The following is a 136,498-nucleotide window of genomic DNA, read 5'->3' on the forward strand; positions in this document are numbered from 1 at the left end:
TGGTAGTGAATGATAGGCCGTTGATATATGTTTACAATCCTCCAACTGAGTTACTAACCTTGCACTGTATGTGTTGTGGGGAAGCACCCATCACACTCACATCCCAGCAAAGAAATAGAGAAATACAGAAATAGGCCCATCTAAAGTGATACCAATGTATTGTTAGTGGACTCAAAGTTGCCTGTAAGTTGCTTGCTCTCTCCATAATTATATATGTTACTGACTGATAATCGATGAGGAGAGAATTTTTTTGAGGCCTTTCTTCTCATTTACCCCTCCTAACCCCCCCCCCCCCCCCCCCCCCCCCAAGAGCTGTGTTTGTAAAATAATAAAACTCAAGTTTGCCCCGTTAGCTCACTGGAAATTGTTACATTGTTCAGGTACTTTAAACTTTATAATTACTACTTGTGTCAGCGCTAGTGCAGTGTTGTGTATTTTTAGTGTTCCAGTGGAAAATTGTATGGTTTACTGATGCATCACAATAGCAACCATTTGAGTATCTGAATTCATATTGGTCAATTATACTGACACTGGTGCAAAGCAGTTTGAGCTGAATATTGACATAAAATTAATAGTTTAGTATGGATATCAGGTTATGGATCCAACTGAAGGTAAACAGTCCATGACTCCACTGGGTGCAGTGTACTTTCAGTCTGTATTGGCCAAAATGTTTCACACTGGGTGTGGTGTATTTTAAGTCTATCCTGGCCAAAAGTATTTCATTTAGTCAAAAAATTACCAAAGTCAAAAATAACTTTGGTCTCCTGTTATAATTTATATGGGAATTGAGATATGTATGAAAACTAATAAGCATTTTGAAGTGAGATTTTTTAAAGTGAATCACAACCACTTAAAAGTGAATGCTAGAACCTATTTATTTCAGCTCTATACCAGATGAATTTCACATTTCATGATAGCATAGATTAAGAGGAAGTTACAGATGTATCAGATTTAAAATCAAAGTTGTTAAATTTCAGAGATTTGAATTATCCTCACCCTCTTGTTTTTTTTAGATACAAATAAAACTAAATGATATAAGCCAACTCAACATGTTCTTCTCATTGCTGCAATCTAAGCACTGTACATCACTGGGGAAAGATAACAATGTTTTGTTTCAGGAAAATTTGTCTTGGGAAAATGTAACGAGGTAAATTGGTATTTGAAAGAAGGAGGCATTATTAAGCATTAACAGTTTCCCCTCCAGGTTAGTTTACAGTCAGAACTTTAATGAAAATGATAGAGTGCCCGTATTTCTTTTTAAATAGTTTGACCTCTTTTTAAGAGCACAGAGGGGAAAGGAAGTAATAGAGGTGAGGGAGGAGGATACAAGGAAGAAGGGGACGGATGGGTATGGGTGAACGTGGAAAAGTAAACAGAGCGATTTGGGGGGGGGGGGGAGGGCAGGGCGTGAGGGCAAAAAGAGTGCCATGAATTGGGAAAGTTGAAATCCAGAAGTATGTATCTCTGAATTGGGGGGGGGGGGGGGGGGGGGGGGGAGGGCAGGGCGTGAGGGCAAAAAGAGTGCCATGAATTGGGAAAGTTGAAATCCAGAAGTATGTATATCTCTGAACTGGGAGGGGATGGATATGAAAATTGCAGTATGATCAACAAAATAAGAAAACCTCAGATGGAAGAGGGCTAGTGGCAATAGTGCTTCTATTAAGGGAAAGATAAACTACTATTCAAATACATTTTGAGAAAGTGATGATATTGTTGCAGATGAATAAACCTAAAATATCACTTTGTATCTTTAATGATTTAGATGAAAAATCTACCAATGGTGCCTAATTTTCTAAAATCGACCAGAATTCATCATTTGAAAACATATGTACAAACGTTTCTGGTGGAACATGTCCTTGGACCTCCCAGATGAAATGGATGCAGGGGACATGATTTGGAAGGAGGGTGCACAATTCTAAGTTGCCTCATTCCTTATTCCACATTACTCTGATTTTTAAACTAATTTAAAACTGCAACATTAAGAAATTATAAAGTAAATTTCAAACTTTCTCATAAAGCCACATAATTATTGCAATTTTTACAGAAGTGATTGCTATCTTTTGAATTGAGGCAGAGCCTGCCAATGCCAACTTGAATCTCCCTTTTAAAATAAATCATATTTTCTTGCGATAATTTAAAATTACTCAAATACAGGAGGAATTTTCTCAGTACAAATACTGAATATATATTTAGATATTGATTGGAAGACCGACATCAAATAGTTTCTCCTAGTCGTGACCAGTTGGTGTATCCCATCTGTATTCTCTTTAAAAGGTTGCAAGTTAACATAACCTTTCCATAGTTGACAAATGCCATCATATCTTAAAACAATTATTTCATTCAGTGAGTGACACGCATTGATTATTTTTAGCATAAAAGTTGCAAATGTAGAAATCCTACATTTTCAACATTATCTGTTCCTGTTAACCACTGGTTGATGCATTTGATCAATAACAGGCTGTATCTCCCACAACCTTTGAGACAGATGCAAAACATCAGCTACAATTAGAGAACACATTAATCCATTAAAAATTCACAATTTCATTTCAGATAAGGTGTTCTGAAATAGTTGGTACAGAAGGATCAATATGTGTTTTTTAATAAAGTTTGTGCAGGTTATGTTATAATTACTTTTGTCCATCTTAGTCCCAGTCCAAGAGTACCTTTGAATGAATTGCATCACTTTTACCATGCATCATATAATCATGAAGATCATCAGAATGGCTACAAGAGGGCAGTCATTTGGTCCATCATGAATTTGCCTGCTTTGACCCTTCTATTAACGGGAACAGTTTATATTTACTCTGCCAGATCCTTCATGAGTTAGAACATCTCCATATTCCAGAGTTAAAGGGTTGGCAGTTAACGTAGACATTTCACTGAAAACGTTCACTTTTTTTTAGTGTGGGGAACCTCACTTGTAAACGCTAATACCACTTGCTAACCAATATTATGTAACTCAAGGAATATCTTGAATAACTATATTGCAAGATCTCTAAATATGCAACAAATGGACAATCTAATTTCTTCCCATTCATTAATGAGAACCATGCATTTCAAGCTCTTCAAATATTGGATTTTCATGAGTTGAAGGTACAATTAATCATTTCATATCTCACTTAAGATGTCTGGGCATGTGACTATTTATACAGAACTGAGCCAATGAGTCCCTGAAAGATGTCACGTGTGTAAAAGTAGCTAAATCCTGAGGTTTGAGCATGAACATTTTCCCCCCTTTTGTCAACTGCAACTTTCTGGTGTGACAAAATGGAGGGCATCCCACCAGGATCTCAGAAAGTAGTGCTGGAGTAGGCCGGGGGCGCAGTGATCATCCAAATGCTGAATCAGGTTGTGTGCACATATGTGTGCTGAGGTCTGTGAGTGCACGCCGAGCAGATGGAGGCGCCAGATGCCCTAGTTCGCACCTGCGCAGTGCCGCAGCCTGGCCAGCAGTGAAAAGGGCGGGTGAGGAATGGCGCCCCTCGCGGTGGCTCCGGGGAACCCCTTGTTCTTTCACGCCCTGCTCCAATTCTCGCGAGGCTACAGCCAGGAAAGGGGGGGGAGGAGGAATTATGCAACATGAACTATTCCTATTATTCCAGCCACTCTGCCACCTTTTCCACCCATGTTGGCAGAGGTGGGGCGAATATTAGGAAGGGGTGAGAGGGCAGGAGCCCGAAGTGTGGGGGAATTGCCCTCAAAGTAATGCTCAACTCTGCTCTCTATTGGACAATAGTCCCTATGCAAATAAAGCACACACGTCACTTCCGTTCTTTCTCGGACGCCATTTTGGCCAGGGAAGGCTCAGTGAATTATTGTCCGAAAGCCATTGAGAATTTTCACCACCGAGCCCCCCTTCTTTCCCCCGCCCCGTCCTCCCTTCGGGGTTCGCGCCTCAGAAAGTTTTCGATTCAGAAAAAAAAAAGTTTGCTCGGTCGGTCGAAGTTTTGTTTTCTTTTCCCCCCTCACCCCCGCCCACCTTGTTTTATTCCAGAAGCTGTTCTTGTTCGGTGGCCTTCAGTTGTCTTTTTTTTTCCCCCTCTCCCTCCCTCCTTCCTCTTCCCCCCTCCTTCCTCTCTGTATAAAGAGCTCCCTCTTTCAGTCAGCGCTGGAAGCACCGCCGCGGCCGCCGCTCGGGGTTTGATGTGAGGAGGAGATTGAAGCGGCAGCAGGAGGAGGAGGCCCTTTGTTTGCGGCTCGCGCTCTTCTCTCTCTCTCTCTCTCTCTGCTGCCGGTCCGGCCGAGCGAGCGAGTGGCTCGCGCTTTAACTGAACAATTAAACCAAAATAAAAGAGAGAGAGGGGGGTGGGGAAAAAAAAGGTGAGAGCATTTCGTTATTCTTTATGCAAACCCCCCCTCCCCCCTTCACTCGACTCCGCTACCGAGATCTTGTACGGACAATCCATCCTCCCGGGGAGGCAGGGAAAAAATTCCGTTTGAATAACTGGGTGGGAAGAAGAAAAAAACCGAGAGCAAATTGTGTTGTGTGTTGCATGCGAGTAGTTCTGCTTTATCTTTGTGCATGTATAAAGTGCCGATTGCTAAAGATGCATCGACCCAAGGTACAGAGATCCATCTGCAACGATTGCTTTATCCTATTTTGTATGTGTGGGCCATTTGCATGATTTTTGAAAAAATACACGAACGCCCGGATTTTTTTTTTCCTCATTTCGCCGAATCTTGACAAAAGGCACAAATTTGCCAGGGGGGGATTGTTGGTTGCACTGACCCATCATTTCGTCAAGTGTGGTCGATCATTTGCGTTCATTGTTCTTCAAAGCTAGGTGCGGGTCCCAGATATTAGTATAATTTACTATGTATCGATTTGATGCATATGTGATAGGGTCGTCACCTAATCGATGTTAGTGTTACCTTTCCTAATCGCGGAATACAATATTGCCTGAGAGTAATGTCTCCAGCTCGATGGAGCGAGGCATTTGGGGGATTTTTTTCCCCTCTCGAGTCTTTTTTTTTACGTTTCAGGGCTTGCTTGATCCACTGGTAAATTAGTTTTGATGATTTCGAGCCCCTTCGAAATCGTCGCAGCTTAGGATGTCTAAAATGTGAAATAAGGGATTGTCGCCGGCTATTCGGTGGTGTGTCACCAGTAGTGAACCTGATCGAACATTTGTTTACACGTTTGCTCAATACCTTTTCTAGTGCTCTGTGGTCTTTAGACAGCATGCTCAACCAATCCAGACAGCAAGAAACGCCCTAGACAAGACGGGGTGGATGGAAACTGAGATTTAATTTATTTGTTAATTCGCATACAGTGACCCCACTCGGTGACCGTTCTGGATATTTTATGATGCTGATAATGCTGGGGATGGGATAAGTTAATGGCGATAATGTTAAAATGTGCACCTCTGGACCGGTTGCCGGCTGTGACGTTGCTGTAAAATGGCGCGAGTACTGCTCCACTGCAGACATGAATAGGTTTAGGGATTCCCAGTTTTGTAATTGCTTCAGTAGAAATGTTTGGCACGTGTTCTTTGAAGAATCCTTATCGGGACCCAACTGTTATCAGGTCCATTGTGTTGCAAACCACGACGCCGAAATGCAGTAAAATGCATTTCGAATTGTTTTGCATCAAGTAAAATGTCTTTAATGTTTTTCTAGTCCCCGTGTTAAAATGTATTTTTTAAATAACTTTTAAGTTGGAGTGGTTCTTGATTTGTGTACCATATGCTAATGGCAAAACATTTTTTCCATTTCTTGCGTGCACAGCCGCCCCCACCCATGTTGTAGTGCAGCCATGCAGAGAATGAAAATCAATACTCGGTGCAGCAGGAGGCGCTCTTCAGAGGCTAGTTTTGAGGCTTCAGTTGCAGGATTTGGAGTTGTTGGTAAAAGAAGTGCTCCATTGGAAAAATGCTGACGCTCCCTGTACAGCGCCACCTGTAGCTTTGGGGCCGGCTGCGGTGACAGAAGAGTTAGGGTTGCATACAAAACGCAAGCTGGGATAATGTATGTGCCATACAATTCCTTTAATTATTTTGTCAAGTATATGTTTCCATTGGCATATCCGTATTATTTGATGAAGCCCATAATTTTTGTAACAAAATGCATTTTGAAACAACCAGTGTGAACAAAGTGCATTGGTGGTAAGTATGAAGTTAACTATTTGGCCATTACTTGAAGGATGGCTAATCCAAGTTGTTTGGAGTGAGGTGCCAACTTGGCCAAGGAATTGGTTCTGTTGATGAGTAGCATAGTCCAAGTAAAGTACCTATGACTTGAATCATGATGGTTTGGAGTTGGGTGTTTTAGAGGGTGATTGTGAGCACAAACATTAGTTGGCCAAGTGGGATTCTGAGATTCCTATTTAGTTACAGTTGGCAGAGTAATCATACCTGTTGTCTGCCATGCAACTTGGCTGAAGGTTGTGTTTCTAGTGGTGAACTCTTTACTGCAAAATTGTCCAGATGGTATTGAACAGGATTAAATATTTGGGCTTTAACTGAATTTGTTTTTAGATTCATGCATCCAGTAACATTGCTTGGGCAAATCTAAACTATGCATTTCTGCCTCAGTGAAAAGCTCTGTTTGAGGATCACCCCAAAAATTGATGGCCAAGAAAGGTGTGTTCATAATGTGGCCAGACAGGTTGATCATATACCTGCAAATCTTTCCAACATACACCAATGGCAGGTGGCAAAACTGAGAGAAATTACTGGTCAGCCATGTGGTGGAAAGGAAGCTGGAGCCTCTGCCATCACCATCGATAACTCCAGGCTAGAACATGCATGTAAAAGTACATGTTGTCACAGAAACTCAGGATCTGTACCACCACTGCTATATATGTATACAAAACCTTTTTTCATAGCAAAAAACAAAACCCTAATGTTTCTCAATGACAAAAACAGTGTAAATGTTATCTGGTCAGACATGCTGGGGTTTTGCAATGAATCTCAGGTCCACACTTGTCTCTAGCACAAGATTCATTTTTAGTACAGATGCCCACAGTATCTTTGTATTTTATTTTCCTCCTTTGCTGCTTCAGTATGAATGCGTTGTGAACTCAGTGTTTCAGTTGTTACAGTATAGTTTATTGTAGAGAAATTGTACTCTGAAAATGTATGAGAGGCAGGTCTTCATTGAGTTTTATTGGCTCTTATTTTCCACCTGTCCTCATTTGAAGTATCATATTAGGTGGTTTGGGGACCTTTAGTGTTTGCACAAGTGGTTATTTTCACAATGGACTTGGGTAATTTGATGGGGTTTCTATCACATCTCCCCATCCACCAGCTGAAGGTGAAATAATTTTAATAGCTGTAATGCCTGGTGGAGAATAGCTAACTTGGCACACATTTATGGTCAAACGTTTAGCCTGTATAGCACCGTCATACTGCTTTACCAGCTGAACCATTGGGGGGGCTGAAGAGCTAATTCTAAAATTCCATGTATGCATTACTTTTAACCATTGCATTTCCCTGGAACTATCAGTAATCCAATGTCCCTAATTAATTTGTTTACAGATTGCAGTTAGTGATGCAAAAAGAAAGCTGTTCTGTCAGAATAAATTTTACTGCTGTAACATCATTATGCCACTATAATCAGTTTTAAATATGAAATTTATCACCGTTTATTTTTCCTGAACTATTTGGAGCAGGCATATATTGGTTAAACAAGAGCATTGTAATTTAGGATTAATTTGATGCTGCCATTGATGTGATCAGATTGACTTTTGATGAGATTTTCAAGCATCAGATTGCCATAGTGGGGACTTTCGCCCAATGCGAGAATTCATGTCAGTGCCCCAATGGTTACTTAGGCCATCATATAAAAATATTTTTTGATATATTGATTTCCTCAAAACCTAAAATTAAATTGAAACCTGGCATCATGTTCTCACCTTGTGACTAGTAAATTTCAACTTCTCAAGTGAGTTCTAATTTTCACAAGGACTTGGGTAATTAAAAATGTACATTAATTGCAGAATGTTTTGTTAAAAGTGGGTGGTCTAAATATTAACTTGGTAATTCTTAAGTAAAACACATATTTCTTACACAACTCTGATTACTGCATGTTTCTATATGGTGCTTATATCTCTAAATTCAACACTGCACTGTGCAATAATCAAAAAATCATTCACCGTAACAAGGTGAGGTTTTGCCTTTCACTTTTGTGACGAGGTGGAATTACTGTAATACTATTTCCAACATCAAAGAAGGGGGAATTATTCTGAAAAGTGCAAAATTTATTCGCAAACAGTTGATGCATTGCTTATCTAGATAGTGAATGTGTCAATTTTAAGAGATTGCCTGTGGTAATCTGTGAATGTAAAACAGATCTTTGTAGTAGAATATAATTCTGGGACAACTTGGATTCATTAGATTGGCTGTACTGTCTAAATGAAAATTCATTCAACATATCTTTTCAGTTCTTGGACAAAAAAATCAAACCAAGTCAACAGTTTAAATGTATTTTAACATTAATTAAATTAAGCTAAGAAATTGGCTGGCTTAGGTTCTGAAAATTAAAATGTGGATACTTTCTTATATACAGTGGTGTCTACAATGTGTTTTGGTTGCAAATAACTGGTTTACAGGTTCTTTATTGGGAGAGTTGAAAATTTGAAGAAGTGTTCAATTATAAAACTAATCAGTATTGTTAATGATTCAATTTAAAGTTTTAAAAATTGCCAGTAAAAGCTAATTACTTGTGAAGTAGTTATTACAGGTGAAATGTATTAGGTGGTATTGTATCTTGTCGCTGCATAATTTGCAGTCTGCTTTGATTGCATCTAATATTTAATTTTCAACAATATCCTTGCATTTCTGATTTGATGCAAATAACAGGAAACTTTCTTGCTGTGTTTATAAATAGTTATGTCGAAATGTGATTAACATTATGTCCTTCTGCACCTTTTAAAATTCTATGCATTTGTGTGGTTGCATGCCATACTGATTTTGCCCAGACTTTGAATGTGAAAGTTAGTTGCTTCAGGGCATGTGGTTAAGGTGAATTTACGTTCCCTTAGAGATTGAAAACTTCTGTGACCTTAAGTATAATTATTGACAGTGGCCAAATCACTGTTCACTAAAGGAAAGATGTCATATAGGATGCAGTGACAGGAGAAATGTACATTGTAGATTTGTACTTTAAGGGCTGAACTCTCTGCTGTATAACGTTTATCTAATAATGCTGATTTCCTAACTGCCGCATGGGTATCTTTTAGTTTTCCTAACACCAATATTTTCTAACTCTTATCTCGAGCAGAGTCCTATTGCTAACCATTTTCTAGTAAATTATTTTAGTTTGTGCCTGTCTTTACAAGTCTAGCAAGGATGAGATTGTACTTTGCTGATGCTCCTGCTGTTGATCATTATGCAGTGAACTAGGCAAAGTGCCTAGATGTGACTGTTGGCCTTGGTTATGATACACCCATAGTGGATTCTTAAATACGTTGATGGTGCCCAAGAGTAACAAAGCAGTCTTTCAAGTCTGCTTAGTATTTCCATCATTGCATCTTTGAGGGACAGTCGCATAAAAGTTTAGAGGAAACCTTTCCAATTTGTATGGTTTTTGGGGGAAAAAATAATTGGAGAAAGGAACTTGCAATGGAATCAAATGAATTAGATAATGTACCGAGGAGTAGATCGGGATAGTGGAAAAAGTGGTGATTGCAAAAACTGATGTAATAGCTAATAATAACTGTAATAACTGATGTGGGCAGCATGGTAGCACAAGTGGATAGCACCTATGGCTTCACAGCGCCAGGATCCCAGGTTCGATTCCTCACTGGGTCACTCTCTCTGCGGAGTCTTCACGTTCTCCCCGTGTCTGCATGGGTTTCCTCCCACAGTCCAAAGACCGGTTAGGTGAATTGGCCATGATAAATTACCCTTAGTGACCAAAAGAAAAAAGGTTAGGAGGGGTTGTTAGGTTACGGAGATAGGGTGGAAGTGAGGGCTTAAGTGGGTCGGTGCGGACTCAATGGGCCAAATGCCCATTCTGCACTGTACGTTCTATGTTCTAATAAACAACCACTATGTATTGCAAATTTTGGAGGGGGGAATGATATGATAGCAGTTGCAATGCCTGACAGTTCCAATACCTGAAACACCTAATTTGTAAATGAGTTCATGATAAAGCAACATATTGTTTAGAAGCTGTTATTTTTAATTTGAACTGAATTTAGTCTAATACCATAGCCCTAATCAGGACATACATTGGACAAGTACGTGTGAGCAGGAATTTAAGCAAAGTTTTTGTTTATTTCTTACTCGTTGCTACTTGAATTGTCTACAGTTTGAATAAAGCAGTTGTAATTTCAAGCCAGGATGGGACAATATGATTAAAAACTCAGGTTTGGAAATATTACATTGGTTTAGACGTAAGAGTCATAGAATCCCCACACTGCACAAGGAGGCAATTCAGCCCATCGAGCCTGCACCAGCCCTTGGAAAGAGCACCCTAATTAAGAATGGTGACAACATGTCCTGTTGCCTTAGACTTTGTCAAATTTAATACAGCAGTCTTTAGTGGATGTACAGATCAATATGTCTGTATCCCCATTTAGTAAACCCATCAACCAAAGATTTCTGTTAATGCATCACTAACAGAGGCCCAGATTGGTGACACTGGTTCAGACCCCAGGAGCTGGAGGAATTTAAATTCATTTAATATATCTGGAATCTAAAACTCGTCTCTGTAATGGTAACCATGACAATTGTTGTAAAAATCCATCCGGTTCATTAATTTTCTTCAAAAGTAAATTTTAATGAGTTTAATCATTTTTTTAAAGTATTTTAATGAATTAAAGTTCTATTAAACTGCAAATATTTATGATAGTGCTGACAAATTGAAAGTAAATAAAGTTGTTTAAATTCCTACTCGTGTCTAATTAACATGAGCAATGGTTGTATCCTAAATATTTTGGGTTTTTTTTAAGTACTAATACTTAAGAATTTTCATTTAGACCTGCAAATAACAAATACTTTCACTATGTAGTTTGTTTGTCTTTCCTTGTACATTGATATTTTGACATTCTTGTCAAAAAGGGATAAAATGAGTCCATTACCATAGAGAGAAGTTCTAAACTATTTGTCAGCTTGTTTTGCAATTATGATTGTCCCTAGCGTTTTTGCAGATTTGCAGGTTAGGACAGTGAGCTCATGGATAGCAGACATAATCTAAACTGATGTAGAAGAATAATAGCAAACTGAATGGTGGAATCAAAAGATAAATTGAGTTGAATTGTAATTTTAAAACCACTGGGGAAAGCGTGAAAGGCGTTGAGTATCAAACAGTGGAACAGTATCAAACTATGAAAGAAGTTAACATCTGCATTTTGGACTTTGAGGTCATTGTTTCACCTCGCATCATGGATGCTTCCTTTGGAAAAATGGTGCTGTATTTAGCTGATTCAATGTGCAACCCAATGATCAATAATATGAATTGGCAATCGAGGAGACCGTGGCGAACTGGTATTGTCACTGAATGTAATCCACTGGTGATTCAGATTTGAATCCCCACCATGGCAGATGGTGAAATTTGATTTCAATTTAAAAAATATGGAATTAAAAGTCGAATAAGAGTGTGAAACGCATTGTCACTAGTAAAAACCCATCTGGATCACTAATGTCCTTTTTAGGGAAGGAAATTGCTGTTCTTGCCTGTTGTAGCCTACATGTGACTCCAGACCCACGACAAAGTGGTTGACTCTTAAATGTAATTTGGGATGGCCAGCCAACCAGTGACGCCCACATCTCTCATCCCAGACTTGACCATCTATATTTTCACTGGTTGTTGACCTGATGTGATAGAAATTAGGACAAAATTCTCTGGCACTCCTTTCAGAGTGGGTATCCAGACATTTTCTGTTGTCAAGGGCAGAAGAAGACTTTTTGTAATTGAGTGGTCAGATCTGATCATTAAAGCTGATGTTTATTTACTTGTACATGAAAAAATCTTTTAATATGTATGTAAATCATTTCTTTCCTGATGCATTAAATTATTGTAAGGGTGGTGCATAAGCAACTAATTATTCCTGAAATCTGCCATTGTATTAGCAGAAAATAAATTCCTTGAATGTGTAGGCAAAATAGTAATTCTGAAGGACAACCGTTGTATCAATTGGTGTCTAATTTAAGGGTGGGTAAACAAACTGCTCTTGCTGAGAAAATTGTTTTTTTTCTATTTGCTATTTTATAAATGCCTCGATGTTATTATATGAGACAGCATACAAGTTCGACTATTTTTGTTCCTGAGACAGAAATGTTTTATTGCTGTTTTTCTTGACTTCCACCTCCTAAACATGAGGTTAATTTGAGATTATTGTTCTGGCCTTTTCTATCTTTTTAAACTAAATAAAAGAAACTTTATAACTTTATGCATTGCTAAGTTTGAGATGCAGCTTAGCATCATATGCATTACATTGTTTGGGTCCTTTGGCTAAGGATTTCAATTTCAAGAAAACATAGTCACATAACAAGGAAGTATTAAATGTTCAGAAATAATTATAATTGTATTGCACACCCTCCATTCAATATGCCAATAGAAATTGAAGTTATATATCTATATTTATAAATTGTAGATAACTGCCAACTGTAAACCTTTGAGACTTCATTTGTTTTGTGATTTATATATATATATATATATATATATATATATATATATATATATATATATATGACAAAAGATTAATTTTTCTAGCTAAGATAGTTCAAAAGTGTCTACCACCATAATTTTTTGGGTTGAATCCTGATCAATTTGTGAAATACTTTGATCAAAGTTTTCTAATAGACTTCTGCATTAGAACTATTGTTTTGGAATTGGGAATATATTGATTCAAATTTAATTAACTATGCTAGCAACATTCCTTTAAATTTTTGCTAATGGCATAAAAAGGATGGTAAGCTGTTGACGGATTACTCAGAAAACAATTTCTAATACGCATAATGCAAAAATAGATAGTATGCATACATTGTGTAAATTTGGTGAGCATAAGTCAACAGCTATATTGTGAAATATGATTTCTTGCCGTCTGTTGCTCATATATGTTGATTGTGCAAGTAATTGAGTTAGAACAATGCATTTTAGCAATTGGTTATAGTGATGTGGAATTTTGAGATTGATAAAAGGGGCAACTTAGCTTCCAAATAAACATTGGTAATTCCGGCAGCTGCTTTTTGAGGCAAAGAAAGGCCATTCGCTCATTCATTACTTCTTGTAATAGTTCTTTTGTTCTGGTCTTTACACAGCTTGTCATTTTGCAAACTCTTTGCGAACAATTGGAGTCCAAGATTCTCTGTATTTACAGCTAACAGTTTGAATGCCATGCTGGGTGACGTAATTTGGTTTACTTAGGACAGGTATTTTCTATTTATTCCTAAATGTTTGACCTCTGGACTTCTGACCCCTGTCCTATGTGTAAATTAGTTAATATTACCAGATAAATTGTTTGTTGTAATTTGCATGTTGCAAATATCACGTATCCAGAAAATCTCAAGTTACTTCAGTGATTCTAAATTTAAAGTACCCAATCCCTTTTTTCCAATTTTAGCAGGGCCAATCCACCGAGCCTGCACATCGTTTTGGATTGTGGGGATGATATGCGCACAAACATGGAGTGAATATGCAAGCTCAGCATGGACAGTGACCCGGGGCCGGGATCAAACCCAGGACTTCGGCGCTGTGATGCAGCAGTGCTAACCACTTTGTCAACATGCCACCCTTCTTCAGTAATTTAAGGGAAATAGCCAAAATAATTAGGAAGTGTGACTAAAAGTTTGGTTTGAAGTAAGTTTAAGAAAATCTATCTTAATAGTAGAGGGAATGAATTGGAGAGTAGGACCGAAACAACTAATGGCTCAAACTCAAATAAGGAAGAGTATTGGTGACAGAAGAATTGATAGTGAAGGCTGATAAATTATTGCAACATGGATGTTAGAGGGGCAAAGTCTTCGAAGAATCCTTAATGGAGGGGAAATAATTTGTAATTTAAAGAGTTGAGCCGTTGAGCTTTGAGTTAACGTACATCGATAACGATGGGGATGAGAGTGACTTAACATAGGGTAGATTACATGTAACAGGTTATGTAACGATTTTTGATCAACTGAAGTTTACTTGGAAATGGAGGTGGCAAAAGCATGAATGAAGATTGTAGCAGTAAATGACGGAGATAGAGCTAGACAGTAATTGAGGTGGAAGTGTTATTGGAATCTGTTTGGCTCAAACAGCATGGGTGGTGAACAGTCTGGTTTGATCTGAGATTGTGACCAGGAACAAGCAACAGAGTTAGTGATGAGAATAGGGAATGTCCTGCAGACAGTGGCTTTGATCTTTGCTGCTGTTTTGCTGGAAGAATGTATTTCTCATTGGTGGGGGAGTGGGCCTAGGTAGGGTGTTCTTTCAGGTGGTCAGTGTAGACTCGAAGGGCCAAATGGCTTCCTGCACTGTCGGAATTCTATAACAATGGCACTGTACATGTGCAAGCTGACTTGTGGATATCACCAAGGAGCAGCATCTAAATGAAGATGGTGCATCCTTGAGGAAATCTAACAATTCTGAAATGTGCTCATTTGAATCTTGCATTTTAAAAATTACATCTAAAATAGCACCAGCAGAATGTGCACAGAAAATTGCTGAAGCAACTTAAGTCATTAAAACTGAGCTTTGACTGGCGTTTCGATATGGATGTTTATGTAAGCATCCTCTAGCTGATAGTGTATTAAATGTACTTGGTCTTACTCATGGGGTTGTGGCTAATGCAAACGCCTAATTTCACTCGTGGCAGACAGACATGATAGTGGGCCACTCACACAGCCCAATCACTAGCCTAGACTGCTCATTACTGCCCTATCGTTATTGCTCTTCCTTTCTTCTTCCTCCTCTCCTGTACACCCGAGCTGCTTGTGGTGACACAGGAATGGCTCTGACTGCATTCCACTGAGGAACCAATTCCCTCACCGGTAATTCCATTCTCCTGTACCCGATCAAACTTTTTTCAAATAGTTACCTCAACAAAGCAATGCAACTTTCAAATATTCCCGCACTAGTATTGAAGGATGGCAGTGAAAATTGTGCTGTTTGTTCTAGACAAAGCCACTGTCCTAATAAGTAAATGGTCTTGCTTTTGTGCCAGCAGAATGTTTGCTAGTTTCGAGATCGCCAAAGTATTGTGGAAGTGAGGGGGTTGGTATGCGCTCTCATTCTACTCCACTCTTCAATTAAAGAATGTTCACTCACAAAGTTTTGCTGTGGAATATCAGAATAGAGTGATTGCTTATGATTTTAGCTAGATATTTTAATCTTTACTTTCCTTGCAGTTCCCTTGCAAGACTGGTGGTGGCATTATTGAGTACATTAATTTGAAGCTAATGAGCTAATTTTGTTCCTTTTTTCTTGCCACATGTCATAATGGACAAGTGACTGCTTCAAGCCTTATCTCGTTATGTGAGGTGAGCAAGAGCAGCCACATATGACTTTTCCTAAATGGCTAATAAGTAGAGCTCAAAAGTAGGTGGAAGCCATGCTATTATGCTTCAGCATGTTTTACATCAATAGTTGCATAACTTCTCTGGGATATGTAATTTTCTACTAAAGTTCTTCCATTCTGCCCCCCATCTCTGTCACCCATCTTGCAGCATAAAATTATGATTTTTATGGCCCGGGGGGGGGGGGGGTGTTGGCTTTAGCTTTAACTGTGAAGGAAGGATGTAACATTCTACTTGATCAAGTTACTTTTATAGCTTTGGCAAGCTGTGACAGAATACTTCCTCACTCACCAGTAATGCTCTTGTATCAACTATAATTTTCAAGCCTCAGGCTCTTGTAGTATAATTCCATTCATAATGCCAAGTGATATTTCACCCTAAAGAAATAAATTGATCTTTAAGATGAAGAATTCCATCCCTTATTGCACCGATTTGAATGGGAATGATATGGGAATAACAGACAATTTAAAATTGCCCACATTGCGAGAGGGAATAGGAAATAACAAAATGTTAACGGTACCGTGAGGAATAGTGCAGCCTAAAAGACAGCTGTCATAACGGGTGCAGAGTAGTCTGAATTTAATTTTCAAATTTAAATTTGACTTTCACTTTCAATTCAACTTCATATATCATTGTGCTATGATGCAGGGTTTTAAACAACAAAGGGTATAGCAATCAATCTTCTCAACAATTGTCCACACATTGTATTTTGCTGGAAAATACATTTTATTGAAGCTTTTTATCTTGGACTCATTGGGGCAATCACATGAATACCATTGTCAGAGGAAACAACTTTACAACTGTACTAGAAGAGTGCTGATTGGTTGGCAAGTGGACTTTGGTAGAGGCGTTGCCTGTGAGGATGCAGTAGTTGATGGTGACTGTTAACTGCCAAACATTTGAAATTTAAACCAGGCTACTTGACTCTGGAATGAACATTAACTCCTCAAGAGTTTTCTGCTTGAAGCACCAGGCAATACAAATAACACTGAACGTTCTTTTAAGAAAAATTAAATATGAAATGAAACCGAAGACAGAACTTCATTTGAAAATATTGCTTGTTCTGGTTGATTGCAAAATATGATACTGGATAAATGATTGAGAGAATGGCCCATACATAATGTTGACAGCTAGAGAAATAAGTGATTAATTGCACAGGTTTGTTCCATACTAAAAGTTTAAACTTGGTCGTGATGTTGCTGGTTTGGTGATGGGACTAGGAAGAAAATTCATGGGTGTTGACTGGAATACTAGTTTATCAGATGGAACCATCTTTTATTTAAGTTTGTCCTTGTATGTGACTAACTATAGCTTGAAGAAATTACACATTAGCTAATAAGTAACCTGATGTATTTTCTTTAAGAAAAAAGGAGCTTTTGAGATTTACATATTGGTACTAAGACCTAATTAATAATCTGGGCATAATATTTGAATACACTGGTTCTGATTTTGTTCAATTCTATTTGTACTACTGAACAACTCCGCTGGTGCACCTAAGTCTGCATGCCTATCTATGCATCTCCTAATGTGTGCGAATAGCTGTTTACAGATCTAAATCTGGCTCAGCATTTTGTACTGATAAATATTGGCGGACATCTAAATTGGCCTAGTTTTGTGACCTGCCTTTGAGACAATGTTTATGGGAATGCAATTTTAGGGACCTGTTTTCTGTTTGTGGTGACAAGTGAATCAGATTATTTGATGAATTAGAATTAAATCTGCCTTTGTAAATAGGACTTCCATAACATTTACATGCTTGTTATGTGAAGTAATTCTGGTACATTCCAAATGTTAAGATTTGGCTACAGAGAGCATATCTTGGCCAGAGAGGTTTTTTTTAACTCCCTCCATGATTCCCAAAAGAAGTCTCCCACTACATCCAAATGAAGCAGTTTATGGGGGTTGTAAATGAACATTGTTAAATATTAATTTCATCCAGTGTTTTTAAATTTCAGTGTGATTAAATTATGCTTCTCATCCCAGCTCTTCACTCTGTTTTTCATTATGAAATTAGTTCCCGAACCTGGTCTTGGTAAAATAGACACACAAAATGCTGGAAATACATGGACCCGACAGAGTCTGTGCAGAAAGAAGATTTAAGTCAGTAACCTTTTCACCAGTTTCATCAGATCAATCACTTGCAACAGCATGCCATTTGCAACCCTAATTGCTTGCTGTACCTGCATGCTAACTTTGTGCTCCTTGTATGAGTACACCCAAGTCTCTGAGCAGCCAAATGTACAAAATCAAGCCTTTTTATCATCAAACACGAGACTGAGTAATTGATATAGATTGTAAATAGCCGAAGCCCCAGAACTGATCTGTGCTGCACTCCACTAATTGCAGACTTTCAACTTTAAAATACCCTATTCATTCCTACTTTCTGCTTCTTGCCTGTTAACCAATGCACTATCTGTGCAAATATATAAAGCCCCCCAGCTCCATGAACCCTTATTTTGTATGCTTGCTGTTTGTGTGGTACTTTATAAGATACATTTTTGGAAATCCAAGTACACTCCATAGAAGAATCCCTACAGTGCAGATGGAGGCCATTTGGCCCATCAAGTCTGCACCGATGCTCTGAAAGAGCACCCTACCTAGGTTCACACTCTTGCCCTACACTGGTAACCTCACCTAACCGGCACGTCTTTGGACACTTAAGGGACAATTTAGCATGGCCAGTCCACCAAACCTGCACATTTTTGTAATAGATCTACTGCTTCCCATTTACCTATTCTACTAGTTATATGCTCAAAAAAAAAACCTTAATATTTGTCACTCAAAATTTCCCTTTCGTGAAAACCATGTAGTAGGGAAATACCTGTTTGCATCACTGTGTCTTTGGTAGATTGATGTAGGTTAGAGTACTTTCTTCCTGCAATTCAAAACCTTTTTTGCCATAGCTTTGCCTCATTTCAGCCAAATGAAACCATTTGTTACATTTCTCCAAGCTCTATCATAAAGACAATGCACCACATTGGGTCCTTGAAGTGTGTTTTCAATGAGCAATTACCTGAGCTACAATTGACCACCATTTGAATTTGTGTATACTCTTGAATGAACAATTGGTGAGATAGTTGTACTTGCTAGTTAATGTATTGAAACACAACTATAGATGATAGTGGGAGTGGGTACCAACATATCTTACAGGCTAGATCTTTAAAATATGTATTTTTGAAAACTAGAGCAGTTTTGCTGATATGTGGAGATGTAATTTATGTCTGTCCAGCAGACAATAGACAAACTTGATTGATTAATTTTACATCCCTGCAGTTCAATGGCTGTTGATCAGTGTTCTCTCTGATTGTAATTTTGATTTGTTATGGCACATTTCAATTTCCCCAGAGGTTAAGGCATTTTAACTTTTTTTGTTTGAAACTTGGGTTTCTCATCTCTTAAGTTCATTGTTTAGTTTAATAGTATTAGTAGTATTAGTCAAAAGTTGTATCTTTATTTCCCACAGAAATCCCCTCATCAGCAAACTCTTAAACCTGGGACAGAAGTTCAGGTGAGATGTTTTATTTAATGTGTGAATACATTGCATTCTTAATTTTGGGCTACAGTTGGCTACATTTTTGTGTGCGTGTGACCTCCAGGCATATTGATTTCTAATAAGTGGAAGAAAACTTCTATAATTTCTAGCAGCAAAATGTCTTGCGTGTCTGCAGTTTGGAATTTTATTTGATTATGAGGATATTTCCTATAAATCGATGTTTGTGGAATTAGAGATTTCCTTCTCCGCTTAACGTAACTGGCATTCAGGTTCTTCTTGCATTTGAGCTTTGGTTAAATTCCAGGAAACTTGTGAATGTATGCCTCAAATGTTTGCCTTGTTCTTTTCACGAGGTTTTAAAATTTGTACATTTTTCTGTCTATAACAGTCATATAAGTATTCTTAAATATTTTCCAGTATTTGGTGGAGTGCTGCGGTATGTTTCCTGAAGTAGTAGCCGCCTCCAGTACCTTGTCTAAGTAGTTGTTCTTCATGCGCAACATAAATGTCAGACTCTTTGACTGGTGAGCATCATATGTGAACTCCGGAACCTCGTGCATCTTCCAGATACATGCTTTCTAGCTGGGGAAACTGGTTGGAAATGCTGGCTTTCTTTCGGTTTCCTTCTTCCCTCTTTTTTTTTCTCTCCTCTCTTTCCCTCCTTTCCCTTTTCTTCTCTTCTCCCCCCAAACCGTGCTTCCCTGGAATATTTAAGCTAATTATAGTATCCACAGTGAGATCCAACAGCTGACATACAGTCCAGTTATCAAGCCTGGTATCATTGTGGCCTGTATATCAGCACGTCATCCAGTGATTTTAGCCATTACAGGCTTGCTTTTAAAAGTCTGATTTTGAACCATATACAGTGATTTTATTTGATGGCGAATTTGATTACATTTCCTGGGAGGGAGGGGGAAATTTCTGTTACTATGTCAGGTGATCCACGTGCTTTATGTAATTCCTTAAATATATATGCTGCATTGTTCATTGTTTAACCCTTCCTCAATTTACATTTCCTAACTTTTCCCTTCAGCTCCTGAAAGTGCTTATGCTTGATTTGGTTTCAAAGATAATTGCATTTCTGCTATCTCACCAAAGTGAGATCTTTATGTACAAATTTGCACAATTAATTTTGTCAGGCTGTTGGAGGCCACCACGTAGACTAGTCTTATTCTGGTTAAACATCCATGTGTATACTTTGTAGCAGGGACACTTGTCTCAGCCAACGCAACGCAAACTAATAAAATCTGTTCAGGTCCGAATAGTGTAATCCCGTTTCCAGTAGAATCTTTGCTATAATGAATATATTTTTAGCATCTGCATGAAATCATTTAGAAATACAGAACTATCTGTTGTACAGAAAAGATGTATTTCTGGAACAGAATTTTCTAGGATTTGAAAATGCTTTTCCTATTCAGTGTATTCTTTTTTTTACGGTTGTCCTTAGTCAGTTACCTGCCTTGCGAATCCAGAATGTTAGATGCCATTCTGTGTGCTAACAGAGCTCCGAAGCATGCACCAGGCAGCCTCGGAGGCTGGATAAAAATATAATGCCCTTTAATTAGCATAAATTCCATGGTCTTCATACTAATTTTTTTTGAGATGGCTTCATCCATAAGACAGCAAGTTAGGCAGATCCTCTAGTCCACAAAATTCATTTAGGACAAATTAGGATATACAGAATTTAAACACAAATAGAACTGAATTTCTTGATCTTTGGGGCCTCGATTTCCAAGATTTGAGTATCTTTTGGGGACCTTGGATTGCACAGTTGGGTGCCAAGGGAAACTATACTGGGTACACTGAATTATTTGTAGTCTAGAGCTGATGTGAGAGGGGGCGAGATTAGAGGGGTGAACAGACTTGGACTATTTTGATTGTGCATGTTTAATTTCTGACTTGCATCTATGATATTCTGCTTTATTTGCGATAACATTTTGTGACTTCACCTACTTATCCTTAAATTAGTTATTTTAAAGCACAGGCAAATCGATAGAATTGTGTTTTACTTTACAAGCCAATGTCAAATTTATTAAAACTCATAAGATATTTAATTCCTGACTAATTTCCAGTTTCCCTGATGCCTGCAATATTTTATTTGCTAAATTTTCTACTCATGAAGCTGAAACTTGAGATTAATTGAATGCTACATGAGATTTTATCTGGTCACGTCACTTGAAGTGTGTTCTTTGTTTTGCAATGATAGCATTATTGATGAAAGTGTACATGTGAACATAAAGCATGGAACAAGAAAAGCCTATTTGGTCCATCAAGCTCGCTTCCTCCACAGACCATATACAATCTACTCTATTATGGATTCTACCCCACCTATTTAGTCTCCTGAGAGAAAGCTCTGCATAAATATTCCCTCATTCCAAAAGGTAATCAAACAAAACTCTAGAATATTCATCCATCCATATATCTCCACCACTGTAATTAACAGCAGCTGAGCCACAGCAGCATTAAGAACCATTGCTCCCTGTGGCACTTCTACCATTTCCAAATGCGGATGATTTTAAAGTCTCCAACCTCAATTCACATCAGATACATATCCCATTATTTTTTAATGCAATTAATTGAAAGTATAAACTTTTTTTGTTTTCCCTGAGAATCTATTCCACATATCCACAGAGCAAGTGTAATGGACAGTGGTGGGATTCTCCCTCAATCCATTGCTATTGTTGCTGTGAACCACCCACATGATGTGTAGCAGATCATTGATGACTTTCTTGGCACTTCCTCATGAAAAACATGACCTCTGCTTAGCACTTCATCACAACAGAACAGCTGAGATGGGAAAATGAGACATGTTGTTAAATTGATGCTGTCACTTGCGTTTTGGTGGTCACTTCCTCAGAAGCACCAAAAAGGTGACAAACCTATTCCATGACATACCATTGTGATATTATAGCTTGCTTCATCTGCATTGAAATCCACAATACCATTAATCATCCATAGAGTATACTTTTTTGCTCCCAGCCCACCCACTTTCAGATTCAATCGAATTGCAAGTGAACTGAACTGACCTGATGCCTGTGTGCAGCTCAGCAGTACTTGAATCAGTTAACTCTTAAAAATTAAAAGTAGCTGATGTAGGAGGGGGTGGTGGTCAGGAAATTGTAGAAAGCAGAAACTGCAAAATAAATTACACATGTAAGTAATCTGAGTATTACCTTCACCCATTCATAATTTTTATTTGCTTTTATAATGTTTAAGCATGCTCAGTTACGTCGTATCACACTAACAGTACGTTCAAAATACTGTGTATTCTTTTTGTTCCAAACAGAAACTATGTACCAGCTTCCTGTCAACAACCTTGCAAATCTAAGAAAGGCTCGTAAAACAGTGAAAAAGATCCTTACAGATATTGGTTTGGATTATTGTAAAGATCATATAGAGGTAAGTAGGCTGGGCAACTGGTTTGTGGTGCAGAGCGAGACCAACAGCGTGAATTCAATCCCCATACCGACTGAAGGCCCCGCTTTCTCAGCCTTGCCCCTCGCATAAGGTGATCCTCGGGTTAAACCACCACCAGTTACTCTCCCTCTCAAGGCTTAAGGGGGAAAGCAGTCGATGGTCATCTGGGACTATGGGGACTTTACTTTTACTGCATTATTATGGAGGAAATTGCCTCTTGAACAGAATTGAGATTTGTTTTCAGAGTCGTTTCTTATAAAAACTGCTGTCTAAATAATTTTAAATAGACAAATACCCTTGCTGCCTTGTTAGCAAATTACTGTGTCCTCTCATCAACAACTTGAATGCTTGCTGGTGTACAATGTCTTATTTGTGTTTTCACCAGTTAGTTCTAGTCTATGTAAAATTAGCAGTTTTCGATTTGGAATTTAAGAAACCAATACATTTAAACATGTTCTGCTAGAATTGGTTCGAGTGCTTTCTCCTCCAGTTTCAGTTTAGATGGTGTACAAATGTTAAAACCCATAATTTCCGGTATAATTTTTGTTGGTTGGTAAATTTTCACAGAAGTGTATAGTTTTGTGTGCTTGTCTTTGAACTTTTTTCATCTCTCAAAACATTACGTTAATTGAGGTGAACCATGGATAACAATTGGGGAAAGTGATGCTCACACATAATCACAAAATGGATTTTAGTATCTGTTGGAAATATTCATGCCTAGTCATTTGAGAGCAATGCATTTGGCTTAGTGTTTCTTGTGTTGAGAGTGAGGATAAGCTGGCTTGCAATACATGTTTTTTTTTCTCTCAAAGACACAATTTGAGAAGGAGCCATTCACTCCTGTTAATTTGAACATAGAATGTTTTCAGTCATTTATGTGAGATATTTTTTAAGGATATCCACTCAGTTGAGCATCTTAACTTTCATTTGTATCCTCTGAGCCCAAAGTAAGAATTAGTTTTGAACTCATTGCTGATTTGAACACACACTTGAAGGAAATTCCTGACTAAAACAAAACTGCATTATTATGAAGTTTACTAGCAGAGACCCACAAAACATTTGCAGTCAGATTAGTATCTTGGTTGCAATAGTCCATCTATAAATAAAGGATTTCTAGTTATTTTCTCACCATTTTAACAGAATCAAAACTTCTAATTCAGGAAAAAGCTACAAAAAACTGTCCATATGTAAATACAGACGGGGAAATAGAAATACAATTTGTCATGCGTATGGCCTTCTGTCTTGTTTATAAGCCGTAGAATATGAAAGTCTAATTGGGAATTGTTTTTTCTCCTGTTGAAAGAGGTAGGTTTACATGCCCTGGGCTCCTATTATTTGATGATGTGGAGATGCCGGCGTTGGACTGGGGTGAGCACAGCAAGAAGTCTTACAACACCAGGTTAAAGTCCAACAGGTTTGTTTCAAACACGAGCTTTGGGAGCACTGCTCCTTCCTGGAGGAAGGAGCAGTGCTCCCAAAGCTCGTGTTTGAAACAAACCTATTGGACTTTAACCTGGTGTTGTAAGACTTCTTACTGTCCTATTATTGAGGAATAAATACTTTTTGAAATTGGCCTTTTATAATTTCAGCATCTAGTGTAAAAGAAATCCACTTCCTAACAACCAATCTTGTTCTATAACAAAGTCCTCGTACAGGATTCAAGTTTTGTAGCAACGTTATAACTGCCCCTTCCTTGAGTCTATTTATTGCAGGGCATACCCATTGGAGTTAGACTGTGTAGAAACCTTGGAGGCTATAAACCATTATCATCAATTTGTCTACTGAATTAATGCTGATGTGCTCTTTTAATTCACCGAACAGCTTTTTTTATAACTTTCATTCAAATCTAATGGATCTTCAATTTTACAACAAAGAATAGCTCTTGAAAAATAAGTTATATCAAAGGGCCACACCATTTTACCACCCATTACTCATCTGGAACTCCAACCAGGGTAACTGTTAATGGGCTCCCAGTACATTCTTTTTTCTTCAAACACTCCCAATGCACCATAACCATTACCAGCTACCCATGGATCACACACTGCAGTCCTCCAGACACTTCTTTGCATGTGTTAGACACTGCCTACCAAATAGACCCATCAACAGGCACACACCTTTAACTGACCAATCAAAACAGTCCAGACAGACAAGTATTATTGTGACATGTTGCTACTTGGCTGGTCTTAAGTGATTTTGATCTTATAATTTTTGTATCCCCTGTGGGATGAGACGAATCAAGAAAATGAAAATTAATTGCTCAAATACAAAGTTCCAGCAGAATGTGTTTTTTAAAAACTTAATCGCTGCGCATTAAAAATTGATTATTTAATTTATAAAGTAAAACTATTGTTTCAGGATTTCAAACAGTTTGAACCAAATGACTTCTACCTGAAGAACACTACGTGGGACGATGTCTCACTTTGGGACCCTTCATCTACAAAGCTACAGGTTAGTTTATTTTCTGTGCTCAGGTGTTTTGATTCTTATTTTCAATTTCTTTAATGCTTCATCGTTCAAGAGTTATATCTAACTAACTTAATTGGTAATAATATTTTCTTACTATTCATTCGTCCATTATGCATGTCTCTTAACTAACTCCTTTTAACTATAATTAGTGATTTGATTAGTTGAAACTGAAATCACTAGCAAATCTGCAGCAGTGCTGCCAGTTCAAAACATTGAGATTACTTCTGTGGTGGAGTAGATTTTATATAGCATTGAGCCATTAGCTGCCCTTCATATGTCACTTGCTAGTTTCATGCTATTGCTAAATGTACTGATTTTTTTTTTTCAAGTTTGTAGTTTCCGAAATAAAAAGAACGTTATGTTGAAGGAACATGTATTAAGAGCATAATAAATGGTTCAAGCAGGCCATTTGGCCCTACAAGCATGCTTTGCCATTCAACAAAATCTAATTTACCCTAAATACATCTTTCTGCAATACCCCATAATCTTAATTTCCTTCGTATCCAAAAATGTGTTGACCTTTGTCTTAAATATACTCGACAACTGAGCATCCACAGATCCGAGGTAGAGATTTCCAAAGATTCACAACCTTGATTTAAAAAATATTCTCCTTTACCACCTAAATGGCTGACCTCTTATTCTAAAACTGTGACCCTGTCAAGTTCCATAAGAATTTTATATGTTTTAATTAGATCACCCCCTCATTCTTCACAACTCCAGGAAATGTGGGCCTAATCTACTCAATCTTTCCTCCATAGAACAATCCAGTCATCCCAGGAACTAATCTAGTGAACCTTCTTGCATTTCCTCTGGAGCACGTATGTCCTTCCTTGGGTAAGGAGACTGCACACAGTGCTCCAAGTGTAGCCTCACCAATGCCCTGTATAATTGTAGTAAGATTTCTTTACTCCTACTCCAATCTGTGGCCTCTTTTTGTCCTCCTCACCGCTTTGCTACCTAACTTGTGTTATCAACAGGCTTGGATTTGTTACACTCAGTTACCTGATCTGAGTAATTAATATAAATTGTAAATAGTTGAGGCCCGTAAACTGCTCCTTGCAGTATTTATTAAATACAGCTGAAATGCCCTGATTATTCCTATTCTCTTTCTGTTCCTCAACCAGTCTTCAATCCATGCAATACCATAAATTATAATTTTGTGTAATAATCTATGTGGCACCTCTTCAACTGCTTTTTGAAAATCCAAATACACTAACTACATCTACTAGTCCTCCGTATCTATCTTGCAATGGTAATTCCTCACCTAATGTTATAGTCGAGCTCCTGAAAAGCGCAACCCTAACTAAAATGCATTTTGAAATATAAAAGGAATGTGCTAACACTTTCGGCTCTCCTCCCCGACCCTTCTACTGGCTCCCCCATTCTGCTCGTTAATCTTCTCATCACTGACACTTTCAGCATTCGCCATGAATTCTCACTCCGGAGGATGAGTGGTACAAGGCAGGAAGCAACCTACAGAATGAGAGCAGCTTTGAGTTGTGGAGATGAGCCACAATCTAGAGAGATAACCAGCTGGGTGCAATAGAGACTGCTCCAAAATGGTGCTAATCAGGTCACTGGTCTCTGCATCACACCTAGCGTGAAACTATGTTGATGAAAATCAACAATACTAAATGTGATTACAAGCCACATAAAAATCACAATGTTAAGTAACCACACCCCTATTAATAGATGCTAACATTGTGCCTACTACCTTTGGTTGGCTAACTGGCCTTTGATTCCTTGTTTTCTGACTCCCTTCTTAAATAGGTGGGATCATGTTTGCTTTCTTCCAATCTTTGGGAACTGTTATAGGATCTAAGGAATTCTGGAAGATCAAAACCAATGCAACTTCTATAATTGTAGCCACCTCTTTTAAAACCCTAGCATTTGGGTCCAAAAGTTTTGTCCCTTCGTAGTCCCATTAGTTTCTCAAGTACTATTTCTTGTACTGATTTCTGTGTATTCTTGAATCTCGCTAGATCATTGATTCCTCATTATTTCCAAATAGTTTTTGTGACTTCCTTGGTGAAGACATGTACAAAGTAATTGTTTCACATCTCTGCAATTTCAGAGTTTTACATTATAAATTCCCCTGTCTCTCCTTGTAATGGGCCTCTGTTTACTTTCACTCATCTCTTCCTATTTATATATTTAGAGTCATTTGTGGTACAGATGGAAGTCATTTGGCTCATTGAATGCTTCTGACTCCCTGTGGAGCAATCCAAGTCGGTCCTGTTTGGCCCCTGCAAATTTATTTCCTGCAACTGCCCATCTACTTGTTGAAATCATTCATTGTTTCTGCATCCAACATCCTCTGGGGCAGTGAGTTCCAGGTCATTACCACTCACTTAAAAAGTTCTTCTTTGCTTTCCCCTGCATCTATTACCCAAAGTTTTTTTAATTTGCATTCCTTAATCCTTGTACATCAGCTAATTGAAGAGTTTTTCTCTTTGTCCACCTTATCTAAACCTCTCATAATCTTGTACATCTTTGTCAAATCTTCCCCAATATCATTTGTTTTAAGACAGACCAGGCCAGCCTTTCCAACCTAATCTTGAAACTATCCTTGGGTCTGGTATTTCCTCCTCTTGCACCCTCTCAACATCACAACTTTCCTAAAATATGGTGACCAGAAATGGATGCTGTAATCTTATTTGTAGTCCGACCAAAGCTTTTTATAGGTTCCGCATAATTTACCTGCATTTGTACTCGACCTAATTATTTATGATGCTCAATGTCATATAAGCTTTGCTAACTTCTCTCCATATGTCCTGCCGCCTTCTAGGATTTATGCATATACACTCACAGGTCCCTCTGTTCCTGCGCACTATTTAGATTTGTGCCATTATATTGCCCTTCACGTCCCTTCTCACATTTCTCCATATGAAATTCCACCTGCTAACTCTGGTAACCTATCTAGATCATGTTTCAAGCTGTTTGTATCATTCTCACTTTGCCACTTCTCCAAGTTTGGTATTCCATAATCCCAAAAAAACTGTTACTGGCACTAACTTTTGGGGAACACCAATGTCTAACACCCTCCAGTGTGAATGAAGACCATCTGTTACAACTCTCTGCTTTTTGCCCGTAGCCAATTTTTAAATCTAATTGGACAATGGCCCTCCTATCCCGCAAACCTCAGTTTTGGTAACCGGCCTTTTATGTTGTAACTTGTCAAATACTTTCTTAAAATCCATATAGACAGGGCAGCATGATGGCTCAGTGGTTAGCACTGCTGCCTACGGCGCTGCGGACCCAGATAGGAATCCCAGCCCTGAGTCACTGCCCGTGTGGAGTTTGCACATTCTCCTCTGTGTCTGCATGGGTTACACCCCCACAAACCAAAGATGTGCAGGATAGGTGGTTTGGCTTTGCTAAATTGCCACTTAATTGGAAAAAAAAATAATTGGGTACTCTTTTTTTTTTAATTATATTTTTAAAAATCCATATAGACAACATTCACTGCTCATCAACGTTCTGTTACTTCATCAAAAAATTCAATTAAATTAGTGACATACAATCTGCCTTTCACAAATCTGTGCTGACTCTCGTAATTTACTCAAACCTTTATAGCGCCTGTTGATTTTTCTTTTTTGCATCCTTTCTTGAATAAGTGGGTCACATTTATCATTCTCCAATACTCTGCCATTTCCTCCTAGGGAAAGATGGAAATGTTAAGGCAGGCCATTCTGACATCGCCACGTCCCTTAACATCCTAGGGTGCAAACCCATCTGGGACCAGGTGACTTCTGTCCTAAGTGTAGCCAGCCTTTCCAATACTGCTTCTCTTTTCTGTTTTCACACTCATTGTCTATATGATCTCTGCTTGTGACAATTATTGTCGGATTTCTACTCTCCAAAGTTAAAGCAACATTTACAATGTTATGTCTCCTTTGTCTACCTCTTATTCTCTTTTCTCCCTTGCTGAATTCTAAAATCCACAGACTTGCTACATTTTATTTAGCAACATTATGAGCCTCTTTCTTTTAATTTAATAATGTTAATTCATTTCGTAACAGTGGACCAAATTCAACCTGTGCAGAGATGTGCTGTCAAATTTTAATGTAATGTATTCACAAAACTGATACAAAGTTTTGGTTAACAAAAATCAAATTTGTTAATTGGTCATAAGTATTTAGCATTTTTTTAAAAAATTGAGATTAAACTAAAGTATTGTAGGACGTGACATGGGTTGCTGTGTCAAAATGCTGGAACTCCCTCTCTGACTTTACTGTGGTTGGCTCAGTTGGTTAGATGGCTAGGATGTGGATGAGAATAGCACTGACTGCAACAGTTCAAGAAGGCAGCTCACCACCATCTCATGTACAATTGGAGCTGGGCACTTGTCAGCAATGACCATGTACCTAGATCTTTTTTGTTTTTTAAATGCAGCACAGAAAAATGTCGCTGAAATTATTTTTTCAGTTGTTTCAAGCTTTTACACTAGGTGCAATTTAAACACAATTAATAAATGTGAAAACACATCCTATCCCAGTGTAGGAACTGAGACCATATTACAGGTAAATAAGATGCATGTAATCCCCTTTGGAATTTTTTTAGTATATTTAATATTCAAGAATATTCTATGCATGGCATTTTTGGGTGAAAATGGCCGACAGGCAATCGATGGGTGTCTTTTGTTTTAAACGTAATAGAGACAAAATTAGGCTAACTTAAATTGTGCCTGTATAGATTGAACAATAATAACTACTGTTGTTTTACATTTTCAGGATTATCGTACAAAACCGTTTTGTTGTAGTGCTTGTCCTTTTGCATCCAAATTTTTTTCTGCCTACAAGAGCCACTTCAGGAATGTGCATAGTGAAGATTTTGAAAACAAAATCCTGATAAATTGTCCTTATTGTCCGTACAATGCTGACAGAAAGACCCTAGAGACCCATATAAAGATCTTTCATGTTCCTCTGTGGAAAGTACCTAGTGGAGGCAAGAATGCACACAATGAAAAGTCAAAGCAGGATGGCAATCTTAAACTGAAACATGCTGACAGTGTGGAGCAGGCAGTCTATTACTGCAAGAAGTGTACCTACCGAGATCCTCTATATGATGTTGTCAGGAAACATATTTACAGGGAACATTTTCAACACGTGGCAGCACCTTATGTGGCAAGAACAGGAGACAAGTCCGTGAATGGCACATTTTCTGCCCCTAATGGACGAGAGGATGGGACTGTACATTGCAAACGTTGTCTTTTCGTACCTAAGACATACGAGGCCTTGGTGCAACATGTTATTGAAGATCATGAACGAATAGGATACCAAGTAACAGCAATGATAGGGCATACTAATGTGGTAGTACCACGATCAAAGCCCTTGATGCTGATAGCACCAAAGCCACATGAAAAGCCTTCTCTAGCTGCAGCAAATTATCAGAGTATTAAAACTTCAATGCATCAGAGTATGAGTCGTGTGTCCATGTCTAAAAGTGCACAGAATTCTGCAGTTAATCTTATGTCAAGCACCAGTCGCCTGCCACCAAAATATGCTATTTCATCAATGGCACACAACTATCCTTTGGGACAACAAATTAGACTCCCACTGCCAGGTGGTTTGCCGGTTTCTCTTCAGCAGCGATCACAAACAGTAAAACAACTTATCTCTGGTGGAAATGGAAGGCAGTATGGAGTTGGTGAGCAGAGGCGGCAATCTCAGATGCAGTATAATGTTCAGTCAGGAAGCTTGACTGGTAACAGTCAACTATCAATGAAACAGTCGCAGTACAGTATTTCTCAAGCACAAAGGATGCAAGGATTGCCCACTTCAGCAGTAAAGTCATTAACTTCTCCAGCAGGTCTCCCTAATTCTGCTACACAGAGCTCTGCATTAGCTGGTTCTGCTGCTCAGAAATGGAAGATCTGCACAATGTGTAATGAGCTTTTCCCAGAAAGTGTGTATAGCATACACTTTGAAACAGAGCATAAAGCTGAAAAGATCCAGGCTGTGGCGAATTACATTCAGAAGATCAATAGTTTCACAAGCAAGTGTCTCTACTGCAACCGTTATTTACCCAGTGAAACACTGCTTAATCATATGCTAATACATGGACTGTCATGTCCCTACTGTCGTTCCACGTTCAATGATGTTGAAAAGATGGCTGAACATGTACGAATCCTTCACATTGATGAAGAAGTGGGACCTAAGACCGAGTCAACATTAACTTTTGATTTGTCTACACAGAAGGGTAGTCGTAGTAATATACAACTTCTTGTAACTACATACAGTATTTCTGAGAGTGCCTCAATGGAGAATGCAAACTATCGACCCCAGAGTCAGAATTTAACATTCAGAAAACCAGAAGGGCAGTTGCAGCAGCCGAAACCACAGGTTAAATCTAAAATAAAGCCAGATTTGAATTCTATACCTCAAACCCAAATACCCTATAAAAATGATGTGGGGAAAACCCTTTGCCCATTGTGCTTCTCTATTTTGAAGGGCCCAATATCAGATGCTTTGGCCCACCATCTAAGGGAACGACATCAGGTGATACAAACCATTCATCCAGTGGAGAAAAAACTCACCTATAAATGCATTCATTGTTTGGGTGTCTACACAAGCAACATGACGGCCTCTACTATAACATTGCATTTGGTACACTGTAGAGGTGTGGGTAAAGCACAAAATGGTCAAGATCGGAGTCTTACTCATGCCAAGACAACACACTCACCAAGTGTAATGCCCATGAAACGTGAATATGAATATGGAGACTTTGCTTTAATGAAAAAAAGGAAATTGGACGGTGAGGAGACTGTTCAGACTTTTACCTTGGGAGAGGATAAACCGGAAGAGCCAATTGTTTTAGCTATTGACCCCAAGGGCTATGAGGATGAGTCCTATGAGGCAAGAAAAATGTTCCTCACAAACTACTTTAACAAGCAACCCTACCCAAACAGAAGGGAAATTGAAAAGTTGGCAGCTGGCCTATGGTTATGGAAATCAGATATTGCCTCACATTTCAGCAATAAGAGGAAGAAATGTGTTCGAGATTGTGAGAAGTATCGGCCTAAGGTGTTACTTGGATTTAACATGATGGAGTTGCGAAAGGTAAAGCACAATATGGACTTTGGACCTACGTGGAATATGTTAAATAACAAAGAAGTAGATGGCAAAGATTCTGCCAGTTTAAAACCAAACTCAAAAAAAGTGAATCAGAAGCCAGAAAAAGAAAGAAGAGTTTTGAGTCTGGGGTCAGAAAAGAGAGAGGGAACTGTTTTAGATTTGAGCTCCCAAATGGAAGAAAATTCATGTCCAATCTCAGAAAAGGTGGAAGGAAGTGCTTTGAGCCAGAGCTCTCAAAAAATGGAGGGAAGTGCTTTAGATTTGAGCACTCAGATGGAAGAAAGTCCTTCAAACATGAGCTCAGAGATGGAAGGGGCACCATTAGATTTGAGTGCTCAAATGGTAGAGCAAAGCCCTTCAATCAAGAGTGCTGAGATGGTCGAGGAAAGTCCTTCACATTTGAGCTCTGAAATGGTGGAGGAAAGTCCTTCGAATATGAGCTCTGACATGGTGGAGGGAAGTGTTTTAGATTTGAGTTCTCAAATGGTGGAGAAAAGTCCTTCAAATGTGAGCTCTGAGATGGTGGAAGGCAGCCCTTCAAACATGAGCTCTGAGATGGTGGAGGCAAGTCCTTCAAATATGAGTCCGAATATGGTGGAGGAAAGTGCTTCAAATATGAGTCCAGATAATGTGGAGGAGAATGCTTCCAATACTTGTGCAAGTGAAGATTTGCCATCGACTGAAACTGAAATGGGTGATTTTCAGTCTAGAGAAGAAAATTCTGCAATGGTTCCTGAAGAGTTAAATAGTGAATTGCAAAAACCTGCATTTGCAAAACCAACAAGACTAGACCTGAAGAATGATGAATCAAATATGGAAGAAGAACCATATCCTGAGCCATCTTCAGAATCAAAAGATAAAGAATCAGAAAGTGAGGATTCTGAAGTATTCTCAGAATGTAAAGATGGTGTTTCTCCAGTTGAGGATGGGCTACCATCTCCACAAGCATCTGATCAAGAGGATGTTTCAGCTGAACTCAAACAAGAATTTTGGATCAAACGACCATGGACAGATGATGCATCCCAAAGTGAAGAAGAGCAGGAACCTACACGGCCTTCTGAAACAAAAGCTGCATTGGAACCTGCAACACAGAGCTGGGCAGAAGGACCAGCTGAATGGAGTGGAGAGCCATTTCAAAATGAGGAGGAAAAATGGGCCAAAGAACAGCCTGAATGGAAGAATGTTTCACCAGATAATGAGGAAAGTTTATCTAATCCACTATTGGAGTGGCAAGGTAACACAGCAGAAAGTGAAGGTGAGGAGCTTGATCAGCTCCTTGATCAGTCAAATGATGCTCTTTCAGATAATGTGGCAGAACCTGTTTGTGGCTCATCCTCTGGTGTTGGCCTAAGTAGTCAGCCTGCATAGAAATTTGACTTGTTTTGGAGTCTCTTGCTGTGAAATGTGTGCAGTATCTTAAAATGAAAGGAGCCAGTGTATAAAATTTGAAGGACTATTCAGAGGTACAGAATTACAGACAGAGGGGAGGTTATAAAATGCAGCAGGTTTAGTTGCATTTTGCCTTTGGGTTGCTTTACAGTTGTACAAAAGTGGCATATTGTAATTTACTTTCTAAATGTTTTCTCATTTACCCAAGGTAGTGAAAGGCCAACATGTACTTACTGGTTAACAGTGTACTGTACTATAGATTTCAAGACCTTAAGTTTGTTTTATTCATTTACTCGGTCTGCGTAGCTGGAATGTATATTTCTACAGTCTTTTAGAGCCATTCTAAGTGAAGCTTATCGTATAGGTCTTGTGTACTTGTTCTAGATTTACTGTATGATTCACCTTTTTTTAGTGATATCCTTGCTGTTAAATAAATGCAGCATTTAGTTCACTTGATAACTGCTTGAAGGAGGTTGTGCTGTAGTGTCTGTCAACATTATTATAAACTAGTTTTTATTGCACATATCCTTATACAACTTTGGTAGCATTTGGCCAGTAGCTTACTGAACATAACTGGCCTTCTGTAATATGGCAAATTGCTGTTTAATGTATCCTTTGCTCCAATATTGATGGTTACTGGCATTTCAAATGTTAATGCATTTTTAAAGTCTCCCTTCAACCTAAATTACTTACTGAACTAGAAATGAAATTCATAATATGCTGATTTCGCTAACTCATGTTTTGGATCAGCACACATGAATTGGGTAAAACATGGCAAATATTTAGAAATGCTGGGTTTTGCCGATTTCAAGGTTACATGTTAGGGATAAACACCACGGTGGTGTTTGTATACATTGTATCATCTATGTAATAGTGTCTGTGTAGTAAATTTCATTTTTGTGATCTTTATTTTCCTTTGTACTTTTCATTTACACTTCTGGAAAATAAAATGCTTTATCGTACTTAACTGTGTATCATATTTACGTGCATTTTACATTGCAACTAGAAATAGAAGTTTTTTAAATAAATGCACCTCCCCTTAGATGTTTTCACAAAGATTTCTTTAACTTTCAGAATAAATGCTGTTTTGTCTAAATGTAAGACACTGATTTTTTTTTTATTTGGAAATGCTTTGTAATAAAGTTGCAAATTAAGCCTTTTTGATGCAACAAATGGCCAGGAATGACATTCTACTTGCCTTTGATTTTGATATCTTTATTTACTTCAGCATTCCTAATCTGTACAAATTATGCAATTGTAAGTGTTGAATGCGCATGTTGGGAATTAATGGGTTATAAATTGTATACTCAGATAATTTGCTGTATAATTGAATGCTCTAGCAGTTTATAACTTTGAAGTTGAATGCTATGCATTCTACCAATTCTGTCACTAAATCATACTGCATATTTGCATCACCTTTTGAAAGTTACCATTAATTCTCCTCTGAGGGAAACTTCTCTTGGAATTTGAAGGTTTCCTGCAACTGGGATGTGCTAACCTTAACCTGTGCTTTATTTCACACTATGTAGATCATTAGGATCATTTTTGGTTGACCCTTTCTCTTGTCCAGTCTAATACCAAGTTTACTTAGACTAAATTATTTTTGATTTCTTGAAGTTTTGTACAGGATTCTGACAAACTTCATAGTTCAATATCACACCATTGGTGCACTGCAAAGTGAGGTTTGAAACTGCTGAGTTGGCATTTCTAGAATGCTGCGAGGCGAAGAAAGTATATTTTTGAATAAAATATTTCTAAAAATACTGATTACATGAATAAATATGGTTCTTGCTGAGACCTGATTTCCAAATTAAATTCTGACGTTTACAAAAAGATTATAACTTTTAAAAACTTATATTAATCATCTAGTAAGATGTGGTTTTGGTGATTTTTAATTATGGTGTCTAAAGTACTGTGATTTAAAAATTGATAGCAAATGTATGATAAGTGCTTATACTTATTTGAGAAACTGAATAGACTTGGAAAAATGTAGACTCCTTAATGCTGCAGAGCAGGATACTTTTATAGAGCCATAGGATAGAATTCCTATGGTGCAGAAAGAGGCCATTTGGTTCATCGAGTCTGCACCAACCTCCTGAACGAGCACCCTACTTCTGCCCAGTCCCTGACCTTACCTGCACAATAAGAGTATTTTTTTAGCATAGCCAAACCACCTAACCTGCACATTTTTGGACTGTGGGAGGAAAAACCACACACTGGGAGAACTCAGCTGAAATTGAACCCAGGTTCCTGGAATTGAGACAACAGTGCAAACCACTGTGCTCCTCAACTATGATATGGGCAGTCTGAAACTTTCAAACACAGAATTCTTGGAAAGTAAGATTGAAGTTGATCATAATCAAAAATAATGCATGATGTGCACAATAATTCAGCTTTGTCAACCAGAGCCAGTTAATACCATGCTTGAAGACTGGAGCAAACGTCTGTCAAGTTCACTACAGGATAAGCCATGTTGGAGTGTCGGGGAGGCTTGTGATCACACAAACAACACACCACTTCTGGAACATCCAGTGGCCTGTTTGACTACTGAATAGGCAGTGTCGCAGAGAAATATGCACTGCTTTTGGGAAAGTGAGGAAGTGAAATTAATTGGAGAGCTCTTTCATAGCAGTGATATGGACAATGGGTCCAGTACATTATGATTCTATGAAGGAGTTTCTGAGGAGAAGTGCATGTGAAATGTGCAAAAGCTTATGCAATTTGCCTGCATGTGAGTTTGTTGGTTCTCAGAAAATAATTGCTTTTGTGTGAGCTTTTTAATGTTAGTATGTAACTAATCATAAACAACTCATCAATATTGAAAATAGACCAAATACATCTCTTTGCATAAGTAGAGTACTTCTGAAATTGAATTAAATGTTGTCTAAAGCAGGGAAAGCTATTATTACATTGTTTTTGTGGGGATCAGTGTAGGAGGAGTTAAGTAGAAGGGTGCTTTGAGGATCAGTGCTGGGGCTGTTAATTTTTCTTATACACAATTGACTTGGAAGTAGCAACATAAAACTGTCTGAATTTTTCAGTGTTACAAGCTAGGAACAGCTGCAAATAACAAAATAGACCAGGATAATCAGTCACAGGGTTAATGGTGTGAAGTGAAGAGTGTCAGATGCTGTTTAGTATGGATACATCCAAAGACCTGACATTGAAAAAGGTAAGAATACACTAAAATTAATGAAATCCTGCAGACCGGTGGCACAGTGGTAGCACTGCAGTCTCACGGCGCTGAGGTCCCAGGTTCGATCCCGGCTCTGGGTCACTGAAGTTTGCACATTCTCCCCGTGTTTGTGTGGGCTTTGCCCCCACAACCCAAAGATGTTCGAGGTAGGTGGATTGAACATGCTAAATTGCCACTTAATTGGAAAAAATGAATTGGGTATTCTAAATTTATTTTTTAAAAATGAAATCCTGCAGAACACAACAGATAATTGGAGGGTGTGGTATTTTGATTACTGACGTTGCCAACATTGCAGCAACAGCAGAGAGCAAATAGGAAATAAAAACAACTAGTCAGGCATCATTTGTGGAGAAAGAATTTACGTTTCTGGTTGATGGCCTCCCATTGGAACAAATAGCATGTGACCTTGCATATTTGACAAAGTACAAATATCACCGTGGTTTGTCAAGAGCAGGGGTCTGGAGTGCAATGTACAATTCTGGTCATGATAATGAAAAAAGGCTGGTAAGATATTGAAGAGACTGCAAAGAGCAACTGCAACTCTTGCAGTTCTGGTGCCAAAATAAATCTTGGAAGAATCTTCTCCAAGGCCTATAAATGGGCACACAAATTTCCACAGGTGACTTCAACCTTCTGTGATGTTTTGACTGGAAAATAAACTGCATACTCCTCTGTCAAATACTACAAGAACACTTAAGAAATTGGAGGATAACAACAAATTTGAATACTTGGGGGGGAAGGGGGGGGTGTTAGCATTTCCTGGGCAGAAGCCAGCAAAAGCAAGATACATAGATCTAACAGAAAATCCTGAAGCTACGCAATATATTGGGCAGTGTCTTTGGATAAAAATGAGTGATAGTTAAGGTCAATGAATGTTCATCAGAACTGGCAGCAAAAGCAGTTGACTAGAACTTGGTAAAACATGCAGCCTTTATTTTTGACAATTTGGGTGCCATATCTGCTGGTGGTGTCAGTTTGGGTTTTACTAGAGCAAGTGCTAATCAAAGTTGTGGAATTGTCTTATCAAAATGCTTGAATGGGAGATATCCCTGAAGAATGGAGAAACCTGCTGCTGGTGAGTCACAACACATGTACAAGTCAAGTTGGGTGACCTTTGCATCCCTTATGCTCCTGGTAGGACACTGCATGTGATCTGAAACTTAAGTCAACAGTCCAGATCCTGGCACTGTCTGACTTTGTTGGAGGAGCTGAGGTGCATAGAGTTTCACAAGATATCGGTTGCTAACTAGCAGTCGCGGTTTTCATAAAGTCCTTGACAACTTGATTGTTTCCCGTGCTATGAACCCATTTTGCTCCCTCAGCTCCAATGGGTGCTTTGCAGAGCATAACTGGCTTAGCCATCCATTATCAGATCTAGCCAGATCACATTAGACATTAACTGACCAGCAACAGTAACTCCCAGCATCTTTTCCTTAAACTCCATTTGCACCAATAAATGCAAGGAGCTCTTGGTTTTATATATATGTTGAGATCATGCCTCTTGCAATGTGACCTATCTATATAATGCTGTATTCACAAGAAAAATAGAGGGCTGTCTGGATCATTTAAATTGGGCTGTAAGTTGAATTTCAAAAATACTTAATAACCATACAAAGTACATCAAGTGTGATTTAACCCAAAGTTCAACATACATTGAGCATTGCTTATCTAGTGGGATGGAATCATCAACCAGGGAATAGAACTTGGGGACTGAAAATAATCACTTTTAATAAATACTTCCAAAGCACGCTCAGGTTTCATCCTTGTACCCTGTCGAAGCCCATCTTGTCTATCCATGATCCAAATTTCCATCCTGTAAATTTTTCCTCTACATATCACCCCTACTTCAAAAAGCCACCTTGGCTCCATTTTCTCAATCACTTTTAATAAATACTTCCAAAGCACGCTCAGGTTTCATCCTTGTACCCTGTCGAAGCCCATCTTGTCTATCCATGATCCAAATTTCCATCCTGTAAATTTTTCCTCTACATATCACCCCTACTTCAAAAAGCCACCTTGGCTCCATTTTCTCTCAAATTCTTGACATCTATATTGGAATCCTTTTCCAAACCTTTGTGACCTGACTTTACTCTCCCAATGCTAACCTGGCTGGCTTCTTCCCCCCCCCCCCTCTAAACTTCAACTTGTGGATTGTCGATCTGCCGGTGGGAACAAGCGCCACAAAAGCATGCTGCAAGGATGTAGGTCAGATTGGTGGAGGAGGAGGTGTTGGACAATGCCCCAGATGCGACCGGGCCCACAGGTCCTTGAGGCAGAAGCCGAGAGCAAGAACTGCCATGGGTGGTGATTGTGCAGATGTACAATGTTTGAACAAGAAGAAAAATCTGAAGTGGGCAATCAAATCCGGATCTACGAGGTCATTGGCTGGTGAAAATGCGAGAGGTTTTCAACAAGGCCAATGCTGTCTTGTACAGACAATTCGGTTTGGGGTGTTGTACCTGTCTCTGGATAACTTGATACAGCCAAGAATATTATATTTTGAGACCCCGGACTTCATCAGGGTCCATAAGATGAGGGTGAGCTATGGGGTGGTACGGGATGGAAGAATTAAATCCGTGAAAGTTGGAATTTGCTGTGGTTCTGGGTTGTCATTAGGAGAGCTTTGAAGTTGTAAGTTTGTAACAGAAGTATACACTCCCCCCACCCAAAACCCCTGGAGGAAGTCTTATTTGTGCATTTTGCAGTTTTTTTTTCATGTTGCATGTGTTCTATGGGACTGATGGTTTTGAATTTTTTTAGGGAGGTTGGGATTAGTAGGGAGAGTGGGTAAGGGGGCCTTTGGATGGGAGTCACCATGCTAGTGAATAGGAGTGTGGTTGGGGAGGAGGCGTGAGGGGGGAGATTGTAACATGCCAGGTATGGAGGATAGGCAGGGTAGCCATCTTGGATGGGCCTGGTTCAGAGTGGGTTTTGGCAAGGCAGAGCTGAAGGGGGATGATGGTGGGCGATAGTGGTGGGGGGCAGAGGCATAAGCCCTGGTAAGAATTGTGCCATGGCATGTCTGGGCTAAACCGACCCGTCAAGAGATCCTGGGTTTTTGCACCCCTGAAGAGTTTGAGAACAGAGGTAATTTCCTTGCAGTAATCGCATCTATGGGATAGGATCAGGTTAGGCTGAAGAAGGGATGGGTGGGACAAGTATTTCACTCTGGGTTTGACTCGGAGTGGAGGGGTTGGCCATTTTGATGAACAAGAAAAAAAATTTTTAGGCCAAGGTATTTGTGATAGTGGGGTGCGGGAGGTGACACCAGTGGTGTTGGTCAACGTGTATGCACCTGATGGGGACGATGCTGGATTTGTGAAGAGGTTTCTGGGGGTGATTCAAGACTTTAAATTTGTATCGAATTCAATTTTTCCAATTAACGGGCAATTTAGTGTGGCCAATTAAACTACCCTGCACATCTTTGGGGGAGAAACTCGCAAACACGAGGAGAATGTGCAAACTCCACACGGACAGTGGCCCAGAGCCAGGATCAAACCTGGAATCGTGATGCAGCAGTGTTTACCACCGTGCTGCCCCAGGGACTTAGATTTACACCTGCTGATTATGAGGGGATTTTAACTGTGTTATGGAGTCGTAGGTGTACAGGTCAAGCTCCAAGTCGATGGGAAGGTCGAGAATGGCGAAAGAACTGGGAGGGTTTATGGAAAGGATGGGGGTGGTGGATCTGGGGAGGTTTAAGGACCCGGGAAGTATGGAGTATTCCTTCTCGTATGTGTATGGGGTCAATTCTAGGATTTACTTTTTTGTGGTAAGTCAGATGGGGATACGAAGGGCGAAATATGTGACAATTGTCATCTCTGATCACGCGCCGTACTAGTTGGATGAGAGGCTTAGTACGGGAAAGCTGCAAAGGCCAAGGTGCAGGTTGGGTTCAGGACTCCTGGCAGACAAGGTGTTCAGGAAGAGTGGCGATTAGGAATTATGTGGAGCTAAATTAGAATGGTGATGTCGGCGGCCATGTTTTGGGAAGCTTTGACGATGGTGGTCAGAGGTGAGATTATTTTGTTTAAGGTCATAGGGATTGGAATGATGTGGAGATGCCGGCGTTGGACTGGGGTGAGCCCAGTAAGAAGTCTTACAACACCAGGTTAAAGTCCAACATTTCTGTTTCAAACACTAGCTTTCGGAGCACTGCTCCTTCCTCGGGTGAATGAAGAGGTATGTTCCAGAAACATATAGACAAATTCAAAGATGCCAGACAATGCTTAGAATGCGAGCATTTGCAGATAATTGAATCTTTACAGATCCAGAGATAGGGGTAACCCCAGGTTAAAGAGGTGTGAATTGTCTCAAGCCAGGACAGGTGGTTGGATTTTGCAAGCCCAGGCCAGACGGTGGGGGATGAATGTAATGCAACATGAATCTCAGGTCCCGGTTGAGGCCGTACTCACGTGCGGAACTTGGCTATAAGTTTCTGCTCTGCGATTTTGCGTTGCCGCGCGTCCTGAAGGCCACCTTGGAGAACGTTTACCCGGAGATCAGAGACTGAATGCCCTTGACTGCTGAAGTGTTCCCCAACTGGAAGGGAACATTCCTGCCTTGTGATTGTTGTGCGATGTCCGTTCATTCATTGTCGCAGCGTCTGCATGGTCTCGCCAATGTACCACGCTTCGGGACTTCCTTTCCTGCAACGTGTGAGGTAGACAACATTGGCAGAGTCGCATATAGATACGGACATTAAGTTTCTACAAAGATGCAAGAAAGCAGACAAGATCCTGAAAGGGCTACAGATCACAAACCCACTCAAGGCGGCATACAACACAGACTATGCTGAGAGACTCTGCCATTGCACCTCTCTCACACTGCTCAACCACCTCGTACACCAGCTCTACAGCAGACGACACAACCTGGAAACCAAGATAGAGGCCATATTCTCAACTTGCACTCAGGACGCCGCAGACCAGTTGTGGAACACTGCCAAACAAATGAGACAACGATACAATGCCACCTATATGCACACCAAGAACAGGAAGCTTTTGAAATTCGGCATCACCACCAGCAGCAACCAAGCCTCCCCCAGTACCACAGTAGAAAACAATACAGGGAAATCTATTGTCAACTTGTCAGACTACACCCTTCAACCAGACGAAATCAAAGTCCTCAGCAGAGGGCTCAATTTCTGCACCACCACCAAAATGGACCCCATCAGTCTCGGGGTCCTCAGACACTGAGGAATTCATTAGGCGAATGAGGCTCCAGGAATTCTTCCACAGACCCCAAGAGGCCAACAGCGAACCCAAGGAGACTACCAATGAACCGGAACAGCAGATCGAGAGATCTGCAGTGCGGCAACCGAAATGGAAAGAGTCGAATTGGACCCCTCCAGAAGGCCACTGCCCTAGACTCTACATGTATGCTCAAGCCGTCAGGAGTTGCGTCAATGCCAGATTCATTAGTTGCATTCACAAGACAGCCCCAAACGTCACCCAAGCATATGGCAACACCATCTGCGCTCTCAAGACCAACCGCAACATTGTCATCAAACCAGCAGACAAAGGTGGGGCCACTGTCATACTTAACAGAACAGACTACTGCAAAGAAGTATACCGACAACTCAACAACCAGGAACACTATAGACATTACCCGCAGATCCGACCAAGGAACACATCCGCCAACTCAACAGACTGATCAAGACCTTTGATCCAGACCTTCAGAGCACCCTACGTGCTCTCATCCCACGCATTGGAGATCTCTACTACCTCCTGAAAATACACAAGGCCAACACACCAGGCCATCCTATCGTTTCAGGCAATGGGACCCTGTGTGAGAATCTCTCTGGCTACATCGGGGGCATCTTGAAACCCATCGTACAAGGTATGCCCTGCTTCTGTCACGACACGACGGACTTCCTACAGAAACTCAGCACCCATGGATCAGTTGAACCAGGAACATTCTTCGTCACAATGGACGTCTCGACACTCTACATCAGCATCCCCCATGACGACGGCATTGCTGCAACAGCCTCAGTACTCAACACCGACAACTGCCGATCTCCAGAAGCAATTCTGCAGCTCATCAACTTCATTCTGGATCACAGCATCTTCACCTTCGACAACAAGTTCTTCATCCAGCCGCACGGAACAGCCATGGGGACCAAATTTGCACCTCAATATGCCATCTTCATGCACAAGTTTGAACAAGACCTCCTCACCGCACAGGACCTTCAACCGACGTTATACACCAGATACATCGATGACATTTTTTTTCCTTTGGACCCACGGCGAAGAATCACTGACATGACTACATAATGACATCAATAAGTTCCATCCCACCATCAGACTCACCATGGACTACTCTCCAAAATCAGTTGAATTCTTGGACAAACTCGTCTCCATCAAGGCCGGTCACCTCAGCACTTCGCTTTACCGCAAGGCCACGGATAACCTCACGATGCTCCACTTCTCCAGCTTCCACCCTAAACACATTAAAGAAGACATCCCCCATGGACAAGCCCTCCATATACACAGGATCTGCTCAGACTAGGAAGAGCGTAACAGACATCTACAGACGCTGAAAGATTGAACGGGATATGCCGCTCGACTCATCGATCGAAAGTTCCAATGTGCCACAGCAAAAAACCGCACCGACCTCCACAGGACACAATAGACAGAGTACGCTTCGTCGTCCTGTACGTTCCCGGAGCGGAGAAACTACATCATCTTCGCAACCTCCAACACGTCATCGATGAAGATGAACATCTTGCCAAGGTCATCCCCACACCCCCTCTACTTGACTTCAAACAACCGCACAACTTCAAACAAACCATTGTTTGCAGCCTTCAGAACAGCGACCACGACACCACACAACCCTGCCATTGCAATCTCTGCAAGACATACCAGATCATCGACATGGATACCACCATTACACGTGAGAACACCACCCACCAGGTACGCGGTACATACTCGTGCGACTCAACACTTCAGCAGTCAAGGGCATTCAGCCTCTGATCGTTCTCCAAGGTGGCCTTCAGGACGCGCGACAACGCAGAATCGCCAAGCAGAAACTTATAGCTAAGTTCTGCACATGAGTACGGCCTCAACCGGGACCTGGGATTCATGTTGCATTACATTCATCCCCCGCCGTCTGACCTGGGCTTGCAAAATCCAACCACCTGTCCTGGCTTGAGACAATTCACACCTCTTTAACCTGGGGTTACCCCTATCTCTGGATCTGTAAAGATTCAATTACCTGCAAATGCTCACGTTCTAAGCATTGTCTGGCATCTTTGAATTTGTCTATATATATATGTTTCTGGAACATACCTCTTCATTCACCTGAGGAAGGAGCAGTGCTCCGAAAGCTAGTGTTTGAAACAGAAATGTTGGACTTTAACCTGGTGTTGTAAGACTTCTTACAAAAGGGATTGGAAGAGGAGGGAGGAGCACTGGCACCTGTTAGATGAGCTAGTTTAGGTAGATAAAAGATACTCAGCAGCCCCCAAATGGGTTTTGTGAAGGGTAGGCAGCTCTCCAGTAACATTAGGAGGCTGCTGAATGTAATTCTGACTCTTGTCAAGGGGCTGGGCACCGGAGGTTATTGTGTCCATGGACGCAGAGAAGGCTTTTGACTAGGTAGAGTGGAGACATCTATTTGAAATTCTGGGTAGGTTTGGATTCGGGCCAGAGTTTGTGGAGTGTGTTTGACTTCTGTATGCATCACCTGTGCCTTGTGTGCATACGAATGAGACGAGTTAAAAGTCTTTTGGGTTACATAGGGCATTGTTTTCAAAATTTTCTGGGGATTCATTTTTACCACCTGGCCAACCTTCGGGACCCACGCCGGCCGACCTTTACGACCCACCATTTTCTCTTGCCTTGATTGCTGCTGGCAAAATGGAGGAATCGCAATCGCAGCCAAAGCACATGATGATGTTACGGTGCCGCGACCTGCTCTCTGCCTCCCTCAGGCGGGAAGATTACATGGAATTTTAAAAAAAATCTTCTGCATCTCCGATTGTTCAAATCCGCGGTCTTCAGCAGCCGCAGCGAGCTTTTATATTCAATTTTTATTTATTTTTTGTAAATTGTAACAATTTTGTTGCATAGCATGTTTAATCAAAGAGACCCTTGTCATTGTCAGACTCTTCAGATTCTTCCTGTTTCGTCTCTTCCTTTTTCTCTTCAGCAGCAACGTGGGCAGCGGTTGGAAACAACTGCTGCAGCAGCTGGGGCACGATGACCAGCACCAACATTGCAGATCAGACTATTGACGTTAATATTAGTCAATGGCTTGGCGAACAGACTGGGCCAGCAAGGCTCAATGGTCACACCAGCCGTTTTAATCAGGTCATTGAGTTTGTCTTCGGTGACCTCATCGTCATGCAGGATGAGCACTTTGTTGATACAGGCGACTTCTGAGGTCGTGGCCATGGCGATGATTTCTGCGGGTGGGTCTGATGGTGCTAGTTGCCGTGGGGGGGGGGGGGGGGGGGGGGGGGGGGGGGCGGGGGGAGAAATCTCAGCCTTAGCTTCACTCAGAAGAACCGAGCACTTACGAACCGGGCAGAGCAAGCAGCAGCCGGCTTTTAACTATGGTGGCTGCGAGCAGCCTTTTCACCATATACAAAAAAATGCAGCCGCACTGCACATGTGTGCCCGGTCATCGGTGCGCATGCGCAGGTTTGTGCATGTGCACCGATGATAGGGCACGCATGCGCAATGCAGCCACATTTTTTCATGTTTGTGACCATTTTGAAGGTCGCTCGCAGCCGGCATAGTTAAAAGTCGGCTGTTACGCACAGATTTGCACGATTGGGACGCCCCGACGGATGGCCGCCCCTGATTTTGACAATGCCTGACAGAAGAATGAGGCAGGGATGCCCCTGTCACTGTTGTTATTCGCATTGGCGATTGAGCCCTTGACAATGGCCCTTCGGGGGTCGGCTGAGTGGCGATGGATTGTGAGGTAGGGTGCACTGGGTGTTGCTATATGCAGATGAACTGTTGTTTGTGTCAGACCCACTGGACTGTATGGGCAGAATTATAGGCCTGTTGGAGAAATTTGGGGCCTTCTCCGGTGAATGCAGTGGGGACGAGAGCAATTTCAGGTGTTTGGGGATCCAGGTCATGCATGAGTGGGCCATAATGCTCAGGTGGAACATGACATGGTTAATGGAAGATGTTCAGGAGGATTGCAAGAGGTGGGTGGGATACTTTGCACTTGACGTTGACAGGGAGGGGTTTTTTCTTTTTTTCATTCATGGGATGTGGGCGTTGCTGGCCGGGCCAGCATTTATTGCCCATCCCGAGGGTCTGTGGGTCTAGAGTCACAGGTAGGACAGACAAGGTATGGATAACAGATTTGCTTCCCTAAAGGACATTATGGTTTCATGGTCATCATTAGACTTTCAATTGCAGATGTTTATTGAATTCGAATTCTACCATGTACCCTGGTGGGATTCGAATCCTGTCCTCAGAGCATTACCCTGTATCTCTGGATTACTAGTCCTGTGACAATACCACTATGCCACAACCTGTCCAGGTGGTAAAGATGAATGTGCTGCCAAGGTTCCTATTTGTCTTTCAGACCCTCCCTAATGCCTTTTTACAGAGGGTGGAGGCACTGATTTTGGAGTTCATATGGGCGGGGAAGGTACCAGGGGTGAAGAGGGCTCTGCTACAAACACAGACAGAAAGGGAGGTTGGCGCTCCAGAATGTGATGCTGCAAATGTAGAGAAGGTGAGGCGTTGGAGGGGGAACGGGGTGAAGTGGATTAGGTTGGAGGAGGAGTCTAGTTTGAGGGTCCTAGTGACGGCCCTGGGGAGTTCAGTGAAGTCGACGGTCAGGATATGGAACCAGGACAGCTGAGTTTTACTCAACTTTAACTCTGGCAAGTTAATTGTGCAACTGGTTCAAACCAGTTCCAGAGCAGAGTGCTGACTTGTCTGGACTGAGTGCTGATTGGCTAAGTGAGCGTGCTTTCGGAGTAGGGTGGAACTGGGAGAAGAGGCTACACAAGAGAGAGCTGATTGGTACGTAGTGGGTAAGGTCGGTAATTCTTTGCAACTACTGTCATTTATGGTTTGAAAATTTGTTTTGTGGTTCATAATCTGCAAGGTCTAGAATGGGTAGAATGGATACAATCTGATATTACACATCTTCTGAAGATTTAATTTGAAGGGTTACATCATGGCAGGAGATCTTGGTTTGTTCCTCTTGCTTCATGTGGGAGGCTGGGAACATTTCCAGTGACCAGGACCAACATGTGTGCCGGAGGCTGCAGCTCCTGGAAGCCCGGGTTTCGGAGTGGAGAGTGTCGTGGACAGCACGTATAGAGAGGTGGTCACAGTGCAGGTTCAGACACAGGCAGGGAGGGAATGTGTGACCACCAGCAGAATAAAACAGCTAGGCAGGCAGGCAGTGCGGGAATCTCCTGTGGCCATTCCCCTGAAAAGCAGATATACCACTTTGGATACTGTTGAGGGGAATAACGACTGTGTGTGTGTGTGTGGGGGGGGGGGGGGGGGGGGGGGGGGGGGGGGGGGGGCAGAAAGAGAAAGCAGCAGCAGCCAATTTTGTTACATGACAGTTGGTTCTCCTACAGAAGGGAGAAATAAAAAGTGAGAATGCAATAATTATAGGGGATTCAATTGTAAGGGGATTAGATGGGCATTTTTGTGGCCGCAAGGATGACTCCAGGATGGTATGTTGCCTCCCTGGTGCTTGGGTCAAGAAGGTCTCAGAAAGGTTCCAGGACATTCTGGATGGGGAAGGTGAACAGCCAGTGGTCGTGGTACACATTGGTACTAACTACATGGGATGAGGTCCTAAAAGCAGAATATAGGAGTTAGGAAGAAAGTTGAAGTCAGACCTGCAAGGTAGTGATCTCAGGATTACTACCAGTGCCACATGCTAGTCAGAGTAGATATAGCGGATAAATACATGACTGAAGAGATAGTGTGAGGGGGAAGAGTTTCAGATTCCTGGAGCATTGGGACCAGTTCTGGGGAGATGGGACTAGTACAAACTGGACGGGTTACACCTGGACAGGACTGGGACTTATGTCCTAGGGGGAGTATTTGCTAGAGTGGTTGAGGAGGGTTTAAACTAATATGGCAGGGGGGTGGGAACCTACACAAGGAGTCAGAGGAGGAGGAGGAGGAGGAAATAGGGACAGAAACAAAAGACCCAAAGGGGAATAAGAAAAGTGATAAGCAGATAAACCAAGAGCCAGATTCAAACTGGGCCACGGTGAAACATATTGGGAGGGGGACTAGTGATGTTAAAAAGACAAGCTTAAAGGCTTTGTGCTTTAACGCGCGGAGCATTCACAATAAAGTGGATGAACTAATCGCACAAATAGACATGAACGGATATGATATACTCGAGATTACAGAGACGTGGCTGCAGGCTGATCAGGGATGGGAACTGAATGTTCACGGGTATTCCGTATTTAGAAAAGACAGACAAAACGTAAAAGTTGCATTGCTGGTCAAGGAGAATATTAACACAATAGTGAGGGAGGATATTAGCTCCGACAATGCGGAATCTGCATGGGTAGAAACAGCAAGGGGCAAAAAATGTTAGTGGCTGTCATACGTAGACCCCCAAACTGCAGTGACATTGTTGGGAATGGCATTAAACAGACAATTTGAGATGCATGTGATAAAGGAACAACTGTAATTATGGGTGATTTTAATCTGCATATAGATTGGGAAAATCAAATTAGCCACAATACCATACAGGAGGAATTCCTGATGGTATTCTGGATCAACATGTTGAGGAGCCAACTAGAGAACAGGCCATCATAGACTGGGTACTGTGTAATGAGAATGGAATAATTGGCTAGCTAGTTGTGCAAGACCCCTTGGGGATCAGCAATCATAATACAATAGAATTTTTCATCAAGATGGAGAGTGAAGTAATTAACCTGAGACTAAGGTCCTGAATCTTGTGTGTTGGCCATGATCAATTGGGGAATGTTACTTAAAGGGATAGTGGATAGGCAATGTCATTCAAAGAGTGCATGGAGGAACTGAAACAATTCTGTATGGCACAAAAGTAAAACTGGAAAGTGGCCAATCCATGGATTACAATGGAAATTAGGGAGAGTATTCGATCCAAGGAAGTAGCATACAAATTGGCCAAGAAAAACAAGTCTGAGGATTGTGAGCTGTTTAGAATTCAGCAAAGGATTAAGGGATTGATTAAGATGGGGAAAATATAGTATGAAAGTAAACTTCAGGGAACATCATAACTACGTGAAGAGAAAAAGATTGGTGAAGACAAATGTAGGTCCCTTACAGTCAGAAACAGGGGAATGTATTATCAGAGACAAAGAAATAGCTGACCAACTAAATACATATATGTTGGTGGGAAGCACGGTGGCATAGTGGTTAGCACTGCTGCCTCATCACGCTGAGGTTCCAGGTTTGATCCCGGCTCTGGGTCACTGTCCGTGTGGAGTTTGCACATTCTCCCCGTCTTCACGTGGGTTTCACCCCCACAACCCAAAGATGTGCAGGGTAGGTGGATTGGTCACGCTAAATAGCCCCTTAATTGGAAAAAATGAATTGTGTACTCTAAATTTATTTTAAAATACATACGTTGGTTCTGTCTTCACAAATAAGATACCAGAAATGTTGGGGAATACAGGGTTTAGTGAGAGGGAGGAACTGAAGGTGATCAATATCAGGAGAGAAATGGGTTGGGAAATTGATGGGATTGTTGGCTGATAAATCCTCAGGGCGTGATAATCTACATCCCAGGATACAGAAGGAGGTGGCTCTAAAAATAGTGGATGCATTGGTGGTCATCTTCCAGGATTCGAGAGACTGCGGAACAGTTTCTGCAGATTGGAGAGTGGCTAACGTAACTCCCACTATTTTTCAAGGGAGGTAGATAGAATTCTAGACTAGTAAGCTTGACATCGGTAGTGGGGAAAATTCTAGAATCATTATCACAGCACTTAGAAAGCAGTGGCAGAATCGGATAGAGTCACCATGGATTTATGAAGGGGAAATCATGCTTGACAAATCTACTGGAATTCTTTGAGGACGTAACCAGTAGAATTGATGAAGGGGATCTAATGGGTGTGAATTTGGACTTTGAGAAGGCTTTTGACAAAGTCCCGCATAAAAGATTAGCATATAAAATTAAAGCACATGGGATTGGGGGTGGTGTATTAAGATGGATAGAAAACGGGTTTGCAAACAGGAATCAAAGAGTAGGCATTAATGGATCTTTTTCAAATTGGCAGACAGTGACTAGTGGGGTACCGCTGGGATTGGTGTTAGGACCTCCAGCTATTCACACAAGATATTAATGATTTAGGTGAGGGAACAAAATGTCATCTCTAAATTTGCAGGTGACACCAAGTTGGGTAGGAGGGCGAGGAGGATGCAGATCCTTCAATGATTTGGGCACTGAGTGAGTGGAGTGGGCAAATGAATGCCACATGCAGTATAATTTGGATAAATGTGAGATTATCTACTGCTGGTTTAGCACAGGGCTAAATTGCTGGCTTTGAAAGCAGACCCAGGTAGGCCAGCAGCAGTTCAATTCCCGTGCCAGCCTCCCCAAACAGGCACCGGAATGTGGGGACTAGGGGCTTTTCACAGTAACTTCATTTGAAGCTTACTTGACAATAAACGATTTTCATTTCATTTGGTAGCAAAAACAGAGGACACAATCTCAGACTAAAGGGACGATGCTTTAAAATCGAGAGGAGGAGGAATTTCTTCTGCCAGCAGGTGGTGAATCTGTGGAATTCTTTGCCGCAGAAGGCTGTGGAGGCCAAATCACTGAGTGTCTTTAAGACACAGATAGATAGTTTCTTAATTAATATGGGAATCAGGGGTTATGGGAGAAGGTAGGAGAATGGGGGTGAGAAAAATATCAGTCATGATTGAATGGCAGAGTAGACTTGATGGGCTGAGTGGCCTAATTCTGCTTCTATGTCTTATGGTCTTAATAACATGTTCCTTTTGTGGAATAATTAGATGAAGACAAAACCAAAGAGGTCATTTTCCAAATGGACCCAAGTCTTGCAAGAGTGTAGAGTTAGAAAATTATCCCGTGGTTACTAATGCATACAATAGTCCAGAATTCAGATATACACTTTCAGTATATTTACTTTTAAACAAAACTGATCCACGCTGGTTTCAAAATAATAGTTCCTTTGCATTTTAAATAGCTGATTCTTGATCCAATGTGCATTAAATTTCACTTGGCAGTATTCTGGGTTCATACATATTTTGTTTAATTCATTCTGTATTTTCTGACCTGCCTTCTTCAATCCCACCTCTCCTAGTTTGGTAACTACTGCAAATTTGTATCTTGGCATTGGCGTTTAAGTCAGTGGGAGTTGCAAAGCCCAAGTCCTGGGGCACTCCGGCAGATTTTCCCACTGCAACGGGGCCTCACGGTAGCATGGTGGTTAGCATCAATGCTTCACAGCTCCAGTGTTCCCAGGTTCGATTCCCGGCTGGGTCACTGTCTGTGTGGAGTCTGCACGTCCTCCCCGTTTGTGCGTGGGTTTCCTCCGGGTGCTCCGGTTTCCTCCCACAGTCCAAAGATGTGCGGGTTAGGTGGATTGGCCATGATAAATTGCCCGTAGTGTAAGGTTAATGGGGGGATTGTTGGTTTACCGGGTATACGGGTTACGTGGGTTTAAGTAGGGTGATCATTGCTCGGCACAACATCGAGGGCCGAAGGGCCTGTTCTGTGCTGTACTGTTCTATGTTCTATGTTCTATGTTCTATGTCTCCTCTAAGCAAGTGACTATTGTTTTCTGTCCTTTAACCACCTCCTTATTTATTCTTAAACTTGCCCTCCATAAAAGCTTTGAGCTTTACTAGTAGCTATCCATTCCTGTAGAACTTCATCAAGAATCTTTGCATATCGACAAAGAGGAGAGGTTGGAGCAGCAGAGGGTGATAGATGAGATGCTGCAGGTAGATAGGAGTTATGCAGAAGATGGAGACCCAGCAAAGCTGGAAAAGAGGAAGGAACTACAGGCGAGTTTTGACCGACTATCTACCAGGAAGGCGGTGGGCCAATTAAGACGAGCAAGGGGGGCAGTTTCCGAACATGGAGATAAGGTCACGTTAGCAGGTCAGCTCCAAAGGGAAGCAGCGGCAAGGGAAATTGTTCAGGTGAGGGATAGGGCAGGGAAGTTGGTGGTGGCTCCGGATCTGATTAACAAGGTTTTTGAGGAATTTTATGAGAGGTTGTACAGGTCAGAGCCACCTGGGGAAGACCGTGAGATGCAGGAATTGTGGGTTCCAGGGGCTGGGGGGGAGGGGGGTGGCACTGCCGAACGTTCGCAGCTACTACTGGACGGCCAATATAGCCATGATCAGGAAGTGGGGGTGGGGGTGGGGGGGGATAGAGGGGGTCGGCTTGGGAGCAGCTGGAGGCGGTGTCATGCAACGGTACTAGTCTGGGAGCTTTGATAACGGCTCCTTTGCCGTTCTCGCCGACTCGCCACTCCACAAGTCCGGTGGTGGTGGCGACATGGAGGACCTGGGGGCAGTGGAGGAGGTAGAAGAAGGTGGAGGGAACGTCAGTCTGGACACCGATATGTAACAACCACAGGTTTGTCCCAGGTAAGATGGATGGTGGGTTCTAGAGCTGGCAGAGGGCAGGCATCAGAAGGATGGGGAATCTGTTCAGAGACGGAAGCTTTCCCAGTTTGAAGGTGCTAGAGGACACATTTAATCTGCCACCAGGAAATGCCTTTAAATATCTGCAAGTACGAGTCTTCCTGAAAAATCAGGTGGTGGCCTTTCCGACATAGCTTCATTGAGAATTTGGAGGCAGTTTCGCCAACACTTCGGGTTGGGGGCAGGGTCAAGGGAAATGCCAATTCGGGGGAAACCACAGACTTGAGCCAGGGAGGTGGGATGGAAATTTTCGGAAATGGGAGGAGAAGGGGATTAAGACACTGAAGGAGCTGGATGCGAAGTATTGGCTGAAACAGGGGGAAATGTTTAGATACATGCAGGTTCGAGATTTTGCCAGAAAGGAGATACAGAGTTTCCCGGGGGAGCCGGCCTCCACATTGCTGGAGGAGGTGCTGACGACAGGGGGACTGGAGAATGTCAGCGGTTTACGGAGCTATTTTGGAAGAGGAGAAGGCACCACTGGAAGGGATCAAAGCAAAGTGGGAGGAAGAGTTGGGAGAGGATATGGAGGGGGGGTTCTGGTGTGAGGTGCTCCGGAGAGTGAATGGCTCCACCTTGTGCGCAAGGTTGGGGCTGATACAGCTGAAGGTGGTATTTAGAGCGCACCTCATGAGGGCGAGGATGAGCCAATTCTTTGAGGGAGTGGAACGTGTGTGAGAACGTTGCCGGGGGGAGGGGGGGGGGGACTAATCATGTTCATATGTTTTGGTCCTGTCCAAAGCTGGAGGATTACTGGAAGGAGGTTTTTAGGGTAATTTCTGAAGTGGTGCATGTGAAACTGCACCCAGGTCCCCATAATCGGGGTGTCGGACCAGCCAGGGTTGGAAACTGGTGCGGAGGCAGATATCGTAGCCTTGATCGCCCGAAGGCGGATCCTGTTGGGATGGAGAGTGGTGGGGGGACCTGTTGGAATCCTTGACTCTTGAGAAGGTTAAGTTTGAACTGAGGGGAAGGATGGAGGGGGTTCTACAATTCATGGGCATTATTCATTATGCACTTTCAAGAACTGGATAACATCAAACATTAGTTGGCGGGTGGTGGGTGAGAGGGTTGGGGGCGGTGTGTGTTAATTCGAACTCTGGGTGATTCCTGATTCCTTTTTGTCATTTGTTTATGTGAACTTGCGGGCTAATGTCTGGGGTTTGGTGGGAGGATGGGATCATTGTTATTGATATGGGGATTGACATATTTGTTACTGATTGTTGTTTATTGTTGGTGGGTGTAAATTTGCGAGAAAATGTGAAAAAGGAGAATAAAAAATATTAAAAAAAAAAAAGAATCTGTATATCTACATACAGCACATCTGAACTGTCATTTTTCACAGCCACCATAATATTTGATTCAACATTTTGTTTGAAAGGCAGAAACAAGAAAATATTTAGGTACAGCCAAGTCAATAGAATGAAATACAAACCACCACAGTAAACTAGGAATGTGTGATGCAGAATCCCATTAAAATCCAAAAGGCCCTATTTGCAGTATAAAAACAGGACGCTGAACATCTCCGAGACTAATATTGATTCAGGATCAGGGACTTGCCAAAATTAATGTAAACAAAGCAACTGTAATGAAGAAAATAATGCCAGTAAGGAAGAACAAAACTCCAGAATCTAATGATTTGCATTCCTAGAGTTTTGAACAAAGTAGGTAAGAACAAAGATGTCCCCAATGACATGCCAAATTTCTCTCTTCAGGAATTGTTTTTTAGATTGAAAAATGTAACCTATCATTCTGCTATTTAAGAAAGGGGGGGGGTGGAAAGAAGGAAAACTGGGCAATTATAAACAGTTGGCTTGACATTTGTTGCCCAGACTCGATCATTAAGGATAGAGTGACTGGACAACAGGATGGATGTTGTGGGTCCATTACTTGCGTTCCTTTTCTGAAGTGAAGGAGTGGAAACTTATGGGTGACACAGTGGCGCAGTAGTTAGAACTGTTCGATCCTGGCTCCAGGTCACTGTCTGTGTGGCGTTTGTACATTCTCCCAGAGTCTGCATGGGTCTCATCCCCAAAACTCAAAAATATGTGCAGGGTAAGTGAATTGGCCACGCTAAATAGTCCCGTAATTGGACAAAAAAGAATTGGATACACTAAAAAAAAATATTTAAGTTGAACCTTGGGGTACATACAAACATAAAAAATAGCAGGAGCATAGAGCATAGAACAGTACAGCACAGAACAGGCCCTTCAGCCCTCGATGTTGTGCCGAACAATGATCACCCTACTTAAACCCACATACCCAACAATCCCCCCCATTAACCTTACACTATGGGCAATTTAGCATGGCCAATCCACCTAACCCGCACATCTTTGGACTGTGGGAGGAAACCGGAGCACCCGGAGGAAACCCACGCACACACGGGGAGGACGTGCAGACTCCACACAGACAGTGACCCAGCCGGGAATCGAACCTGGGACCCTGGAGCTGTGAAGCATTGATGCTAACCACCATGCTACCGTGAGGCCCTTTTTTTAAAGTTAAAGTCCCCCATAACTACTAAGGAGTAGGCCATTCGGCCCTTCGGGTCACTCCATCATTCATTATAACCATGGCTGATCATCAAATTCAATACCCTGAACCTGCCTTCCCTCATATAGTCCTTTATCCCCAAGAATTATATCTAATTTCTCAAAATCACACGTTTTGACCTCACCTACTTTCTGCGGTAGTGAATTCCACAGATTTACCACTCTCTGGTTGAAGAAATTTCTCCTCAACTCAGTCCTAAAAAGATTACCCTCTTATCCTCAAACTATGACCCCTAATTTTGGATTTCTCCATCAGCGGGAACATTCTTTCTGAATCTACCCTGTCTATTCCTGTTGGAATTTTTTTGTTTCTATGAAATCCCTTCACACTTCTAAGCTCCAATGAATATAACCAACTTAGTCTCTCCTTATGTGACAGTCCCGCTATCGCAGAAATTAGTCTGGTAAACCTTCGCTGCACTACCTCCATAGCAAGAACATCCTTCCTCAGATGATACCAAAACTGCATACAAGACTGCACACAATGCAAGGATGAGAAAACAAGGTTCAGTTGGGTCGCCTGATTGTTACAAGGTAGCAAGGAATGAGCTTTAAAAAAAGGGCTTAGGAGAGCTAGGAAGGGGCATGAGAAGTCCTTGGCGGGTCGGATCAAGAAAAACCCCAAGGCTTTTTACTCTTATGTGAGAAATAAAAGAATGACCAGGGTGAGGGTAGGGGTGGTCAAGGACAGTAGTGGGAAATTGTGCATGGAGTCAGAAGAAATAGGAGGCGCTGAATGAATACATTTCTTCAGTGTTCACCAAGGAGAGGGGCCATGTTTTTGAGGATGAGAGTGTGATACAGGTGGGTAGGCTGAAGGAGGTAGGATGTTCTGAGGAAGGATGTATTAACAATTTTGAAAAACCCGAGGGTTGACAAATCCCCTGGACCAGATGGGATATATCCAAGGATTCTTTGAGAGGCAAGGGATGAGATTGCAGAGCCTTTGGGTCACACTGTCCACGGGGATAGTGCCAGAGGACTGGAGAGTGGCGAATGTTGTTCCTCTGTTCAAGAAAGGGAATAGGAATGACTCTGATAATTATAGGCCAGTTAGTCTTACTTCGGTGGTCGGTAAGTTAATGGAAAAGGTCCTGAAGGATAGGATTTATGACCATTTGGAAAGATTCAGCTTAATACGGGATAGTCAACACGGATTCGTGAAGGGTAAGTCTTGCCTGACAAATTTGATTGAATTCTTTGAGGAGGTAACTAAGTGTGTAGATGAAGGTAGAGCAGTTGATGTCATACACATTGATTTTAGTAAGGCGTTTGATAAGGTTCCCCATGGTCGGCTCATGAAGAAAGTAAGGAGGAGTGAGATAGAGGGAAATTTTGCCAATTGGAGAAGTAACTGACTATCAGTCTGGATCAGAAAATTCTCAGTCTGGAGACCAGTTACCAGTGGTATACCACAGGGATCAGTGCTGGGTCCTTTGCTATGTGATTTTTATCAATGACTTGGAGGAGGGGGCTGAAGGGTGGGTCAGTGAATTTGCTGATGACACCAAGATTGGTGGCTCACAGAATAATGTCTTAACAATTATAACCAATAGTAGTAGAAAGTACCTACCTAACTGTACTCACCCAAACAGCTCTTTAGATTTTGTTGTCTCAGACACTTCGACCAGTTTATTACTCAAACAATTTACCCAGATCACCATATTCACGAGATGAATAAATGACAAATACAAGTTTATGATTCCACCAAATTTGTTATTAAACACAATAAAACATTTAAATTATCAACTAATAATAATCCCAAGATTCTGACTACAACCATGCTGATGAACTCAGCTGAGCTGCGGATCCAGTTCTCGGAGTCTCGATTGTCTCATGACCTTCGTTCGGCAAAGGTGAGTCTCGCACACTGCTTCCTTCCATACTCTGCTCTGGTGTCAAATCTTCTCTGCTACCTTGGCACCGAGTCTTCACCAGGGAGGGTTCTGGGTGGTCGATCTTTATACCTCTCCATGTGCCTTTCCAGAAAGTTCTCTAGTCCTCAGCCAATGTCTTGGGGTGGGGATTGCAATGGAGTTTCTGATTACAACTCTGCAGGACACCAGGAATCCACCCCCAGGGTCCATCTCCAGGTATGTTGTCCACACGTAACCTTACTCCATATATGGCAATACGGGAAAACTGGGTGACAGAAAGTCTAGCTTTATCGCCGCAATCCACAACAATCGATCCATTTGAATGGAACCGATTATCTCCTGATGGCTTGTTGACAGGGCAGGCCCAGACTTATCCCAACTTTCTGTCTCTGTTCAGTGGATTTGAACTTGGCTGTTCATGGTTGTCTTTTTGCCACATGAAATGTCCATCATACCACCTATATAAAAAGTGGCTTACATTGGAATGTCACACACTGATAACCTGACTTACAGTTAGCAGGAAGCCTTCAGTTATCTACACAAATATCAGATCATGAAATCTAAGAACCAGATCCAATATACAACGCTCAACAGAACAAAAATCATTCAAACAACTTGGATTTAGATCATATATTTAATATAATAAATTATTTCAAGGAGCTTCAGACAAAAATGAACACCGAATTAAAGGAGAGCTGTGTTGATTTTGCAGGTTTCAACCAGTGTGGTGGAAAGAGATACAAAATTAACCTTTGTCTGTTGAGTTCCCAAATGGGGTAGGATTGAACGACAGAAAATGGTGTTGAGATAGATCAGTCATGATCTAATTGAAAGATAGGGTGGGCTTGAAGGGCTGAATGATCTACTCCTGCTGCTATTTATTGTGTTTCTTCTGAGACATACACACAGATTAGTCAGGATTCCTACTCCTGATTACCTTACTGTGAGTTATGCCTGTGGGAACATTGGATGAGACATGTTTAGACTCACTGTAAGGAACATCACAACTATATTGCTTACATTCGCAATCTTGCCTGATACATAAAACATAACTAGAAAGCCACAATCAAAATTATAACTAGCTTCTTATTGGTTTGTGGGTCATCTAGGACTCTCCTACAGTTGTAAAGCCACTCCATGTATTGATCAACTTTCACTTCCCTGGTGTCTAGAATGATGGTCAATGTTGTGCGAATTTCACACCTAGATTTCCTTGGCATGTTGCTTTCAATGTCATCTATCCTAGGAGCTTAGTACATTTGGGCAGCGCGGTAGCACAAGTGGTTAGCACTGTGACTTCACAGTGCCAGGGTCCCAAGTTCGATTCCCTGCTGGGTCACTGTCTGTGAGGAGTCTGCACGTTCTCCCCGTGTCTGCGTAGGTTTCCTCCGGCTGCTCCGGTTTCCTCCCACAGTCCAAAGACGTGCAGGTTAGGTGGATTGGCCATGCTAAATTGCCCTCAGTGTCCAAAATTACCCTTACTGTTCGGTTGGGTTACTGGGTTATGGGAATAGGGTGGAAGTGTGGGCTTGGGTAGGTGCTCTTCCCGAGAGCCGGTGCAGACTCGATGGGCCGAATGGCCTCCTTCTGCACTGTAAATTCTATGTAAATACACTTTCTTAACCTATCAACTTTGATAGACATGAGGTGGAAGTTGTAATTAGTCATTCATCTATTTGAGGTGGATGTTACGGATATCCCTACTTGTGAATAATTGTGGTTCTTCTTATACTTGCAGCCAGCACACAAATACAGATGAGCAGCCCGTCTTTGAGGGGCTTGAATCTTCAGACAAATTTACAGTCCTGGCTGATAAGTCAATTGTTGTAACCCAAGAGAAAGCAGAAATCATGGCCAGACACCAGAATAGCCTAACACCCTGTAAAACCCAAGTTCAATAGATATATTTGTACCACCGCTAGTTTAGAAAATGAACACATCAAACATAATTAAGCAGCTAAATAAGTATCTTTCCCAATCATATGGTTGATAACGCAAAAATAAGGGACATCACAGATTCCAAAATAAAAGTAACTTCTACACAAAAATATTAAAACTTGGTTATAATTACTTGCAGTAATTTTCAAATTGCTATTATGAATAAAATTGGTACTTTTTGTTCCTTTACTTTAATGACAGAAACTAACTGTCCATGATTCAGTTAAAAAAAATACATCATCTTGGGAGGGAAGATCTTTGGAATATAGTGCTCTAATAATATAATTTTTTTTCTATTGCTAGAAACGTACATACATCCAAAATAACTATAATTTATCCAATCTTAATCAAATCTTTGGCACAGATGAAACGAGGAACATAGAAAATATTAACACTTGAAATTAAACAATTTATGCAACATGTATTACCCAACTTGAATATGAAATTCAATAACATTCCCATAGAGGACATGGAGAACTTATTCAAAATACCCTAAAGTGTAAGCAATGCCTGTAATTCAATTCTGACCATGTTATTTTGTATTCTATATGAACACGTAATTATTCTGCCACCAATTTGTGTATAAAAAGTCAACTTGTAAGAAATTAACTTGCATAAATGAGATGGCTACTGATACTAAACAATGAATGGAGACAAAGATATTTCAGCATAAAAATATGTCTGCTCTGAAAAATTACAGGAAATAATATTCTACATTTCCAATAAGGATATCAGTAGCAACATTTTGTACATACTACACAAAATAAATTATTGCAATCGCATAAACCTCAAGTACAAATTTTAGGAAGAGGGGCTTTTTGTGCTTCTGCGTCACTAGAGGAGAATTATAATGTGGATAGTTGGCAGGAAGTGTGTATTAAACAGAACAAAGACACGTGTGATTTTGAATCAATGACATTGCTATTAGTGGGGAAAACAAATTTTAGCGGGAGAAAAAAAGGGATGAAAATTACCTTATTCTTCAGATGGATAGGTAGAATTGCAATAAAAGAAAGTTGGATGTGACAGGTTTGGATATCAAATGAGCAAACTCTGCACAATCTGTTTGGCCACCTGAATCTTAACTGCATGACAGTAATCAGCCAACTTGTTCCTTCTATTCAATACTTAGCTTTCTCTATTTTCTTGTTTGATTTTTTTCCCCACTACCATATTCTCATTTAACTTTCCCACAATCATTAGGATATTAGTTTCGTACACTGTTCAGCTTCACATCCTACAACAAGAAATAAGATTTATGGAAAAAGACAAATGACGTTAAACTTGAGTACTTTACTGGAAAATAAAATTTCTAATGTTCTCCCTTAACGGGAAAAATATATTTACAATATTCACACACATGGATTAGTAATTACAATGTTGTAGGTACATCAGGAATGTTAATCATAGGTACTACATTATAAATATTTCAGAGGATTAAAGTTTTGCTTGGATTGCACTTACATACGTGTGGAAAACAGTTAATTTTCAATGTACTTTGCTTCACATAATTGAGAACCACAAGGCTAGACTTTATTTCTGAATTTACTTCAAATGAGTCTTTTCACATTCATAATATGGTAACTTAACTTGTCTTATGAAGGGAAAACAAAAACAGTACCATGTGAGACCTGGGCCTGAATTCTACACAAACAGAGGCCCAAGTGTGAAGCCCAGCAGCTTTTACTTCTTAGGCTTGTGGCAGGCAAGGCTAGCAGTGTTTCCCCTTCGCTGACCCCCGGATCTATCAGGAGCCCATCTCTTCAGGTTCTCCTTCAACTTTGAATTTCCCTAGGCCAATCCACGCTTACCTTCCACCCACTTCACCAGGGCCCGTCAACCTGGCCCTGGCAATCCCAGCCCCCACCCAGACAAACTTCATTGGTGGACTGGCTGCAGTTTCAGCTATAGCTACTACTCCCGTTTGAGCTCCTGGGCCCAGAGAGAGACCTCCTCGCTGATGGAGACAGAGGTCTCGCCTTGAGTTACATAATGGCCTGGTGAGTGTAAAATGGCCTTGCTGATTAGGTTAGTTAAGTAATAGCTATCAATCAGGTAGAGATTCTGTATAACATGCAGCATAAGTAGGCTGTGATTACTGCTATATTCATATTTTTTGTAATATTTCACTGCTAATTTAGAGTATCCCAAAAAGATTGAATACTCCAGTGTCATATAACACTTTGTAGTGTTATATTACACAGAAAACATCTCCATAAATTCAATAGTGCACGTACCACCTCTCATTCAAATGGAATTAGGTGACATACAAAGACTTGCAGTAATATGTTAATTTATGTTCTTTGTGTCAGTGCAAGTGGTATATTCTTGATGAAGTGTCCTTCTAACTTGTGGGACACAGTCACAATCAGGTGTTTGGTTTGTTGAAGTATGTCCCACCAGAACTCTCAGGAAAATAGGCCTCACTTCTGTAGAGATTGGGCAGCTCATATGTTGAATTCTGTTGGTTGTAGCAGCTGCCTTTCTTCTGCAACAGAAAAACAAATTCTACTAAAAAGTGCTAACGTTCAAGAAAAGAGAAGCAAAAATTGGAATACAGCTGCATTTACATGAACACACTGGTGACTTGACCAAATGTACAGAACAGGTTACCTTGGGAACAAAAATCAGAAGACCCAAAAAAATAAACACAATGTCAATGATACTAGAGCTGGACCAGGTACAATCTCACATTTTACACATTCCGACAAACTTAAGTCAAAAGAACCAGATATTTATCCCCTAATGTCGACAGTTACACTGAATAGGAACCAAGAGACAAAATAGTTAAAAATTATTGAACAAAATTATATTTTCTGTTTTATGTTTTCACTTTGCTTACATTTAGAAATGAAGGTACACTGATTGAATGTAGAAGTTTACGAACAGCGTGAGGCAAGTTTCCACAGTCTTTTTCTGCCTGAATCACTTGTTGCTCCAGTGTAGCTGCATTCAGTCCCACCATCTTCACAAAACTCTATTAAAAAAATTAGGAGATCTATAAAATATTTACATCAAAACTAAGAATCTACTATTTTCACCAAAAGTTGGCTCTTATTTAATGTAAGTAAAACAAGATCTGTAAATGGGTGAAAGTACAAACGCCCAAGCGCAATAGAGCAGTTATAAAAACACACAAAACTAAACTGATACATCCTTGCATTGCAGTCACCTAAATTTTTTGGGGGATGGTGTGGCATTCAAATTGGGTAGTGGGTTGGGAGGTGTGGGGTGGGGGCAGACAGGTCCCTGATCCATTATCCATTGCATCAGCTCCTCTTTTGCTGTTACTTCTGGTGAACAGCAGAATGGCTTGCCCAAAGTAGGTCGGTTCTTGTCTCAATATTCATCATTTCCATCACATTTGCACCAATTCATATTAATGCCAGTACAAATGTTATGAATTTTGCATTTAAGATTGATGGGGATTACCATGAAAGTTATATGAGGGAGAAAGGGTTATGTTAGTAGATTTAGCTGAGAAAGGATGAGGAGACTACAGGAGCATGAAATGAAAAATGAAAATCACTTATTGTCACGAGTAGGCTTCAATGAAGTTACTGTGAAAAGCCCCTAGTCGCCACATTCCGGCGCCTGTTCGGGGAGGCTGGTACGGGAATCGAACCGTGCTGCTGGCCTGCCTTCGTCTGCTTTCAAAGCCAGCGATTTAGCCCTGTGCTAAACAGCCATGTCGCCAACCCATACCCCTGATTTCGAGGGCTTTTTGAGTCCCTCCACGCTATGTCTTTGGGCTACCAAGGAGGCAAAGGCCAAAACGTAGGCCTCTCTCGCCCCCTGGACTCTCGGGTCTTCTGACACTCCAAATATTGCCACCTCTGGACTCGGCACCACCCTCATTTTTAACACCATGGACGTGACATATGCAAAGCTTCAGATATGCCCAAAACATGTGGACATGATTTGCGGGCCCTCCTGCACACCTCACACACCTGTCCTCCACTCAAAAAAGCCTGCTCATCCAGGCCATCGTCATGTGTGCCTCGTGAACCACCTTGAATTGTGTCAGGCTGAGCCTGGCACATGATGAGGTCGCGTTAACTCTGCTCAGAGCATCCTCCCACAGACCTACCTCCAACTTCTTTCCCAGCTCATCTTCCCATTTACGCTTTAGCTCACCTATCTGGGTTTCCTCCTACTCCATAAGTTCTTTATAGATTTCCGATACATTCCCCTCCCCCACCCCGGTTCTAGAAACTACCTTGTCCTGTATCCCCTGCAGAGGTAGAAGCGGTTAGGTCGAAACCTGCCTTCGCACAAAATCGCTTACCTGCAAATACCGAAACCCATTCCCTCCCGCCAATTCAAACTCCACTTCCAGATCCTCCAAACAGGGAAAGCTCCCATCAATTAAACAGGTCCCCCAGTCTCTCAATCCTTGCTCTCTACCACCTCTGAAACCCCCAACCATCCTCTCCGGGACAAACCGGTGATTACCACAAATTGGAGTCCACACCGACGCTCCATCCACTCCAATGTGCTTCCACCACTGCCTCGACTCTCAGGGTCGCCACTACCACTGAGCTTGTGGAGTACCGGGCTGGCGAGGATGGCAGAGAAGCCGTTACCAATGCCCCCAAACTTGTCCCCTTACATGAGGTTGCCTCCATCCGCTCCCACACCGACCCCTCCCTCACTACCTAATCATGCTATATTGCCACCCAGTAGTAGTTTCCTAAAGTTCGGCAGTGCCCATACAGATTGGTCTGTATGACCCACATTGCTCTGGATCCTTATCCCATTTCAGGATCAATGAGATTGAAGCCTGTGACATTGTTGGGGGAAGAACACCCCGCTCCTTTGCCTCATTAAATGCCCTCACTAGAAACTGGCCCAACATCCCAAAAACGTCTTGTAAAATTCCACTGGGTAGCCGTCCGGTCCCGGAGCCTTACCCGACTGCATGGCCTCCAATCCCTCTACCACTTCTATAATCCTGATCGGGGCTCCCAACCCCTCCACCAACCCTTCCTCCACCTTCGGAAACTCCAACCCTTCCAAAAACTGCCTCATCCCCTCCACCCCTGCTGGGGGCTCTGACTCGTACAGCCGACTATAAAACTCCTTGAGCAACCCGTTCACCCCCGCTGGGTCCAAGACTGTGTTCCCCCCTCTGTTCTTTATTCTTCCCATCTCCCTGGCCGCCTCCCTTTTCCTGAGCTGGTGTGCTAATATCCTACTGGCCTTCTCACCATACTCATATATCGCTCCTCTCGTCTTCCTCAACTGCTCCACTACCTTCCCCGTGATGTCAGACCAAACTCCATCTGTAGCTTCTGCAGCTCCTTCGACAACCCTGCCTCCGGGGCTGGAGAATACCTTCTGTCCACCTGGGTATCTCCCTAACCAGCCTATCCATCTCTGCTCGTTCCACCTTCTCCCTAGGAGCCCGTATCGAAATTAGCTCCCCCCCTAACCACCGACTTCAGTGTCTCCCATACCGTTTCTGCCGAAACTTCCCCCGTGTCATTTATCTCCAAATAATTCTGGATGACCTCCCTCACCTGCCCGCACACCCCCTCATCCGCTAACAGTCCTACATCCAATCTCCATCGCGGACGCTGACACCCCTCTTTGCTCAACCGTAAATCCACCCTGTGTGGGGCATGCTCCGACACAACAATTGCCGAATACTCGGCATGCACCACTCCCGCCAACAAAGCCTTGTTCAAAACAACAACAAAAAAAATCAATCCGGGATACGCTTTGTGAACATAGGAGAAAAAAAGTAAACTCCTTCGCTCTTGGCCGTCTGAACCTCCACGGATCTACCCCTTCCCCAATCTGTTCCATAAAGCCCTTTAGCTCCTTCGCCGCAGCTGGCACCCTCCCTGTCCTAAAACTCGACTGATCCAACCTCGGATCAACGACTGTATTAAAGTCCCCATGGTCCCCCCATAATCAACATATGCGAGTCCAGGTCCCAACACCCACCTCATAAACTCCGCATCGTACCAGTTTGGTGCGTAAATATTCACTAATACCACCGGCATCCCCTCCAGCTTCCCACTCACCATAACATACCTATCCCTGAGTCCGCCACTATGTTCCCTATCTCAAATGACATCCACTTATTGATCAAGATCGCTACTCCCCTAGTTTTAAGAGTCTCGCCCCGAATGAAATACCTGCCCAACCCAACCCTTCCTCAGCCTCGTCTGATCCACTCAGCGCAGTACAGGCCCTTCGGCCCTCGATGTTGCGCCGTCCTGTGAAACCCTTCAAAGGTCCCTCTACACTATTCCCTTATCATCCATATGCCTATCCAATGACCATTTGAATGCGTTTAGTGTTGGCGAGTCCACTACTGTTGCAGGCAGGGCATTCCACGCCCTTACTACTTTCTGAGTAAAGAACCTACCTCTGACATCTGTCCTATATCTATCTCTCCTCAATTTAAAGCTATGTCCCCTCGTGCTGGACATCACCATCCGAGGAAAAAGGCTCTCGACGTCCATCCTATCTAATCCTCTGATCATCTTGTATGCCTCAATTAAGTCACCTCTTAACCACCTTCTCTCTAACGAAAACAGCCTCAAGTCCTTCAGCCTTTCCTCATATGATCTTCCCTCCATACCAGGCAACTACTCTCAGGTGTGCCTCCTGTAGCATTGCCACGTCTGCCTTCAAACTCTTCAAATCCACAAACACACGAGCCCTCTTGACCGGCCAATTCAGCCCTCTCACGTTCTCAAGGTACTCTGGTCTTTGCTTAGCAAAGCTCTCCTGAAAGAATTCCACCACTGGGCCAACAAAACCAGTCCCAGTCCCATAGCCTCCGCTATGTTTTCCTGTGCTGCAGACTCCACTACCTTCTTTGCCCAATGATCTCTCCTTTTCAGACCACTTCTGGTCCACGAATCCATAAACTGGTGGAGGATTCTTCTCCTTTACCTCACCAGTCTCCTATTTTACTGATCAAATCCCCCATAAGTCAGGGAAAAAGGTCCCGAAGTTCACCACTACCAAATAAGCGACCACTCACTCCATGGCCGCCACCGGAAGTCGGATTTGGACCGTTTCTAGTGTACAGTACATCCCTGGGCAATTTTCTACATTGCCAGGTTGATGCCAGTGTTGTAGGTGTACTGGAGCAGCTTGGCTAGGGGTGCAACAGGTTCTGGAGCCCATATCTTCAGTACTATTGCCAGAATATTGTCAGGGCCCATAACTTTGCACTTCCCAGTACCGTCAGCCATTTCTTGATATCACATGGAGAGAAGCAAATTGGCTGAAGACTGGCAACTGTGATGCTGGGATGAGGTGTCTTCATCACTTCTGGCTGAAGATTGTTGCAAATGCTTTTGTGCTGACGCCCTGGTCTATCCCATAATTGAGGATAGGGATATTTATGGAGCCTGCTCCTCCTGCTGGTTTTTAATTGTTCGTGGCTGTTCACAGTCGGATGTGGCAGAACTACAGTGCTTCAGTCCGGTCAGTTGGTTGTGGGATCACTTAGCTCTGTCTATCGCTTGCTGCTTCCACTATTTGGTAGTAATACTCCTGTGTTGCAGCTTCACTGGTTGACACCGAGTGTCTTTAAGACAGAGATATATAGGTTCGGTAATAAGGGGATCAGAGGTTTTGGAGAGAAGGCAGGAGAATGGGAATAAGAAAAATATCAGCTATGATTGAATGGCAGAGCAGGCTCAATGGGCTGAGTGGTCTAATTCTGCTCCTACGTCTTATGGACACCTCATTTTTAGATATTCCTGGAATGCACATTTCATTGAACCAGGGTTGATCCTCCGGCTTGATGGTGACGGAAGATTGAGAGATATGCTGGGTCATGAGGTTACAGATTATGGTTGCATACAGTACTGTTGCTGGGAATTAACTGGGGAAGGTGAACATAGAATACAGTATTAAAATTAGGGAAATCATTAATGTTGTAGTATAGGGAAACCATTAATGTTGCAGTATAAAAGTTTGAAGCACAGCATTAAAATACCGGAAATTTGAAACTAAAGCAATTACAACGGAAAGCAGCTAAGCCGCCTCTTTTTTGAAAAGTGCTTTTAGGTTCTCACGATGGCTATACATTACTGCAGTTATACAAATGCTTCACTAACAAGATTTCAAGAGTAATTCAGAATAAATATGTCAATGTCAGAACTCTGAAGTAAGCATTTTAAAGTTAAAATTTTCTTCACCTCCTGGTCAACTTTCAAGATTTCTCTTCAACAAATTTGAATGCTCCTTGAACCAAGTGTAAAGCACAGAAATTTCCACAATACTACTTTGTAACTGAGTCACACCATCTGCTGTCCAAAGGGGTAACCAAATAGTACACTGAAGCACCTTAGTAGAGTGTACCGATTCATCCAAGAACACTACTCATCTGTGTAGGATTCATGCCACGGCTCAAGAGCACAGTAAGAAGTCTTACAACACCAGGTTAAGGTCCAACAGGTTTGTTTCAAACACGAGCTTTCGGAGCACTGCTCCTTCCTCAGGTGAATGGAGAGGTACCATTCCATTCACCTCAGGAAGGAGCAGTGCTCCAAAAGCTCATGTTTGAAACAAACCTGTTGGACTTTAAGCTGGTGTTGTAAGACTTCTTACTGCGCTCACCCCAGTCCAACACCGGCATCTCCACATCATAGCTCAAGAGGTTATTGCACCATTTTACATTTAGATTCAAAAATGTAATTTAATTAAGTTGCAGCAAATGCCCTTTAAAAAGTTGCAAACCTCCATCTTATCAATCTTTGTATACACCTTCTTCATTTCCAGGGCCTTGATCTTCATTTTTGGAACATTTTCATTGAGAATTTGTGAAGAATCATTTCGAATCTATAAGAAACAGAATACTTTAGTTACTGTACACAATGATTTCAGCTAATCAGAATATTTTTAAGGCATTACTTTGTTGAATCATCATTATCTCCTGACTCGACCAGATGGGTGCCAGGAACAGCTATGCACTTGCTGCTGGCGCATCTCCCATTTGGAGAATCAGTAGGTGTAAAGTAAATGGATCTTTTAACAATTTTCTTGCAGATATTATTGTGTGACTTGTCCAAGATGATACCAATTTCTTTGGCAGAAAGAGGAGAAAAGTCAAACCAATGAGACTCGCCACAATCTATAAAAGGAGTCATTAAATGAAATCTGCAAATAAGTAGACTTGTGACTGATTTGAGTGTATTGTTCTAAAGGGAAGAAAAACAAATGCTATTCATACTCCATAAATCGTTACAGCTGAAGTTCAAAGAGATCCAGACATAAGTGTGGTTCTGCAATAATTATGACTTAGAATGCCGTTAAAACCCAGTTGCACCTCAAACTGTAACTTCATCAAGGATTTTTTACAGTGAGACTAATAATGTAAAAAGTAGAACTACATAGAAATCAGTGATTTTAGAGTTACATCTGTGTGAATTTCAACAATGATCCCTGTGGAGGAGGGGGCAAAACAACTGACAGCAAATTCTGGATTTCCAAATTTAAGGCCGCACATGAAAATGCCAGAAGTTGGTGTTAGTTTCATAGTTGTAATGATGTAAAGAGCTGACAATTTGACTGTCATTACAACCATAAAGTCTGGGCCATTACATTCATCTGAGTCTTATTTCTCCATTCACCTCCTTTATTCAACTTCACATCTCAATTCTATCAAGCACTGAGCAGCCCTTGCTAGACAAATATAAGCCCAGCATATTTCTAACTAACCCTACTTCTAATAATAATAGAACATATTATGGCATCCTCTCACAGAAGGCAACACGATCCAGAATTTATGCTTTGTTCCTGAAAACTAGTAAGACCAACTCTTGCCATTTTATTAATTAGCACTCAAAGAACTTACTGCAAAATTGGCGACAGGAGGATTTTCACAGTAACTTCATTGCGGTGTTAATTAAGCTTACTTGTGACACCAATAATGATTATTATTAAACCTGAACAGGTAGAATTATCATTATTTTCTTTCTCCAAGATCTGTCATTGGAAAATTATCTAGGCATGTACACACTTTGATTTATTATGCAGCCAGCAGCAAGGTCTCACCTAGAAGACCATACAATTTCTTAGATAATGGAAACTGCTGTTAAGACAGTTCTGAACTGTTCCACAAACACACAAGTCGTAGCAAACCTTTGTTTTCAAACCCATGCAGAAATTGGAGAGATAGGGAAAGGTAGAATGACAGCTTAAACAATGGAGATTACAATGGGATGAGAGAAGAGCTAGCTAAGGTAGACGGAGAGCAAAGACTTTATGGTGAAACAGTTGAGGAACAGTGGAGAACCTTCCAAGTGATTTTTCACAGTGCTCAGCAAAGGTTTATACCAACAAAAAGGAAGGACGGTAGAAAGAGGGAAAATTGACCGTGGATATCTAAGGAAATAAGGAAGAGTATCAAATTGAAGGAAAAAGCACACAAAGTGGCAAAGATTAGTGGGAGACTAGAGGTCTGGGAAATCTTTAGGGGGCAACAGAAAGCTACTTTAAAAAGTTATAAAGAAGAGTAAGATAGATTATGAGAGTAAACTTGCTCAGAATATAAAAACAGATAGTAAAGGTTTCTACAAATATATAAAACAAAAAAGAGTGGCTAAGGTAAATACTGGTCCTTTAGAGGATGAGAAGGGAGATTTAATAATGGGAGATGAGGAAATGGGTGAGGAACTGAACAGGTATTTTGGGTCGGTCTTCACAGTGGAAGACACAAATAACATGCCAGTGACTGATGGAAATGAGGCTATGACAGGTGAGGACCTTGAGATAATTGTTATCACTAAGGAGGTAGTGATGGGCAAGCTAATGGGGCTAAAGGTAGACAGGTCTCCTGGCCCTGATGGAATGCATTCCAGAGTGCTAAAAGAGATGGCGAGGGAAATTGCAAATGCACTAGTGATAATTTACCAAAATTCACTAGACTCTGGATGCTGGAATCTACCATCAAGGAAGAAATAGCAAGGCATCTGGATGGAAATTGTCCCATTGGGCAGACGCAGCATGGGTTCATAAAGGGCAGGTCGTGCCTCACTAATTTCGTGAAACGTTTGAGGACAGTACCAGTGCGGTAGATAACGGGGAGCCAATGGATGTCGTATATCTGGATTTCCAGAAAGCTTTTGACAAGGTGCCACACAAAAGGTTGCTGCATAAGATAAAGATGCATGGCATTAAGGGTAAAGTAGTGGATAGATGATTGGTTAATTAATAAAAAGCAATGAGTGGGGATTAATGGGTGTTTCTCTGGTTGGCAATCAGTAGCTAGTGGTGTCCCTCAGGGAAGAGTGTTGGGTTCACAATTGTTCACAATTTACATAGATGATTTGGAGTTGGCGACCAAGTGCAAATGTGCCCAAGTTTGCAGGCGACACCTAGATGAGTGGTAAAGCAAAAAGTGCAGAGGATACCGGAAGTTTACAGAGGGATTTGGATAGGTTAAGTGAATGGGCTAGTGTCTGGAAGATGAAATACAATGTTGACAAATGTGAGATTATCCATTCTGGTAGAATAACAGCAAAAGGAATTATTATTTAAATGATAAAATATTAAAACATGCTGCTGTGCAGAGAGACCTGGGTGTGCTAGTGCATGAGTCGCAAAAAGTTGGTTTATAGGTGCAACAGGTAATTAAGAAGGCAAATGGAGTTTTGTCTTTCATTGCTAGAGGGATGGAGTTTAATACTAGGGAGGTTATGCTGCAATTATAGACGGTGTTCGTAATGCCACATCTGGAGTATTGTGTTCAGTTTTGGTTTCCTTACCTGAGAAAGGACGTACTGGCACTAGAGGGTGTGCAGAGGAGATTCCCTAGGTTAATCCCAGATCTGAAGGGGTTGGTTGGATTACGAGGCGAGGTTGAGTAGATTGGGACTGTACTCGTTGGAATTTAGAAGGATGCCGGGGTGGGGAATTATGAAGGGAATAGATAGGATAGATGCGGGCAGGTTGTTTCCACTGGCGGACGAAAGCAGAACTAGGGGGCATAGCCTCAAAATAAGGGGAAGTAGATTTAGGACTGACCTTAGGAGGAACTTCTTCACCCAAAGGGTTGTGAATCTATGGAATTCCTTGCCCAGTGAAGCAGTTGAGGCTCCTTCATTAAATGTTTTTAAGATGAAGATAGATAGTTTTTTGAAGAATAAAGGGATTGAGGGTTATGGTGTTCGGGCCGGAAAGTGGAGCTGAGTCCACAAAAGATCAGCCATGATCTCATTGAATCGCGGAGCAGGCTCGATGGGCCAGATGGCCTACTTCTGCTCCTAGTTCTTATGTTCTTATGACACTTATTACCATGAGGGGGGTCGCATAACAGAAAATATAGATATTTCTCTAGGTAACAAACAAAAAAGAAGTATGATTGAGGGAACCATTACTTTATTTTATTTTAAGATGGAGCACATAAAAGCAGATTGCGGGCATAACAATTTGGTGGGGTTTAAGGTATAACAACCCCAATGCAAAAATATCTAAGTTTTAAATTTCTAAGTTTAGAAAATCTATATCAGATCAATCAGCTTAATTTATTATTCACATCAAACAAGAGATCACACACAAGCTAGAATGCTGTAATTTTCTGGATGCAAATAAATGGCTGAGAAGTTCATTCTCTACATTCTAATAAAAATATTAGTGCACCTTATCCAAAACTCAAAAATATAGACGGGTACTCGTCAAGCCTTGTCCATTTAGAACGTCAGCAAAACCTGCTGAAAAGACAATATAATGCGAGGCTCCTCCATAGTTATTCATTCTTGTGACATGAGCATTGCTGCCGAAGCCAACATTTATTGGCCATCTCCAATTGTCCTTGAGAAGGTGGTCGTAAGCCACTGCCTAGAACTGTGGCAGTCCATGTGGTAAAGGCTCATGTGAATTTCTGGGCAGCACAAACCAAATACTCTCTCATGTATAAGAATATAATTTATCCTTTCTAAAAATAGGCAATGTACAAATCGGTTATTCCATTACCACCATGTCTGGTTTAAAAATAAAGTAATACTTACCATGTCAAGCATTGCACAAAATTCATCGAGTCTGATAAACATTTCTTCAATGCTCTCATCAAGCTCCTTAGCCTACAGAAGAAAAAACACACAAGACACAGCATGAGCCCACATTGATAGAAAATGGATACTTGAGCCATGTAGATTTTCATCATCCTAATCACTGCACATTCAAGTACAGGGTTATAGTTTACTCAATATATTAATGATGTTACACACTGGATATTAAAAGATTCCCTCTCTAATTAAAAAAATGGGTTTATACAGTCACTGGCTAGGCCAGCATTTGTTGCCTATCCCTAATTGTCCTCAACATGGTGATGGTAAGCCACCTTCTTGAACTACTGCAGTCCATGTAGTGCATGTACACCCATAGTGCTGTTAGGAAGGGACTTCTGGGGTTTTTACCCAGAGACAGTAGAAGGACGGTGATGTATTTCTAAGTCAGGATAATATGTAACTTGGAGAGATACTTTCCGGTGGTGGTGTTCCCATGCATATGCTGCCCTCGTTCTGCTAGGTTGTTGATGTTGTGGGTTTAAATGCACATGTTCCAATTGTGCAGATTAAAATAAAATTCAGACTGCTGTGCTTAATGCACATGAGTTAGTTCCAGGAGCTTTTCTGTAAAAATTTCAGAAATCTGAGAGAAAGAGACAGAATCAGACCTTTTGAAATTTTCTAGAGAAAAATAAACGTTTTTTGATAGATGGCATACAGCCGTGAAACTTGAAAATGTTGTAAACCTTGCAGAGATGCTGTGAATGGAAATGTTTTTAAAGCATCGCTTTTGGAGTAAAGTCTCAACTAGAAGACTATAAAATATCTAAAATATTGGCCGCTACTGTTCTGGCAGATATCTATGAACCATCACACAAACACATAGATGGCAGCAAACCCAAACAGAAACTCGAGATATAACAGAAGTGATAATGAGCAGGACACTAATTACCAGGACAGTGATTACAGAAAAGACAGATGTTTCTCAAATTAGTAAAAATGATAGTGTGGGAGATAGGTTTGATTTGAGATGACCAACATGTTACTTTTGCCATGTGATTGCTGATTGGTGGGGTTTGAGATATAAAAACCCTGAATTAAAATATCCAAGTTCTGAATTCGTAATTTACAACAATAGGGGTCCTAGTTGTGCTATGATCTACAAGGTACAACAACCAGTATTTGTAAATATCCGACACCCCAAATATGGCCTCCTGGGGACCTGGGTCCAGTTTCACATGCACCACCTTGGAAATTACACTAAAAACCTCCTTCCAGTACTCCTCGAGCTTTGGACAGGACCAAAACATATGAACGTGAATTAGGGCCACCCCCCACCACCTGCACCCCTCCCTCCGACCTGCACACACTCACCCCCCCACCACCTGCCTCCCCCACCACCTGCCCCCCACCACACCACCTGCCCCCCCACCACACCACCTGCCCCCCCACCACACCACCTGCCCCCCCACCACACCACCTGCCCCCTCCCCCAACCACACCACCTGCCCCGCCCACCACACCACCTGCCCCCCCCCCCCCGGGCAACACTCACATACATCTTCTACTCCTTCAAAGAATCGGCTCATCCTCGCCGTCGTGTGGTGTGCTCTGTATACCACCTTCAGCTATATCAGCCCCAACCTCGCACATGAGGTGGAGGCATTTACTCTCCGGAGCACCTCGCACCAGATCCCCTGCTCCATATCCTCTCCCAACTCTTCCTCCCACTTTGCTTTGATCCCTGCCAGTAGTGCCTTATCCTTTTCCAAAATAGCTCCGTACACCTGACACTACCCCTACCCCCCCCCCCCCCCCCCCCCCCCCAATCCCCTTGTCATCAGCACCTTCTCCAGCAATGTGGAGGCCGGTTCCTCCGGGAAGCTCTATCTCCTTTCTGGCAAAATCTCGAATCTGCATGTATCTAAACCAGGGGTGGGCAAACTACGGCCCGCGGGCCGCATGCGGCCCGCCAAAGGTATTTCTGCGGCCCACCAAGTCATTAAAAAAAAAAAAAAAAAATTTTTTTTAAAAAATTTTTTATTTAAAAACAATTTTTTTTTTTTTTTTTAAGGTTAATGGGGGGGGGGGGGCTGTTGGGTTACTTACTGGTATAAGGTGGATACGTTGACTTGAGTAGGGTGATCATTGCTCGGCACAACGTCGAGGGCCGAAGGGCCTGTTCTGTGCTGTACTGTTCTATGTTCTATATGATGTGCCCAGAATCATAACCGGGTGAAGTAATTATTTTACTTAATATACTATGCGGCTCTTTGTGAATTGTGAATTTCTGAATGTGGCCCTTGCACGGAAAAGTTTGCCCACCCCTGATCTAAACATTTCTCCCTGCTCCAGCCCATACTTCGCTTCCAGCTCCTTCAATCCTGCAAACCGACCCCCAAGAAAGAAATCCTTTAATGTCTTAATCCTCTTCTCTTCCTATTTCCGGAAATTTCCATCCCACCTCCCTGGCTCAAATCTGTGGTTACCCCGAATCGGCATTTCCCTTGACCCTGCCCCCAACCCGAAGTATTGGCGAAACTGCCTCCAAATTCTCAATGAAGCTATTATAACCGGACTCCCTGAGTATTTCCCTGGGGCTATCGGGAGCAGCGCTGTTGCTAGTGCTTTCAATCCCGACCCCCTGCACAAACTCTCCTCCATTCTGACCCACTTGGAATCAACCCCTCTGACCCAGCTCCGTACCTTCTACACATTCGCCACCCAGCAATAATACATCAGGTTCGGAATACCAAACCCCCTGCCTGCCTTCCCTTCTGTAGCAGCACCTTTCTCTGGCCACCTTCCCTCCCCATATGAATGACGTAATCCTTCCCTCAATCTCCCTGAAGAAAGCCTTTGGCAGGAAAATTGGTAGGCATTGAAAAATAAACAGAAATCTCGGCAACACATTCATTTTAACCGACTGTACCCGACCCGCCAGTGACAGAGGAAGACCATCCCACCTTGCCAAATCGGCTTTCACTCTCCCCACCAAACTAGTGATATTGTACCTGCGAAGCCTCCCCCACTCTCGGGCAACCTGCACCCCCAGATACCTAAAGTGAGTACCTTCCCTACGGAATGGCAGCCCCCCCCCCCCCCCCCCCCCCAACCCTGCCCCCACCCCCGGCCGAGACACCACAAAATACTCACTCTTGTCTAGGTTCAGCTTGTACCCCGAGAAAGACCCAAATACTCGCAGTAGCTCAAATATTCCCCCTATCGACACAATTGGTTCCGACACATACAGCAGCAAGTCGTCAGCATATAAGGAGACCCTATGCTCTATCCCCCCCGCACTATTCCTTTCCATGCTCCCGAACTTCTTAATGCGATGGCCAACGGCTCAATCGCAGGTGCAAACAGCAGGGGGTACATAGGACATCCCTGCCTCGTCCCATGGTGGAGAGAAAAGTATCGAGTTGACGTTGTTTGTGTGAACACTCGCCTTCGGCTCCTTATTTAGTAGCTTTACCCAGTTCACAAATCTTGGTCCAATCCCAAACCGCTCCAGAACTGCCATCAAGTACCCCCATTCTACCTGGTCATACGCCTTCTCGACGTCCAATTCCACAACCACCTCTGTTTCCTTCCCTTCCACCGGTGCCATGACGACGTTCAAAACGCTGCTAATGTTCAAAAAAAGCTGCCTCCCTCTCACGAACTCCGTCTGATCCTCACCTATCACCTTCGGGAGGCACTCCTCCAGCCTACCTGCCAGTACCTTCGCCAATACTTTTGGGTCCACATTCAGATGTGATATGGGCCTATACGACCCACACTCCGTCGGATCCTTATCTTTTTTTAGCAACAGTAAAATCGATGCCTGCCCCAAGGTCTGTGGCAACACCCCCTTCCCTATTGCCTCTTCAAACATCCCAACCATGTGGGGATGCCAGCTTATCCTTGAATTTTTAATAATATACCACCGGAAACCCATCTGACCCTGCCACCTTCCCCGACTGCATCATCCCAATCGCATCCTTTATCTCCTGCTCCACTATTGCTCATTCTAATGCAGCCCTGTCCCCCTCCCCTAGCCTCGGGTATTCCAACCCATCTAGAAATTCCTGCATCTCATGGTCTCCCCCGGGTGGCTCTGACCTGTACAACCTCTCATAAAACTACTCAAAAACCTTGTTAATCAGCTCAGGAGCCACCACCAACTTCCCTGCCCTATCCCTCACCTGAAGAATTTCCCTCGTCACTGCTTTCCTCTGCTGACCTGCTAACATGCCTTATCTCCATGTTCATAAACTGCACTCCTTGCTCATCTCAGTTGGCGCACCGCCTTCCTGGTTCGCCTGTAGTTAATATTTTAGTTTATTTTATTTTTTTTATAAATTTAGATTACCCAATTATTTTTTCCAATTAAGGGGCAATTTAGTGTGGCCAATCCACCTACCCTGCACATTTTTTTGGGTTGTGGGGGCTAAACCCACGCAGACACGGGGAGAATGTGCAAACTCCACACGGACAGTGACCCAGAGCCGGGATCGAACCTGGGACCTCAGCGCCGTGAGGCGGTTGTGCTAACCACTAGGCCACCGTGCTGCCCTTATTTTAGTTTATTTTAAGGCTGTGTGGAAAAACTGTTCGCTCCAGGAGTGATTGCATGAAGAAATAGGACTTTTGTACGTCTCAAACAAAACTTTATTATGAATACTATATTAAACCTTTAACTTCACACCCAAAAAGAACAGCTTACAATTACCCCTGAACACAACTGTTCAACTTTCCATAAATAACAGGGAAATAAACATAAAGCTCTTGATCCATCTTAAAATTAGCAGGGCATAGAATAATACTTGCTTTATAAAACAAATTTGGCTCTGGTTGGAACCCCTTCAGTCTCTGGCTGAATGTCTTCAAATAGCTGCTTCGAATAGGTTGTTAAAGCCTCTTCCTTGTCTTCAGATAGGAATGCTCTGCTTTAAAATATTATTACTCTTTTTTTTTAAACCATCCTACTTGGAAAGAATCGTGGACAGAGTCGGACACATCAGAACTCAGTTCCTCTCTCTCTCTCTCGCTCAAAGCTTCTCCAAACTTACTGCCTCTGCCTTTCTGAGCTCTACCCAGCAATGATCTAATCTCCACAAGCTGAAAAATACATTGGGCGTGATCTACCGGCCGCATTACGCACGAACGGGAGTGCAACACGACCAACAGATGCTGGGTGAGGCCTCCCGTAGGCCTCCCAGCGACCACGACACCTCGTGGAATCTACCAAATCCCACGAGGCGTTGTGACAAGAATCCTGCCCACAATGGGCAGGACCAGACCGCCGCAAGTAGCTTTTATATCTACTTAGGCATACTTACCCGCAATCTACCAGCCTCCTGGGATCTACCAACCTCCACAGGGAGGTCTCAGCTAGGCGTCGTTCAGGCAGAATGGCAAAACGGCAGTTGCCGGGCAATCAAAGGCCCCTGGGTGGTCAGGGATAGGGCAGGGTGGCCCCCAACCCACCCCCTGGAACACGGCAACTTGGCACTGCTACCCTGGGACTTCCAAGGTGCCCTAGTGGCACTGCAAAGTCAGCAGGAACACTCCCAGGTGGCAGTGCCAGGGAGCCCAGGTGCGACTGTCTGAGAAGGGCCATGCCCATGAGGAGGGGAGAGGGGTGAATAAAGGGTGGGAGGTGCAGGGTAGGTAAGTAGGGGTCTCTGGGAGGTTGGGGGTGAAGGGTGGGGTGACTTGGAAAGGGGGGGACTTGTAAGAGGGCGTGCTGGGGCCTTTAGAGACCCCATAGCAGGGTGTGGGGTAATGCCCATGTGTGTGGCGGTGACATTGCACGTGGGTGGGGTGGTGTGGAGGACTTTCAAGCTCACTTAGAGATTGGGGCACCTTTTCAAAATTCCACCCCGATCTCCGAGGAGCCGGTCTGGCCAGAGAGTTATTAATCTCTTATTTGTTCATGTGCTGTGGGCGTTACTGGCTTGGCCAGCATGCAGGAGTGGGTTGGTGGTACAGTGGACAGTACTGCTACCTCACAACCCCAGGGACCCGGGTTCAATTCCCACCTCGGGTGATTGGCTGTGTGGAGTTTGCACTTCTCCCCGTGCAGGTTAGGTGGTTTGATCATGCTAAATTGTCTCTTAGTGTCCAAAAGGTTAGTTGGGGTGACTGGATTACGGGGACAGGTGGGAACTTGGGCTTAAGTAGGGTGCTCTTTCAAAAGGCCGGTGCAGAGCCGATGAGCCAAATGGCCTTCTTCTGCCTATTACTATGATCCCTAAGGGCATTTAAAGGTCAACCACATTGCTGTGAATCTGGAGTCACATGTAGGCAAGAAGGATGACCGGTTCCCTTCCCTAAAAGACATTTGTGAAACGGATGAGTTTTCACAACAATAGACAATGGTCTCATGATCATCTTTAAATTTTCTCATTCTAATTTTATTTTTATTGAATTCACATTTCACCATCTGCCATGGCAGGATTCGAACCTGGGGCCTCAGAGAATGACTCTCGGTCTCTGGATTGCTACTCTGGTGACAATATCACTACACCAGTGCCTCCTCTGGCGTGTTCAGCCTCCCAGTGATGAAAATAATTCAAAGAACAAAGAAAATTACAGCACAAGAACGGCCTTCGGCCCTCCAAGCCTGCACCGACCATACCCATCTAACCTAAAACCTTTTACACTTCCAGGGCCTGTATCTCTCTCCATTCCTGTTCGATTCATGTATTTGTCAAGATACCCCTTAAATATCACTGTCGTACCTGCTTCCACCACCTCCTCTGGCAATAAGTTCCAGGCACCCATTATCCTCTGTGTAAAAAACGTCCTTCGCAGATCTCCTCCAAACTTTGCCCCTCACACCTTAAACAATGTCCCGAGTAATTGATTCTTCAACCCTGGGGAAAAGCTTCTGATTATCCACTCTGTCCATGCTCCTCATAATTTTGTAGACTTCTATTAGGTTGCCCCTCAACCTCCATCGTTCCAGTGAGAACAAAATGAATTTATCCAACCTCGCCTCATAGCTACTGCCCTTCATGCCAGGCAGCATCCTGGTAAACCTCTTCTGTACCCTCTCCAAATCCTCATCTTTCTGGTAGTGTAGCAACCAGAATTGAACATTGAATTCCAAGTGTGGCCTAATTAATGTTCAATGCAGCTGCAGCATGACTTGCCAATCTTTATACTTAATGCCCCACCCGATGAAGGCAAGCATGCCACCTTCTCCACCTGCTTTGCGACATATGGACCTGTACACCCAAATCCCTCTGCCCGTCAATACTCTTAAGGGTTCTGCCATTTACTGTATATTTCCCACCTGCATTAGACCTTCCAAAATGCATTACCTCACATTTGTCTGGATTGAACTCCATCTGCCATCTCTCTGCCCAAGTCTCTAACCGATCTATAACATCCCATATTCTGACAGTCCTCATCGCTATCCGCAATTCCACCAACTTTTGCCATCCTCAAACTTACTAATCGACCAGTTACATTTTCCTCCAAATCATTTATATATTCGACAAACAGCAAAGGTCCTAGCACTGATCTCTGCTAAACACCACTTGTCACAGCCCTCCATTCAGAAAAGCACCCTTCCACTGCTACCCTCTGTCTTCTATGACCAAATCAGTTCTGTATCTATCTTGCCAGCTCACCTCGGATCCCATGCGACTTCACCTTCTGTATCAGTCTCCCATGAGGCCTTATGGATTTTATATCTGAACTACTTTTTAAACAGAGTCCAGTTTGGGTTTCTGCCGGCTGAGTGAGACAATCAAACAGTTAAAGGCAGCTTGAGAACTTATCAAGGGCCTTACTGAAGTCCATGTAGACAACATCCACTGCCCTACCTTCATTCATCATCTTTGTCACTTCCTCGAAAAACTCAGTCAAGTTAGTGAGGCACGACCTCCACTTCACAAAACCATAATGCCTCTTGCTAATACATCCACTTGCTTCCAAATGGGAGTAAACCCTGTCTTGAAGAATTCTCTCCAATCATTTCCCTACCACTGACGTAAGGCTCACCAGCCTGCAATTTTCTGGATTACCCTTGCTGCCCTTTTTAAACAAAGAAACAACATTAAGTGTGGGCTAAACCTAGAGAAACTCCCCAGGGCCCAAAAAAGTGACTGTGGTTAGGTAGTAGTGGAGAACTCGCCCCAGCAGGAAACTCCCATCAAAACCCACTGCAAATGACATTTAGAAACTCCCATTATCTCTGCAGGCTGAAAAGCACATTAACTCTCCAGGGACTTTCCCAGTCAATCCACGTTCTTCTGGTCAATTTCACCTGCTATTTACTAGGAGGGAAACAAAATCCTTTTTAAAAACTTGACCATTGCAGCCAAACACAAATGTTTAACTCTTAACTTGTCCCAACATTTAGAAGCCAATATTTCTAAAATACTCCAATCGTCACACATTGAAGTAGGTTGATAGGCTAAACCCCAATTAAAATACATGGTTCTTGTTTAACAAATACAAAGATAAGGAGTCATGCAGAGTTCAAGTTGCTGATCAAAACTTGCTTTTTCCTTTAAGACTGGTACAGAGGCCTTGAATTGTACATAGTGTAATTAAGGCAGATGTAGTTGCTTAAACCTAAACATTTCAGCACCTTTAAGGTCATTAGCTTATCAAGGAGAGTGGTTTCTCACTAGCAGCCTCTTTCCTGTTCTCAAGCTGCTTTTAACTGTTTAATTGTCTCACTCCGCAGGCAAAAACTCAAACTGGACTCTATTTAAAAGATAGTTAAGATACAAAATCCATAAATACTGATTCAAACTAATATAAAACCCTGAGAATCATCATTCCCTGGAAAATGCTGGACCATTAGGTGAGGTTTATGACAAATCGATACATCTAATGTATTTCCAGTGGGTGAAAACTGGAACATAAAATATATAGGAGTTTTATATTTGAAGGTTAAATAACTCCATTTTTGTCTGATAAAGGAGTGATAATAATCAGTACGGTATGGGGTCAGTTCACACCTGTTGTTAACGAAGAATGTGAATTTTACCCCAGTTTACTAAAGAAAAATGCATTGATACCCGACATTGGTGCAAATTGTTCACCTGTTCCATTGTGTAGAGTGAATTTGAACTGTACTTTAGTCAGCGGTTCTATTGTTCCGGGGATGGTGTCTAAATTACCTATTAATGATATCTATCTGGGGCCCATATTCTGCCTAAATTCCTTAAGTTGTAAAAGATCAATGGACTTGGAGAAAATATATGCTTGTCTCTGAATCTATTGTAAATAACAAGAGTCTGACTCAAGAGGTACCCAAAGTCAAAAGCTCTGAATTCTGAGATTAAAAAATTGAAACCACAGACTGGCAACAAAGACTGACAACAAAGAGTTAGAGAAGACTGAAACAACTCGGCTCTGTCTGAACAAAACTTGTCTGCAGACCCTAACCCACAGATAACTATCTTTTAAACATTTCAGTTTGATGGAGAAACAAAAGGGAGTTTTTTAAAAACAAAATGACTTGGCTGTAACTAATGTTGATATTGTGGGACTATGAGGAGAGGTACGAGTTTTGGAGCTTAAATTAAAACTTCAGAAGGATGAATCCATTGCTCTTGAGAGAGAGAGGAGTTGAGCAAATGTCCTGCTAATTGGGGAAAAGAATTAAAAAGAATCCGGGTACTGACTAGAAAACAGTATCAGGATTTTTGTTTATTGATCATCAACATGACTTTGATAAGATTCTTTTTTTTTTAAATTTAGAGTACCCAATTATTATTTTCCAATTAAGGGGCAATTTAGCGAGGCCAATCCACTTAATTTTAGATTTTGCCCTTCAAATAAGATATTAAATCAAAATTGGACTCATTTGGGCTCACATTAAAGAACCTGTGGCACAATTCGAAACCCGCAACCTCTACCTTCTAGAAGGACAAAGACAGCAGATGCATGGTGTTATACCCTGGGCTAGGGCATGGTCAATTCCAGTCCCCCTAGATACAGATTCGTAACACAATTGAATTAACCACTCATTCTTAGAAAAATACCCAAAATCTTTGGCCCTTGGCTGCCCAATACTTAGTCACAGGTTTGTAAATTTAAACAAAATTACTTTTCATTTATAACAACAGTAATGAAATATACAACAAATACAACTGGTCAACTATTAACTAATTCCTAATCCTCCACGTTAACTTGTCTGTCCCCCCTACACGCACACACACATGACAGACAAACACGGGGGGGGGGGTGAAAATGATACTGAAAGAAAAAGATAAGAGGAGGAAGGGAGAGGGAGAGGGAGAGGGGGAGAGGGAGAGGGGGAGAGGGGACCCCCCCCCCCCCTCTCCCACCCACTCCCTGAGTGTCCAGGATTCAAAACTGCTTTCCTTGGGTCTCTGAAAATCATTCCACTCAGGAAAGAGCCAATCACCACCTGTTACCAAGCAGAATGCAGCCTTTTGGCCAATTCATGGGCCACCAGCCAACCAATCGAACTGAGTCCCATCCCTTCTCTTAGGTGCCACAAACTCAGTTCCCCTGTTCGAAAAACCAGCACCATATACTATGTTCCAACTTTTTGAATTCCTCATTCTCACCTGATGAAGGAGCTGCGCTGCGAAAGCTAGTGACTCCAAACAAACCTGTTGGACTTTAACCTGGCGTTGTAAGATTTCTTACTGTGCCCATCCAGTTCAACTCCAGCAGCTCCACATAATGAGGTGGCTGAACAGAGTAGATAGTTTCTGTTACTGCTTGTTAAATGATCAAGAACAAGAGGGCACAGATTTAATGTGATTTATAAACAAAGAAAATGCATTGTGAGAGAAGCCTTTTTCACGCAATGAGTAGTTCTGGTCTGGAATGCACTGCTTGGAAGTAAGATGGAGACAGGTTCAATCGTGGCATTTAACAGGGCTAATCACTGTGTCACCGTGCCGCCTATACACAGTTTCTATTCAAGTAGTCATCTAATGCCCTTCATCCATTTAGCCACAAGGGCCACGTCCAGCTCCCTCTTGAATATATCCAACTAACTGGCCCCAACAGCTTTCTGTGGTAGAGAAGTTCACAACTCTCTGAGAGAAGAAGCTCCTCCTCCCACAAGTCCCAAAAGACGTGCTGTTAGGTAATTTAGACATTCTGAATTCTCGCTCCGTGTACTCAAACAGGCGCCGGAATGTGGCGACTGGGGACTTTTCACAATAACTTCATTGCAGTGTTAATGTAAGCCTACTTGTGACAATAAAGATTATCATTAATGTCCATTAGGGAAGGAAATCTGCCATTCTTATCTGGTCTGGCCCTCAGCAATGTGGTTGACAATGTCTATGCCCTCTGAAATGGCCTAGCAAGCCACTCAGTTGTATTCAACCGTCACAAAAAAGGAATGAAACTGGACGGATCACCCGGCATCGAACAAGGCACGGGCAATGACAATGGCAAACACAACCCCATCGCCCCTTCAAAGTCCTCCTTACTAATATCTGTGAGAGCTGACTCACAGACTAGTTAAGCAACAGCCTGCCATAGTCATACTCTCAGAATTCTACCATACAATGTCCCAGACACCACTGTTCCCATTCCTGGTTATGTTGTATGTCCTGTCACACCGGCAGGACAGACCCAGCAGAGGTGGTGGGCACAGTGGTATACAGTCAGGAGGGAGTTGCCCTGGGAGTACTCAACATGAACTCTGGACCACATGGCTTCAGATTATACATGGGCAAGGAAACCTCCTGCTGATTTACCACGTACCGCCAACATCAGCTGATGAATCAGTACTTCAAGTTGAACACCACTTGGAGGAAGCACTGGGGGTGTCAAGGGCACAGAATATGCTCTGGGTGGGGGACTTCAATGTCCATCAACAAGAGTGGCTTGGAGGGCAGCACGGTGGCCTAGTGGTTAGCACAACCGCCTCACGGCGCTGAGGTCCCAGGTTCGATCCCGGCTCTGGGTCACTGTCCGTGTGGAGTTTGCACATTCTCCCCGTGTCTGCGTGGGTTTCGCCCCCACAACCCAAAAATGTGCAGAGTAGGTGGATTGGCCACGCTAAATTACCCCTTAATTGGAAAAAATAATTGGGTAATCTAAATTTAATTTTTTTTTAATTAAAAAAAAAGAGTGGCTTGGTAGTACTACCACAGATCGAGCTGGCTGGGTCCTAAAGGACATAGCTGCTAGACTGGGACTGCAATAGGTGGTGAGGGAACCAACAAGGGGGGAAAACATACTTGATCTCATCCTCACCAATCTGCCTGCTGCAGATGCATCTGTCCATGATAGTATCGGTAGAAGTGACCACCGCAAAGTCCTTGTGGAGACAAAGTCTCATCTTCACATTGAGGATACCCTCCATCGTGTTGTGTGGCACTACCTCAGTGCTAAATGGGATAGACTTCACACAGATCTACCAACTCAAGACTGGGCATCCATGAGGCACTGTGGGCCATCAGCAGCAGAATTTTATTCAACCACAATCTGCAACCTCATGCCCTGGCATATCCCCCACTTTACCATTACCACCAAGCCAGGGGATCAACCCTAGTTCAATGACGGGTCCAGGAGAGCATGCCGGGAGTAAAATCAGGCACCCCGAAAAATGAGGTGTCAACCTGGTGAAGCTACAACACAGGACTACTTGTGTGCCAAACAGCATAAGCAGTAAGTCATAAGAACTAGGAGCAGGAATAGGCCATCTGGCCCCTCGAGCCTGCTCTGCCATTCAATGAGATCATGGCTGATCTTGTGTGGATTCAGCTCCACTTTCCGGCCCGAACACCATAACCCTTAATCCCTTTATTCTTCAAAAAACTATCTATCTTTATCTTAAAAACACTTAATGAAGGAGCCTCAACTGCTTCACTGGGCAAGGAATTCCATAGATTCACAACCCTTTGGGTGAAGAAGTTCCTCCTAAGATCAGTCCTAAATTTACTTCCCCTTATTTTGAGGCTATGCCCCAGTTCTGCTTTCACCCGCCTGTGGAAACAACCTGCCCGCATCTATCCTATCTATTCCCTTTATAATTTTATATGGTTAGAACGGTAGCACCGTGGATAGCACTATAGCATCACAGCACCAGGGTCCCAGGTTCGCTACCCCGCTGGGTCACTGTCTGTGCAGTCTGCACGTTCTCCCCGTGCCTGCGTGGGTTTCCTCCGGGTGCTCCGGTTTCCTCCCACAGTTCAAAGACATGCAGGTTAGGTGGATTGGCCATGCTAAATTGCCCTGTGTCTAAAAAAGGTTAGATGGGGTTATTGGGGCATGGGGATAAGGTGGATAGGCTTAAGTGGGTCGGTGCAGACTCGATGGGCCGAATTGGCTCCTTCTGCACTGTATGTTCTATGTTATATGTTTCTATAAGATCCCCCCCCCCCCCCCCCCCCCCCGCATCCTTCTAAATTCCAACGAGTACAGTCCCAGTCTACTCAACCGCTCCTCGTAATCCAACCCCTTCAGCTCTGGGATTAACCTAGTGAATCTCCTCTGCACACCCTCCAGCACCAGTACATCCTTTCTCAGGTAAGGAGACCAAAACTGAACACAATACTCCAGAATACAATAGACAGAGCTGAGCGATTGCTTAACAAACACATCAGATCTAAGCTGTGTAGCCCTGCCACATTCGACCGTGAATGGTGGTGGACAATTAAACAATTCGCTGAAGGAGGTGATTCAACAAATATCCTCATCCTCAATGATGGATAAGCCCAGTACATATGTGCAAACGACAAGGCTAAGGCATTCACAACAGTCTTCAGACAGAAGTGCTGAATGGATTATCCATCTCGGTCTCCTCCGGAGGTCCCAGCATCAGATGTCAGTCTTCAGCCAATGTGATTCATTCCACGTGATATTGTATCTGGCACAAAGGAGGATGGTCATGGTGGTTGGAGGTCAATCATCCCAGTGCAAGACATCACTGCAGGGGTTGCTCAGGGTAGTGTCCTAGGTCCAACCAGCTTCAGCTGCTTCATCGATGACCTCCCTTCCATCATAAGGTCAGAGGTGGGGGTGTTTGCGGATGACTGCACAATGTTCAGCACCATTCGCGACTCCTCAGATAATGAAGCAGTCCATGTCCAAATGCAGAAAGATCTGGACAATATCCAGGCTTGGGCTGACAAGTGGCCAGTTACATTCGTTCCACACAAGTGCCAGGCAATGACCATCCCCTTCCTACAAGAAAGGATAGAACCACCGCCCCTTGACATTCAAACCATTACCACCACTGAATTCCCCAACAATCAACATCCTAGGGGTTACCATTGATCAGAAACTGAACTGGACTAGTCATATTAATACTGTGGTTACCAGGGCAGGTCAAAGGCTCGGAGTCCTACAGCCATTAACTGACCTACTGATGCCCACGTCCCAAAGCCTGCCCACCATCTACAAGGCACATGTCAGGATGTAATGGAATACTTTCCATGTGCCTGGATGCGTGCAGCTCCAACAACACTCAAGAAGCTCAACACCATTCAGGACAAAGTAGTCCGCTTGATTGCCCCCCCTTCCACAAACATTCAAACCCTCCACCACCGACAAACAGTGGCAGCCGTGTGTACTGTCTCCAAGATGCACTGCAGCAACTCACCAAAGTTCCTTAGACAGCACCTTCCAACCCCACGATCACTACCATCTAGAAGGACAAGAGCAGCAGATACCTGGGAACCTCACAACCTGGAGGTTCCCCTCCAAGTCACTCACCACCCTGACTTTGAAATATAGGACTGCAGTGGTTCAAGAAGGCAACTCACCACCACCTTCTGAAGGGCAACGAGGATGGGCAATAAATGCTGGTCTAACCAGCCACGCCCACATCCCGTAAATTAATTTTTTTTAAACTACGTACAGACACCACCTCAAGGGCCTGGAGAGGTATCATCAACACTGTCGGAGAGGGATTCTTTGCATCAGTTGGGAGGACATGCGTACTAAAATCAGTGTCCTTGAAGGAGCCAGGAGCACCAGCATCAAAAACCATGATCATCCAAAACCAACTCTGCTGGGCTAGCACGTGCTTAGGATGTCAGAGTTCCGCCCGCCAAAGCAAATCTTGTTTGCCAAGAGCATGGAAGGCTTCCGAAGAACAGGAGGACAAGGGAAGTGTTTCAAAGACACCTTGAAGGCTAACCTCAGGAAATATAACATAGACGTGAATGTCTGGGAGACTCTTGTTCAGAAAAGACCTATTGGAGGAACCTCCTTATTGAAGGGAAAAAATTCTTCGAGCACATCCGAAGGCAAGAGGACGTCTGGAAAAGGAGCCTGAGAAAGGAATTGCGATCTAGAGACCAAGGACCAATCCCACCTTAAAGATGCAGCTCCAGGATCGGGCTCATCAGCCTTGCAAGGACCCACAGAACTCTTGACAAACCTACAGAATTCATGACCAGTAACACAATGTTTCTTCAGTGGACAATCATGCTCATTAGTGAGTGATCACCAAAGAAGATGAGGATTTATTTTTCAGTAATTTTGAATAGAAAGAGAATCTGGACTAGCAGCCTCTTCCACAAATTAGGATTTTTTTTTTTTTAAATGTAGACTTTTATACATATGGTTATAATGAATATATGTACACAGTTGATGTCATGAACAATGTGACAATTAATGCATAACGTAAAATCGACATAAGGTTGTGTATATTTTTAAGTATATAAGTAAATCAGATTAAAAAGTATTTAGATAATGTTTTCCCTATGCCGAGTCTAGGTAACAAGATTTGACATTGTGTTCCTCTCCCTACCCGAAACCTTACAATCTTCAACTGTCACTTACAGCATTTGTTAAGGCTTTTAGAATTGCAGTCAGGAAGAGGAAGAAAATATGAAGGTGTAAGGTAGCAGAATAGGAAATATCACCATTCCTGAAGTACATAGATAGGTAGCTAATGCACAGGAATTTACGCCCCAAGCGGCTAGGTTAAAGAGACTGACAAAGGCTCAAATCAGAGACACCGGTTGTTGCATCCAAATCAGACATAAATGTCATAAGTCATAACCGATTTCCCCATAGGAATAATAGTATAAATGAGGGTTTCATTCCTGAACCAAGGCCGGAATCACTCATGGTGTGCCCGGTGGTGTAAACTGATCTCAGCTCTTGTCCTATCATGACGCTGAGGCGATTGTCGATATCTGTAGCCTTAGCTCAATCTCCTTGGTTAGTGTGTGGGATATAATGAAGTAATTCGATCACTGTCAGTTGCCTGTTTAACCTTGAACGCCTGCAAGGCTGAGTGGGTATTAATACAACATAATGGAATAAACACATTAAAATTGGGCCAAAAAGGTTTCAACAGAATAAAACACTGCTTCCAACCTAATAAAGACAGTTCTATCTGTCCAATCATGCAGGTGGACAGTACATGACGTCAATGCCCACATATGAAAATGCTGGTGTGACAATGTTAAGTCAAAACCAGCATTGTAAAGTCAAAACGGGGTGCCAATTTATATATGTTGTAAGTGCCGTCCTTCGTAACTCAAACATTGTAAGGTCGAGGACTGCCTGTACTTCATTTTTATATCTTACTGTAGTCAATAAAATTGTAATGTTTATGGCAACCTGTAGGTCATGTTTTCTAACACTATTTCCAGAATTACTGATTTAATGTTTTATTGTGCTTTGTGTTCCAGACAAGAGGGCTTGATGCTATGGTACAGCACTTAAATCTACATATCCATTTCACAAAGAACTTTATTTACTGGAATTACTATTTCAAAAGCAAACAACCTTGTTGATGAAATTTAAAATCTTATTTCAGGATTTTGAATCCTGCATCTGACCCACACTTACTTTTAAACCATTTCATTTTTCAACTTCTAGGACAATAAAATGAATCACATTATTGTAAACTTAATTGGATACTAAATGAATTTATTTTTAGTAAGAGATAGAAATAATAGTTCAAGAGTTTTAAGTCGATGATGTATTTAAACCGATTCAGAGTCCCAACCGGTCACCCCAGTCACAGGATTTTGATACTTCAGTTCAAAATGAGCAAAATTGAAGCTATTAAGGCCTGTTCTTGTCAGAACCAAAGTGCCAATGGGAACCAACTTCCAATGTTTGTGGCTATTTGCGGAGGCTTAGCCTAGGCTTTGTGCAATCTTACACAGGAACATAGCAGCAGGAGTAGGCAATCAACTCTTTATATCTGCTCTACCATTCAATAAGATCATGGCTGATCTAGTTGTAGTCTCAACTCCACTTTCTGTCTGCACCTGAGACTCCCCTGTTGAGCTCAGCCCTGAATAAATTCAATGACTCAGTCTCCACTGCTTCCTGGAGAAAATGATTGCACAGACAAATGGCCCTGAGAAAAAAAATCTTCTCCCCTTCGCCTGAAGAGGGATCTCTTTCTTAAATTGTGTCCTCTAATTCTAGTCTCACCCCACGGGGGGGGAAGCATTCAACAGCATCCACCCCATCAAGCCCCCTCGGGATCTTAATTGTTTCAATAAGATAACATCTCATTCTTCTAAACTCCACTGGGTATAGACCGAATCTGTTCAACCTTTCTTCACAAGATAAGCCCTTCATCTTAAAGCTGTTGGATCTCAAGCTTAGCTGATGACCAAGATTGACTTTCTCTATCTTTGAAACAGACTGCATTTAGCATACCTCCTCTGCAACCTCATTTATACCTTCATCACTTCTAAAAAATATTTCTCGATTGCTCTCTGCAGTGACCACTCCACTGCCATAAACGTCATCTATCCCACAATTCAGTCACTGAAATCCTCACACACCTCAGTTAGCGCCTCTTGATACCCAAGCAACCAAATAAATAGATTTGCATCAGTTTACCTGATCTAGGAATCCTTCAGCTATATGTCCAGGTCAACAACTTCTATTCCTGATTCCTACTTGTTCCATTACGTTTTCTCTTCCATCTGCACCAGCTGATTTTTTTTTTGCCATTGTACCCCTATGGTTTGTTATCTCTCCCCTTGCTTGAATACACTTCTAAAAACTTATCACCTAATTATACTTGTGTTTTCCCCATTTCCCTTAAATTCCAATTCCCCTGCTTGGTATCCACCTTCCTTCATTGTGCAATGCTCAGAGAGTGAATTATACTGTAGCTGCAAGTCTGAAATCAATATATTTTACGAAGGCTCCTGCCAAGTTTGTACAGTGCCCAAAGAGTTCAAACGATTTCTGCTGAAGCACTTAAACCAGATTTGCCTTTACATTTAACCCCTATGTATTGTTAAAATGAAGTATATGAACAGCAAGTAAAAATTGTGCAGAGAACAGGCAGATTGATGTCCAGGTGTGTAAACTCTTTATAGTGACTAAAAGATGGAATAATATGATCTATAATATCTTCCAGTTTTGATAAAGTATGTACATCAAAAACATCATCTGTTCTTTCCATAGATGCAGCCTGGCTACTGTGTTTTTTCCCCCTGTTTTCCAGTTGCAGGAAACTGCCTTTTCCAACAGTCTCACACTGCATTCCTCTGGAATTCAGTTAGAAAGGAGAACTTACAATGATAGGTAAACTATCCTTCTTTGTCTTTCTTGACTTGACTGAAGTCTTTGACTTGCATGGCACTATTCTGGTTTGGTTCCATTTTTATCTATCTAACGTCAGCCAGTGCATCATTTTCAATGGTATCACTTGCCATTTCCTCTGGTGCCCCCAAGGATCTAGGAGACCCTTTGGTGACATCATCCGAAAGCAGAATGTATTTCCACATTTACACTTGTGACACTCTGTTGTACCTCACTCCCACCTCTCTTGACTCCAAAATTATCAGACTGCTGAGCTAACAACCAATACTGGATGAGCAAAAATTTCCTTCAATTAAATATTGAGCAGATCAAAGCCATTTTCTTCCATTCCTACTGCAAACTCCCTAGCTACTAATTCACTCCCTCTCCCTGGCAACCAAATAAGACAAGTCCAGGTTTGCAACCTTGGTGCCCATTTGGCCCTTAAATGAGCTTTTGAACATATATGTTGCACCATTACTAAGATCATCTGTTCATAACTTCCTTACCATGGACCTATTTTTCCCTTGCCACAGCTCAAGTTCCATTCACCTATCGCCCCCTGTGCTCACTGACTTACAATGTCACCCAGTCAAGCAATGTCTTTATTTTAAAATTCTTGTGGTTGTCCATGGCCTCGTCCCTTCCTATATCTGTAAGAACTATTAAGGGTGGCAATGATGTAGAGGCATTGTCTCTGGACTAGTAAACCAGAGGCCCAGGCTAATACTCTGGGGAACAGGTTCAACTTCCATCATGGCAACTGGTGGAAGTTGAATTCAATTAATAAAATCTGGAATTAAGGATGACCATGAAACCATTGTTCATTGTCCCAAAAACCCATCTGGTTCACTAATAATAATAATGATCTTTATTGTCACAAGTAGGTTTACATGAACACTGCAATGAAGTTACTGTGAAAAGGCCCACGTCGCCACATTCCAGCGCCTGTCCGGGTACAGAGGGAGAATTCAGAATGTCCTATTCACCTAACAGTACGTCTTTCGGGACCTGTGGGAGGAAACCGGAACACCCAGAGGAAACCCACGCAGACATAGGGAGAATGTGCAGACTCTGCACAGACAGTGGGCCAAGCCGAGAATCGAACTTGGGACCCTGGCGCTATGAAGCAACAGTGCTAACCACTGTGCTACCGTGCTGCCCCATGTCCTTTAGGGAAGGAAGGAAATCTGCTGTCCTTGAACATGATTGACTCTGATGCCCTCTGAAATGGCCTAGCAAGCCAAACAGTTTCATCAAACTACCACAAAATCTAAAAGGACCAGCCAGCATCAACTGAGGCACCGAAAGCAGAAAACCCAGCCACGTCAACCCTCCAAATCCTCCTTGCTAATATCGGAGGGCTTGCGACAAAATTGGGAAAGCAGTCTCACAGGCTGGTCATACTCACTGAATCATACTTTTACAGGCAATGTCCCAGACACCACTATCCCTGGATCTGTCCTTCTGGTGGAACAGAAGACATGGCAGCACAGTGGTATACAGTTGGGAAGGAGATGTCCTTCTAAGAATTAGGGTTTTGTGATATAAAATCCTTCTAATTAAAGAAGCTCTCATGGTCTGAATTCTTAATTTCTAACTCTAGGGTCCTCAGTTGACTTATAAGGTATGAATAACTAGTATTTATGAATCAAGTAGAGTTTATTAAGCAAGATTTTACATATACTTAACAAGTAATGAAAATAACATAAAAGAGTTTCTCATTTCTCAATTAAAGTATATTCCTGAGAGGAAGAGGAATTGTAAAAGGGTGAAAAATGTTCCATGGCTAAAAAAGGAAGTCAAATTGGACATAAAGGCAAAAACTAGGGCATACAATACTGAAAAAGCTGGAGGATTGGGAGAACTTTAAAGTTCAGCAAAAGGCTACTAAAAAGAAAATCAAAAAAGCGAAGATGAACTGTAAAGGGAAACTAGCAGAAAATATAGATACTTAAGCTTCGTTCACTATATAAAGAAGAAGAGAATAGCTAAAGTAAATGTTGGTCCTTTAAGAGGGCAATACTGGTGAAGTAATAATGGGGAACACAGATGGTGGAGGCACTGAACTAATATTTTGCTTCTGTCTTCACCAGTAGAGGATAATGAAAATTTTCCAAAAATTGCAGCTAATGCAGAGGAACTTGGTGTAATAATCATCGCTAGGGAGAAGATATTGAATAAACAAATGGGATTAAAGACAGATAAGTCTCCGGGACCTGATGACCTGCACCTTAGGGTATTAAAGGGTGTGGCAGCAGAGATAGTGGATGCATTGGTTACATTTCAAAATTTCCTGGATTCAGGAAAGGTCCCAGTGGATTGGAAACGTGCTAATGCTATGCCCCTATTCACAAAGGGAGAGAAGCAAAAAAGTACGAAACTATAGACTGGTTAGCTTGACCTGTGTGGTGGTAAAGTTGCTGCAATCAATTATTAAGGAGATGACTGAACATTTGAAAGGCAAAGCTCAATCCACCATTGTCAACATGGTTTTATGAAGGGCAAGTCATGCTTGACAAACTTTCTCGAATTCTTTGAGGATGTAACAGAAAGGTGATAATGGAGAACTTGTGGATATGGTATGTCTAAACTTCCAGAAGGCGTTTAACAAAGTGCCACATAAAAGACTGATCCAGAAGGCAAGATCACAGTGGATTTGGGGTAGAGAACTAGATTGGATTGAGGATTGGCTAATGACAGAAAGAAGAGGGTTGTGATAAATGGGTCCTACTCTGGCTGGCGAACTGTAACTAGCTGGGTGTCGCAGGGGTCAGTCCTCGGACCACAACTGTTTACAATCTATATAAATGATCTGCAAGCAGGGACAGAGTGTAACATAGGAGCATTTGAGGATGATACTAAAATAGGTGGGAAAGCAGGCAGTGAAGCGTTTACGAAAGACGGATAGAGATAGACTAGGAAAATGGGTCAATATTTGGCAGAAGGAGTTTAATGAGGCAAGTGTGAGGTTATCCATTTTGGCCGAAAAAATAGAAAGGCAAATCATCTAAATGGAAAGCAGATTCAAAATGCGTCTGGGCAGATGGATCTGGGTATCTTTGTTCACGAATCACAGAACGTCAGTATGCAGGTACAGCATGTAATAAAAAAGACAAATGGAATTTTTTCATTTATTACAAAATAATCGGAGTATAAAAGTAAAGAAGTGTTGTTGCAATTGTATTGGGCGTTGATGAGACCACATCTGGAATATTGTGTCCAGTTTTGGTGTCCTTATTTGTGGATGTGGTGGCATTTGAGGCAGTTCAGAGGAGGTTCACCAGATCGATTCTGTAGCAGAAGGGGTTGAATAGTTTGGGCTAATACTCGGTGGAGTTTAGAAGAATGAGAAGGGATCTGATCGGGGTATATAAAATACTAAGAGAAATTGATAAAGTAAATGTAGACCAAATGTTCTCCTTGTGGAGCAATCTAAAATGGGTGGTCACAGATAGGTTGAGGCGCGCTAGATTTAAAACTGAGAAGAGGAGGAACTACTTCTCACAGAGGATGGTGAATTTGTGGAAGTAGCTGCCCCATAGTGCGGTGAAGTCTAAATCATTAAATGGTTTCAAGAAGTAGACAAGATATATTTCTGATCCAAAATGGGTTAAAGAGATTATGGGGAACAGGCAGAGATGAATTTGAGATCAGGACGAGATCAGCCATGATGTGGTTGAATGGCGGAGCAGGCTCGAAGGGCTGAATTTCTTATTTCTGCTCCTAATACCTATGTACCCACGTATACATCCCTAGGAGCTCTTGCTACTGTCAGCACAGCCAATCTCTCCTTTGTCTTTGAAGTGATGTTGTCCAGATGTTGCCCTGCATCCAGAAGAGTCTTACACCAGAAGTCATGGCTTCACTGTGTCAATAAAGAAACTAATTCACCAAGTTTTATCCCTCAATCTCTCATTACTGCTTCCTTTTTTGGAGATGGTCCAAATTCACTTCTCCTGCCGCAGTGGTTAGCACCAGCGCCGAGGACCCAGGTTCAATCCCAGCTCCGGGTCACGGTCCTTGTGGAGTTTGAACATTTGCCCTGTGTCTGCATGGTTCTCACCTCACCCCACAACCCAAAGATTTGCAGGGTAGGTGAATTGGCCATGCTAAATTGCTCCTTAAATTAATTGGGTACTCTTAAAAAAATGTTTTAAAGCTATAGGAAGCAAATCATCTGTGTCACCTCACCTCTGTAACTAGAGCCATATAGGCTGAAGACAAATGTTAATCCCTTTTCCCTTAGGCCCCTCAGTTTACATTACATTTGTAATCACGGCCTCACGGTAGCATGGGGGCCTCACGGTAGCATGCGGGGCCTCACGGTAGCATGGTGGGGGCCTCACGGTAGCATGGTGGGGGCCTCACGGTAGCATGGTGGGGGCCTCACGGTAGCATGGTGGGGGCCTCACGGTAGCATGGTGGGGGCCTCACGGTAGCATGGTGGTTAGCATCAATGCTTCACAGCTCCAGGGTCCCAGGTTCGATTCCCGGCTGGGTCACTGTCTGTGTGGAGTCTGCACGTTCTCCCCGTGTGTGCGTGGGTTTCCTCCGGGTGCTCCGGTTTCCTCCCACAGTCCAAAGATGTGCAGGTTAGGTGGATTGGCCATGCTAAATTGCCCGTAGTGTAAGGTTAATGGGGGGATTGTTGGGTTACGGGTATACGGGTTACGTGGGTTTAAGTAGGGTGCTCATTGCTCGGCACAACATCGAGGGCCGAAGGGCCTGTTCTGTGCTGTACTGTTCTATGTTCTATTTCAAACAATGCAATTTCCTTCCAGCTACAAAGTCACAGTCTCTTGTCAACATATTTTAACCCAAACCCCATAAATATCAGGGGAAAAAAGACTGCTCTAGTACCGATCAAATAAAGCAATACATGGTTTGTTTAACATAGTGTCATCTTACTTCAGCCTACTACTTACGTACTATATATTCATAATATTTCAGCCATTCCTTAAAAAAGATTTTTAAAAACACCGAACTGCATTGTGGGCCATTGGGACACATACAGCTGCTTCAGCTCAAGATTCAAAGGAACTATGTCATAAAACAACTGTGTTTCTTTATAACCAACTTGCCTTCCTGTACAGCATTCCAGCTAGCAGAACTTCAAAGCGACCCTTAAAAAAATGGTTAAGGGATACATTCCAAATATGTTAAGGCTTCTAAAAATTAGAAAAATTATCAAAATCTTCAAACTTGGAAGTCCTCAATATTGACTCCGAACCCCGTAAAGTCTCAAGGCATCAGGTCAAAGGAAACCTCCTGGTAATTACCAGATCTGAGCTGATGAATCAGTACTGCTTCATGTTGAACACCAAATAGAAGAACTGAGGGTTGCAAGGGCAAAGGTGTACTATTGGTCAGGGACTTCAGTGTTCATCACCAAGAGTAGTTTGGTAGCAGGATTACTGACCAACTCCTATAGGTTATAACTGCTAGGATGGGTTTGAGGCAAGTGCAAAGGAATCAGCAAGAAAGTCTACTTGACCTTGTCCTCACAAACCTACCTATTGCAGATTAATTTGTCCATGACTGTATTGATAAGAGTGACCATTGCACAGTCCTTGTGGAGACAAAACCCTGCCTCCATATATTGAGGATATCCTCCATAGTGTTGTGTGTAATACCAGCATGTTAGATGGGATAGATTGCAAACAGACCGAGAAGCTCAAAGCTAGGCATCCATCAGGCAGTGTGGGCCATCATCAGTAGCAGAACTTTATTCAACCACAATCCATAACCTCATGGCCTGGCTTAGCCCCCACTCTACCATTACCAACAAACCAGGGAATCAACCCTCGTTCAATGAAAAGTGCAGGAGGGCGTTTCAGGAGCAGCAACGGGCATACATAAAAATGTCAACCTGGTGAAGCTACAACACAGGACTACCTGCATGCCCAGCAGCAAAAGCAGCATGTGGCAGGCAGACAGAGTAAAGCAATCCAAATGCCAGGAAATCTCCAGAAGAGAAAATCTGACCATCTGCCCATGACTTTTAATAACATTACTATCATTGAATTGCCCACTTTCAACATCCTGGGGATTACCACTGAACTGGACCAGCCATGTAAATGATGTGGCTGTAAGAACAGGTCTGAGGCTGGGGACTCTGTAATGAGTAATTCACCACTTGACTCACCTAAGCCTTTCCACCATCTGCAAGGCACAAGTCAGTAGTGTAATGGAACATCTCTACTTAGATCATCGCCACTTGTCTGGATGAGTGAACTCCAACAACACTCGAGAAACTCGAGAGCATCCAGGAAAAAGCAGCCTGCCTGAGTGGCACCCCATCCACCACCTTCAATATTTTATTATGTTAAGGTGGTATACAAGTATTTGTTGATGTGCCATCTTTCTCAACTTCAAGTGCCAAAGAGCTTTAGAGGCATTTACAGTAAAATGTAGTCACTGTTGTAACTAGCAGTTAATTTATGCACAGCCAGGTCCCACCAACACAGTGAGTTAATGAATGACCAGTTTTGTTAGTTGACCCATTATACATGTTACCAATCTTGCGAATCCACTACAGTTACAGTCCCAATTCAACAGAGTCCTTTTACACCAGAAGGGTCGCGTAACTACCATTTCAGGTGTACAAGGATTTTCAACAACTGCGGCATGGACAGGACCCACAAAAATTAAACGATGAAGCTAACAGATTGGGATGCGAGCATTTTGGAAATATGCAGCAATGCCTTGGACACCAAGTTCTGTGGTAAAGACAGATACTCATTCAGTACCAGTTTGCCTCCCTTCATGTCTAAACCCCCTTTCAGTTCCAATTTCTGCTCAATGCTTCTTTTACAGCTTTGTAGCAAAAATAGTAAAGCAGATTATTATTTGAATGGGTGTAAATTGTGACAGGTGGATACTCAGCCAGACCTTGGTGTCCTCTGGATCAGTCGCTGAAAGTAAATGCGCAGGTGATAAAGGCAAATGGTATGTTGGCCTTCATAGCGAGAGGATTTGAGTATTGAAATAGAGATGTTTTACTGCTATTGTATAGAGCATTGCTGAGGCCACACCTGGAATATTTTGTGCAGTTTTGGTGTCCTTATTCTGATTCTAACTTAAATAAACACAAATTACACCAAAACACAAAGATTGTCACTATGCCGTTATACTGATGTTCGAAATTATGCATTTTACAGAGTTAAACAGGGAAAGCCAGCTTTGATTTGGTGAAATTACCTCCAGGCAGGGATCAGCTTTCAGAAACGCCGCCAGCTCCTGTGCGTCCTGCTGCATCACCCAGCCCTGCACCGGCCCGCTCACACACGGCCCGGCAGGACCGTCCACTGACCCCGAGTCCGGCCTCCCGCTCCCTCCGGCCGGACCGTCCGCTGGCCCCGAGTCCGGCCTCTCGCTCCCTCCGGCAGGACCGTCCGCTGGCCCCGAGTCCGGTCTCCCGCTCCCTCCGGTCGCTCGCTGCAGACACAGCTCCATCTCCTCAGCCATTAAACAGTTGGTTTTGAACAGACTCTCTCTCTCTCTCCCCCCCCCCCCCCGGTTACTTCAGCGACGGCCCGAGCGCGTCATCGCCTATTTGGCGCCAGTGACCCTCCCATCCTGCAGGCGGCGCTGTGACCGCGGAATTGGGGGGGGTCGGAATTGGGGGGGGCAGACCGAATTGTGGGGGGGGGGGGGGGGGCGGAATTGGGTGGGGGGGCGCATTGGGGCGGGGCGGAATTGGGTGGGGGGGCGGAATTGGGTGGGGGGGGCGCATTGGGGCGGGGCGGAATTGGGTGGGGGGCGGAAATGGGGGGGGGTGGAATTTTAGGGGGGGCGGAATTGGGGAGGTGGCGGAATTGTGGGGGGCGGGCGGAATTGGGGGGTCGGAATTGGGGGGGGGTCGGAATTGGGGGGGGGTCGGAATTGGGGGGGCGGGCCGAATTGTGGGGGGGGGCGGAATTGGGGTGGCGGAATTGAGGGGGGGCGGAATTGGGTGGGGGGGCGCATTGGAGGGGCGGAATTGGGTGGGGGGCGGAATTGGGGGGCGCATTTGGGGGGGCGGAATTGGGTGGGGGGCGGAAATGGGGGGGGTGGAATTTTAGGGGGGGCGGAATTGGGGAGGTGGCGGAATTGGGGGGTCGGAATTGGGGGGGGTCGGAATTGGGGGGGGTCGGAATTGGGGGGGCGGGCCGAATTGTGGGGGGGGCGGAATTGGGGTGGCGGAATTGAGGGGGGGCAGAATTGGGTGGGGGGGCGCATTGGGGGGGGCGGAATTGGGTGGGGGGCGGAATTGGGGGGCGCATTTGGGGGGGCGGAATTGGGGGGGGCAGAATTGGGGGGGCACGGCGGAATTGGGGGGGGCAGAATTGGGGGTGGCAGAATTGGGGGTGGGCGGAATTGGGGGAGGGGGCCGTGGCGGAATTGGGAGGGCTGCGGAATTGGGGGGGGCGGAATTGGGTGGGGGGGGCGCATTGGGGGGCGGAATTGGGTGGGGGGCGGAATTGGGGGGCGCATTTGGGGGGGCGGAATTGGGGGGGGGCAGAATTGGGGTAGGGGGCGGAATTGGGGGGGCTGGAATTGGGGGGGCGGAATTGGGGGGGGGCGCGGCGGAATTGGGTGGGGGGGCCGAATTGGGGGAGGGGGCCGTGGCGGAATTGGGGGCGGCAGAATTGGGGGGGGGCGGAGGAATTGGGGGGGGGCGCGGTGGAATTGGGGGGGGCGGAATTGGGGGGGTGGAATTGGGAGGGCGGAATTGGGGGGGCGGTATTGGGGGGAGGATTGGGGGGGCAGAATTGGGGGAGGGGGCGGAATTAGGGCGGAATTGGGGGGGCGGAATTAGGGGGGTCTGCTGAATTGGGGGGTCGTGGAATTGGGGGGGCCGCGGAATTAGTGGGGTTGTCGCGGAATTGGGGGTTGTCGCGGAATTGGGGGGGGGTCGCGGAATCGCCCGGGGCCGGCGTCAGTACCGCCCCAACGTGTCCTGAATTCTCCGCCTCCCCCCCGAGATTCGGTGGGGGCGGGAATTGCGCCAGTCGGCGGCCCCCCGCGGCGATTCTCCTGGCCCGCGATGGGCCGATGTCATGCCGCTGACAGGCCTCCCACCGGCGTGGTTTAAACCACCTCTCACCGGCGGGACTGGCGACGCGGGCGGGCTCCGGGGTCCTGGGTGGGGCCCATAGTAGCCTGGCCCGCGATCGGGGCCCACCGATCCGCAGGAGGGCCTGTGCCGTGGGGGCACTCTTTTTCTTCCGCCCCAGCCATGGCCTTCACCATGGCGGAGGCAGAAGAGACCCCCTCCACCGCGCATGCGCCGGTATGATGTCAGCAGCCGGCTGGCCCTGGCTGGCGTGGCGCCAAAGGCCGTTCACGCCAGCTGGCTGAGTGGGAACCTCTCCGGCGCGGGCCTAACCCCTCAATGTGGCGTCACGCCACTCCGACACGCCGGGACCCCCCGCCCCGCCAGGTAGGGGAAAATCCCGGACCTGTTTCTTCACCCATAAACCCAATTAATTCGGCAGGCAGTGACATAGTGGAATCGTTACTGGACCAGCAAACCAGAGGCCCAGGGTAATGCAGATGGTGAAATTAAAAATAAAAATCTGGAATTAAAAGTCTAATAGTAAGTGTGGAACCCGAACGGGAGAGACGACGGGGCGGCACGGTAGCACAGTGGTTAGCGCTGCTGCCTCACAGCACCAGGGACCCGGGTTCTTTTCCGCCCTGGGTCACTGACTGTGTGGTGTTTGTACATTCTCTCTTGTGCTCCGTTATCCTCTCACAGGTTAGATCACCACAAGTCAGCTTACTCTTAAAAGAGGGTAGGTTCATTAGCCATGCTAAATTGCCCCTTCGTGCGCAGGGAAGTCAAGGTTATATTATGGTGTTGCAGGGATAGGGTGGGATATGGTTCAATGTAGACTTGATGGGCTGAATGGCTTCCTTCTGCACTGTAGGGATTCGATGAATGACAGGTTTATTACAGTGTATACAAAACTACAAAAGACCTCCTCTTCCCAAATTCCACCCTCCTGGGGCAGGTCAGGATTTTTAATACTCTGTGGTTTTCTCTTGTTAAGGGGAAAACCCTGCCGCCAATTAACAGGGGAGCTCATACTCAGCTATGTAAGGGGGAACTCGAATGGAGCACAGTCCTTGACCCCCAAGGGGGTTATTACAGGAACCATTGCCGTTTGTCGTTAAAAACTCATCTGGTTCACGAACGTCCGTTAGGGAAGGAAATCGGCCATCCTTACCTTGTCTGGCTTACATGTGACTCCAGGTACCCAGCAATGTGTGCTGACTCTGAAATGCCCCTCAAGGGCAATTAGGAATGGGCAATAAATGTTGGCCCAGTCATCAACATCCTATGAAAGAATAAAAAGATTGGCCCAGAAATTGCTGGTCGTCAAATGGCATCTGCTGTTAGACTTTGCTTGTGCCCATTTAATATGGGTGATGCGAATTGCTGGAATTGCAGAATAGAGGCATCACTTCAGCAGAGCAACCGGTGTACAGTAAATCCTTGTTTAAAATTATGATTGCATTTATTGAATTTGTGACTTGAAATTAAACAATTTTATGCAAACCCTGGGTTCTGATAGGAATCCATGTTAAAACTGGAGTAAAACAATGTACAAGTTGAAATGAAAATTACCATAATCCCCAAGGACCATAAACTGCTCTCCTATATATCCAATATCCTCCAGCTCCTACAACCCTTCCTATCTCTGTAACATCCTCTAATCTCTCCAACTATCCCTATTTCTCTAACCTCATTAAGAGGTATAACCGTGTTTATCGTTGTAATATTCTACAGTTCCTACAGCCCCTCCAACCTCCATAACATCCGTTAGCTCAACTCTGAGATAGCACATCAAATCACAGCAATCTCCTCCAGACGCTACAACCCCTGCAATCCTCCCTTATCCCTGTTACCTCCTCAAGCCCCTCCAATCTTCTCTATCTTCTGTTAAATTCTTGATACCTCTACAATGCATAGAGTGCTGTAATCTTCCCCAGCCTCTAAAAGTGCTCACTATTGCTGCATCTCCTCAATTGCTTCCAATTGCTCCCCTTTGTCTGAAAATCCCAATCGCCATAAAACTCTCTCCATCCCAGTTACTGTGTTGAGTCGCTTAATACCACCCCATGCCTGTTACCTACTCTGAACTGTACAATTCTCCGTGTCTCTGTAAATTCATCCAGCCCCTACCTCTGTAGCTTCCTCCCATCCCTACAATGCTTCCTATCTTTGAAACCTCTTACAGATTTAATAATAATAATCTTTATTATTGTCACAAGTAGGCTTATATTGACACTGCAATGAAGTTACTGTAAAAAGCCCCGAGGCGCCACACTCTGGCGCCTGTTCGGGGTTACACCCCACCTGAACTTTCATATATCATACAGCCCCGACAGCCTTCCCTATCTCTGTTATAGTTCCCTCCCCTACAGTAAAGTAAGTCGCAATAGTTGCAGATGACCATAGGCTGCTTTCCCCTTTGAGGTGGTGATTTAACCTGAGAATCACCATACCTCAGGCGAGAGGGAACATTGAGAAGGAGGGGCCTTCATGCATAACACTACATCCCCCACAGCCCTCCCTATGTCCTTGGCATCCTGCTATCTATATAGGTTTCCTTCTCTGTGTAAAAATTATTTTAGCCCCAACGACCCTCTCTATCTCTGTAACCTTGTCTACCCCTTCAATACTCCTGAATTCTGCAACCTCCTTTAGCAACTGTGACCCTCCCTATCTCTGTAATTTCTGCTGGTCTCCTGCTGTGTTCTCTTTCTCCTCAGTAGTTAATGTAAACTCTGTATCATTAAATCTGTCTCATCCAGTTTTGGTAACTTACTGATTTCCGTTAAAGTCAGCCTATCAAATACCTCACTGTCAACCTTTAACCTATTTGTGTCTCGACTACCACCTTTTTCACTCTGGCTTGGATACCAAGCTCTTTTTTAAAATAAATTTAGAGTAGCCAATTATTTGTTTTCCAATTAAGGGACAATTTAGCATGGCCAATCCAGCTACCCTGCACATCTTTTTTTGGATTGTGGGGGTGGGACCCACACACACATTGTGTGTGCAAACTCCACACGGACAGTGACCTGAGGCCGGGACCAAACTAGGTTCCTCATTGCCGTGAGGCAGCAATGCCTTGGACACCAAGTTCTGTGGTAAATACAGATACTCATTCGGTACCAGTTTGCCTCCCTTCATGTCTAAACCCCCTTTCAGTTCCAATTTCTGCTCAATGCTTCTTTTACAGCTTTGTAGCAAAAATAGTAAAGCAGATTATTAATTGAATGGGTGTAAATTGTGACAGGTGGATACTCAGCGAGACCTTGGTGTCCTCGTGGATCAGTCGCTGAAAGTAAGTGCGCAGGTACAGCAGGCGATAAAGAAGGCAAATGGTTTGTTGGCCTTGTTGCTCGTTCTGGGTGAGTGTGCTTTACACTCAATTTGGCTCTGTTTCGTTCCTTAGCTGTGGAGTCGCCAGGTATCGTTAAGATACCACCACAAGTTTCAAGTTCAAGTTCAAATCAATAAATCCACACGCCAGTTAGTAAGTTCAAACAAGACACGTTTATTATAATACAGTAATCTACTAATTATGCATATAAAACTATAAGACTAGGCTAATCCTACCACTACTAGGCCAAATACTTATCTGGATAAGGGGACTGCCGGATCAGGGAACAACGTCCTCTAGCTTTGTCCTGGGTCCGCAGGCTTCCAGTAGTTATGGACTAAAGGGGGTCAGGAGTGTCTACTCTCGTAGCGTACGTACGTGATGGCGGCTGCTGTCCAAACCCCTCCTCCTCAAGGTTCTTCTGCTGCAACGGTGTTCTGCTGGGAGGGCTGGCTGGTCAAGGAGAGGCTGGCAGAGAGAGAGAGCTGTGGTCGGGGGTCTCTGTCTTATACCTCTCTCAGGGTCTCGTGCCCACCTGGGCGGACCCTCTGTACACTCGCAATCGATTGGGTCTCTTCCCAATCGATTGATTTGAATTCCCCAATAACGGGGCAGTACCTTGATCACTGGGCGGTTCTTGGGACTTATTGTTTTGGACTTCTTTTGGCGCCGAGAAGTCTGGCCTTCTATTAAATGTATCGATTAGCGTTAACTTGTTTCCATTGTACTTGGGAATCGCCCGGTATCGCCTCATTAGTATGCTAACTTGTTTTCTTTCACAGTGCTGTCTGGTTTCTGCAGCAGTCAGAACTGGTTCCTGTAGCAGTCAGAATACACAAGCGCTTTGCAAGCTGCTTGCTCTTGCAACATGTCCATTTTCCCTGCATTCGTTGTAATCTTCCATTTTGTGTTGGGCAGTGGCCACCCCAGGTGGCTACACTCCCTCCTTGTGATCCTCATGAGAAATCATGAAGGATCACCCAAGTTCGGTGTCTTTGTGTTCCTTGATCTCAGCGAGTCCCATGGCCTCTACACTTTCCTCAACTATGGCATAAAAATTTTATCTAACAGTCTCTGGTTGGCGCTATGTCAAAGGGGACATGCATTACTAGGGAACCTCTAACTATCCTTTGTAAACTACACTCCCTTACACATTTAAACATTCTAACTTCCTATCCTTAAAACCTTATCATCATTACAGTCCATTTCTGGCTCGGCAGTCGAGCTCAGAATATTACAATACATCAGAAAAGGTATTTATTTACAACAGAAATTCAAAATTAAATCCTTCATTACACATCAAGGGGTTGGGGGGACTGGTGGAAGCCGAAAATAGGGGATTGTACTCTGTATATGGTCGAGGCGCAAGAGCGGGAGGCTCTCCTTCTCCATTTTCTTAACCCAAGTGTCTGTACAACGATGCAGAGAACTGCTATCGCCAAAAGTGATTCAACAACATATGATAGGGAGTACCAATTCATAAATTTTGTGCACCAGGTCGGGTCATCACTGTACCCTACTGGGCTTTGAGTAGTTGGTGTTTGGGAAACATTAACGGCGGGGGTCATAGGGGAAAAGGGGTTTGCGTCCGTACGCAAAAATACAAAAACAATAACTAAAACATATAGGTCTTCATCGCGGTCTTCTTTCTTCTCTTCCGTCTGTCCTTTTGTATTTCTGATCTTGCTCTGATCCCTCCTTCGAACGTCCGAAAGCTATGGGATCAAGCATAGTTTCTGTCAATGATTCGTTTAATACCTTTAATGTTAGTGTATCTGTCCTCTTATTCCAATTGTCCCTTAAATTAATGGCCAAGTCACTCCCTGTGACTCCCCTCATTTTTTTGTCAAAAGCGAATTTAGGACCAGACGTACACTTAACAACTTTGCCACTGCGAGCCGTCTCGCAGGTTTTGCGATTTACCATCCCAATGTTCCTGGATGTAAATAGCATAAGGAATGGCAGCCGAAGGGCTACCTCAAACAAAACAAATGAAACCAAACTTTAGAAATGAGATATCCAAATGAGTTGCGTATGGGCCGCGATGGGTAAGATTTAAATGGGATCCCCGGGTAGGGCGTGCTGTGCTGTACCCGAGCTCAGCTGACCAGAGGGGGGGTCCTCAGACAGGGCCGGTCCTCAATGCCGTTTCTCCACTGCCTGAGCGACCTGGAATGAACGGGCATGAATGTGTTCATCGTGGATTTGCAGCCTCTATTCCCAGAATAGAGGGGCACCTAAAAAAGGGAGAGCCAAGATGCTCCTAGTGGGGTGAAGGGTGAAGCCTTAAGTTGGGCTCCAGACATTGCAGCTGAGACAAGTTCTCAGAGATATCTGCGGACAACTTTAATGTGCATGTGAGGTGGTCACAAGCTTTTCAGCTGAAAACTGAGTGGCCAATCTCCAAAAACAAAAATTTAACAAACAAACAAACATCACCAACATTCGTGCAGGTTCCATCAGAAAGGACACCGTTTTTCTCTCAAGCGGTTCCTCTTTTTACATCATCCGGACACCTCAATTCTCTTCATTCTCTGTGAACAGGGTCGCAAAGCAGTTGCTGTGTTGGGAGTCAGACTCAGAGTCATCCTCTTCCGGATCCCATACCCTTGTATGGATCAGGCATGCAATTTTAGCGTTATGTGACCGGGGGTCACTTTCGTCATTTCGGACAAGTCTCCAAGAATTGTCCTTGTGCCAAATCGAGGGGTCTAAATTTGTATGAAGGTCGTCGGGGTTGTCATAGTTGGGCGGTGGGGCTGGGTGTGGGTCTGGAGTTTTAATGTAAGTGATCTCCAAATCACTGTAGTCGGGGTCGTAGTTGATGTGTGTGGGGTCTGTTGTCTCAGGGCAGTAGAGAGGCGTGCTGTGGCTGTCGTCAAAGTCACAGTCGCTGTCTCTGCTGTGGCAGCTTGTGGCTGTTTCGGGGCGTGGTCTGAGGTCAATGGGCGGAGTCGAGGTCAAGTCCGATGAGGAGCTGGTCTGTGAGGGGGAGGGTGGAAATGTGTCTCTTGTGGGCGGGGTGTGGAGTTCTGCTGCGTCTAGCATGACATGGTGTGAGTGGTTGGACTGTGTTCCATATGCCTTTAACTGGTTAATATGGAACCACGCAGTCTTCCCATTGGGGTACTTTATCTTGTAAACTGAAGGGCTGATTTTGTCCGCAATTGAGTACGGGCCAGAAAATTTGGGGGCCAAAAACATGCTGGGGTTATACACAGATAACATTACCTGTTGCCCAACCTGAAATTCTGTGGTATGGACAGTCCTGTTGAAACAAACCTTGCTCTGTTTCCTCTTCTTACTCAATTTTACTGCGGCTGTTAACTGAGCCGACCTTACAGTTCAACTAATTGTTTTACTGCTGTCTCGTGTGTGAGGGCCGTCACTTCTGGGCTGGTCATGTCGAGTCCTAAAAGGAATTCAGATCCTTTCATAGGGCATCCGGTCTTGAGTGTGTGTGGGGTGAAACCTGTTGATGCTGAAACGGTATTTCTTATAAACATAAGTGCGAATGGAAGCACTGAATCCCAAGTTGAATTGTTTTCCTGGACCATCTTTCTAAGGGTTGATTTTAGAATCCGATTCATGCGTTCCACTATCCCGCTTGACTGGGGGTGGTATGCAATGTGGAAATTTTGTTTAATGCCGAATATGGTCAGGACGTTCTTCATGACCCGTCCTGTAAAATGAGGTCCCTGGTCTGATTCAATACTTCTGGGGAGTCCCCATCTAGTGAAGATGTGGTGGATCAGGATCTTTGCAGCTGTCTTCGCTGTGTTTGTACGAGATGGGAACGCCTCTACTCATTTCGTAAACGTGTCTATGACCACCAGAACATATTTATAGCCATTCCTGCAAGGGGGCAATGGACCTATAAAATCGATCTGGAGGTTAGTCCAGGGGCCTTCAACGGGGCGAGTGTGGCTGAGTTGTGCCTTCTCTGAATACCTCTCCGGGTTATTCTGTGCACAAATCAAAGAGTTCTCTATGTAGTGCGTAACATCGTCTCTTAAATTGGGCCACCAACAGAGCTGCCTAAGGTGGGCTGTGGTAGGGTCGATCCCTTGATGACCATGACCATCATGGAATAAGGCAATCATTTGATTCCTGTCCTTCTCAGGAACCACATACAACTTGTCTTTGATAATCACACCCTCATGTGTGATCAAAGCATGTTTGAATGTCGTACTGGGCCACAAAGTTTCCTTTTAAAATCTCCCGGAGATTTGCGTCCTGCCTCTGTGCCTGTACTAAATCCTCTATGTCTGTCTGTGAGACCTGAACTGAACTCACAGGGGCGTTAGCTGGTGCACTAGCTGGGGGTGTCCAAAAATGACCTCGCCTGGAACCTGCTTTAGCCAGTGCGTCGGCTTTCACATTTCCGGGGGGGGGGGGAATGACCGATGGTGGCTTCTAACCTTAATAATGCCATATGTCCTATCCTTTGCCTGTTCTAGGATATGGCGGAGTAATGGGGCTGATGGAAGGGGCTTCCCATCCGCGGAGACAAAACCTCTTGTCCTCCACAGGGGTAGAAAATCTGAGGCTGTTACAGACATACAGACTGTCCCAATATATGTCTGCTGGGCTGGGGAACGAATCTGGGTGGTCCACTATGTATGCTATGGCCGCGAGCTCTGGTTTTGACGAGGAATTCTATGGTTCTAACATTGTATTTTATGCTCTTCAAAACTCTAGGTATGAAGAAATGGCATGGTTCTTCTCTTCCTCTGCAGACTAATCTTTCTGGCCATTGTAAATGCAAGACAATGAAAATTATGCATCATTAAGAGCATTATTTCATAATTGAAAGCTCAGCAGTATACCTTCATGTATGTTAAAAAATAGTTTAAAACAAGTGAGGAACGCATAGGCGGGTGCATTACTCCACCACGCTGTATTAACTCAACATTTACAATTAAACAGCTCTTTAATGTGTTGCACTGCCTAGTTGAGGCTGAAAAATAAATCTTCCGTCTCACTCAGAAGCCTTCAGGCCAATCCGCATCCAACAACCTGCTCTGAAAACTGCTCTCATCTCAACAGCTGTGATAAATTGCACCACAGTTGTTAAGGGAACCCACACATTCTAAAAGTAATATTCCCCTTCTCCTTGATCTGCATACAGAAAAATACATTTCGCTGTACCTCGGTACATGTGACAATAAACTATTCCAAGTCCCTCATCTCCTTAAAAAAATTCCAGGATCTGAATTCACATTTTGCCCAATTAATTCTTCATCCTACATACCAAATTGCATTGAAATTCACCTATTAATTTTTAAGTAGACTAACAAATAATTAAGGGGCAATTTAGCATGGGCTTCCACCTACGCTGCATACCTTTGGGTTGTGGGGGTGAGACACATGCAGACACTGGGAGAACACCCACACCAGTGACGCGGGCCGGGATTGAACCCGGGTCCTCGGTGCCATGAGGCAGTAGTGCGATGTAATACAAACCATTCTTCACAATAGTCAGAATTACAGACCATTTATACTTGTTCCACAACAGGTTGCATCATTATATATTTCAATCCTCCCCTTGAATTTACATTCATTGGATAATGATGTTAATGACGACGTAAGCATGACATCGTTCAACGAGCAGGTCACAGAAGTGTGAAAATAGAACAATGTTCCTTACCATACGGACTTTATTGTAAATAAATGGTTTAAGAAAAAAGTAATGCAAGTGGAACTTGGCGGCACGGTTAGCACTATTGCTTCACAGCGCCAGGGACCCGGGTTCAATTCCCGGCTTGGGTCACAGTCTGTGTGGAGTCTGCACATCCTCCGGGTTCTCCAGTTTATTCCCACAAGCCTTGAAAGATGTTCTTGTTAGGTGAATTCTCCCTCAGTGTACCCGAACGGGAATCGTAGTGTGGCGACTAGAGGTTTTTCACAGTAACTTCATTGCAGTGTTATGTAAGCCTACTTTTGAGACTAATAAAGATTATTAGTAACCTCATTCAGTCTGAAACCAACATTGAGCGTGACACAACAATCCAAATCATGGGTGGCTTTGCTGGAGGCACCAGTTTAAAATAACTGATGGCACAGTTAAACCTACAGCAGAAAACCTAGACACATGAGAACTCAACTTTGTGAAGTAAAAACCCCCAAAAGGCATATTTTGGTGAGATGCAGAAAGTGAACCGGTCCATCGATTGAACAGTCATTTCCCCTTCCACAGGTCTTTGGAAACATCGAGGTTCCGCAGCAAGGACAATAATGGGAATTCCGAAGGTGCCAGTTTGAAAGGTACCAAACATGTTTGGGCTTACAGGAGAAGGCACAAAAACACCACGTCAGTTCCTTCAAGGTAATAGCAGATGTCCTGGCAAGGTACGGAATAGAGGAGACCAAGGCATCCACAGTTCTGATCGTGTTTGATATCTATTTCTAGATACTCCCACATGTTAAAGTCGAAGATATATATTTCAGCCTGAAGAAAAAGTAGTTTTTTCTAGTAATGGAGTGGGTGAGCTCCATCTAAAAGCAGCCAGAGGCCAGGTAAATCCAATGATTCATTTATCAATCACCTGTACAGACCAGACAGCGGCTGCCATTGCAAAGGTTTAGAGCAAGAGTTAATCCACAACCATACACTAGTTGATATGCCTGCTTTCAAAATAAAGATGATCTGACTTTAGAGAAGGTTGTACAGTACATAAGGGAGGCAGAACTGCGGAGGCTGTACTTTGGGGAAACTCCCAAGGCTCTGGAGGGGTTGATCTGTTATGTAGGCCCAAAATCAGGAGCCCCACCCACCAAAAAGCCTGTGGAAAAGCCCACCATGTGGGCAGCGCGGTAGCATTGTGGATAGCACAATTGCTTCACAGCTCCAGGATCCCAGGTTCGATTCCGGCTTGGGTCACTGTCTGTGCGGAGTCTGCACATCCTCCCCGTGTGTTTCCTCCGGGTGCTCCGGTTTCCTCCCACAGTCCAAAGATGTGCAGGTTAGGTGGATTGGCCGTGATAAATTGCCCTTAGTGCCCAAAATTGCCCTTAGTGTTGGGTTATGGGGATAGAGTGGAGGTGTTGACCTTAGGTAGGGTGCTCTTTCCAAGAGCCGGTGCAGACTTGATGGGCCGAATGGCCTCCCTCTGCACTGTAAATTCTATGAAAACCTAAGCAGCAGGACCATTTCACCCATTGTAAAATGCTCCCGATGGAGTGGTAGAACACCGCATTGCTGAGAGGAAATGTCCAGCAGGTGGAGCCGAAAGCTGTGGGATGAATGGGCATTTTAAAATAGGTCCGCGCCTCCATTTAAATAAATAAATTTGGAACATGCTTTTAACAATTTCAAAATACGTGAAATCAGGAATACAACAATGGAAGCTAAAGTTTTCCCAGAAGCAATAAAAGATTCCGATAAGAAATTCTGGTCTGTAGAACTGAAGTCAAAACGATGCAGAACAGAATTTAAACTGGACGTGGGCTGGGGTCTCAGTCCCTATCAGGCAAATTGGAGTGGCTTAAATAAGTCGGAATTCAGCCTTCCCCAAATAAAACAAGGACCAGGAGACACCGACCTCAAAGTAAAGGGTCAATCACCATAACCCTTCGGCACAAAGAAATTCATGAAACTCTGCCGAATCAGAAATTGATCTGCACAGCAGGGAAGCCTGGTGGCCGCAACCGCAGCTCACCACCACTCCGTACCGGCTGGCCAGCTTCTGAAGTGCCCGTCTCGCCGACCTTCGTGACTCAGGCTGGGTGAGACTAGAGCAGCGAAGCGCATCTCCAGCAGCCAAGAGCGAAGGAAGACATGCCACCTTTTTACTGCACTAGTTTCCATAAAGCAAAATAGTTTAAAGGTCCCATTGAAAATAACAGGCTAGGGAGAAGATACGTTTTTAAGGTAAGGGAATGGGATGTGGGGGTTTGTACATATGGGGGCGGGGGGGTGGAGGTACAGGCTTATTTGAGTGGGCCCCTGGGTGGTGGTGGTTGGGGGGGGGGGGGAAGTTCCACATGAGGCTGTGTCTGGATCATCAAAAATAGTTACTCTGGAGTTAGTCTTTTCCTCTTCTAACTCAACTGGCGAACCATCGCTAGTGATTTAAATTGCTTTGTCAGATGGATCCCAGCCCAGCGAAAAGCCCTTCTGGACAATAGCCAGGTAACCCTTCAACTTCAGAGGGGGATCCCCTGGCACATCTTGAACTGTCAGGAAGTTACCTGCGGGCGATTCTTCTCCAGAAAGCAGAAAGTCAACGAAGTAACAGGATGACAGTGTCGCAATATTTCAGAACTAAATTCCAAAGCTGTTCCAAGGATTGGGGAAACTCAAAATTATATCAAGCTGCTCCCAGATGCCAAATCCATCCGCTAATTTACTCCCAGGAGGCATGCATCAAGGCATAACCGCACCCGTCAGATCCCACCAAATGGGCTCGTGATAGTCCCGAAACAAAATGTTAAACCCGACTCAGTCGACTGAACACAGCCAAAGAAAGCCGTTCACAACAAAACCCACACCACTTTGCCAGAATGTTCCAGCAGTTCTCACCAGCCGGATCTTCCGGTCCTGTTGATGCAAACTCCGCCACGGGTTTCCCATGTAGTGAGTGGTTAAGGTCTGGAATGCACTACCTGAGAATATGGTGAAGACGGGTCCAATAGAGGCATTCAATAGGGAATTAGACGGTTATTGGAAAAGGAACAATGTGCAGGATTAGGGAGAGAAGGTAGGAGAATGGTACCAAATACATTTCTCATTCAGTGAGCCAGTGTAGACGTGATGGACCCAATGGCCTCCCTTCTATGCTGTAAAAAGATATGATGTGGAGATGCCGGCGTTGGACTGGGGTGAGCACAGTAAGAAGTCTTACAACACCAGGTTAAAGTCCAACAGGTTTGTTTCAAACACGAGCTTTCGGAGCACGGCTCCTTCTTCAGGTGAATGGAAAGGCTTGTTGCAGAAATGTTTATATAGACACACTGTGTCTATATAAACATTTCTGGAACAAGCCTTTCCATTCACCTGAAGAAGGAGCCGTGCTCCGAAAGCTCGTGTTTGAAACAAACCTGTTGGACTTTAACCTGGTGTTGTAAGACTTCTTACTGTAAAAAGATATGTAATTGTCATTGAGTTAAAATTTCAATGAAAAGCTTATCAGTTTTTATTTTGAAATACAATGTACACTAATTATAGATCATTGAGAAATACATGGCTAATTTAAACTCTGAATTTGGTATGCAACCTGAGATTAATGTCAAAGTTTGTCATCTAAGAACCTAGAGTATATTACACATTGCACAAATTATGTTCCAGTTCTCAGTATTTCAATTTAATTAACAAAAGATATCAGTTGTAAGGATTAGTTCTGCCTTCAAGTAAAGCAACTGTATCACAAAATAATTGTGTTTATTCATCAACTTTTATTGTTATATTCAACAGTATACATGCCAAGTTTTCTATTCCCATTTCTACAGAATGCATTCGGTACCAAGTCCATGCTACTTGAAAAGTATAGCAAAGGGATTTAAAGTGCAATATCTCATTTACTTTATTGGACCAAGTAATAGTTTGATAGACAAAATTAAATAAACTTCAAAGTTCGAAAAGCTGGATAGAAAAATGAAAGTTATAGATGGCTCAAATTCTGAAAATATTAGGTTTGTACAGGTTAAGTCCAACATTTCACAGGTTTTCTTGCATCACCTTTATACAATTTGGTTTGAACTTCCAAATAGCTCCGACTCAATAAACAGTTGGATGGTTCTAACCTCTTATCGACAGTACTTATCAAAAGAAATTAATGATTTGCATGAAGCACATGATGATAATCTATTGTCTTAGCCCCACCACGGGAAGGTAAAAAACGGTACCACAATGCTTTAAGTAGTGTTGGGAAACCAGACCTCAAAGAATTATAAAAGTTGAAGCTTCTTCTGATTTTATCTAGTTCATACAAATATATCACATTTAAGCATGAGGCTCTAGTCTCGGATTCTAAAATGTGAAGCTTCTCTTTAGTGTGACCATATAAACATATTTGTACAGTGGTAAGAAAATACTGATATTGTGCCTATTCTTTACAAATCTTTTCATTAAAAAAACACATAAAAATCATGAAGCCATAGCATATTATTCATAAACAACAAAACAGCGAAAACTCAGCGTGGACATTTTCATTAATGCTTTTCATCTACAGTTACTTGAAAGAGAAACAATTTGTGGCTATATATTCAGAGTATGGAATATAAACTATTTGGAATGATAGTAACTGATCAAGATTTTTTAAGTCAAGTTGCAGTGTTTAATACCATATAAATCTAAGAGGTAGTAAATGAGAAAAGATCAAGGCTCTAAAAATGCATTGTCACTGCAATTTTTTCCCCCATTTTAGTAATTATAATATATTCCTATACAAGACGATAAAAGTAACTTGATCATTTGGAATCACCTTTCAAAACATGCAATTAAACATTTCCTCCAGTTATTTTAGAAGTGAAGAGCTAACAGTCGACAAAAAATTCAGTAGGTCATATGACATGTAGTTCTGCTAGTAGCCAGCAGAGGGCATATTCAAAAGCAAAATGCACGTCTTCAGAGTTACTATAAACTATTTGATCTATGAGCCAGTTCTTCAAATGAATTGGCAAGCATTGTGCTCTGAACAGTAAAAACTCTGATTTTGCACTGTATTTAGTTTGTAAAAAGGAGAGCATGCTTCATTGAAAATATTTTACAGAGTAACAAAAAGAATGGTATTTAAGTTAGGATTCAGGAAATATGAAACCTGTCCAGTGTCATTATTATGAATAGGTCAAAGCAAGTGCATTTCATATATTCTGCATCCAGTTATAATTTAAGTGATTTTGCACACTGACCACCATGTTTTTGATGCAAAATAAACATTTCCCCTTCACTACTGAGTAAAGCAAGTTGTTTTAAAAACTCAACTGATTATGCAGGGTACTGAAAAAAGGTGTACATTATTTTCATGTAGATTCAGCAGGCTTATTTTTTTTAAAACCTGAAATTTAAACTACCCCAGTTCAGAAAAATTGCAGTTTGTTTGTATTCCATGTTGTCATATTTCAGACAGTTACTAAGTATATAAACCCACCTTCCAAATTCAAAAATGCCTTTCTTCATTAAGGCAATGAAATATTTCAGTAGCATTTATATTTGAGACAATACAGGGCACAATTGACCCTACTTACTGGTAAGTTTACACAGCAAAGACTGACTTTTAAAGTTAGATTTTAAAATAAATAGCATGGAATTGTGAAAGTCAAGAACTTGGGATGATTTTCAAAACTATGTACTAAAGTAGTATTAGAAAGTTGCTAAAAAATTGCCTCACCTTTACTTTAAACTAAATATCTGTAACATATATAATGTAAATAACATATATATATGCACTAGAAAAACTACATGGGTTATGTGCCTGCATTACATAAAAAGTGCGCTAATTTTATAAATGCCTATTTGCAGTTATTAATTTAAAATAAACTATTTCCTATTTTGCTCACTTCAACACTGCCCATGTTTTATCTTCCTCAAATGCTGGTTCAGCCTAGAGTACCAGAGGCACCCTTAAAATCATCAAGATACATGATTCTTACCCATCAAAATACTCCTGTTAAATCAGTCCAGATTCAAACTCAAGTCTCTTAAATTACATCCAATAATTTGTGATCAAGTTTTTATGACTAAGATCAAGCATAGGATCAAGTCAGAGATCAGGGCCTGAATTATTTGGCTGTTCGCTGGCAGCAGGATTCTTTGACCCTGCTGGCAGCGTATCCCCACCCGCAGGTTTCCTGGCAGCCTGGGGTGGCTTCAATGGGAATTCCATATGGGGAGGTAGTGGTATTGTCACTGGACTAGTCAACCAGAGACCCAGGGTAATGCTCTCGACCCAGATTCAAATCCCACCACTTCAGATGGTGAAATGTGAAATCAATAGAAAATCTTGAATAGAGTCTTGAATCGACCATGAAACCATTGTCATTGTTGTAAAAACCCATCTGGTTCACTAATATCCTTTACGAAAGGAAATCTGCCGTCCTTACCTGGTCCGGCCTACATGAGACTCCAAACCCACAGCAATGTGGTTGACTCTGAACTGCCCCCTCAAGGGCAATTAAGGTTCGGCAATAAATGCTGTGGCGCCCACGTCCATGAGGGATTTAAAAAATTCCCATTGGCAGCAGCAGAAATGGAGAATCCACCCGGTGCCAGTGAACAGCACACTGCCTCCTGCAACTGAGAAACACCCAGCTGGGAGGCTGGAGAATCAAGACCCAGGTGTTCTTGGCAACTTGGATCTACGATGTCTCTTTTGTGGGGACCATGAATTGGATCCTGGGATTGTATTCATTGGAGTTTAGAAGGTTAAGGGGAGATCTAATAGAAACTTACAAGATAATACATGGCTTAGAAAGGGTGGACGCAAAGAAACTGTTTCCGTTAGGCGAGGAGACGAGGACCCGTGGGCACAGCCTTAGAATTAGAGGGGGTAAATTCAGAACAGAAATGCGGAGACATTTCTTCAGCCAGAGAGTGGTGGGCCTGTGGAATTCATTGCCGCGGAGTGCAGTGGAGGCCGGGACGCTAAATGGCTTCAAGGCAGAAATAGATAAATTCTTGATGTCGCGAGGAATTAAGGGCTACGGGGAGAATGCTGGTAGGTGGAGTTGAAATGCCCATCAGCCATGATTGAATGGCGGAGTGGACTCGATGGGCCGAATGGCCTTACTTCCACTCCTATGTCTTATGGTCTTATGGATTCAATTTAAACTGGTTTTTGAAACAAGGAGATGGATTAGGGGCCCGTAATGTACACTGTGCATTTGCTGTGTTTTTTGTTTAAATTGTGATTGGCTACTGAGAAAACAAATGTAGTTCTTTAACAGCTCAACTTTTAATTTAAAGCATTACTAAAGCAAGAATAATGGTTTCTTTACGATGGGTTTAAAGCATTACATTAATTTGACAAAGTCAGCTACCTCAAGTATATATATATCACTTTAATTAAATACTTAATATTTTCTGTTTAAATTCACCACTTTTTGCTAGTGTCATTATTTTAATACAAAAGGTGGAATTCCAAACACGCAACTCAGAAGGAGACATTTCACCTCAGGAAGGCATTTGACAGTTTGTGCTTTCCCAGTAGCAAAAGGAACATGAAGTTCTTTTATATGTTGGAATGGGTTAATGCAATTTTGAACTTATTGAGCAGAGTCAAGTGATTTATCCATAAAACACAATGGCGTTTAAAAAGTGAGAAGCCTCTTTAAAAAAGTTTTATTTTAATAAAATAGAGTAACTGATTTTTTTTCCCCCAATTAAGAGATTAACATGGTGTGGAGGTGAGGGGACAGCCGTGTGGCTGGAAGGCTGAGAGGAAGACCAACAGGGCGATTCGCCAGCGGTCAGGTTTGGATTCTGACTGACCCAGTGCCCCTGGCTACTGACTCGGGTTCAGCCATTACGCCTCACCCCAACATCACCCAGCAACACCCTCAGCCTGGTGACATTTTGCCATCAGATGCCAGGCCTGGCGACACTTCTGCGCAGGCCCCTGTGGGTGGTGGTAGTGAGGTGTGCGACCTCAAATCAGAGGCTGCTCTTTCCCAGCCACAAATTCTGGAGAGAAGCACTGAGGGAGGAGTCAGCCTGGAGGGGCCTCCAGAAATATAGGTCTCCCTGGTGTGTGACCCTCTCTCCCACAAACGGCGTCACTCCAGGTTATTTTCCATAGATGTCACGTCCAGTCCCCGAAAGAAAATAGGCAGGGGAATAATGAGGAAATCCCAGCATCTGCTGCTGTCCCCCGAGGAGGGTGCTTCGGGGGTGGGCGGGACCCTAGAGCACCCATTCCTACCAGTACAATTTAGCACCCCGGACTTGTTCAATTTCTCAGGCGAGGGGGTCAGCGATAACCCCCTGCTTCTTAGCGGGTTATAATTTGAAGACCCTCTGACCCAACCAGTCTTCGGGCACCTCCGCCACCATCCCGGACCCGGAGTTATTTTTGGGGCCTTCCAGTGACCAGACGGCAGGGGCGGAGCAGGCATCTGCACCACCGCCTCTCGCTGGCACAGGGTCCCGGGAGGAGCCTGTGGAGATCCCGCCTGTTGATGATCCCGGTGGCGGGATCAAGGCAGGCCCTGGGGTGGTTGGTGAGCCCGTGTCGCCCGCCGCACTAGTGTGGTGGAGGATTCGGGCCCAGAGGGCGACTGTCCAAAGGCGGTCAGCCATCCAGTGTCAGGAGTGGAGGGTGCTCATGAGGCTCTCTGCAGTGGGGTACAGGGCTCACTCGTGCCTGACACTGTCGCCCGTCACCCCCTATGGGGGACTCCCGTAATCTGGCACATCATAATTGAAGGCATTCAGGCAGTGTCTTATTGGGCCTCCCTCCACCAACACCCCAGTTCCCTCCCTTCCCAGCATCCCCCTTCCTTTCCCTTCTGTTGGTACAGAGGCGAGGGTATCTGGTCTCTCCAGCGCAAAGTTTAGTGCTTGTACCATTTGTTTTTTGTAAAAATGTGTTGTAAACTGTTTTACTAATCAAAGTATCCCCCCCCCACTCCCCCTCGTACATTGGCACTGAGGGGAGGGTACCCTGTTTCTCCAACACAAAATTAGTGTTTGTACCGTTTGGCTTTGTAGATATATATTTTTTAACTGTTTTAATAAAAAGGTATGACTAATCCACCTAACCTGCACATCTTTGGGTTGTGGGGATGAACCCCATGCAGACACGGGGAGAATATGCAAACAGACAATGACCCAGGGCCAGGGTCGAACCCAGGTCCTCAGTGCCGTAGACAGCAGCGCTAACCACTGCTCCACCGTGCGCCCACAAAAAGTTTGGGGACAAGGCTTATTTTTGAAATTAGTGTATAGGTATAAAAAGCTGCATTAAAGACAGTTTGAAATTATTTTGCCATTTTATCTGTCGCAATAAATTACAATAGTTATAAAAGGTTATAGTTTAGGAAAATTACTGTGTAGGCGAACTAAGATAGGATAAAACTTTGAAAATATTCCACGTAAAGCCTTATCCCCTCAAAAGCAATGTTAAAAGATTAATTCCAATTATTTTGTTGAGCCCAAAATTTATGAGCCATTTTGTGAGGCATATTGGCAAGTGAATTATACTGCAGGTTATCAGTAGAAAATATTTTCAGTTTCACCAACAAACTGTCATACATGTTTTGGAGTAAAGTTTGCTGGACTGGATTCCCAGAAAATAGGCATGTTCACCTCAAGGAAGTGGCACTTTTGCTTTAGTAGGAATACCTGTGCAAAACAAACTCAAAATTGTTCCCATGATCCAAGCAATCATCTTGAGAAAAAATTATTTAAGCTATTTGCAAACATTCAGAGGCAATTTTGTGCACTGGCCAGCAATCAATGAAGACATTAGAATGCATCTCTACCTGCCAGCTCTGGGTTTCTTCAAAATAGCAGCTTTGAACTAGAACCAGGAGTACAACAGCATTTGTCTCCCTTCATCAGATACATTCCCCAAGCAAAAAGACAAGAGGCATTCTGCTTCTAGATCGCTGCTAGTGGTGCTCTAATCCCAGCAGCTGGGCGAGAATAGCCGACAGTCTAGAATTAGGCTCCCTTTGTGGGAGCCCTGGGCCTTTAGGGTGGGGGGAGGGGGAGGGGGGTCCTTCCTGATTTCACCCCTTCCCTCCCCAGCTATCCTAAAAAATGGAGGCTAGGTGGGAAATGGCACTTAAGTAGTCATTAATTGGCCACTAAGGGCCTGAATTGGGGCAAGGGCCAGTTTCACGTGTGAGGCCCTGCCTGCAAGGTCAGGGTGGGCTTCAGAACCTACCCTGGGGAAGGGGGGTGGGGGGGAAAGAGAAAGAGTTCAGCATTAAATTCTGGCCCTGGTGTTAGCTCAGCCCAATTCCATAATGGATGGAATGGCTGAGATAAGCAAAAATAACTCTCTTGTGAATACACATCCACCACTCTTGCCAGAATGCAAAGCAAATTAACATGCGTTTTTCAAAACCTAGCTAATTGAACTAAAGCTCAACAGAATTCCTCTGTAGTTCCAGATGTACAATATTAAATAGGGAAATTTGTAGATCTTCACAGTCACAATCCAATGTAGATTGATTGGACAAAGAGATTGCTCTTAACATTTCAAGTGTTACAAAAAGGGACAAGTTCAGACCCTATCGAGTTCAGACCTTGAATCTAAAGTTCAACAAGGCCTGTCCTAGAAAAATGTTTGCCATAAATGTAGAGGCTAATTGTGATCAGAATGCTCACCACGTTTTATATACAAAGGTTATTGCCAATTACCATATTCATATTATTAAAAGGATATGCTCAAATGTGTATGAAGATTTTTCTTTTTTTAAATCAAATCGTATTCTAAGTGGAAGGAAGGATCTGTACAAGGCCAATGTATCGTTGCCAAGCAGCTTGAATCCTTGTCTGTACTTCCAAATCAATTAGCACCTTTATCATGGGCTCAAGCCGATTCAGGCTTCCATGAAAATGTGCAGTATGTGCAGCAACTTCTCTTGCCACAAGCCTGCTCAGTTTGCTGCCATCCTGACCCCAATTTATAGCGCATAAATGTAGGCCACAAAGCACAGTGGCAGACTTGATAATTATATGTTGCCAGCATTCAGATCCAACTGCCCAAGGTATCCACAGTTTTGAGCTATTACATAACATTTGGAGAGTTACTTAACCATAAACCTAACTGAAGGATTTCCTAAAACATTACCTCTGAGAATTGAAATACCAAGGAGAATTAAAGTGAATCCTGGTGAGCTGTGGCATACCTTGTGAGTAGGTCCCAGGAAAAATAAATGCACCTCCAAGATTCTTGAAATGTACAAGAGAACTCTTGGGAGAAGTAACAAGTAGAACGGAGTTTATAGCATAACTCTTTAAAAACAGTAGTGTTAAGTTGGTGGTGCTTGCTCAGTTTCATTGTGTATACAACATAGTTTGTCTTTGTTTAAAAATATGAAATCTTTTGGTGCAATTTTGTCAGTTAATTACCAGTTGTTTGGATTTATTTTTAAACATTAATGATCTCCCTAACAGGATCATAACATGGAAAGAACCAAAATTGCAACCAATTTATCTAGAAACCCATTAACAGATCAGCAAATGACTTGTCCCCCACATTAGATCTCCCTCCTGTAATGACCCTAAAGCATTTCCTGTTTTATTGTGAACTGGCTTTTATTGAATAATAAACCTCCCATGTACAGAATAAAATGGCACTGCAGATTTGATATTAATGTTAAATCTATTTGAAATTTTAGAAGCTAAGTCAGGAGGATAAAAATGTAACTTCAGAATAATTATACACCTGCCATGCTTCATAAAACACAATATACGCATGAGAAAACATTTTTAAAAATCTTTCCTCAAGCATAACCAACAAAATAAGGAAAGTGGATTAGAAAATTGGGATAATAAGAATCATTACTTTTTCATGTTTGGAACCATGCTATTCTACAGTATGTACTCAGGACATCAAAAGGAAATACTGGAAACTGCAATACCATGTTTCCAAACAATTGATTTGAGTGCCTGGTCAGTTTGGTTTTAAGCAAAGCTTCATTTCTGTTAGAATTTCATCTACCCAACTCTGAAGGTTCTTAGCCGACATTTATAGCACAGAAGGAGGTTATATGTCTGTATCAGATTTTTGCTGTTGAAGCTGGTAGGGACGCTGACAATTTAGTCTATTTGATTTAGTTTTTATAAAGTCTGTGCACAACACAAGAATTTTATGCCTCATTTTTGGGTACCAACGCTGTTAATGATTTTTCTGGCTCAATTCCATGTTCACATTATTAGCAGCTCAGAGAGCATTCTCATTGTTTTTTAAAAAAAACACAGCCAGCACAGAATACTCTCTGGTAATGAATATCAAAATAGTTCTTTGCAAACGTATAAGAAGTCATTTTTAGTGAGCTAATGTAGCCTATAGGTATTGTTCATGCATTATTTTAGTTGGTCTGTTTTGAGCCATAATTATAACATTTACTGTTCCTTTAAAGTTGAGCAGTATACTTGATCTCAAAACCAGAGGACAGGACATTGTGCATCAGCCTCTGCAACGTGCATTTTTAGAAGGAATTAAATAATTAGAAAATCATCAGGAATAAATTGAAATCTACAATTATTCCTAATCCCATTTTGCTGTGCAGTTATTGTGGATTAAACATACTAGGTATCAAAAGTGTTTAATACCTCACCAATTACATGCACCAAAATCTAAAATGGTGGGAGGGGTGGAGGGGGGAAAACAACAATGCTGAAGGGGTTAAGTCTAAAAATTAAAACGATCAGTTCTAGGAATTGTACCATAAACAGTTAGACCATGTGTGTTTCGACAATGAATAAATGATTAGGTCACCACTCAGATAGGGCAATGATCGTCACCATTCTTTTTCTTAGTTATATATTTTTGGGAGAGAGAGCTTTTATGTTTCCCCTTTCTAAAAGTTGTGTTTCTCCGAAAATATTTAAAAATACATGTACACAAGTGGAAAGGAACAGGCCCCAGCAGTGAAAATTTCACTACTCCCATCAATTTCAAATTTTGTATTCTTATATTATGCTGCTTATTTCATGCATGCAGCAGTTTGAAAATTATAATGAAAAGTTACTTTATAGCATAAAATCATATAGCATATAACCATAACAGGTTGCCCTAATAACAAGTATCACTGTCACCCTTGGTGCAGGTTAAAAAAAACCTATAGTGTAATAACAGTGCCATCTTCCTCCATGCTTCGCCTAATCACATCCTCCTTTTCCACAGGATCCATTTTTGTGGCAGCAGCTAATGTGTGTATATTTCCTTCGCTGCTGGCAACAGAACCATTCGGTGTTAACCCATGATAATTGTCACTTTTTGATAAGGATACTATGCTAGCATTGGCTGATGGTGCCACTGGAATGTGCTGTGGCTCATCACTGCCCTCGATGACTATGTCTGTTTCTTCATCACTGTCCACTTCTGAATGGAAATTCTGCATAACATGTGGAGATGCCATAAAAGTGGGATGGCTGGTACCACTGTCAGTGGACTGGCCTGAACTACCAGAAGTCCGACTGATCCTCACATTATTTCTTTGATTCGCTGGTTTCACAGTTATGATAAGATTATGGCTATTTGCAATCATCATATCAGTCACCTGATCAAGGCTTTTACCAGATACTTCAATGCCATTCACCTCAAGAACTTCATCATTCACAGCCAACAGACCAGTGCTTTCAGCCAATCCCCCCTGTACCAATCTAGAGATGAAAATTCCAGGGACCTTTTCAAGCCCGTGGGGAGTTACTCGGACACTTGAGCCATCACGTATATAGAATCCTAGTGGTTTATCAGACCCATGTTTATATAGCCGCACTCTTCGATGGGTTTCTGGAAGAACATCCACATCAATGATCGAAGACACTGGGCGGAAATCACGCGGCAAGCTGATGGCAATTGGAGGTTTCTTTCGGTTGTCAGGGCGCAGAACATTTGACAAGACGTTCTTTTTCCGGGTTAAAGTGTCTGTGCCAAAAGCACTGTAATCAGCATCCTCTGCAAAAACAACATTAATAATGAGTACTGTAATGCTTCACAACTCATTTAATGTAAAATGTGTAAATCATCTGTGACAACTTCAAGTAAAAAACAGTGTCCAAGGAAAACATTTCTACATTAAAATTGATGGTTAATCATAACCCTATGATAGTTCAATGTTCATTCACCAACTTTCATTTTCTGCATTTACATGAGGAAACCTGTTTAACCAGATTGTGTTGGCAAAATTCTGGAACTACGATCCTTTGGCTGATTTTTTTTTTAAAACCCAAAATATTTGCTTGTATACATGGTTTTTTTTCTTTGACAACAATTTCCTGCAAATGCAAACTCCTCTTTACTATTTCTGTTAAGAATATTTTTAGTAATTCCAAAAATGCTGCTAGCTCCTTCGTTTTCTGATCAAGTCCTTGCTACAGAATGTGCAAATTGATAGTGTATTGACAGTATTGCTTTAAGACATTTACAGTGCAAATAAATCACTGCTGTACTCAGAAGCTGCTAAAGAGGAGACAAATCAGTTTAAAAGTTGTAACATTTCTATTATGATTAAGTCTATATATTACCTTAAAAGAGATTATAGAGTGATTATAGAGTGAAAAAGTTGCACCACATTGAAGTGTAAGCCAATTGTTTCACATGGTGATTATCCAATTCCAGTCTTCAAAAAGTTCAGAAATCAAATCCTGCATAGAACATACAGTGCAGAAGGAGGTCATTCGGCCCATCAAGTCTGCACCGTTGAAGGAGCTAGGGCTTTTTCCTCTAGAACGGATAAGGCCAATGTTTAAGGGATCTGATAGATGAGATGCAGTTCCATTTGTGGAAGAGTCTACGAAGACCCGTATTAAATAACACAGGTCATTAATAAAAAGCCAATAAGGAATTCAGGAAAGACCTTTTTACCCAGAGAATGTGAAACTTGGCACCACATGGAGTAGTTGGATCAAATAGCATAGATGTATGAAAGAGGAAGGTGTAAAAGAGTATGCTGATAGGGTCAGGTGAGTAGGGTGGGAGAAAGCTTATGTGGAGGGGGGCATAAATTGGCTCAGCCAGATGGTCAGTTTCTCTTCTGTAAATTTCGATGCATTACCATTCCAATTTGTATGCAATAACATTTAGCGTAGTTGGTTTGTATGCAATAAGTCAGGAGTTTGCTTACAATGAAGAAAATAATAAATCAACTGGCTTTCAGTGTAGCTGCTCATGAGCTAGTTCAAGCATAAATATAATCACATTCTTTGGAACTTTTTACATGTTACCATTTCTTTTATCACTACCAACATTAAAAAAAACTAGCCAAATCACGTTTTAGTAGCTGTACTACTAATCAACAAAAACATTGATTTAAATTGATCTCAAATTTAAACAAAGGGCAAGGGAAAGACAAAGCTTGCCTTGAGAGAAAAATTTCGAATGAGCCAGAGAAGAACAAAATCAAACGAAGGAAATAAATTTTAAAAAGGACGAATGAACTTAAAATCCAACTTTAAAAAAATGTAGATTCTGCTTTCACTATACTGGTTAGGAGTACATGCCTCCCATCATGCCAACCTGTATGGCTAAGACCACCGTGCCAAAGAATAACCGCAGAGGCCTGGACAGCAGGACTGGAACCAACACGCTACCATTAAAAAGCACTTCATCATAGATCCCGCAGCCTGCACATCCAGCTTCAACCTGCCATGTCAACATTGGGTACTCAACATTTTCTGCACTGGCCAAGGCCTTTGTGCAGCAAATCAGCATAAGCGTGAACCCAGGCTGCAACCTTGGCCCACCCCAATCAATGACTCATATCACTTAAGACTGCTCCTTGACAAAATTCAGCAGAGGACTCAAAAAGAGACTCTATTTTACTACTGCGGAAGCTACGTCTGGCTTGGTGATTACTGCACACGCCGAAGAAAAAAAAAACTTGCTGCAAATCCAACTTTTGGGCAGAAATGCTTTCAGCAGGGCCATGTCAGGGGTGCAGCAGGCTCTGACCAGACTGGAGGAGAAATTGGATGCCCAAGGGGAGAAAGTGGAAGCCCAGGAGGCGACCATTAAGGAGCTGGAGAAAGCAGCGACCGACATGAGCGACCGGGTCATGGCCCTGGAGAGGGAAGCGGCGAGACTGGGCGCAACACAAGGGAGCCTGAAGGGCAGGGTAGATGACCAGGAAAACCGCTCGAGAAGGCAAAATGTAAGGATAGTGGGCCTGCCAGAGGGGATAGAGGGTAGAAACCCCACAGCATACGTGGCTGAGATGCTGGGCAATTTAGTGGGGAAGACAACTTTCCACAACCCACCAGAATTGGGCAGAGCGCATCGGTCGCTGCACCCGAAGCCCAAGACAGGGGACCACCCAAGAACAGTCATAGCTAAACTGCACAGATACCAGGATAGGGAGACAATCGTGCGCTGGGTCAGGAAAAATAGAGCCTGCAAATAGGAAGGCCACGCCATTCGAATTTATGAGGATCTGGGGGCAGATATAGCCAGGAGACGGGCTGAGTTCAACAGGGCGACAGCAGATCTCCACAGGAGCAACGTGCGTTTTGGTATGCTGTACCCAGCGAAACTCTGGGTCACATATCAAAACAGGGTGCACTTCTTTACAGCCCCCGCTGAGGCAAACAGGTTCATCGAAGAGCACGGGCTGGAAACCCACCAGCGAGGGTAGGGATGAGGGGCACCTTGCAAGGGGCAACGACACGCCGACGGGGGGTGGGTAGGGGCGAGGCAAGGCCAGGCCCCCCCGCCCCCGCCACGGCAAGACCACCCAGAACAAAGAGCAAACCACTGCCCGTGGGACCGCTCCAGTTGGGAGGCCAGGCCCCAGCGCGAGGGAACAAGAGGAATGGAGAAGGGAGAGCAAGCGGGAGGGGTGCAGGGTAGGATGGGGGAAGTACGGGCAGAAAACGTAAAGGCCAGGCGGGGGAGAAGCGAGACAATAACACCCGAGAGGGGGGCCAACGTACTAGCAGGAAAGCTAGCGCCGGGGGCACGCAACAAAGCAGGGCCGCAGCGCACCCTCAACAGGGGGGGAAGGCGCCAGGCAGGGGATAGGGGGGAACACTCATCAGAGCCAGGAGAGCAAAGGGGGACAGGAATAGGGGAAAGAGGGGCAAAGGAGGAGAATACGGGGGAGGAGGGAGAAGGGAGAGACCGGGGGGGGGGGGGGGGGGTACACGGGGAGCAAGAGACCGGGGAGGGGAGATGCAGGGAAGGAGGGACAAAGGAGGCAAGAAAAGGAACAGGACTACAAAGTGCCACAACCAAGGGCCCGAAACAAGGAACTGCTACAAGCACCCACCCAGTACGGTCTTTGGGCGAAGGGAGGCCATGGAGTGCAGGGGACTACCTGCATGGCGGACACATAGTGGACGGCAATGGCAGGTGCCCCCGGGACAAGGGGAAACCCAAGAGCGCAAAGACCCGACCGCGTAGAGAGAGCAGCAACAGCGGCCATCCTGGACAGCCCCCCAACAAAGGGAAACCCCGGAGGGCAGGGGCGCGTCCACCAGATAAGTATGGTTAATCCCACAGGAGCGAGGGGGCAGAAGCCCCCCACCAGGATAGTCACCTGGAACGTAAAGGGACTTAACTGCCCAGTGAAGAGATCCAGAGTCCTCACCCACCTCAGAAATATAAAGGCCGACATAGTCTTCCTCCAAGAGACGCACCTGAGGGAGCAGGATCAAATGCGGGTAAGGAAGGGCTGGGTGGGACAAACCTACCATTCCTGCTATGGGACAAGGGCCAGGGGGGTAGCGACCTTGATCGGCAAGAAGACGATGTTTAGGGCGACAAGGACGGTTACAGACCCGGGGGGGGGGGGGGGGACGGTACGTCATGGTCAGCGGGGCCCTGGATGGGGCACCGGTGGTACTAGTCAACGTGTACGCGCCCAACTGGGACGACACGAGTTTCATCAAAAAGACCATGGCAAAAATCCCAGACATAACGACGCATCGACTAATTATGGGGGGGGACTTCAACTGTGTACAGGACCCAAAGAAGGACAGATCAAACCCCAAAACGGGGAAAACCTCAAGCATGGCAAGGAAACTCAGTCACTTTATGGAGCAGATGGAAGCGGTGGACCCCTGGAGGTTTGCCCACCTGGAGGAGAAGGAATTCTCCTTCTTCTCCCCAGTACACAACGTATACACCAGAATTGACTTCTTTGTGGTGGGGAAGACGGTGCTTCCAGGGATAGACAAAGTGGAGTACTCCGCAATTGTGATATCAGACCACGCTCCACATTATATGGACGTGCGGCTAGAGACGGGAAGGGCCCAGCGCCCCACATGGAGGTTGGACGGTGCCTTACTAGCTGACAAGGCCTTCAGCGAAAGGATAGTGCGGGCCATAGCAGAGTACACGGAGAACAACCAAAATGGGGAGGTCTCTCCCTCCACGTTCTGGGAAGCGCTAAAGGCCGTACTAAGAGGGGAAATCATCGCTTTCAAAGCACAAAGAGATAGGGAGGAAAGGGTGGCTAGGCAGCAGCTGGTCGACTCCATACTAGAGGTAGACCGTAAATACTCCGAGGCCCCGACCAAAGAGCTCCTGGCAGAGAGGAAAGAACTACAAAGGAACTTTGACCTGCTCTCCACCAGGAAAGCAGTGCACCAACTCCGCCAGGCGTGCAGGACCCTGTATGAACACGGAGATAAAGCCAGCCGCCTGTTGGCACACCAGCTGAAAAAGCAGGCAGCCACCAGAGACATTGCACAAATCAGGGGTACCGGAGGCACGTTGGAAACGGAACCAGAAAGGATTAACAAAATCTTCATGGCCTTCGACCAAGAGCTGTACACCTCAGAGCCCCCAAGGGGGGAGTCTGGGATAAAACGGTTCCTTGATGGACTGGACATTCCAGTCGTGGGGGAGGGCAGAAAACGGGGCCTGGAAGCACCACTAGCACTGGGAGAGATCATGGACAGCATTAGTTCCATGCAGATGGGGAAGGCGCCAGGACCGGACGGATTCCCGGCGACCTTCTACAAAAAATTTGCGACAGCGCTGGTCCCGCACCAGCGGGAGATGTTCAAAGACTCGCTAGCTAGGGGCACACTGCCACCCACGCTAGCACAGGCCTCAATCTCGCTGATACCTAAGAAAGACAAAGACCCAACAAAATGTGGGTCATACAGACCCATCTCACTGCTGAATGCAGACGCCAAAATACTGGCCAAAATCCTAGCCAAAAGGCTAGAAGACTGTGTACCTGAGGTGGTCACAGAGGACCAGACGGGCTTCGTCAAAGGAAGACAGCTTCCCTCGAACATCAGGCGCTTGCTGAACGTGATAATGACCCCCTCCGGGGAGAGAACACAAGAGGTGATAGTCTCCCTGGACGCAGAAAAGGCCTTCGACAGAGTCGAATGGAAATACCTCAGAGGTACTGGAGCGGTTTGGGCTTGGAATAGGGTTCACCTCTTGGGTAAAGCTCCTATACAACGCTCCCATGGCGAGCGTACGGACCAACAACACCAACTCCCAATACTTCCAACTGCACAGGGGCACCAGACAAGGATGCCCACTGTCCCCACTGCTGTTCGCCCTAGCGATCGAACTGCTAGCAATCGCGCTCAGGGCAGCAAAAAGTTGGAGGGGGATCCGAAGGGGAGGCAGAGAGCACAGAGTCTCACTCTATGCAGATGACCTGCTCCTCTACATTTCGGACCCACAGAGCAGCCTGGACGGGATCACTGTGCTCCTGAAAGAGCTTGGAGCCTTCTCGGGCTACAAACTCAACATGAGCAAAAGCGTGATCTTCCCAGTACACCCGCAAGGGAGGGAGGGGGGGGGGGGGGGGGGGCAGCACTAACGGGATTGCCGTTTGAACAAGCCAGACACAAATTCCGCTACCTGGGGATCCAAATAGCCCATGACTGGAAAGGGATCCACAAATGGAACCTCACCAGACTGCCGGAGGAAGTAAAAAAGGACCTGCAAAGATGGAACACACTCCCACTCTCCCTCGCGGGGAGAGTCCAGACGATCAAAATGAACGTACTGCCCAGGTTCCTCTTCCTGTTTAGATCCATCCCGATCTACATCCCCAAGGCCTTTTTCAAAGCGCTGGACAAACTAATCATGGCGTTCGTATGTGGGGGTAAAAATTCTAGGATCCCAAAGAAGGTCCTACAAAAAACAAAATCCAGGGGGGGGGGGGCGAGCCCTCCCAAACCTACAATTCTACCACTGGGCGGCAACAGCCGAGCGAGTAAGGGGATGGATACAGGAGCCAGAGGCCGAGTGGGTGCGCGCGGAGGAGGCCTCCTGTGTGGGGACCTCCCTCCGGGCCCTCGCCACGGCAGCACTCTCATCCCCACCCAAAAAACACTCCAGCAGCCCGGTGGTGATAGTCACCCGCCAATCCTGGAACCAACTGCGGCAGCAATTTGGCCTGACCAAAATGTCTGACAAAGCTCCCATCTGCAACAACCATAGGTTCACACCAGCACTGACTAACGCCACCTTCAAAAGGTGGAGGCAGGACGGAGGGACACTGACAGTCAGGGACCTATACACGGACGGCAGGATCGCAACACTGGACGAACTGACAGAGAAATTTCGGCTAGCCAGGGGGAACGATCTACGGCACCTGCAGCTCAAACACTTCTTACGAAAGGAGACAAGGACGTACCCACAACCGCCACGACAGACACTATTGGAAGACCTACTTGGCGCAAGTATCCTAGATAAAGGGAACTGTAGTGACATGTACGACCGACTGACAGAAAGGGCCGACACCCTACTGGACGCAACAAGAAAGAAATGGGAGGAGGACCTGGGGATTGAGATAGGATGGGGACTCTGGAGCGAAGCACTGCATAGGGTCAACTCCACCTCCACGTGCGCAAGGCTCAGCCTGACGCAGCAAAAAGTGGTACATAGAGCCCACCTAACAAGAACCCGTATGAGTAGGTTCTTTCCGGAGGTGGAGGATAGATGTGAATGGTGCCAAGTAGACCCGGCCAACCACGCCCACATGTTCTGGTCTTGCCCCAGACTGGAGGAGTACTGGACAGCCTTCTTCGAGGCAATGTCCAAAGTGGTGGGAGTGAGGGTGGAGCCATTCCCAAAAGTGGCAGTCTTCGGGGTCTCGGACCAGCCAGATCTATTCCTGGGGAGGAGGGCGGACGCCCTTGCCTTTGCCTCCCTGATCGCCCGCCGTAGAATCCTGTTTGGCTGGCGGTCAGCAGCACCACCCAGAGCTGCAGACTGGCTGTCCGACCTCTCGGAATCTCTCCAAATGGAGAAAATCAAATTCTCCATCCGAGGGTCAGACGACGGCTTCCACAGAACGTGGGAGCCATTCACGCGACTGTTCCGGGACCTGTTTGTGGCCAACGAACAAGAGGAAGAATAGCCAGGTAGCCAAGAATCAGAAGAACTTAGTCAAGAATCAGGGGAGGGTAGCCAAGGCTTGAAAGGGAGAGAAAGGCGAACCACGGGGGGGGGGGGGACAGCTGAGCTTGAGGAGGGAGGGGCGAACCGTGGAGGGGGGGGACAGAAGAGGAGAACCAATAGGATGGGGCGGGGGGGGGGGCAGGAAAACAGGAGCCAGAAGGAGGGCACGGGGTGCCAAAACATGCATGACATCTCCAAGAGCGGGGAACAAGGAGGTTGGGGATGGAGGACGGGAGGAGCAGTGGAGGCAAGCGGGGGACGGCGGCGAGAGCCGTCCGGGAGAGGGGGGCGCCAGCGGCATGCAACCCGGCCAGGTGTCGCACACTGTGGTTCCCCGGCACCCAAATGTATATTTGCTCCCCCCCAGTCGCCGCCACCCCTGCCCCCCCTTCCCACCCCCCCCCCGCAAACAGTCGCGAACTTACGTGGTGTAAATAATTCGGCCAGATGCACAGAGCTGCCGCTGTCGAGCTGGTGCACAGTACCCTACCAGTTAGTCTATTTCATAGTTTATTGTATTCTAAGTTGGGGTGTGCCCTTCTCTTCTAAATATGTGTGTGTGTATATATATATATATATATATATATATATGTTTCTTATTCTGTGTACATAACGGTAATTATACCTTGTTCAAAAACCCAATAAAAACATTTATTAAAAAGAAAGAAATGCTTTCAGGACAGAGATTACGAGGGATTGTACCGGTCGGAACCTCCGAGGGGGAGAGAGGGGATGGAGAGCTTCATGAACAGGCTATGTTTCCCAAGGGTTCAAGAGAGGCTGGTAGAGGTGCTGGGTGCGCCGATAGAGTTGGAGGAGCTAGTCAGGGGGATCGGACAAATGCAGTCAGGTAAGGCCCCGGGGCCGGACGGGTTCCCGGCGGAATTTTACAAAAAATATGCGGACCTGGTGGGTCCCCTGTTGGTGCGAACCTTCAATGAGGCATGGGAGGGGGGGGGGGGGCTTTGCCCCCGACGATGTCGCGGGCACTGATCTCTTTGATCCTAAAACGGGATAAGGACCCCTTGCAGTGCGGATCATATAGGCCTATCTCGCTCCTTAACGTAGACGCTAAGTTGCTGGCGAAGATCCTGGCTACCAGGATAGAGGATTGTGTGCCAGAGGTAATTCACGAAGATCAGACAGGATTTGTCAAGGGGCGGCAGCTCAACACGAATGTGCGGAAACTGCTCAATGTTATCATGATGCCGGCAGTGGAGGGAGAGGCGGAGATAGTGGTGGCGCTGGACGCAGAGAAAGCGTTTGATAGAGTTGAGTGGGAGTACCTGTGGGAGGTGCTGGAGAGGTTTGGATTTGGGGAGGGATTCATCAAATGGGTGAGGCTGCTTTACGCGGCTCCAATGGCGAGTGTAGTCACAAATGGAAGGAGATCGGAGTACTTTAGGCTCTATCGTGGGACCAGGCAGGGGTGTCCCCTGTCCCCCCTGCTCTTTGCACTGGCGACTGAACCGCTGGCCATGGCGTTGAGGGAGTCAGGAAAATGGGGGGGCTGGTGCGGGGTGGGGAGGAGCACCCGGTATCGCTGTATGCGGACGACCTGCTGTTATATGTGGCGGACCCAGAGGGGGGAATGCTGGGGGTGATAGAGCTGTTAGCAGAATTTGGGGGCTTCTCGGGCTACAAGCTAAATTTAGGAAAGAGCAAGGTATTTGTAGTGCACCCGGGAGATCAAGAGGAGGGAATTGGGAGGCTCCCTTTCAGGAGGGCAGTGAAGAGTTTCAGGTACCTGGGGGTGCAGGTGGCCAAGAGTTGGGGGGCTCTCCATAAGCTTAACTTCACCAGACTAGTGGAACAGATGGAGGAGGAATTTAAAAGGTGGGACATGGTGCCGCTATCGCTGGCGGGCAGAGTGCAATCCGTCAAAATGACAGTTCTCCCGAGGTTCTTGTTCCTCTTCCAGTACTTGCCCATCTTTATCCCTAGGGCCTTTTTTAAAAGGGTGACCAGCAGCATCATGGGATTTGTTTGGGCGCATGGCACCCCAAGGGTGAAGAGGGTTTTCTTGGAGCGGGGTAGAGATGGGGGGGGGGGGGGGGGGGGGGGCTGGCGTTGCCCAACCTCTCGGGGTACTACTGGGCGGCCAACGTGTCGATGGTGCGTAAGTGGGTGATGGAGGGGGAGGGGGCAGCATGGAAACGGATGGAGAGATCTTGTGGGGATACAAGCCTGGGGGCCCTGGTAACGGCGCCGTGGCCGCTCCCTCCCACGAGGCATACCACGAGTCCGGTGGTGGCGGCTACCCTCAAGATTTGGGGGCAGTGGAGGCGACATAGCGGAGCTCGATGGAGGCTCCGTTAAGGGGGAACCATAGGTTCGTCCCAGGGAACATGGATGGGGGATTTCAGGGATGGTACAGAGCTGGCATTAGACAGTTGAGGGACCTGTTTATCGACGGAAGGTTTGCAGGCCTGGGGGAGTTGGAGGAGAAATTTGGGCTCCCTCCGGGAAACATGTTTAGCTATCTGCAGGTAAAGGCATTTGCTAGACGGCAGGTGGAGGGATTCCCTGCGCTCCCCGCGAGGGGGGCGAGTGACAGGGTGCTTTCGGGGGTCTGGGTCGGGGAGGGGAAGATATCCGATATCTACAAGCTTATGCAGGAGGTGGAAGAGGCGTCAGTAGAGGAGCTGAAAATGAAGTGGGAGGGGGAACTGGGGGAACAGATCGAAGACGGGACATGGGCTGATGCCCTGGAGAGGGTAAATTCTTCCTCCTCATGTGCGCGGCTTAGCCTCATCCAATTCAAGGTGCTGCATAGGGCCCACATGACTGGGACGAGGATGAGTAGGTTCTTTGGGGGTGAAGATAGGTGTGTCAGGTGCTCGGGGAGTCCAGCGAACCATGCCCATATGTTCTGGGCATGCCCGGCACTGGAGGAGTTCTGGAAGTGGGTGGCGAGGACGGTGTCAAGGGTGGTGGGATTCAGGGTCAAGCCAGGATGGGGACTCGCGATCTTTGGGGTTGGGGTAGTGCAGGAGGCGAAAGAAGACGGTTTGCTGGCCTTTGCGTCCCTAGTAGCCCGGCGAAGGATCTTGCTACAATGGAAGGACGCGAGGCCCCCAAGTATGGAGACCTGGATCAATGACGGGCTTTATTAAGCTAGAGAAGGTCAAATTCGCACTGAGGGGATCGGTGCAAGGGTTCTTTAAGCGGTGGCAACCTTTCCTCGACTTTCTGGCTCAACGATAGGGTACTGGGGCAGTAGCAGCAGCAACCCGGGTTGGGGGGGGGGGGGGGGGGGGGGGGGGGGACGATGACTATGTTTGTTTATTTTATTTAAATTTGATTTATTTAATTTTAATTTATGGTTAAGTTTTCTTGTTGGGGGGGGGGAAGTGTGATACATGTGATTTTACGGTTTGGGGGGATTTGTGGGTGTTGTGGGGCAGTTACTTGCATATTATTACTTGTTATATTTTTATATTTTCTGTAAAAAATTCCAATAAAAATTATTTTTTTTAAAAAGGACAGAGATTACAACATTAAAAATGTTTTAATGGATTATTCCCAAAATACAAATGGATAAAACCACTCCTGTAGTCCATCAACAATTGTCTCATCACAGCTTCCAGATCCAGTTACACTCGTACTCATGTATCATTAAGTTTTTGTTTAAAATGTGTACTATAAAATGATAGGCCAGCTGACATACTTAAATGGTGAATGGTGATCTCTCCCAAGGTACTGTCCCCCTCTTGGCTTAAAATTTTCTATCACCCTCATTTTTAAAAAACCTTTATCCGCCCATCCTTACAAACTACACCCCATCTCTAAATGCTTTTCTTCTCCAAATTCCTTGAATGTCTGAAAGCAATCATGGAGCTCCTAAGAGAGTTTGGAATCTACTCAGGTTACAAACTCATCCTGGGCAAAAGTGAGGCATTCCCAGTGAACCCAAACGGGGGAGGGACAGAGCTGGAGGGACTCCCATTCAAAATAGCCCAAAACAGATTCAAATACCTGGGGATCCAAATAGCCAGAGACTGGACACAGATCCACAAGGGGAACCTGACCACCTGGTGGAGGAAGTCAAAAAGGACCTACAGAGGTGGGACGCACTCCCATTCTCCCATGGTGGTGGTGGGGGGGGGGGGGGGGGGGGGGGGGGGGGGGGGGAGACGATCACAATGAACATGCTGTCAAGGTTCCTCTACCTGTTTAGGTCCATAATGATCTTCATCCCAAAGGCCTTCTTCCAGAACCTAGATAGCTTAATTATGATGTATGTGTGTGTGTGCGCGCGCATATGTGTGTGTATGTATGTATGTATAGGGCGAATTATCTTTGGCCCGCGAGATAATATCTAAATACTTTTTTTTAAAATTCAGATTAGCCAATTATTTTTTCCAATTAAGGGGCAATTTAGCGTGGCCAATCCACCTACTCTGCACATTTTTGGGTTGTGGGGGCGAAACCCACGCAGACACGGGGAGAATGTGCAAACTCCACACGGACAGTGACCCAGAGCCGGGATCGAACCTGGGACCTCAGCGCCGTGAGGCGGTTGTGCTAACCACTAGGCCACCGTGCTGCCCTAATAATATCTAATTACTATTAAAGCTGGCCCCAGCAATTGAAGCGCCTATGGCGTATGATATGGCTGATGCCGAGTTTATTCAGGTATAGTGTGAATCACAAAGTGTTGGCCTGTGGAAAAATGTTTTCATTAGAAATTACTCTGGAAAAGCTCCAGATAAAGCAATAAGAAATAAATGCAACTAATTTTTTTATTTATTTAATATTGTTTTTATAGGCAATAACCTAAGCTTTATTAGTTCCAGGTTCAATAAGTTCATTTCAATAAGTTTTGCAAAAAAACATTGAACCAGTCCGGCCCTCGACTTGTCCCGATTTTTAAATTTTGGCCCACGGAGTATTTGAGTTTGACACCCCTGGTATAGGGGGGGGGGGGGGGGGGGGGGGGTGTGTGCAAGAATCCAAGAGCCCCCAAATCAACATTGCAGAGGAGGATAATTAAGGGAGGCCTGGCACTGCCAAACCTACAATATTACCACAGGCAGCAACAGCAGAAAGAGTGAGGGATGGGTGCATGAACGCAAAGGAGTGGGTACAGATGGAGGAGGCCTCCTGCAAGGGAACGATCCTCCAGGCCCTGGACACGACAGCACTCACATCCCGCTCGGCAAAATACACAGAGCCCAGTGGTGATGGCCACACTGAAAATGTGGGGCCAACTGAGACAGCATTTTGGGCTGACCGGGGTGTCCTCATGGCCCCCATCTGCGGTAACCACAGATTCCCGCCAGCCATGCTAGACACAACATTTTAAAAATGGAGACAGGACGGGGGAACGCTGACAGTTAGGGACTTCTACGTAGGGCACAGGCTAGTGACGCAGAACGAACTGACAGAGGAATGGAAATTGCTGACAGGACAGGAAATGAGACACTTGCAAATAAAACACTTTCTTCGTAAAGAGACAGCAGGATACCCCAGGGCCCCGGAGCCCACAGTGTTAGAGGACCTGATGACCACAGACAGTGAGGGGGGGGGAGACTGTGGGAAAATATACGGATAGCTACTGGACAGAGCCCGAACACCACTGGAGGAGACCAGATGGAAATGGGAGGACGAACTGGGGACAGAAGTGGGGTGGGGACTCTGGAACGAAGCACTGAGCAGGGCCAACTCCACCTCCTCAAGCCTCAGCCTCCTGCAGTTTAAAGTGGTGCAGAGAGCACACCTAACCAGAACCGGAACGAGCAGGTTCTTCCAGAGGTGGAGGTTAAATGTGAACGGTGCTAGATGGGCCTGGCCAACCACAACCACAAGTTCTGGGCAGGCCCCAAACTTGCTGGGTTCTGGACAGCCTTCTCCGAGGCAACGTCCAAGGTTCTGGGGGTGGGCGTGAGGGTGAAACTATGCCCAAATGTGGCAATCTTCAGGGTATCAGAGCAGCCAGAGCTACATGTGGGGAAGAGGGCCGACGCCCTAGCTTTCGCTTCCCTAATCACCTCCTTCTATGCTATAAATGTCGGTTAAGAACCTTCTGCACTGTAAATTCTATGATATGCCAGAGAATCCTGCTTGGCTGGCGATCAGCAGTACCACCCAGAGCTGCAGGCTGGCTAGCTGACTTGCGGAATTTCTCCACCTCGAGTGGATAAAATACGCCATCCGAGGGTCTGAGGAAGGCTTCCTTACTGCATGGGGGCAATTTGTCGGTCTGTTCCAAAACTTGTTTGAGGCCAACAGCCTGTAGAGGGGGAACTGGAAGGATTAGAGAGGAGAAAGAACAAAAGACAAGGAGGAACGCCAGGGAAGCACAACCCAGGGGGAAGGAGGCAGAGAGTCGGAGACGGACAAAGAGGGGCAACACGGGGAGGGCAACCCCCCCCCCCTCCTCCTCATTCATCCACATAAAAAAAAGCCGACAAAGGGAGGAGAAGTGTGGTGCACAGGGAGGGGTTAGGGGACGTGCCGAACTAGACGGCAGCAATATGTAAATAAAGTAATGTAAGACAAAAGCCTTTTTTTGTAATACTGTACAATAAATAAACATGAAGGTCAATGTACATAATGTTGAAAATGGCAATAAAAAAGATATATACAAAATCCTTGAATGTGCTACCTCTCAAACCAGTGTCTAACTTACCACGTTTGAATCCCTCCAAGTCACTCACCACGCTGACTTTATATTGCCATTCCTTCGCTGTCGCTGGGACAAAATCCTGGAACTCCCTCCCTAACAGTGGGTGTATATTCATCAAGGACTGCAGCGGTTCAAGGAGGCAACTTACCACCACCTACTGAAGGGCAAGTAGGGATTGGCAATAAATGCTAGCCCAACCAGCGATGCACACATCCCGTAAATTAATTAAAATAAAAAATGTTAAATCAGGTTTCTGACCTTGCCATAGTACCAAAATAGGTCTAAAGTGTCAAATGACATCCTAAGTGACTGTGGCAAAGGCAAGATATTCCCCTCCTTGTCCTTCTCAACCTGTCTGACAACACTTTCACTCTGACATCTTGGCACCATGGTCCAAGCTGGGTGACACTGTACTCACCTGGTTCTATTCAACAACTGTAGAATCACATGCCATCTGCTCCTGCGATGTTAACCTCTGGTATCCTTGCCATGACCCCCCCCCCCCCCCTTTATTTCTCATCTGAACCTCTTTGTGATATGACATCACCCAAAATAAGTTTACAC

At 43.8% G+C, this 136,498-nt stretch overlaps 3 protein-coding genes and 1 pseudogene across 12 annotated transcripts in view; 1 reads left to right on the forward strand and 3 right to left on the reverse strand.

The window, feature by feature from the left end:
* Positions 1–3,768: 3,768 nt before the first annotated feature.
* adnpb (activity-dependent neuroprotector homeobox b) lies at positions 3,769–34,251 on the forward strand. Of its 10 annotated transcripts, none has more exons than XM_038803132.1 (8): positions 3,769–4,320; positions 13,209–13,319; positions 15,376–15,407; positions 18,907–18,951; positions 19,354–19,460; positions 22,223–22,335; positions 24,709–24,801; positions 29,553–34,251. In XM_038803132.1, exons 5-8 carry the CDS (start codon positions 19,442–19,444, stop codon positions 33,261–33,263), a joined length of 3,936 nt encoding a protein of 1,311 aa, XP_038659060.1. In that variant the 5' UTR covers positions 3,769–4,320; positions 13,209–13,319; positions 15,376–15,407; positions 18,907–18,951; positions 19,354–19,441; the 3' UTR covers positions 33,264–34,251. The 10 variants fall into 10 exon arrangements, with proteins under 10 accessions (XP_038659060.1, XP_038659067.1, XP_038659066.1 ...); XM_038803139.1 differs by lacking the exon at positions 15,376–15,407 and adding an exon at positions 21,143–21,317; XM_038803135.1 differs by lacking the exon at positions 3,769–4,320 and adding an exon at positions 5,578–5,593.
* A 10,303-nt stretch (positions 34,252–44,554) lies between these two features.
* Positions 44,555–44,873, reverse strand: LOC119968653 (annotated as a pseudogene).
* A 14,744-nt stretch (positions 44,874–59,617) lies between these two features.
* On the reverse strand, positions 59,618–97,433 carry LOC119969475 (breast carcinoma-amplified sequence 4-like). The gene is made up of 5 exons (XM_038803144.1): positions 97,131–97,433; positions 71,460–71,531; positions 67,189–67,290; positions 61,319–61,453; positions 59,618–60,964 (listed from the first exon to the last, which is right to left on the reverse strand). Exons 1-5 carry the CDS (start codon positions 97,395–97,397, stop codon positions 60,845–60,847), a joined length of 696 nt encoding a protein of 231 aa, XP_038659072.1. The 5' UTR covers positions 97,398–97,433; the 3' UTR covers positions 59,618–60,844.
* Positions 97,434–118,681: 21,248 nt separating this feature from the next.
* Positions 118,682–136,498, reverse strand: part of pard6b (par-6 partitioning defective 6 homolog beta (C. elegans)) — a 76,750-nt gene continuing 58,933 nt past the window's right edge. The window contains exon 3 of the mRNA XM_038803145.1: positions 118,682–121,884. Within this exon, the coding sequence (XP_038659073.1) occupies positions 121,046–121,884 (839 nt within the window). The 3' untranslated portion in view covers positions 118,682–121,045. The remainder of the gene's footprint in view (positions 121,885–136,498) is intronic.

The sequence above is a fragment of the Scyliorhinus canicula genome, chromosome 7, assembly GCF_902713615.1.
Source record: "Scyliorhinus canicula chromosome 7, sScyCan1.1, whole genome shotgun sequence".
Classification (NCBI taxonomy): Eukaryota; Metazoa; Chordata; class Chondrichthyes; order Carcharhiniformes; family Scyliorhinidae; genus Scyliorhinus; species Scyliorhinus canicula.

What these genes read in the sequence shown, in the direction of transcription:
- adnpb (XM_038803132.1), top strand. An exon ending in ATTGTAAAGATCATATAGAG is followed by an intron (nt 22,336 to 24,708) that starts GTAAGTAGGCTG and finishes CTATTGTTTCAG; the next exon opens with GATTTCAAACAGTTTGAACC. An exon ending in CTTCATCTACAAAGCTACAG is followed by an intron (nt 24,802 to 29,552) that starts GTTAGTTTATTT and finishes TTACATTTTCAG; the next exon opens with GATTATCGTACAAAACCGTT.
- LOC119969475 (XM_038803144.1), bottom strand. Translation starts at nt 97,397, where the DNA reads ATGGCTGAGGAGATGGAGCTGTGTCTGCAGCGAGCGACCGGAGGGAGC. An exon ending in AAGCTGATCCCTGCCTGGAG is followed by an intron (nt 71,532 to 97,130) that starts GTAATTTCACCA and finishes TTTCTTCTGTAG; the next exon opens with GCTAAGGAGCTTGATGAGAG. An exon ending in TTTGTGCAATGCTTGACATG is followed by an intron (nt 67,291 to 71,459) that starts GTAAGTATTACT and finishes TGTTTCTTATAG; the next exon opens with ATTCGAAATGATTCTTCACA.